This window comes from Podarcis liolepis (genome assembly GCF_965112155.1).
Source record: "Podarcis liolepis genome assembly, chromosome: 8".
Classification (NCBI taxonomy): Eukaryota; Metazoa; Chordata; class Lepidosauria; order Squamata; family Lacertidae; genus Podarcis; species Podarcis liolepis.
Genome location: NC_139560.1, coordinates 82,640,971 through 82,750,498, shown reverse-complemented (window position 1 = coordinate 82,750,498; position 109,528 = coordinate 82,640,971). Strand labels below are relative to the sequence as shown.

The following is a 109,528-nucleotide window of genomic DNA, read 5'->3' as shown; positions in this document are numbered from 1 at the left end:
TGCCCGTCTGGAACCACAGTTGGCCAAACCGACTCGACTACGCGACGCAAGCTGAACGTCACGGTGCTCATTGAAGGAGCTCCATGTGACATGGAGATCGACACCGGGTCTGCCCTGTCCATCGTGTCATGGAGCACCATCAAAAGACTGGTACCCAGAGTGTCCAAAAGGCAACTCGACTCTCACCGCGTACACCTGAGAGACTACCAGGGAAACGACATTCCCGTGGTAGGCGTTGGCCGGTTCCGGATCGCCTTCAAGGATTTTTCGGGCCTGCTCCGGTTGGTGGTGGTCGAAGGTCAGCGGCCAAGCCTCCTAGGGCTAGACTGGTTTGATGCCCTCGGCCTGGAAGTCACCGGCATCAACTGCATCTCTAACGCAGAGACTGAGGGTCTGGTCAAAGACTTTGCCGAAGTTTTTGACGGCACCTTGGGCCAATATACAGGTACGCCCATCTCCTTTAGCCTTGATCCACAAGTCGCCCCCATCAAGCTAAAGCCACGCCGGGTTCCCTTTGCTCTCAAGGCTAAGGTGGACGAACAACTGGACAAACTGATTGCCCAAGGAGTTTTGGAGCCGGTTGACCATGCAAAGTGGGAAACCCCCATCGTCACGCCTGTCAAGCCAGATGGGTCGGTGAGAATCTGCGCTGACTACAAGTGCACGATCAACAAGGCACTTCAGCAGCATGCTTATCCGGTTCCTGTTGTCCAACACCTGCTGCATTCCCTGGGTGAGGGTAAGGTCTTTGCTAAGCTGGACCTTGCCCAAGCCTATCAACAACTGCCAGTCGATGATGCCACTGCTGAAGCCCAGACGATCGTCACCCACCGGGGGGCATTCCGTTGCCGCCGGTTGCAGTTCGGGGTGAGTGTGGCTCCTGGCATCTTCCAAAGCCTTATGGAGCGTCTCCTGCAAGGGCTTCCGGGCGTGGTACCATATTTTGATGACGTCTTGGTGTCTGCAGACTCACACCAGCAGCTGTTCGAGCGCCTCTGTGCCGTGCTGACCAGGTTCCAGGAGGCCGGGCTCAAGGTAAAGAGGGAGAAGTGCCAGATCGCTGTTCCACAGGTAGAGTTCCTGGGCTATCTTATCGATGCCTCCGGTCTTCATCCAACCACATCCAAGATCCGCGCTATCCAGCAGGCCCCCACCCCAAAGAACAAAACGGAGTTGCAGGCATTCCTGGGGCTGCTGAACTTTTATAACATGTTCCTGCCCCACAAAGCCACAGTGGCTGAGCCTCTTCACCGACTCCTTAGCACTAAGACGCCTTGGGCCTGGGGTCATCGGGAGACGGCGGCCTTCAACGCGGTCAAGGCTCTCCTTTCTTCAGACAGTGTGCTGGTACAGTACAGTGAATCCAGGCCGCTGGTCCTTGCCTGCGACGCCTCACCTTTTGGCATCGGTGCTGTCCTTAGTCACCGTTTTCCAGATGGAAGAGAAGCACCGCTCGCCTACTTTTCCAGGACACTATCTCCGACGGAACGGAATTACAGCCAGCTCGACAAGGAGGCATTGGCACTTGTGGCTGGAGTGAAGAGGTTCCATGAATACCTCTATGGCAGGACTTTTGACCTCATCACTGACCACAAGCCACTCCTGGGCCTCCTCGCCGGTGATCGTCCAACTCCACCGGTCCTCTCACCACGCATGCTGCGATGGACTGTTTTCCTGGCTGCCTACCACTACCGGCTCATCCATCGCCCGGGGAAATCGATGGGCCATGCCGACGCCCTCAGCCGTTGCCCTCTTCCAGCATTTGTGGAAGACCCGGCTCCAGCTTCATCGCTCCTTCTGATTGAGGATCTTCCGGCAGCACCTGTATCGGCTGCCACTGTGGCCTCCGCATCTGCCCAGGATCGCACCATCAGCCGGGTGCTCAACTGGGTGTGGAGGGGGTGGCCACAAGGGCCTTTTGCATCGGAGTTCCAGCCCTTCGCAACCAGACAACATGAACTCTCAGCTCATCGCGGCTGCCTGCTGTGGGGAGACCGCGTCGTGATTCCCCAGGGACTCCGTCAGCCCGTCCTGGAGGCTCTGCACGTTGGCCACCCGGGAATTGTCAAAATGAAGGCGTTGGCTCGGTGTTACGTCTGGTGGCCTAATATGGACGATGCCATCACTGCCTGGGTGTCCGCCTGTCAAGCGTGCCAGGAGTCGAGGCCTGCACCACCGGCAGCTAAGGGACACACCTGGGAGACGCCAAAGACACCTTGGTCGAGGGTGCACATCGATCTGGCTGGCCCCTTTCACGGCCGGACCTTTATGGTAGTGGTGGACGCCTATTCCAAATGGCTGGAGGTCGCCCTGATGCCCTCCACCACTACCGAAGCTGTCATCCGGGTGCTGCGAGGCCTGTTTGCAACGCATGGGTGTCCTGATGTCCTTGTCTCTGACAACGGACCGCAGTTCACGTCAGGCACGTTTGAGCGGTATCTTTTGGGACTGGGCATCCGCCATGCCCTAACGGCACCCTTTCATCCATCCAGCAACGGACAAGCGGAAAGAATGGTGCGCTCGACAAAAGAGGCACTGGCGCGCCTGGACCGGGGAGACTGGCATGAGCGGGTCGCCGAATACTTGTTCGTGCAACACATCACCCCTCATGCGGCCACAGGGAGGAGTCCTGCTGAACTGCTTATGGGCCGCCGCCTCAGGTCACCGCTCGACCGGCTACACCCAGACTTTGCCGTGGCTGAACCCCCAGGCTGTGCCAACGCACCACGGTCATTTGTCCCAGGAAACCAGGTCTTTGCCCGGAACTATGTGGGGGACATCCCTTGGGTGCCAGCCACAGTAGTGGGAGTCACTGGACCTCGCTCGTACCAGGTGGCACTCGAAGACGGACGCTTGTGGCGACGGCACATAGACCAGCTTAGGCGCAGGGTTGCGGACTTGGACACTACCGAGGTGCCCCCAACTGCGCTTGCGGCTCCAGAAGAGACACGTACAGATGGCGAGGCCCCACCTACACCTCCCTCGCAAACTGCCAGCGTGGAGCCGAACCAAGCCGTTTCAGAACAGACTCAGACCACTCCACTTGCGGAGGCTCCACTCACAGCAGCGGATCCAGGGGAGTTGGTTCCAACGCCACCTAGGGTCGCACCACAGCCTCAGCGAGAACTGTGTGGCCCTCCGGACTTGGCTACCAGTCCCCGGCGGTCTGGCAGAGTTTCCAAGCGCCCAACTCATTTAAAGGACTATGTTGTTGGACAGGTATCACTGTTGGTCTAAGTATGGGAAATGTAACCGATATGCTTTTGTGCCTAATTGAACCATTACGCATAGTGCTGTATATAAGGAAACCATTACGATTGTAACTAACGCCTTATCTCGGTGGGGAGGGGTGTTATGTAGTGTAGTTTCACCCTGGGCCAACAGGGGGATACTGTATATAGTTTTCACTCAGGTCTGTAGATAGTTTTCACTCAGGTCCGCGGCAGTTATTTTAGGCGGGAACTCTGGGCTGTGGTGGTTACAATGTTGACAGCCGGCTGCCTATAAATACAGGCTGGCTGAGCTGTTCTCTGTCAGTTTTATTCCAGCTTACCACAATAAAGAGCTACTTGAAGAAATCGCTGTGCCGGCTGCTATGTCAACCCACGACTTAACAGTTACTTTTTCTCAAAAGAGAGAATAGCAGCCATGGACTTATCTGGGGAATATAAGGAATATAATCAGGAGCAAACGGCACTAGGCTAGCAGGAGAAACATGTCGTCTGTCCCTGGAGATATAAGTGGATTGTCTCCAATGTTAATCCTACTCCAAGTGGACCCATTTAAATTAATGGCCACAACTAAAAGGTCCATTACAATGAGTCAACTCTGACTAGAACTTAGTTGGCTAAAACCCAAACCCGCAGTCTTCAAGGGAGAAGGCTGTGCCACTTTTAGTTTTGATGGTTGAAATCCATTTACTTTGCGTGTGAAGACCCCCAAGACCTCCCAAAGAAAGACACAGTTGACACCAATATTAGTTTAAGGCAGGCATCCCCAAACTCGACCCTCCAGATGTTTTGGGACTACAACTTCCATCATCCCTAGCTAACAGGGCCAGTGGTCAGGGGCGATGGGAATTGAGTCTGGGGATGCCTGGTTTAAGGTTATTGGCCTAATTTAGGCCACAATTTTATTGATTACAGAATGTGAGTGGTTTGCTTAAGGCATTGGTTCGACTTGCTCCAGCAGGGCAGCACTGACAACAGCAGAAGTCAGTAAGAGTAAACATACTGGGGGCGCATTGGTCCTACCACAGACGCAGCCTCACCCCAAAATGCTCCCAGGTGCTCTGGCGTGGCCCTAACTCCTGGAAGGGGATCGGACAAAAGCATGGCAAGCACCTAGATTCCTCTAACGGAATACCCTATCGCACATTGAGAGGGGCAGGTGTGACAACCTCCCCTCCACCACACCTTGAACCAATGCCTAACCGCCAAACCTTACAAAGTTGTGACGATTTCCTACATGGCAGGCGAAAACACAAGTGGCACCAGCCAATCAGCCGAATGGGAAAATTCCTACCAGGCCCCTGCTCCAAAAGCAGACGACCCACAACGGCATAGCAAGGTCATGGCAAGACCCTACATACAGGGAGGGTGATCCGATGCATGAAGGGCTAAGAGGAAGCTCGACGCAACGTGCAGTGGTATAAATAGGTCCCCCGGCTGCAAATTCTCTCAACCCATTGGCCAGAATTACCCCAGCAACCGAGGGACCCAATCAGGTTGTTGTGGCTATCTAATCACTCCCACCCACACAAACAGTGAGGTCGGTCTTAGTGATCTCACCGCAACCTCTGTGAAGCGGACACGATTTCTCTCACAGAATTTAAGGAGACCCCTGAAAATGAAGCCCAAACCTTTCTGCATACATAGCCTAAGATTGGGTTCCATTTCTTAGTGATGCTATAATCCAGAAGTTGTTGGGGGGTTTTTCCACGTGTAATGGAACACCCACTAACTATTTATTCAGCTCTTAAAATGCTCAAGACGCAACCAAAGATAAAATGGGCTCTTTATCAAGGGTACATGTCTGTAAAAATATCATTCTTTTAGTCTTTAAAAGATCTGTAGTGGATTAAGAGAACGGAACTTTCTCGGTCTCAATGCCGTAACAAATATCTGTAGTATCAAATCTCAGTATACAAAGTGCTTATTGTACAGTGGTCCCTCGCAAGACGAAATTAATTCGTTCCGCAAGTTTTGTCGTTTAGCGAATTTTTCGTCTTGTGAAGCACGGTGTCGGAAAAGTTTTGGAAAAGCTTCAAAAATCACCAAAAACCTCAAAAAAGGCTACCACACTGCGTTCTATGAGTTGCTCCTCGAAGTCAAGTTGCAACTGTATTAACGGTGTTAAGAAAAAGGAAACAAACTTGCAAGACGTTTTCGTCTTGCGAAGCAAGCCCATAGGGAAATTCGTCTTGTGAAGCAGCTCAAAAACCGCAAAACCCTTTCGTCTAGCGAGTTTTTCATCTTGCGAGGCATTCGTCTTGCGGGGCACCACTGTACAAGTGTTAATACACAATAGACTAGTGCTGATGCATTAAAAGGTAAAGGTACCCCGACCGTTGGGTCCAGTTGCAAACGACTCTGGGGTTGCGGCGCTCATCTTGCTCTATAGGCCGAGGGAGCCGGCGTTTGTCCACAGACAGCTTCCGGGTCATGTGGTCAGCATGACTAAGCTGCTTCTGGCGAACCAGAGCAGGGAACGGAAACGCCGTTTACCTTCCCGCTGGAGCGGTACCTATTTATCTACTTGTACTTTGACGTGCTTTCGAACTGCTAAGTTGGCAGGAGCTGGGACCGAACAATGGAACTCACCCCATCGCAGGGATTTGAACCGCCGACCTTCTAATCGGCAAGCCCTAGGCTCAGTGATTTAGACCACAGCGCCACCCGCGTCCCTGCTGATGCACTACACTTATTTAATTTCAGCACATGAAATCAGTGGGATCTACAAGTGCCGCAATGGCCGGATTGCCAAACATCAACAGAACCCACCAGCAGTGAGGTGGGGCCCTGGATCTGCCGTGCCAACACTGGTGCAAGTCCTGTTTGCCTAACTGGGCAGCAGCAACATTGTGGCCTCATGGGTGCACCAGGAAAGAACCCACCTTGCCCCAACCTCACTGCTGCCCCACATCAATCCCATCCATGTAAGTAGCAGTGTCAGGAGGGCAGCTCCGACCCACTGGACACACCATGACCAGACCCTGCTCAGCATTTCTGGCAATTCATTGGTTGCAATTTTAATATATAGTTCTGTCTTAGCCATTTGCCCCAACCAAGTCTGAATGCACACCAACACACACAAGCCTTTTAACATAACTTGTTGACAGACCTGTCAGCCATCTTTTGCCTATATAAAAATGATGCATATACAGCTATAAAGAGTGATGGACCTTCATAGTGCAACTATAAATATTAACAACTGAAATCAATATTAATTCTAATTTTTTATCTCCTATGACATACAATATAAACTCTTGTTTTCAAGGTATAGTTTAAATCAAAGAATATTTCTGTATTTTATCACTCACCAATACATTAAAGGGATATGTTAAATGTTAAACTGGCCACCTGCCTCTTAGACAAAATAGAAGGCAACAGCCATACCCGAACAAATTTTTATCTAGATATCTAAGAAGAGAGAATGTACATAGGGTGAGGATTTAGTGCAGCTTTCATGAAGCGGCTTGATATTTATTTCCAGTTGAAAAGCAAAAAGTATATAAAAGATTCAGCTATCTGCTGGCAATGGTGGAATGAATCCATGGAATGAGGGGGAAACCATGCTTTGTGAGAATTTTAAAATAAAGTGTCAAACTGCAAACAATGGGGACATTCTATTTCAAATACTGTACTGAACATTCATTTTTAAAAAAAAAAATTTAAATGCCTTTCTGTATTCAATGCCCATGCATTCTTTGCTTCCCTAAAATTGTATATTGATGTTCCATCCTGAAGGCATGGGGGTTATTATAACCAAATTGTCATGACCAGATTGATCATAACTAAACCTTTCCTTTCTGTGTGGTCTTTCTATGTAACCCTTTCAGATACTGTTGAAAATTTGCGTTTCACTTTTGCTCAGAATCAAAAGAAGGCATTGTACATTTTAAAGGCAATAGATGCAACATTTTGAGCAAATAATGTTACAACAGATTAGTTCTAAATCAGAATGTCCTTATAGACAGCAATACTATCTGACAATTGGTACAGATATTGAGGAAACAATGCACATCAGTTTCTGCTTCATCAATACATCTATCCTGTCACTTTGCAAACCATCTTTCCATAACTCTCTTTTACTATGCATGTGTCTACAATGTCCTCCTAACTCTACGTCCTTAAGGGAAATATTTAGTATTGGCGATAGTCATCCTGTTCCACAAGATTTCATCTTTGGTATGTGATAGTTAGCCAAGGTTTTATACAATTTTAATCTAGGCTTTACAGACTTCCTTCCTATTCGGGTGGTAATCAATTCACTTCATTAGCAAAGATTGCTCTCCCTCTGTATCCATGACATTGACGCTACTTCCCATAGTTAAAGTGAATAAAGAAAGCTTTTCATGTGTTAGTCTGTGTGGACATCCAAGTTACCACAGAGATCTTTGGAGCAGAGCCAATATAAAAACCCTAGAAAAATTTCCCGTGTTAGAAATCTACCATTGTAATTGTAATCACCTGCTGAAAATGTTGTCGTCTTTTAAGAGTCTAAAATAAAGAAATCAGTGAAATTATAAAAAGATGTAGTAATGTCAGAGTTGTGGATCTCTGCCAAATAGGCTGGCTCTTTTCAAGGGCATCTATGCTAAGAGTTCACATTTAATCCCTTATGTGCCTTTGTGGGCAGGTAAGACAAAGTTTGAGAGAACCAGTGCTCTCATTGGAAAAGTAAACAAATTCCTGCTGTAAGTTATCGTAATTCAGTACATAACATTAACGGTGAATCTTATGTTGACCACCATAAAACTAGAAAATTGTTAGTGTCTGTACTTTTGAGCTATAAGGTTTATTTTAAAAATAGCTAAAATTTCACAACAATGAAGAAATAACAAGTTTCATCTTAATAGAAAAGGATGCTTCAAGTACTTCTCCTTTTAAAAGTATATGCAACAAAGAATTTGTCCATACACTGTTAGCACAAAAGCACAACATCATTTTGAAAACTGGATGCTGAACGCTGTTTTTGTGGAGCTCCACCTAAGCTTGGTAGAAAGTCCAACTTTACTGGAGTGATAGAATGCTATCATAATTCTGATGAACAATAGTTGATATCTGAGTTGATCAAATTTCTTTCAGAAGCTATGATGGATCACGTTCAATTCAGGATTTCCCATTGTTGCTCACTGCCACTTAAGCAGAAGGGGAAATCATGATATGTATCAGAATAGATATTTTGTCTTCTATTAGGTACTGTCTTTATGCTCTTCATTGTTGGACAATCTTTAATTATATCAGACCAGTCAGTTTAGGACCTAGTACTTGACACTGGTTATTTTTAACGTGAAAAGCTTAAGCATTCAGCTGAAAGAGCTCTGCCTCAGCTGAGAAACAAATAGGAATACATTTTATATTATTTTAATAAAGGGATTAGAATTTTTAAGACAGACAATTCTTAATCCATTCGACTAGTCCATTTTAACAAATACACCGATAAACAGGCTTCACGCATATCCCAGGAATTAAGTATTTCTAAAGAGGATAATTTTTGAACTAAAAGAAGTATTTGCTCAATATTTACAGGAAAGACATGCCTTGTGTTGGTAAACTGAATATTTGATATGCTCTGTAATTTTTACCAATTCCATTAAAAAATACATAATCAAGCCCTGATATTCAAATAATTGGTCCAAGTGTGCCTTCAATATGAAGTAATTTTAGTTCTGTGAACATAATCAGGTTGCTACCACTGAATTAGCAAACATCCACCTTGCTATGAGTCACAATACTGCCATGCTTTGAAGTTTAAATACTCAAAGTAAGCTAGCAGTTGCCTTAAGAGAGGCTGTAAGAGATAAACATTGCATATTTTATAGCCGATAAGAAAATATTCAGATAATTCTGTTTCTTGGGAGTAAACTCATAATATTGTGAGGTACCAGCCTTTTAAAAATACTATTAAGTTACTTGCAGCCAGAGGACATAAACTCTCCATTATATTTAATATACATCCCATGCTGGAGAATAGCAGAGATGTTCACAGCACGTTTAGGGTACGAACGGCGTCAGAAAAAGCCTTCAACCAACACAAGACACAGAATAGTAATAAATTAAACCTTATTCCAAACCGATATAAAAGTTGTTCAAGTCTGTAAAGTGTCAGGTGTGTCATGCAACAAAAAAAGACAGTTCAGGCAGGCAAACCAGGCATTACAGTTTGCACTCACGGTATACAGCATGATGGCTCCAGCCTGATTTCTTGGTCAGAGACAGAAGAGGAGGGAGGTTGCCGAGGTTATCAGCATTGCCTGAAAAACCCACCAGTAATCAGTCCCTCCAACACATTGGCAAGTGTTTCCAGGCCTCAGGAATTTTCCAAGCCTAATGCTCTCCCCGCATTAAGTTATTTGCTGCAGTACTGATAACGCATAAGCTACCCAGCCCAGATTTCGGTCAAAAGCGGACTTTTTAAGAGCTGCTCTTCGCAACGTACTTCACAGCAACGTTAGGCCCCACAAAACCTTCCAAGGATTCCCATTAGGCTCTTTTTTCAAGCAAAGCCCCTAACACAATCCCTCGCACGCCACACATACTGACACTCACACATCCGTGCAGAAACCTACAGAGAAGGCAATGCGCCTCCACGGCTTTGCACAAACAGCCTTTCTTCTTCAGAGGCCAGCTATAGAACTATACTTCCGTCAAAGGCAAGGTCCGGCCGAGTTCTTTAATTCCCTGAAGGATTCGCTTCATATGACCCACCTTCGTGATCCCCAGGTCCTACAAGATAAGGAGAATGGAAAGGTCAGTCACAAGAGTTCGCTCACAGGCACCCAATGATCTTTTAACCTTTAACAATGAGGACCGGTTCAGATGGCCAGCAAAGGGGGCAGGTTTCCAGGAATGATCTTACCTCTAGTCAAAAGCACGGGGAGAGAGCAAGGAACCCATAATAAAAAAATCCCCCCCCCCAACCATTGCTACTGTGCTAATCATGTAATAAGCACCAGTTCCCATGACTGATGACACATGGCAGAGTTCTTAAAAGCAATTCCTGCAGCCATGCAAATAATAGTGATAATACTAATAATACTAATACAGTGGTACCTCGGGTTACATACGCTTCAGGTTACATACGCTTCAGGTTACAGACTCTGCTAACCCAGAAATAGTGCTTCAGGTTAAGAACTTTGCTTCAGGATGAGAACAGAAATCATGCTCCAGCGGCACGGCAGCAGCAGGAGGCCCCATTAGCTAAAGTGGTCTTCAGGTTAAGAACAGTTTCAGGTTAAGTACGGACCTCCGGAACGAATAAAGTACTTAACCCGAGGTACCACTGTACAGTGGTTTAAGAACACCTTAGTTTATGAACAACTTGGATTAAGAACACTGCAAACCCAGAAGTAAGTGTTTTGGTTTGTGAACTTTGCCTTGGAAGCAGAATATGTTTCGCTTCCTGTTGAGTGTGTTCCATTTGTAAATCGAGTCCCCTGCTGCTATGGGAAAGCACACCTTGGTTTAAGAATGCTTTGGTTTAAGAACGGACTTCCGGAACGGATTAAGTTCGTAAACCAAGGTACCACTGTACTACTACTACTACTAATGTAATTTCCTAAACAAGGTGTATTTCTAAATATTAAGATGTAAAGACAATTTTTGTAATTTATTCTGAATAGATTTAGATAACGTTACTTACCTGCAACAATAATGTAAAAAAATATCTAATCAACTCATGGGACATTTAAACAGGAGGTTTCTCAATATATCCAGAAAATGTTAACCTCTGGGGGAAGGGCTGCTTCTCAGCGTTAGAGAGCATGCTTTGTACAGAGGCTCAGACCCCCCCCACACACACACCTTCAGGTGGGGCAGTCCATTTAGACAACAGTGAGCTAGATGGATGAATGGTCTGATAGTACAAGGCGGATTCCTACATTCTACCTCCACTGTATCCTAAATGTGATGACCCACAACAGATTTTTCTGCCCAAGACATCTCAGATTTGTCTTCTGTTATGTCTATGTCCCCCCCCCAAAGCCCAGTTTAGGTCCCTCTCTTTTAATATCTGGTGGAATTAATCTCTTGACTGGCAGAAATGACAAGGTCCCTTCAGAGAACAATAGGTTTTCCTCTACGTGTGGGAAAAGCACAGAGACTTTGATGTGTTTGTTGCGCTGTGAACACCCAAGTTGGAAAACCACTGCACGCCCACATTTCAGAATGATAAGTGTCAACTTTGTCATTACACGGAGATCGTCACGAAGCTGCTGGGATTAAACGAGTATCCTAACAAGGGATGCAACTGGTAAGCAGAGGATATGGAGAAAAGTTTCCTTCTGAGAAAAAATCTTGCCTGATTAACACAGAAGCTGCAATAAGATTACTCCAGAAATTAGTTCCTTCAGCTCAACTTCCAAGGCCGGTCTTTTTTAAGGAAGTGCTCCGAATAATCCCCCTAATCAAATATTTTGTAATGATCAGCAACAATGAAATTTATACAGTATGGCCACCACCTGCATGCATTTAACCCATCTGCATTCTGCTTTACACATCTTGCAATAAAATAAAATAAAATAAAATAAATAAAATAAAATAAAATAAAATAAAATAATAAAACAAAGCAAAGCAAAACAAAACAAGGGTAGGCAGGTGTCCAGGAAATTATTGTTGGCAATCCCTCCTAATTTCACCTAATGTGTTTTGACCGTACTCAATTTTGGCCTTTTCAGAAATTGCAGATGGGATCCTTTTCATAAAAATAGTGTAACAAATTGAACTAGGTTTGTGGGATAGAAAAAGGAAACAATCATATATACAGTACTTGAATGCTTCTTCTCATTAACACAGGAAAAGCGAGTCTCTCACAGAGAAGCCTTGTACAAAAACTCTCCCTTACAATTAAGGCTACTTTCCATTACTGAATTATCCTTTATGTTCACCCCGACTTGAATGGCAGTGGTATACAGTTCAGGGATGACTGTGCCATGCTATTTTCCTGAACATGTATTTTGGAACAAACAGGACCTGTAACAGCCTGAAGCATAAAGTCCTCCATGCCCTCTTCCAAGACTCAGTCCTAGTGACCCTGTTCTATGGGTCCCCTCCCCTTGGGGCCTGTTCTCAAGATTTCTTTGTGCTCCTGCCAACCCCATCTCCGGGACCCCGCACAGACACATGGCTTACCATGTCATGCAAAGCAGTCCATTAACTTTAGAAGTACGGTAACCAAAATATGGAAGCGGGTGGCGCTATGGGTTAAACCACAGAGCCTAGGACTTGCCGATCAGAAGGTCGGCGGTTCGAATCCCCGCAACGGGGTGAGCTCCCGTTGCTCGGTCCCTGCTCCTGCCAACCTAGCAGTTTGAAAGCACGTCAAAGTGCAAGTAGATAAATAGGTACTGCTCCAGCGGGAAGGTAAACGGCATTTCCGTGCACTGCTCTGGTTTGCCAGAAGCAGCTTAGCCATGCTGGCCACATGACCAGGAAGCTGTACGCTGGCTCCCTCGGCCGATAAAGTGAGATGAGCGCCGCAACCCCAGAGTCGGCCACGACTGGACCTAATGGTCAGGGGTCCCTTTAACTTTACCTTTAACCAAAATATAATGGGGGGGTACTTTTCATAACTAGATAAAAACTGGACAGCTTACTAACAGAGGGAAATGTCTCAGCTACTCTCTAATGTCAGGATTTATTATATAAAAATACACATGTAAACTACCTTTCTCGTACTTAACAAATGAGTATTAGTTTCTTAAGAGAAACTAGGCATTTCCACTAAAATATGAAATTGGAAAATGACACGATAATCAGAAGTAATTCTAGATATGTTCATAACCAATAGGAAAGAAATATGATTAAATTAACCAATTATTAGTAGTATCAAGAGTTATATCATCTTTTTCATTTCTCCCAGGCCTCTGAGGTTTGGATGGCCTCCCCTAGGAATTGAGCCTTTAGGGTGCAAGCCCTTCTCTTTCCTGTGGAACTCCCTGCCTATAGAGGTTCAACAGGAACAGTCCCTGCCTCCTTTCTGATGTCTTCTGAAAATGGCACAGTTCAGGCAGGTCTTCACAATATGTTTTTTTCTTTAAAACAACCAGTATTTACTGATATTTTACTGATGCTTTTAATTATAGATTATAGATTTTATAGCTTTATAGATATTAATAGACTGATTTTGTTGCATTTTATATGTTATAGGCTGCCTTGTCATATTTTATGAAAGAGAGGATTATAAATTTTCAAATAAGTCTGAATATTTCACTACAAATTTCAACAGAGCCCATTCATACTACATTGCGATTCCCGTGAATCACCTTCCCTGCTTGTAGAAATGTGTGTAAACTAAGGCATTGTGGGCTCATTGCAAACTTGCAAATTGCAGCTGTACAATTCTTCTGCAGAACCTGTTGCATTTAACGCTCAATCAATTAAGGCAATTGTCTATACCTTCCCTAAGACGCTATTAATTTGAGAAAGCGATACACCTCCATTCACCTTCTCCAGGAAAAAGATTGATGGAAATTTAACACCCGCAGATGCAAAATGCACAGCAGCACACTATAGGTATACCAGAGAAACACCTGGAACTAGGGATAACAGCTTCACTGATGCCCTGGAAACTGAGGTGGTGCTACAGAAACCTGCTAAAGGCCAGAAAACTGCCAGAAGGAAGCCATCTGTGTCAGGACACAAGTTTCCATAATACGGTTCCTCAGACAGCTAGTGTTAGACATTCCAGACAGGACTGGAATCTAGAACTATGAACACAATTGAGTTAACTGATAATTAAAAACAGAAACTAAACATTATGCCTAAGACAATTTTCCTCCTGTTCAGGAGATGTCAGGAATTAGCTGAATTATATCCACAGACAACTCCTGTTCACTATTAAGATTTCTTTGTTGCCCCAAGCATCAATGATGATAGCCTAAAATGAAAGACAGACCATCAGGTGTGATGGTGGTGGAGGAGTGGAGGAAAGCTCCTGGAAATGTACACACAGAAGTTGCTCGCAGGTGGGACACTGTTGCACAGAGGGAGGGACAGGGAGAAGGGGGAGACGGGGTGGGGGTGGGGAGACAGAGGTGGAGCCAATCCAGTGCTCCAGGTGGTATGCTCCCCACAGCCTTGCCCCTCTCCCTTCCAGCACGCCACAGCAACCTACCGGCCAGGAGGCTCACACAGTGTTTCGACCTCACCTGTCGAGCTGCTTCTGCGGACAATTCTGTTTGGAGCAGAAAGAACTGTCTATCTTATCCACAAAGCTGGTCTGACTAGCAGCAGTGACAGATACAAAATGCAGAACGCCTACTTAGGTTACCCCAGAATGCCTCAAATAGAAAGGGATTATGACCCAGAGTGAGGAATGGGTGTATTTAAAAATCTTGCATCACATGTATCTTGATAACGGCTAGTTGATGGATTACAAATTATCTCCAACATAAGCCCTTTTAATGTTAATGTAGTTATTTTCATATAAATCAATACAGCCAATACATTTAGCGATTTCTCAAAGCCCGGTTCCACCATTACTCTGTATAAATCATTAAAAGAAGCAAATTCCCAATATTCCTATTAATAAGAAGATGAACATCTGGCCTAACTGACAACATGTTAGTTTGGGGTTGGTTGGTTTGTTGTTTTGCAAGTTTGCACGCTAAAAGCCAAGCTACAAGCACACAGCTGGAATAGGGACAGAGGAAAGTTTTTAATTAATTTCTATCAAAGAAAAATGATCATAAGCAGAAAAGTAGCACATAGAAAATACCTTCAGATCTCGCCTTTCCAGATGTAAAAGCTCAGAGCCTCGGATGTCATGGCTGATGAAGATTTCTTTGTACTCTCCCAAACTGAGCAGATCCAGCCAAGCAGCAACTTCATCTGTGCCCCATTTTTGAACTACCAAAGTTAAGAGCAAAACCCCCTTAATTTCTACATGCTCAACTCGCATCACAAGCAAAGGTTAGGCCACAGAGGGTGGAAAACAGACTAGAACACGGCAGTGATAGCAAAAGTCAAATATAGTCTTGAAAAAATTGGCAGCTTCGTTTTTTTCCATGCAGTTAAAGAAAACCTGTGAATGTATGTTAAATTAAAAAAAAAAAAAAGACAGGGCATTCTGCATTGCAGCCATGCTTTCAGCTTCAGCATCAAAGCTACCAAGCTTCCTGAACACCAACTAATTAACTTGTAACCATATTAGAAGATGTACTACAAGGTCTGTGCATGTTGTGCTGCACACAAATGATGATTTATTGGCTTCCATGTTAGGAGGGAAAAAACCAGTACTCATTAAAACATAAACAACTACAGCCCTTAATTCAGAAAATTATCTATTAGCCATATCAGGCAAAAGAGCACATTTAAAAGTTCTGTCAACATTGTTCTCCAAGGTTAGTTGCCCACATTAAACTGAGAAAGGAATTTAATAAAGAAGAATGAGTACATAAGCCATTGTTTCAATTTTCATGTGTTTTACGCAGTGCTATTTCGTTTCAGAAGCTGGATGTGACACACGATGCCTCTGAAGTGTAAGCAACAGCCAACCAATAATTTCAATGAAGCCTCTTACATTTATTAAGAATTATGTGCTCGCTATTCTTCTTCTTCTTCTTTTTAACATTTTCAAAAATGTTCTCTGCTAAAGGACCCTACTCTGAGATCTCTAGTGAAGTGGTAACCTGTATACATTCTGTAACAATGGGAGAAGGGGGTTGAAAAGTTTGTTTAAACTCAAAAAACACACTGGGCCAGGCTTCTAAAGCACACTGCTTTCTGGCATAAACTGAGTGCGCACCCCAGAACATACCAAACACTTGCCTGCAACTGTACAGTACAGAGGAGGAACAGGACAAGAGGACAAGGGATGCTTGCTGGCCATTGCTGAAATGAGGATGAATCCCAAGGATTTCCTGGGACACTGTTTGAAAACTAATACAGTCGTACCTTGGAAGTCGAAGGGTATCCGTTTCGGAAGTCTGTTTGACTTCCAAAACATTAAAAACCAAATTGCGGCTTCTGATTGGCTGCAGGAAGCTCCTGCAACCAACCGAAAGCCGCAGAAGCCCCACTGGACATTCGGGTTCCAAAAGAACGTTCACAAACCGGAACAGTCGCTTCCGGGTTTGCGGCATTGAGGAGCCAAAATGTCCGCGTTCCAGGGCGTTTGACCACCAAGGTACGGCTATATTAGATTTTAAGGGCTAGCTAATCCCAGGACAGTCAAACCAGTGAGAGATATTTCACAGCCTCCAAAAACAGACCACAGGTCGTTTATGCAAGCACATGGGTCAAGGTTCCTTTCAGCTCAAAGCTGAGTCAGATAACGATTCATCATCTGAGCACGTAATGAAAGATCTGAACCACATCTCCCCCATAGCCACATTATTATTACAGTATTATTATTTTTATAAAGCATACCAAGCTGAGGGCTAGTCTTTTGTCTCTGAACCTTTTCCTTTTTAAACTTTGGCACTATGCGGAACACAGTGCTTCTGTTGTTTCTTTTAGCATATTCCAAAGGAGGATCCTAAAAACAAAAGAGAGGGGAAAACAATGTTGAGAAGCAAAACTTAAAAATTCGGGGGGGGGGGGGAGAGAGAATGGCAATTTCAAGGACAGAACTTGGATTTGAAAAATGGGAAGACAGAATAAAAGGGGGTGAAAGTCACAAGAACAGTTCAAAAAGCACAGTCCTTATTATAAATCAGCTTCATTTCTCCACCATGATGTCAGCACATAGGCAAATCTGACCACCCAGGCAGCAGTTTTAATGTCCAGTACATGTTATCTGTCTGGCCAAGAGAAGGGAAAAAATGCAGAAGATTCCCCTTCCTAACCTACTCCAATCCACCCCAAACAGAGGAGCTAAATTGGGCTTGAAAACATACTTAAGGTGGGATGGGGCAGGGGAGAGACAGCTGGAAGAAGGAAAAATATTTTCAAGGTTTCCCATTTGTGGCTGCTTTATTGTAGGTTTAAGCAATAACAATAATGATAAAGATTTCATTATTTGTACCCCGCCCATCTGACTGGGTTTCCCCAGCCACTCTGGGTGGCTCCCAACAAAACATTTAAAGCACAATAAAACCTCAAACATTAAAAGCATCCCTAAACAGGGCTGCCTTCAGATGTCTTCTAAAAGTTGTGCAGTTCTTTATCTCCTTGACATCTGACGGGAGGGTGTTCCACAGGGCAGGCGCCACTGCCAAGAAGGCCCTCTGCCTGGTTCCCTGTAACCTCACTTTTCGTCGGAAGGGAACCACCAGAAGACGTCTCAGTGTCCAGGCTGAACGGGCAGATATTCTGGGCTGAGGCCATTTAGGGCTTTAAAGGTCAGCACCAACACTTTAAATTGTGCTCAGAAATGCACTGGGAGCAAATGTAGATCCTTTACAGTGGTATATTTTCTGAGAATCCTCCGGAAAAATAATCTCTCAAAGTACCTGTTGATGGCATTTTACCATTCTACTGTTGAGAGTGTATTAACTTATGGTCTGTGTGTGTGGTTTGGGAGCTGCACAGTCAGGGAAAAAACAATGTCATCCAGGGTTGTGAAAACTGCGGAGAGAATAACTGGGTGCACTCTTCCCACCTTGGATCAAATCTACGCTTCCAGGTGCCATAAGAAAGCTGCAGAGATAGTGCAGGATAGTGCGCACCCTGGAAATGATCTCTTTCAGCTTCTGCCTTCTGGGAGAAGGTGCAGGGTTATAAAGACTAGGACTAGCCGCCTGAGAAAGTTTCTATTCAAATGCGATTTTGGTTTTAAATGCAGTGTAAGGTAGTCTCTATGGGAGTATATTGTATTTAATTATGGGGTATCAGAGTTTTTAGGGGGCTAACCAGGCTGGGATAGCAGACTTGTTGGTTTTCGAATGTCTGATGTAGATTTTCAATTTCGTTGTTCTGTATGGGACAATGACAATAAAGATTATCGTATCGTACCTCTAGATATGCACACCTCTGGTTGCATATCTTTCAGGATGCGAACGCGGCAAACCCGGAAGTAATTTTCCAGGTTTCGCCACGCGAGCATGCGCAGAAGCACTCTACGCACCGCAAGCATGTGCAGACGTGGCACTTCCGGTTGCAAATTCCTCTGGATGCGGCCGGAACTCCGGAACGGATCCTGTTCGCAACCGGAGGTACCACTGACAACAAAAAAACGCAATAGAAAAGATGGATATAACGCGCAAAGGAGTTTTTGGATGCCAGCATGATTCGATTTACTGATTTAATAAAAAGAATATTTAAAGAATATTTAGAAAACTATGGAATAAAAGGAAACATCTTGCCAGAATTAGACTGATCCCTGTATTGTATAAATGCAAGTTTGTAGGGAAGTAAAAAGAAATTATATAAGAAATATGTAACTGTGCGGTATAAAGTAATGGATAGACAAAGTTAAGTGAGATTAATTGGAAGTCAGTGTTAAATTTATTCTCTATAAGTTTTATAATTGTGTTCAATACCAGGAGTATATACGAAGATAATTATATTAATCTTCTTATATCTTATAGTGTGGTGGTTTGTTTGATTCTTCTGTTATTTGTTTGTTTGATTCTATGTTTGTTTACTTGTATGTAAGTGTTTTTCATAATTGTATTTATTTTAAATTAATAAAGATATATATATATATATTTTTAAATGAAATGAAATGAAAGCAGGCTTGCAAGTGTGAATTTCACCCACCTCATCGTCATTTAATTGCAGAACATACAAGAGCCAGGGAATCTCAGCCACCTTCCTTAATTCACTCTCTAAATTGTGCACAGCTGTTGAGAGCAGTTCTTCATGAGGGGATTCTAACTGCTGCAGAAACAAATCACAAAATGTTACGGGGCCTGTGTCCTTTAAAGGGGAGCATCTACCATATTTTTCGCTCTATAGGACGCACCCGACCATAGGACGTGCTTTGTTTTAGAGGGGGGGAACAAGGAAAAAAATTCTCCCCCTCTCTGCGCAGCACCCCTTCAGCGAAGCGGCAGGAGGAACGGAGCCCCTTCCATTTCTCCTCCCGCTTCGCTGAAGGGACACTGCGCAGCTCTCCCTCTCTGCTGAAGCCAGGAAAGTCTTGCTCTCTCTGGAACCTGAAACCAACCACTCTCGCTCTCCCGGCTTCCGCAAAAGGAACCTGAAGCCTTCGGAGCGCAGCGTGAGTTCCCGCTGCGCTCCAAAGGCTTCAGGCAGCTATCCCTGAAGCCTGGAGAGTGAGAGGGGTCGGTGCGCACCGCCCCCTCTCACTCTCCAGCGAAAGCAACGCGTAGCCTCTGGAGCGCGGAGGGAGCGCTCCCTCTGCGCTTCGGAGGCTTCGCGTTGCTATCGCTGACGCCAAGGAGCCTGCATTCACTCCATAGGACGCACACACATTCCCCTTCATTTTTGGAGGGGAAAAGGTGCGTCCTATAGAGCGAAAAATATGGTAATTTCCCAACTTTTACAACTAAATAGACATGCCGTATGTACTACCATTTTTATTTTTTAAATTGCAATTGGATGCCATTTTGAATAACATGGAGACTGCACCTTTCAAAATTGCACTGATTTTCCATTTCTTATTATTCCCAACCAATGCTGGGTACATGTGCTGTAAACTACTGATTACATGTGTTGTCAGGAGCAACTATAGCCACCACACAGATGAAGAAATAAGGTACTTAGATAACACAAAAAATATATATACTGAAGTTCTGCTCCAAAAGTGCCCAGTCCTCCAAGTTTATTTATGTATTTATTATCTATTTGTTTGAGTTATTAATACACCACTCAATCACAGGAATTTCTAAGCAACGTACATAAAACTTTCAAAAAGCATGCAATGGCTAAAATCAATTAGAATTAATCATACAAACCAAGAGGTTCCTTAAAAATTTAGAAAAGTCTCTGTCCAGGGCCTGAATTTGAACAGGGAGAAAAAGTTCACTTACCAAAGGAGCTCTTCCTACTAGCAAGGATTTGGTTTCATCATGCAGAGCCTTCATGTTGACAGCGACTTCCAGGGCAGTGTTTCTGGTAAGGCTCTGTGGGAAGAAAACCAAGGAGCACATTTACTCGTAAACAGTTTATAATAGTTGAAAAATCAAATAAACGCAGCTGGCTTTTCCTTTCCAAATCTTAACAGGGTCCTGAACTCTTTTGACCACGTTTGTTGAAGGGCTGGGTTGAAATACAGTGGTACCTCGGGTTAAGCACTTAATTCGTTCCGGAGGTCCATTCTTAACCAGAAACCGTTTTTAACCTGAGGTACCACTTTAGCTAAAGGGGACTCCCACTGCCACCGGGCTGCTGGCACACAATTTCTGTTCTCATCCTGAGGTAAAGTTCTTAACCCAAGGCACTACTTCCGGGTTAACGGAGTCTGTAACCCGAAGTGTTTGTAACCCGAGGTGTTTGCAACCTGAGATGTTTGTAATCCAAGGTACCACTATAATGTAAGAAGGTCGGCGGTTCGAAACCCCGCGACGGTCCCAGCTCCTGCCAACCTAGCAGTTTGAAAACACATCAAAGTGCAAGTAGATAAATAGGTACCACTCCGGCGGGAAGGTAAACGGTGTTTCCGTGCGCTGCTCTGGTTCACCAGAAGTGGCTCAGTCATGCTGGCCACATGACCTGGAAGCTGTACACCGGCTCCTTCAGCCAGTAAAGCAAGATGAGACCACAACCCCAGAGTGGTTTGTGACTGGACCTAACGGTCAGGGGTACCTTTACCTTTTTAAATACTGTATTAAGGGTCAGGAAGGAAATCTCCTCCAGGACTAGGGAGGTTCATGCAATGACTGTTTTGGGATCACCTGCTGGCGTCATATTGTGCTACTTGCTCTGCAAACGTCCTTGTTCTCTACTTGTGGCACTGAGAAAGAAAGATCGCGGGGAACCTTTTTCCCCTTGTCAGCTGCCTGACACAGTCCTAAAGTCAACGGCCTCAGTAATCCATTCTCAATACAGTGGTACCTCGGGTTAAGTACTTAATTCGTTCCGGAGGTCCGTTCTTAACCTGAAACTGTTCTTGACCTGAAGCACCACTTCAGCTAATGGGGCCTCCTGCTGCTGCCGCGCAGCCAGAGCACAATTTCTGTTCTCATCCTGAAGCAAAGTTCTTAACCTGAAGCACTATTTGTGGGTTAGCGGAGTCTGTAACATGAAGCGTATGTAACCTGAGGTACCACTGTACCCGAAAATGATAAGTGACAGGATCATTCCTCCACAGCCGGAATTCTAATCAAACTTGAGGTGCAGCGTGCAGATAGAGAGTATTTAAAACATTATACATAACAAGGCTTCATTTCAGATTGATCAGCCATCATAAAGATGCATTGGGTTTAAAACAGGCACCCCCAACCTGCAGCCCTCCAGATGTTTTGGCCTACAACTGCCATGATCCCTAGCCAACAGGTCAGGGATAATGGGAACTGTAGTCCAAAACCATCTGGAGGGCTGGAGGTTGGGGGTGCCTGGTTTAAAACATTCCCCTGTGTGGGTGTTGCTGCTTACCCCTTATTAAAAAAAACCTGAATGGCTTGCAAGGATGCAGACAACCATGTCCTTCCTTGACCGCCGGGACCACATAACACCGGTTCTGAGAGATCGGTATTGGCTCCCAGTACGTTTCCGAGCACGATTCAAAGTGTTGGTGCTGACCTTTAAAGCCCTAAATACCTGAAGGAGCGTCTCCACCCCCATCGTTCAGCCCGGACACTGAGATCCAGCGCTGAGGGCCTTCTGGCGGTTCCCTCATTGCAAGAAGTGAGGCTACAGGGAACCAGGCAGAGGGCCTTCTCGGTAGTGGCGCCCACCCTGTGGAACACCCTCCCATCAGATGTCAAAGAGATAAATAATTACCTGACATTCAGAAGACATCTTAAGGCAGCCCTGTTCAGGGAAGTTTTTAATATGTAACGCTGTACTGTTTTTAACACTGATTGGGAGCCGCCCAGAGTGGCTGGGGAAACTCAGCCAGATGGGCGGGGTATAAATAACAAATTATTATTATATTATTATTATTATTGACCATTGCCCCCTCGAGGCTTATTAAACCTTGCATGGGGAGGGAGGCAGGACCTGATATGTCTACAGTGTGATCAATACACATCAATCGGCAGGAGGGAATGGTCCAAGCTATCCTGAAAGAGGTGGTGATTCAATGATTCCAGAAAAAGCCTAAAGGAGGCCCACTAGTTCGTGACATCTCTTGCCCAGTTGCAAACACCCCCATTTTGGAGAAAGGTTGTGCGAAATTTGCAGGTATTCTTGGATGAAACAGGCAACCTTCACCCATTCCAGGCGAGGCTCAGGGCTGCTTGTGGGACTGAATCTTCCTTGGTCGCCCTGATGGATGGCCTTTATTTCAGAAGAATGGGGAAGTGTGATGCCATCAGTGCAAGAGAGGTTAAAAATAATGCGGGCGGTTTCCCTCGGCTGTGTCCAAAGCAAGTGGTTGGTCCTCTACGTGGAGAAGATGGAGAAACACTCTTGGGTGTCAGAGAGAAGGGGGAACTACTCAACCCCTACTTTGCCCCTGTCTTCGCCCAAAAGAAAAACAATGTCTAAACTGGTGATGACATAAGAGGTTGGGTGTCTATCTGTCATGGATGCTTTAACTGAGATTCCTGCACTGCCAGGGGAACTCTGCAATTCAATGACCCTGTTATTCTTACTTGACTTGTTGGTAGCTTTCAGTACCGTCAACCATAGTATCCTCCTGAACAGAGTGATGGGTATTGGGGACACGGTTTTTAATAATAATAATAATAATAATAATAATAATAATAATAATAATAATAATATATTTGTACCCCGCCCATCTGGCTGGGTTTCCCCAGCCACTCTGGGCGGCTTCCAACAAAGATTAAAAATACATTAAAATGTACCGTATTTTTCGCTCTATAAGATGCACCGGACCACAAGACGCACCTAGTTTTTGGAGGAGGAAAACAAGAAAAAAAATATTCTGAATCTCAGAAGCCAGAACAGCAAGAGGGATCGCTGCGCAGTGAAAGCAGCAATCCCTCTTGCTGTTCTGGCTTCTGGGATAGCTGCGCAGCCTGCATTCGCTCCATAAGATGCACACACATTTCCCCTTACTTTTTAGGAAGGAGTTACAGATAGGTAGCCGTGTTGGTCTGCCATAGTCAAAATAAAAAAATTCCTTCCAGTAGCACCTTAAAGACCAACTAAGTTAGTTCTTGGTATGAGCTTTCGTGTGCATGCACACTTCTTCAGATACAGAGCAGTGTATCTGAAGAAGTGTGCATGCACACGAAAGCTCATACCAAGAACTAACTTAGTTGGTCTTTAAGGTGCTACTGGAAGGAATTTTTTTTATTTTTAGGAAGGAAAAAGTGAGTCTTATAGAGCAAAAAAATTGGTATTTTCTATCCTATCTCCAGGGTTGGTTTCAGAGAATAGAATTGGGTGGTGATTTCTCAGCTCCCTTGCAGTTGTGCTGTGGAATGCCACAGGGTCCCATCCTGCCCCCATTGCCATTTAGCATGTACATGACATGGTCATGAGGAGATCTGGGACAAGTATGTTGAGGAGAGGGCAGTCTGCAGGTGCACCATGTTGTAACTGGGCCTTAGGGATGATGACACCTAACTTTTGGAATTCCCTTTTGCGATGTATCAGACAAGTGCCATCTTGTTTTGAGGCAACTGCTGAAGACTTTCCTTCACAAGCCTTCTAAGTGGAGCTGTTGCTATTCGATTTGAAATGGATTATATATATATATGTACACCTTGTTCTGTATGTAATCATTGTCTTAATTGTTTTGTTAATGGACGGTTTTTGTTTTAAAACTGTTTTTATACAGGGAAGTGTTTCATATATGTATTGACTGTGTTGTAAATACAGTGGTACCTCGGGTTAAGTACTTAATTCGTTCCGGAGGTCCGTTCTTAACCTGAAACTGTTCTTAACCTGAAGCACCACTTTAGCTAATGGGGCCTCCCGCTGCCACTGCACCGCCAGAGCACAATTTCTGTTCTCATCCTGAAGCAAATTTCTTAACCCAAGGTACTATTTCTGGGTTAGCGCAGTCTGTAACATGAAGCGTATGTAACCTGAAGCGTATATAACCTGAGGTACCACTGTAACTTCAAAATACCTCATGGGAAGCAAACGACAAATGAAATAAATAACAAAATAATCATATTCAACTAGCACCATAGATTTCCTTTACCTCCGAAAAACCTGGACTGGTTTTGTTTAACGCATGAGAGCATGCATTTACTGCGTGCGCCAGTTCTTGTTCCAACAAGCTGTGTATCTTTGCAGCTTCACAGATTCTGCAACAAATGTTGTGGGTGGAAAAAGAGAAAGGAAATGAGAAGAGCATTCTGCGTCGATAAACAGCTGCCCAAACAGGAAGAAAAGAGATACAGGTCACTCGCAACCAGGGCAGAGGTTCCGTTCCAGGGAAGCCACATAGGCACAAAAACATGACAGAGGGACAAGTTGGGTAAGCAAAATTTTCAGAATCAGTCCACTGACATGGTATTTCAGCACAATATTTGGCCTAAGTTACGGCACATTAGATGCAAAGACATTGTCAGACCTGGATCTTGTCAAGTTTAAGGCCTCGTGAAGAAAGCAAGGCGAAGGTACCTGCTAATCAGCTCCTCTGCGGCCTGAGAAGACGACTGGATCTGCAAAGTCTCCTCTTCAGTGGCCAGTTCCACAGCCTGTTGAGGGTACAAAGGGGATCTCAGGATCGGTTTGCAGGAATCACACTTCTGTTTGTCTTCCCAGGATTTCAGCGTGCTCTCAAAGGCCTGTTCAGAATCGAGGAAGTTGTTTGACATGAATACCAATACTTCCATGTAGGATCGTTATGCACAATAATTCATACCATACTTCACTATTAATTTTTGCAATGAAAACTAATACCAAAAATAAGCTTAATATTTGTGTCTGCATTTGGGGGGGGAGCATACAATTCAAGGGACGCAGGTGGCACTGTGGGTTAAACCACAGAGCCTAGGACTTGCCAATCAGAAGGTCGGCGGTTTGAATCCCCGCAATGGGGTGAGCTCCCGTTGCTTGGTCCCTGCTCCTGCCAACCTAGCAGTTCGAAAGCACGTCAAAGTGCAAGTAGATCAATAGGTACTGCTCTGGCAGGAAGGTAAACGGTGTTTCCGTGCACTGCTCTGGTTCGCCAGAAGTGGCTTAGTCATGCTGGCCACATGACCCAGAAGCTGTATGCCGGCTCCCTCGGCCAATAAAGCGAGATGAGCACCGCAACCCCAGAGTCGGTCACGACTGGACCTAATAGTCAGGGGTCCCTTTACTTTTACATAGCATACAATCCCTGGTGAAAAACTGCACGTGTGTGTGTGTGTGTGTGTGTGTGTGTGCGCGCGCGCGCTCCCCCCACACACACAGACGCGCGCGCGCACACACACACACACACGTGAATGTAGATGTGAGGCTGGCTGGATGTTTACCTTTCCCCATTAAAAAGATTAAGGTATTTGAAGCACATACTCACACTAACCTTATTATTGCATGTTACTTATGTTTCTTAATGCACAGAAAAATCAAATTCAAATCAAATTTAGACAGAAGACAGTAGGTGGTATTCAATGAGATCCCTGGGTATAGGGCGGTATATAAATTTTAATAATAATAATAATAATAATCCTCAGCATAGTCCCATTAAAGGTAATAGACATAACTAACAAGTTTATTCCTTTCAGTGAGTCTACCCTAGGTGGGACTTGAAGGCAACCCATTATATATTAGACAAAATATCCTTTCTACCACCTACCCTGTCTCGGGTTAGCATCTGTGCTCTGTTTTTATGCACAATTTTAATAATTCCTGGAGGTTGGATCCATGCCTCTCCATCCACCTGCACAGGGACTCCTTCGTCTCCAAGTATGGTGATCTTTACTGACCGGCACTGGAAGAGAGTAAATGGATTTTAATGAAAGGTGATTTCATGAAAATGTCAACCTGCAGACTCCTTCCCCCCCCCCCCCAATTTTCATATACCATAGAACTACGGGAAATGTCATTGAAGGGAGGGGAGGGGAAACTGCTAAGGCGCATGCACAATCAGCGACCAGTGCTGCTCAGAGAATGCGCTGCCTGGACAGGGAATGCAGGTGTGAGGACACCATCAGCAGTGGAGATCAAACAGTGTAAATAAACCATTTACAGTGGTGCCTCGCAAGACGAAAAGAATCCGTTCTGTGATTCTCTTCGTCTAGCGGTTTTTCCGTCTTGCGAAGCAAGCCCATTGAAGGATTAGCGGATTAGCGCTATTAGCAGCTTTTAGCGGCTTATCTGCTGATCGGATCAGCTGATAAGTGGCTTAGAAAAAGGGGGGAGGGGGAAAAACCAGCAGGAACTCGCAAGACATTGTCGTCTTGCGAAGCAGGCCCATAGGAAATTCGTTTTGCGAAGCACCTCCAAAACGGAAAACTCTTTCGTCTAGCGAGTTTTCCGTCTTGCGAGGCATTCGTCTTGCGGGGCACCACTGTATCATAAATACACCATAGTCTCCACTGTCTTTCCTTCCAAGGACACTGAACCCTGGGTAAGCTCCTGGAACCCCCTGTTATGTTGTGGGTGAACATATCAGATGACACAGCGATTCTTCAAACAGCTCTTATTTATTCACAGGCCAGAACAGAACAGAACTGAAGGGTTCAGCCAGCCTGCTTATATAGAGCTCCACTACAACGCAACTGTAACCATTTTCTGTAACTATCCAATCACTGAACGTCACTTTCGATCACTTATTTGCATATGTGGACCTGAACTATCCTACATATCCCCCTGCTGGCCCAGAGTGAGAACTTCAGTACATAACAGCCCCAGAATATCAAACCACTCTGAGATGTTCATGATGATTCCCAAAAAGAAGTGTGGTCATTAACAGCTGTGGCTGCTGTGCATCCAGGTACAACTCATGGGCAAAAAGCTACTGCATTTTGGCATTTATGGTGCTCAACACGCTTAAAATGAAAATGAAAAGTCAACGCTTGAGTCGTGTGCGCTTGAGCACATTCGCGGGCTATGTTTCTTCTCTCCCGGTTAGACACACGTACCTGGGCTATCCTGTGGTGCTGTAGCTTGATAACACGAGAAACGGCCATCTGCATGCTGCCAAATACCGCAACAACCTCCAAAATCTTATCATCAAATGATGGTGCCCCAAATATCTGGTGGACAGAAAGGAAACACAAGTCTGCGCTTACACTTTTGATGGAAGCCTACCAGCAACTTACATCTGCTCTTTTGTCTGTTATGCTCTGTAACTCATCGAGAACGGGTGCCTCAAATATCTAGTGGACAGAAAGGAAACACAAGTCTGCGCTTACACTTTTGATGGAAGCCTACCAGCAGCTTACAGCTGCTCTTTTGTCCGTTATGTAACTCATCGAGGAGGACACCAGAATGGGTGCAATTGAGAAATCACACCATGCGCTCCAGTATATAAATCAGCATCCCTCAAACTTCAATGAAGACATTAAGCATTTGGGACACAATTTAGGTGCACTCTGTTGGGGGGCAACCCCACCCCCACATTCCTTGGGGCACTTTACAGCCATTGCCCCCTGCCATTCCAGGGGGATGGACCATCATAGTCCCTTCCAACCCTACAGTTCCATGATTCCTGACCATCAACAGTTGGGGCAGCCCCTTCACCCAGTTTTCCTGTGGCTGAAAGAACCCTACTGTTATATATTTTGTAACTTTTCCAATTTTAAAACAGCAAAAGTTCTGACAGCGTTTATATTAGACGCTTAGGGACTGCCACACTCCTGTTTACCAACCCGGCCTACCCACCAACCTGGCCAAGCCCTCCTCCCTTTACACCTGACCAACCCTTCCTGCTTTCTTTACACCTCGCCTGCTCCTTTGCCTATCCCCCCACAGCTTTTCCCAAGCCATACCCTCTTTTAAACGAGGCAGGGGGCACTTCACCATCATTAAGCTGCTCACCTGGGCTGCCTGCCAGGCCCAAGCAGAGCTTCTCTGGGTTCCTAGGTGGGAGTCTTGCTCATCAGATGCACCACAATGTCAACACCTAATCTGAACTGACCCCATAGGAGCCAACTCCTGGGGGCTAAGAGGTCTTTGGTCCCCTAGTATAATATTTGAGGGGGCTGGGCCTCCCCAAAGTTGATTGTGCGTGGGCACCATGTCATATGATTGATTACACTGGGGAACATTTTTTTCTTCCTTTTCTGTTGCATGAGATTTTTCAACTGTTATGTTCTTTCAATGCTGATTTCAAATCAGAAATCGATTTTCGTGTACATGCTATAGTTATCTTTCAATTTCCGACTTTTGCCGATATGTCATATTTACACTGGGGATAAGTGGACCCTGACCCGTTGATCTACCCTAACCACATGATAATTATTGTTTTGCAAACTAAATTTTTCTTTATTTTTATAGTTTTGCAACCTAAATATTTGTATTTTTCAGATTGGACCATGGCTTCTTCAAGTAGACAAAAATGTGTCTACTTGATGTGGTTAGGGTAGATCAACGTGTCAGTGTCCACTTATCCTCAGTGTAAATATGACATATCGGCAAAAGTTGGGAATTGAAAGATAACTACAGTCATACCTCATGTTACGTCTGCTTCATGTTATGTTTTCAGGTTATGTCCCGCGGCGACCCGGAAGTACCGGAAAGGGTTAGTTCCAGGTTTTGCTGCTCACACATGCGCAGAAGCGCAAAGTGACGTCACGTGCATGCACAGACGCGCTGAATTGCAACCCGCGCGTGCGCAGACGCACCACTGCAGGTTGCACTCTTTTCATGTTGCAAACGGGCCTCCAGAACGGATCCCATTCGCAACCAGAGGTACCACTGTATAGCATGTACACAAAAATCTACTCCAGTTTTGAAATCAGCATTGAAAGAACATATAAGAACAATTGAAAAATCTCATGCAAAAGAAAATGGGGGAAAAAATGGTTCCCCAGTATACTGTGTATCCCAAGGGAATACATTTTTTTGCATGCCTCCAACTGTACATGTCATCTTCAATGCTATACATGTTATGTTCAATGCTATATACTATACTCATAGTGCTATATACACTATGAGTATAGTATATACATTTATACTCATATTGTACCACTTTGGCTATGTGTTTAATAAAATATTGAATTCTTGCATTGTGAAAAACAAAGTTTATGGTGAAAAGTGAAAAACATGAAGTGCAAAAAAAAAAAAACCTAGAGCTTACAGAACAAATCCAACTTCAGATATGAAATCAGCACATCGAAATTAGGTTAGAACAATTGTAGGTGTCAATGCAACAAAAATTTTGTTCCCCAATGTTATGTGGGTTGGGGCTTACCTGCTCCCCTCCCCCCATGTTTTATTCAAGTTGGCCCCCCGTCTGACGTTACACATTTTATTCAAGTCTGGACCAGCAACGCAAATCAAAGACTTGTGGTGCATACAAACAATCATGGGCATTTCATCCATTAAGTCCCCAAGTCGACTGGGAGACAAGGGGTGTTCTTGGCATGCCAAGTACAGCAGGCCGCTGCAGAGCCCCCCATGCCGGCTACAAGGCCCAGGGCAAGCGTACCCAGCTTCCTTCTCTCCGAACAGGTCTGCTGCCTGTCATTTTGTCATCACGCTGGGGTTGATGAACTGCAGCGTGACGAAAGCCTTACTATTTTATGCATATATGAAGAAATAACAAATATGTAGGCATTTTAAGAGTTGTTGTTGTTTAGTCGTTTAGTCGTGTCCGACTCTTTGTGACCCCATGGACCAGAGCACGCCAGGCCCTCCTGTCTTCTACTGCCTCCCGCAGTTTGGTCAAACTCATGCTGGTAGCTTTGAGAACACTATCCAACCATCTCGTCCTCTGTCGTCCCCTTCTCCTTGTGCCCTCCATCTTTCCCAACATCAGGGTCTTTCCCAGGGAGTCTTCTCTTCTCATGAGATGGCCAAAGTATTGGAGCCTCAGCTTCAGGATCTGTCCTTCCAGTGAGCACTCAGGGCTTATTTCCTTCAGAATGGAGAGGTTTGATCTTCTTGCAGTCCATGGGACTCTCAAGAGTCTCCTCCAGCACCATAATTCAAAAGCATCAATTCTTCGGCTATCAGCTTCTTTATGGTCCAGCTCTCACTTCCATACATCACTACTGGGAAAACTATAGCTTTAACTATACAGACCTTTGTTGGAAAGGTGATGTCTCTGCTTTTTAAGATGCTGTCTAGGTTTGTCATTGCTTTTCTGGAGATGTCAAACCTGAACATACTGTCAATAGAACCAGCAGAAATCCTGCTTCACAGGACATTGGCAGCAAAAACACTTTTAGAAACAACCCCCTTCACCCTGCTTACATCATCCTCCTTGGTTCCGCCCCAGAAATTAGTCCCGCCAGCGTAGCTTGGGATATTCAAAACAGCTATGCCTTGAAGACTGGGGAGGGGGATGTATTGTCCATCACACTGAAATGCATAAAAACAACAACTGTATAAATGATCACTGAAATAATTTGCTATATCCTTTAATCGCATATTGGACCTAAAGGTCATTGAGTTTACGTAGCACAGATTTTCTATACCCATTAAACCGTTTACTGTGGCAGCGGCTGCACATTGGAACTCCCTGCCTGTTGGAATCAAGTAGGCACTCTCCCTGTACTATTTTGGGTGCCTGGCTAAGCAAGGCTACCCATACACTAATAACAACAACAACAACAACAACAACAACAACAACAACAACAACAATAATAATAATTTATTATTTGTACCCCGTCCATCTGGCTGGGTTTCCCCAGCCACTCTGGGCGGCTTCCATAGAAACCAAAAAACACTAAAATATCATACATTAAAAACTTCCCTGAAACCAGTAGAAACTTAGAAACCAGTAGAACACTTCAATCTCCCAGGACATTCTATACAAGATCTCAAAGTAGCTGTCTTATTACAAAAGAATTTCAGAAATAGACTGGAAAGAGAAGTTGCTGAATTGCAACTTATTACCAAACTTAAAAAGGACACAGGTGGCCCGGTAAACGGCGTTTCCATGCACTGCTCTGGTTCGCCAGAAGCGGCTTAGTCATGCTGGCCACATGACCCGGAAGCTGAACGCCGGCTCCCTTGGCCAATAAAGTGAGATGAGCGCTGCAACCCCAGAGTTGGTCACGACTGGACCTAATGGTCAGGGGCCCTTTACCTTTTTTACCAAACTTAAAACCATGGAGAGACCTGGTCTGAATAGAGACATTGGATTCTTATCTCATTATACATGATAAAGCTATTTTTAGCCATCTCACCCCTTGCTTTTTCCTGTAAGACTAATTGCAGTCGTTAACAGTCATCAACAGGTTTACCATACCCATTAAGTCTATCACCCATTCCCACCACCCTTCTGAATAATATCCCTCCCCACCCTCTTACTATATATAAGGGTCTGGTGACTTCTGTTTCAGTGTATCTGAAGAAGTGTGCATGCACATGAAAGCTCATACCAATAACAAACTTAGTTGGTCTCTAAGGTGCTACTGGAAGGAATTTTTTTATTTTGTTTCATACACTTAGAAACGCTGGTGTGAATTTTAATCTGTTTTAGTATTTTAAATCTTGTATGTTCTGATGTATTGTGAATTTTCACTGAATGTACAATTTAATCTTTTTTAAAAATTGCTTTGAGTGCTTTTTTTCCCAATCAAGACGTGTAATTTTTTTAATGAAATGGATAAATAAATAAAACAAGTAAGTATGAAGGGACTGGCCTGTAGGGATTGGGGAAGGGGAGGGAGCCTTCTCTGACAGGGATGCAGTTAGGGATATATAAATATTACCTCAAGCTGAACTTTTTGTTCTAAGTTCTTGTAGGTCCGTTGCAGTAATTCTTTAGTACCAAGTACACCATACCACATCATGTTCTTTGTCCTGCTTCTAAAAAGAAAAGGAAAAATGATCATGCCCAGGCGTACAGTTCACACACTAACCACTGCTAAGATGCAGTTTTTAAAAAAGATATTACATACATGTTTGCAGAAAATATTTCTATTTAAAATCTTGGTTCTGACTCAATTACCTGCATTTTTCAGGGTGTTCTTCTCGTTTATTATTAAATTCTAATGAAATCTTTGCATCTAATCCAATGCCAAAATAATTGTTCATGACGCACTTCTCTGAATATCCTTCCCTGTAGACAAATGCGCAACTGCATTATAACCTTATCATAGCGAAGGTCGATTGCAAGAACTGTATGTACAAGTATACAATGACACATTTATAGTTTTTCAACTGATTCTACACTAATTCCCCACATTTCTCTCTCTCTCTCTCTCTCTCTCTCTCTCTCTCACACACACACACACACACACACACACACACACCATGAGACAGCAACAGAATTGTGTGTTACAGAAATATCTGGCCATTCCTTCTTCTTCATCTTTTGGGAAGAATACCTTGGGTTTATGCCACTGGAAAATACATCTTCTTGCATAAGGTGGGGAACCTGATTGTCACCAAGCCCCCTGCCCACTTGCAATCCCCCACGATGACAGAGGTGCTGCAGAGTTGGGGCAGTCCACCGGGAAGGTATTTTGATTTACACAACTGCTCACGGAACAGATGTGAAGATTCTCTCTTTTTTGTCCCTCCACGCCCAACCCCTTCCATTCCTTTCTTGAGAGGAGAGGAGAAAAACAGAGCGTGGATGGCTGCACAGCTTGAGGAGACCGACTGCTCTTGTTAATCCTGTCTCCCCCCTTGCTCTTAAAACTGTTTTCGGAGGAAGGTGTGTGAAGGAGGAACAAGGTAGCCGCAGCTGAAGTTCTAACTCAAGTCCAAAATTGAAGTAAAGTAGCACATCACTTATCAGGTCTTCCTAGGACAATGTGAAGATAGAATAGCTGACTACCTACTGACCTATTTGAGAACTACAATTGTGTAGGTCTGCTGTTTTTATTTTTAAGAAACAATTTTTTCACTTAAGAGTTCTGGACTTTTGAATCCATTAAAGCCACTCAAACTTTCCTTCGTTTGCGGCATGACTTTCTGGATATTAATTTGGTAGAGAAAGAGAAATAAGACTGCCAAGTAAATGTGAAACAGAAAACTATAAGGATTAAGCAAAACATATTTTCCTTCTTACAGTGATTCTGGATCAGGATCAATAAACGGCGTAGCACCAAATGGATCAATGTTGGCTAGTAACATTTTGCTGATAATAGAACTCCCTGCGATGGAAGCCGCCAGACCTGCTCTTAGACCTGATGGGAAAACAGGAAAATGCGTGTTGCAATTACTCAATACTGTAGTTTTATCTTAGCTATTAGAAATCATTTTGAGGGAGGACGAGAAGTGGGTAGCTAAAACATTACCCTGAAAAGCATTTCACTCGTTCTAAAAGTGGAAATATTTCATATGAGGTTGTTTTAGCTTTGAATGTTTTTCAGGGTGTCCATTTTTCTGCTGGAAACATTGGAAATAAAAGGACCTGGGGAGAAATGGAATCTGTGGAAGATGGGAAGCAGCAAAACTATACCAACCCCCACTATTTTTCCATCCCCAACCTCTCTGGGCCATCATTTCAGAGTTTCCTTTCTTCAGAGGGTTGGACTAGATGGCCTTTGGGTCCCTTCCAACTCTACAGTTCTTTGATTCTATTATTTTAAGACTCCAGGTGAACTCCATATCTCAAAGTCATAGCTTGAAGTCTCAGGCTTGAGCAATGTGTAAAGGTAAAGGGACCACTGACCATTAGGTCCAGTCGTGGCCGACTCTGGGGTTGCGGCGCTCATCTCGCTTTATTGGCCGAGGGAGCCGGCGTACAGCTTTTGGGTCATGTGGCCAGCATGACTAAGCCGCTTCTGGCGAACCAGAGCAGCACACGGAAACACCGTTTACCTTCCCGCTGGAGCGGTACCTATTTATCTACTTGCACTTGACGGGCTTTCAAACTGCTAGGTTGGCAGGAGCAGGGACCGAGCAATGGGAGCTCACCCCATCGCGGGGATTCGAACCGCCAACCTTCTGATCGGCAAGTCCTAGGCTCAGTGGCTTAACTCACAGTGCCACCCACATCCCTAAGCAATGTGTAGCTCTTTTAAAAATGGGAGAAAGATGTTAACAACCAAGCTTCTTTTGACAGGTCCTTAGAAAAACTGCACTAGTATATTTTTGGAAACTCGAGGCAATGGACTAGAGAATTTTAAAATCCTTATTACCTGGGCAAATTATCCTTGTGTTCAGCACTGGAAGGTTTTCTTTGCTGGCTGTGCAGGTTGTTGCTGAAAAAGAACTTGCATGTGAAGGAATGCGACTTCTGCGTCCAACTGGAGATTTGGGGGCAGTTTTAACTATTCAGAGAGACAGAAATATATATACATATCCCTAAGTAGAAATAAATCGAGTTTTTTACCTATAAAACGAATAAATAAGCCACACGTGTACGTTTTCTTTATCCGGAAAAGGCTACACCTGCGATTTATTAGTTTGCTTGTTTATTGTGGAGCAGCCGCCCTTGGTGATATATTTTTGCGTGCCTTTGCATTTGGCTTTTATATCACTGCCCTGTGCCTTGTTTGTTGAGGTTTAAATAAATGGGCAGTGGGGGAAAGGTGGGAAGGAAAGCAAAGGGGTGAATAGCAATTGGTTTATCCCACTGAAGGTTCCAGCTGATGAATGAGATGGAAAGAGCCTGAGCGAAGGACATCTTCTATACGAGGCCCTAGAGTCTTGGAGCTTCCATCAAGAATATTCATGCACATACTTGGGCTAAGATAAAAGAGGAGTGGGAACTCCACAGAGAAATAACAAACAGAGCTTGAACATAAGTATGGAAGTATGAGCTTCACTCCCTGTGTAAGCCTTACTGAAAAAGACTCATTGCAGACTTACAGTGGTGCCCCGCAAGACGAATGCCTCGCAAGACGGAAAACTCGCTAGACGAAAGAGTTTTCCGTTTTGAAGGTGCTTCGCAAAACGAATCTCCTATGGGCTTGCTTCGCAAGACGAAAATGTCTTGCGAGTTCCTGCGGGGTTCCCCCCCTTTTTTCTAAGCCGCTAAGCCGCTTATCAGCTGATCCGATAAGCCGATAAGCCGCTAAAAGCCGCTAAAAGCCGCTAATAGCGCTAATCCGTCAATGGGCTTGCTTCGCAAGACGAAAAAACCGCTAGACGAAGAGAATCACAGAACGGATTCTTTTCGTCTTACGAGGCACCACTGTATTTAGAATCCTTAAGCAATGGCTACTTTTTTGGCTACTGACCTGGGTGAGCTTCAGATTCCTTTGTATCTTCTTCTTTGGATTCATCCAATTCCTTACTATACTTCACCGACGACTGATTTATTTGCACTTCCGAATGGGCATTCTGTTCATCTACAACTACAAGAGCAGGCAAGCACGTGTCCATGTTATTATTCAAATTTCTGAAATCTATCGTGTATTACTAAATAAGAGTTAAGTATGCAAGTAAAAAAGAAAAAGAAAATGTAATGCTAGACTCCCAATAATATCTCCTGAATGTTAAGGTGGATTTACACATTTGGTTTTTACTGGAAAACACTATGGGAAATTTGTGCATTCTTTTCATGTGCATTTCCTATTAGTCATACCTCGGGTTGAATGTGCTTCAGGTTGAGCGCGTTGGGGTTGCACTCCGCGGCAACCTGGAAGTAACGGAGCGCGCTACTTCTGGGTTCCGCCACTCGCGCATGCGCAGACGCTCGAAATGACAATACGCGCATGCGCGGGAAAATGCGACCCGCACACGCGCAGTCGCATCTTATGTTCCGTTCAGGATGCGAATGGGGCTCCGGAACGGATCCCATTTGCATCCCAAGGTACCACTGTATTATTGTACTCCCTCTCAGTAAAAGAGAGATAAGCAAAGCATTATTAAATTTTCAGAAGGCATCTGCTATAGTTCCCCCCCCCCAAAGTTTCTGCATCTGGACTGACACCACCCTCTCAAACACCTTTCCCAAAGAGGCATTTGCGACTAAATAGTAGTTTGCCATCTACCTGAGACCCGAGTACTCGCTCCTCATTCTGTTTGATACTTTATTCATGTTATAAGTGCCACAACAAAAAAACAAACATACAGTGGTACCTCAGGTTAAGTACTTAATTCGTTCCGGAGGTCCGTTCTTAACCTGAAACTGCTCTTAACCTGAAGCACCACTTTAGCTAATGAGGCCTCCTGCTGCTGCCGTGCCGCCGGAGCACAATTTCTGTTCTTATCCTGAAGCAAAGTTCTTAACCTGAAGCACTATTTCTGGGTTAGCGGAGTCTGTAACCTGAAGCGTATGTAACCTGAAGCGTATGTAATCTGAGGTACCACTGTACAAGTAGTTAGTGTTGTAGTAAGTGGGATTTTTTATTTTTTTAATGAACCAGAAAGTGTCACAAGTAAAGTTAATAAGCAAGATTGTCTTCCAGAAGCACACCTTTTTCTGCTTGCTCAATAATTTGCCTGAGAGCCTTCTTCAGACTATTTGCTCTGAGCATGAGCTGTTCTCGGGGCTTGAAGATCTGGTGTGGGACAGATGTTCTGTTGCTCTCTGTCAGCGGCTCCTTGGCATCGGACAGAGACTCTTCGCTTGATGACTCTTCGGCTGCTTCCTCTGCAATGGGGGAAGTGCTTCGCGGCAACACAGGGGCAACCTGGGCTTCAGAGTGAAGGGCCTGAAGTAACAGGTTGAGCTTCTCGTTCAGCTCTGAACACTAACAACGCCACAGACAAACGGAAAGAAATATACACAAAAAGAAATGCGCATTCATACGTAAGGCTAAATAAACACTAAGCAATTGACAATAAAGCAGCCCACCAGCTCCCTGACAAATGCCAACCATTTTACGACAGTTTTCTCATTTTTAAAGCAATGTTTTTTGTTTTGTTTTAATAGTATTTTATTGATTTTCCAAAAGTAAGAAAAATAAGAAAACAACAACAATACAAAAACAAAACAAAACAAATCGACTTCCCTCTAATCCCTTCCCTGGTTCCATTATTTGTCAACATACTGCATGTCCATTGTTAAATTTATAACATATTTAAACCACCTATTAGCCATTCATTGTAAAATCACAAGTAAACTTAAAACCCTGCTAATGTATTAACCTGTGTACATTGCTTCTGTATATATGCAATAAACACCTTCCACTTTCCTTAAATTCATTGCTGTCTCTTCCTCTTAATTTTATCGTCAATTTTGCCATTTCAGCATAGTCCATTAGTTTAACTTGCCAATCTTCTTTGGATGGGACGCCTCAAAGCACTGTTTTTTGGAAGCAACGTCATTGGCTTCTGCAGCATCACTGAGCGAGCCACCACCATTTTGAATTGGTTGGAGCGTTCCAGAAAGTGGGCTCCAACTCCAAGATGCTTCCTGACCAATGGTGAAGCATCAGAGCTTCTCAGAGGACACTGACCAGCCGTCAACGGTGGCTGCAGGAGCCACTGCTGAAACCCTCCAGGAACCCAACTATCTAGTGTCGGGGGGGGGGGTGAAAATACACTTATGTGGGAGCCACTCCTAAAACCATAGTCACTCAGTGTGGGTAGGACTGGGAGGTGTGTGTGCGTGCATGTGGCACCCTGTATGTGTGGACACTGTTTATGCTGTGTGTGTGTGTTTCTGTGTGCGTCTATCTGTGTGCGTACATCTGTTGTGGTATGAGTGCTGGCGTAAGACCCTTGTAGAGCTGACCCAACGGTCAATGCATCCTTTAGGCTCGAAAAGGCCACCCCTGGTTTAAAGAAAGGTTCTCCTGTTACAAAACCTTCTCACACGAGTGAGATTTGGGTCTTCATGTTTGCAGGCCTGTAACAGTGTCCCTGCCCTGACCTACCTTGACCGCCGCACCGGTTTTATTAGAGACGAGCACTGGAAAATTGGTGTGGCACTCATTGCTTAGGTCTGAATGATTTATGGTGGCCACCTCCACTGGGAAGTGCTCTGCCTTGCTGGGCAGCAAGAAGGGCTTCTGTTAGGAGAGAAGCCTAGGTCTAGACTACACAGCCGTTTCGTCTTCAGGCTCCTCCATCCAGCAGATTAACATTTCCACTTCTCTGTCACTGCCCAAAGAGTAACCAAGTGTCCCCTTAGGTGGCATGGCTTGTCCTGCCCCACACAACTGGTCCCTCCCTATGGGGACTTTGCTAAGGCATCCAAAAGGCTGCCTACTAGGAGCTTTGATATTTCCTGCTCTCTTTCCCTTCATAAATTTTCTGTCATGAAGAATATGGATCTCAAGTCGTTGTTGTTGTTGTTGTTGTTGTTGTTGTTGTTGTTGTTGTTGTTGTTGTTGCATTCTAGGAGGCCAAAGCCAGGACACAGACATAATAAACTGTACAACATCGGTAGTCATTAAAGCTGTTTTAGAACTTGGGGTAAAAATGTTTACTCTGCCTTCTGAATGAACTTAGGAAAACCAAAAGTAAAACCAATTTAAAATACATTACAGATTTAACCAATTCTTGACTTCACTCAAGAGTTTACTAAAAGGTGTCTTACTAAAATCATTTTGAGAATTTATACAAAGAAGCAAATCTTAACACTGGGAAATTTCTAACACGGATACATTTGAAGTGAGGGTTTTTTTTAAGGAAGGAAAGCTTAATTCTTACTTTAATGGCCATAGCATCAGCTTCTGTGTTCTCCATGGGTCTGTCACAGCTCTTTCCTATTTTAGCCACAAAGCCTTTTACAGTTTCACACAATATCCTTTTATGAAAGAGACAGAAACGCCAAGGCAAAGAGAAAGGGAAGGGGTGATGTTGGAATATCAGTTCTGTTTGAGGCAGTAATATAGTTTCACTGTTCCCAATGAACATCCATTTAGAGCCTAACAGCCATGCATTTTCTATCACACAAGCAACAGCCCTGAGATTTCACAGCCCATGCACATCTGGGTTCCTGCTCCCTTATCTGCTTGCCATATTTCTTGCGGCCGGACCCCTTGTGGTGGGGAGCCAGGGAGAGGAGTGAAGGGGTTCCTTTGTCTTCACAAGGACACCACCCAAGAATGAGCAAAGGGAAGACTCCAGACCACTGCCACCTTCTCAAATGCCCCTTCTCCCTGCACAGTGGCAGCATGAGACTTAGGGGCAGAGTGTGTGTGTGTGTGTGTGTGTGTGTGTGTGTGGAAGAGAATACAGAAAAGGTGAAAGTCAAGATCGGTAGATGATGCTGGAACCACAACTGTACACAACTAAAGCCTAAGGAATCCTCTTTGGGGCATATAGGTAAAGGTAAAGGGACCCTTGATCATTAGGTCCAGTTGTGACCGACTCTGGGGTTGCGGCGCTCATCTCGCTTTATTGGCCAAGGGAGCCGGCGTACAGCTTCCGGGTCATGTGGCCAGCATGCCTAAGCCGCTTCTGGCGAACCAGAGCAGCGCACGGAAACGCTGTTTAACTTCCCGCCGGAGTGGTACCTATTTATCTACTTGCACTTTGATGTGCTTTCAAACTGCTAGGTTGGCAGGAGCAGGGACCGAGCAACGGGAGCTCACCCCGTTGCGGGGATTCGAACCGCCGACCTTCTGATCGACAAGCCCTAGGCTCTGTGGTTTAACCCACAGTTCTACTGAGCCTGGACATTCTTTTGTCAGCCAAGGTTCATCACAGCTTGTTGTGATGCACTGTTGTACAAGCACTCTGCCACAAGCAGAAATCACAATTCCACATCTACCCTGAAGCGTTGCGGAGCCCTAACTTTGCTCTTGCGCCTGCAGCACCCTTGCATGTAACATCTGAATCGGGCAAGAGTCCAAATTTGAGTGTGCAAGTAAACGTTCATGCTTGCATGCATATTAAAAAAGATGTAACACAAAACTGCTCTACACTATACTGTGACGTGCATGTTTTTTTAACTTACTTGGCCGATGATATGACAACAGAGTGCTGATCAGAATCAAGGATCTTAGCCAGATGAGCAGCAACTGAATCTTCATACATAGACATCTAAAAATTAAGAAATAATTATTCATGTTCTACCTGTGATTGTGTTGAAGTAAAAAAACAAATCTCACACAGGCAGATCCCCTTCTGCATCCACCACAGATGCCTTCTATACAGTAATGCTAGATGTATCTGCGGTTATTGATTTTCTTAGCCTAAGAACGCTCTCAGTCTTAACTCCAACATAAAATGGTGAACTAGGAAAAATTATAATAGATCGGTTTTTAAAAATATGAAAGCCACAATCTAGTGAGGCATAGGCAAAGGAGGAATTCGATGTCACACCCTCTGATGATTCTGTCACCACCAAGCGTTCCTACCTGTCTGATGAAGTTTCTACCATGCTGAGAAAAGCTAATCTCAGTTTGAGGTATTAGCACTTATTCTTTTAATACTGTTCTATTAATATACAGAACAATGTAATAGATCAATTTTATGATCCTAGTATGATCACCTAAGACTATTCCATAGATTCATAGATGAAACCCCATAGAGCCGTGTAAATAAAAAATGAAAGAGATATTCAGAGAGAGAGAGAGTTTAATTCCGAACACTTAATACCTGCCTGTATTTATGCAATTGTTTGTTTGTTTGTTTGTTTGTTTGTAATGATTTAATCAGTCAAGCTACTGAGCAATTGAGGATTATGGGAAGTCTTCAGATTACAGTCCGATTCTAATATTGTAGACTTTCTCAAAATGAAGTGACAGACACTTCAAATAAGCAGCCTTTGTTTTTGCAACAAATGTAATGCTGGCATTGTATAGGTAGTGGTTAGACCAGGGGTGGCAAGGTTTACCTCGCCTGGGCTAGTTCACTCCAGCGGAGATCCCTCCGTGGGCCAGATCACACGCACACACATGAGCACACATGGCTGTGATTTCTGGCGTCTGTGTCTGTGCAGACTCGATTTTCGATATCTGCGTCTGCACAGATACAGTTTTCGGCGTCTGAGCATGTGCAGACATGATTTCCAGCAGTGCTGAAGTGAGTCCCTGCACCGCACTGCACCGGTTTAGCACAGTGCGCGGGGACTCGCCATGTTACACCAATGTAATTTTTAAACAAAACTCTATTGAAATAAGCTGCAACATACGAGCCTCATCTCAAGCTTCAGCTGAAGGGTTTTTACCACCATCCTAGTTTTTTTATGCAATCAGACTTATCTGAAATTAAGCCCTGGTGAAAGCAATGGGATTTTACCTCTGAGTAGACATACGTAGGATAGCTTTAATTATATTTCATTTTTTCCAGCTCTACAATTTAATCACATCCCAAAACCTATATTCACCTGACATTCCTCAGACTCCTCTTCTGGCGTAACAGGAAGAATAGACTGCTTTGATGGCAGTTTCAATTCGTAAGACATTATGCTCCACCTGAAAAAAGTGCCATATATCCAGGTGATCAAAAAACATGCAACGGACCAAATTTGCATAGCAAAATCAATTCGTATTCGCATTGGAAGAAGAAGAAATAGTCACTCAAAGGTAATTCAACCCTTATGAACAGGGCCGGATTTAGGTTTGATGAGGCCCAAAGCTACTGAATGGGGCCCTTTAGATGTCCAGCTGTCCTTCATCAACAGCAAATTGTCGCTGTTTTTTGTGTTGAATATATGGTGGTATTAATATTATTATTATTATTATACAGTGGTACCTCGGGTTAAGTACTTAATTCATTCCGGAGGTCTGTTCTTAACCTGAAACTGTTCTTCACCTGAGGCACCACTTTAGCTAATGGGGCATCCTGCTGCCGCAGCGTCACCGGAGCACGATTTCTGTTCTCATCCTGAAGCAAAGTTCTTAACCTGAAGCAATATTTCTGTGTTAGCGGAGTCTGTAACCTGAAGCATATGTAACCTGAAGCGTATGTAACCCGAGGTACCACTGTATACTAATAATAATATAATAATAATTTATTATTTATACCCCGCCCATCTGGCTGGGTTTCCCCAGCCACTCTGGGCGGCTTCCAAAAGAATATTAAAATACTATGATACATCAAACATTAAAAGCTTCCCTAAACAGGGCTGCCTTCAGATGTCTTCTAAAAGTCTGGTAGTTGTTGTTCTCTCTGACATCTGGTGGGAGGGCGTTCCACAGGGAGGGCGCCACTACCGAGAAGGCCCTCTGCCTGGTTCCCTGTAACTTGGCTTCTCGTAGCGAGGGAACCGCCAGAAGGCCCTTGGCGCTGGACCTCAGTATCCGGGTAGAACGATGGAGGTGGAGACACTCCTTCAGGTATACTGGGCTGAGGCCGTTTAGGGCTTTAAAGGTCAGCACCAACACTTTGAATTGTGCTCGGAAACGTCCTGGGAGCCAATGTAGGTCTTTCAAGACCGGTGTTATATGGTCTCGGCGGCCGCCCCCAGTCACCAGTCTGGCTGCTGCATTCTGGATTAGTTGTAGTTTCCGGGTCACCTTCAAAGGTAGCCCCACGTAGAGCGCATTGCAGTAGTCCAAGCGGGAGATAACCAGAGCATGCACCACTCTGGCAAGGCAGTCCGCGGGCAGGTAGGGTCTCAGCCTAGGTACCAGATGGAGCTGGTACACAGCTGCCCTGGACACGTATGGTAATTTATGGACCTAATAGGTATCTAAAGCCATTTGCACATGCAGAATGTAGGCACTCTATATACAGAAATGAGCAAACCACTGATATTTTAGGGAGCGGGCTAGCAGGAGCCTATTACATCATAGCTATTACATCATAGGAGCCGACACAACACAAAACACTGTAGGTTTTATTTGATTTGTTTTTTCTTTTTATTTTGGAAATGTACATCCAGGTTTTTTCCCCTTTAATTTTTTTTGGGAAGAGAGTGGAGCCCTAAGCTATAGCTTCTTTAGTTTATATGTAAATCCGGCACTGCTTATGAATAACATTAATTGGGGTAGGGGAGAGGAAAGAGATGCTTACTTACCTGTCTAACATTTTGGTGCTAGCTCGTTCCAACTTCTCCAAAATTTGAGGAAGCTGTGTGTCGTCATCACAAGACCCTCCCCAGCCAAGGACACGGGCAAGGTCATTTCCTGTACCCAGGGGTAGCACTCCCAAATGACACTAAACGAAATAAGAAATATTCTGTTTAAAGTCAGCTTACAGGCCTATATTTGTGGGGTTTTGTTTTTCTTCACTTTTGTTTTATTTCCTAGTTTCTTAAAAACCCACCTCACTCTTTCTTTCCTCCTCAATAAGAAGAAACTAATACGCACCTGTTTGTGTAAGTTGAGTTTATCAATTTCAGACAATACCCAGCCAACGCTTCCATCTCCTCCACACACTAGGATTCGGAAATTGTCAAACTTCTGAAATAACCGTAGACTGAAAGAGAATGCATTGTCTGTGTTCAAATCCACAAGGAGGTACAATACAAACATTCACAACAATGACAGTGTTAGCTGTTGACAGTAAATTATGCAGATTTTCAGAAGAGGGGAACAACCAAGAGCGCCAAAGACTAAGTATTTGTTATTAGCACAAGTTTTCGTGGACTCAAGCCCACAAAAGCTGCCATTACAAATCTGTTTGTCTTCAACTGATTTTCCTGCAATCATGTCTATCCTTCTGGAAATTTTATGGGAAATAACTTGTTGCTTTAAAAAAATAATTCAGGTGACAAAACCTGATTGCTTTCCCTTTTTCAAAGTTCCGGCATTTAGCAGAAACTGCTAAATAACAGATCCAAACCAACAGTTTTTGGTCTACAAGTACTAACCAAATATGGTGGTGGCATTATTGCAATGAAAGTGAGGTCTGCTCCAAGGCCAAACCCCTCAAAATAGGATTCCTCCTGTGGCAATCCCTCTTCGTGTGAAGAAAGCATGGAATATTATTATTATTATTATTATTATTATTATTATTATTATTATTATTATTATTATTATTTATTATTATTATTTATACCCCACCCATCTGGCTGGGTTTCCTCAGCCACTCTGAGAAGCTTCCAACCAAATGTTAAAAACAATACAGCATCAAACATTAAAAACTTCCCTAAACAGGGCCTCCTTCAGTTGTCTTTTAAAAGTAAAATAGTTGCTTATTGCCTTGACATCTGCTGGGAGGGCATTCCACAGGGCAGGCGCCACTACCGAGAAGGCCCTCTGCCTGGTTCCCTGTAACTTGGCTTCTCACAGTGAGGGAACCGCCAGAAGGCCCTCAGCGCTGGACCTCAGTGTCCAGGCTGAACAATGGGCTGGAGACGCTCCTTCGGGTATACAGGACCTGAAGTGCGTCGTTGCAAACAGGGTAAACGTGCTATTCTGCTCTATTGCTGGATCATCAGTACAGGCAGCGACTGTTTTGCCCACTGACATGCCCCCTTTTATTGCCCCAGAAGGGGGCGGAGCAGAGTGGTGGCAGAACGGGTTTACGCACAACTGCTGACACGAACAATGACCCAGAATGCGACCCCCATGCAAACAAGGAGATTTTGACTGCCTTGGTTCTCTCATATTCTTAACGACCCCAAGTTAGTCATGCCCATTATCGTCATTGGGTGTATTCAGGGTAGGATTAAGGATGGGTACCATCCATAGGAAGGGACGCGGGTGGCACTGTGGGTTAAACCCCAGAGCCTAGGGCTTGCCGATCAGAACGTCGGCGGTTCGAATCCCCGTGATGGGGTGAGCTCCCTGCCAACCTAGCAGTTCGAAAGCACGTCAAAGTGCAAGTAGATCAATAGGTACCACTCTGGTGGGAAGGTAAACGCCGTTTCCGTGTGCTGCTCTGGTTTGCCAGAAGCGGCTTAGTCATGCTGGCCACATGACCTGGAAGCTGTACGCGGGTTCCCTTGGCCAATAAAGCGAGATGAGCGCCACAAGCCCAAAGTCATCCGTGACTGGACCTAATGGTCAGGGGTCCCTTTACCTTTACCACCCACAGATTTGCTGATACCAGCTATCTTCCAGAAAACAGCATCTGTTGAAGTGCTATTTAGCTGGCTAACTGGTCACATTCTGTATCCTTGGAGGGGGGCACTCTGTTCTCTGCAAAATTATCCACAAGCCAGAATAACCAGTTCCCTTCAGAGGTGATTAAACTCTAGGAAGCCCTTAAAGGCACTGGTGAATTATTGGAGGGGCCACTCCCTTCTGTGAACTGCCCTGAGACCCCCGGGTATGAAAGGTAAAGGTAAAGGGCCCCTGACCATTAGGTCCAGTCGTGACCGACTCTGGGGTTGCGGCGCTCATGTTGCTTTAGTGGCCGAGGTAGCCGGCGTGCAGCTTCTGGGTCATGTGGCCAGCATGACTAAGCCGCTTCTGGAGAACCAGAGCAATGCACGGAATTGGCATTTACCTTCCCGCCGGAGCGGTACCTATTTATCTACTTGCACTTTGAGGTGCTTTCAAACTGCTAGGTGGGCAGGAGCTGGGACCGAGCAACGGGAGCTCACCCCGTTGCGGGGATTCGAACCGCCGACCTTCTGATCGGCAAGTCCTAGGCTCTGTGGTTTAACCCACAGCACCACCCGTGTCCCTGGGTATAGGGTGGTATATAAATTCAACAAATAATAATAATAATAATTCTCTGCACAAGAACACAGAATATTAGTTTGCAGTTGAATAGCAGCTCAATAGACATTTTAGAAGAATAAAACAGGTGACCCCTAACAGGTATGGCGCACATGTGATTAGATAGCATGAGGTCATCAGCAAGAGGCAGAAGGGACTGAGGAAGCAGTGCATGGACATGGGATGGAAATACAATGAGCTGATGTGAAATATGCACAGAGCCTCTCTGTTTCTTTTCTTTGCAAGTGAAACCGGTTGTATTCCCACCCACCCCTGCTTAAAATTTGCAAGGGTCATTGGGAGCCAGTGGCTATCTACCTAAATGGCCCGGACAGCTCCCCAAAAGTAATTTAGCAAACCAAAGCCAAACTTGTAACAGGGAGCTAAAGCCTCAAACTTCAATGACAGGTGGCCATCCAAGCTCTGCTTAAAAATTTCCAAGGAAGGAGGGTCCATTCCTTGGAGAAAGTTCTTGTCTGGTAACTTCTCAGAAGAAGAGACTACTACATGCTTTGTAATTCCCCAATAATATAACCATCTGATATGGTGAGCTCTAGCAGAATAAAGTCCGATTTAAATGTACCAATTTTGCAACGACCCCGTCCAGGACTAACAATGGGTGGAAAGCAAAACTCCTTACCCTAAATGAGGCCCTCCATTCATTAGATCAAACACCTGAGCTGGATTTAGCGACTGCTTGAATCGTCGGAGAAATTTTACGCCCTGATTGTCTCCGCTCTTTGAATTGACAAAAACCAACAGAGGACTGGCACAAGATGGTGGACAGGTGGCTTTCCAGAATCCTGTAAACAGAGTAAGGGATAAAATGATGTAAATATGGTTGAAGGAACCAAGTGGCTCCTATTCTTCCAACAGGATCACCAATTACTGCTTTAGTGGACAAAACAAACAAATAAATATCCACTCTAAAAAGCCAATTCTCACTTAGCTCCGACTTTGAAAAGGTCTAATTGTCCCCATACTAATTAAAGACAATAGGAGGGTTGGGAATTAGCTGATTAAAGTGTTCAGGGTAAGTGCACAAGTGAAAGCCACAAGTGAGACAGAAGTAAATTACTCTACAGCAAAGCATCTGAGAGGCAAGAGCGGCAACCTTTTGTTCTGTTAGCTCTTGTATCGAAGAAGAGCTTGCAGATTTGCTGTGGGTTCAGACAGTGGCAGAAGCATAGAGAAATCAGGAGAGCCACTCCCTGCACTCTCACTGTGCCAGAGATGCCTCTAGACCAGTGTTTTTCAACCACTGTTCCGCGGCACACTAGTGTGCCGCGAGATATTGCCTAGCGTGCCGTGGGAAAAATTGAAAAATTCGAAAGATTTAAAAATAAAGTATTTTATAATTTTTCACATTTCTGTTTACTTACTATTTCATAATAAAGTAATTATAAAATACTTTCTTTGTGTTTATTTGATTCCTATTCAAGAGAATTACTTTATATATAGTCAATATAGGCACAGAGTTAAATTTTTTAACATTTTCTAATGGTGGTGTGCCTCGTGATTTTTTTTCATGAAACAAGTGTGCCTTTGCCCAAAAAAGGTTGAAAAACACTGCTCTAGACAACTGATATTGGACCTCTTTTGTTGAGCTGGGTGGTGGTGCACATTATTTTTTTTAAAAAAAAATATTGTTTATTTAACATAATTGTTACAAAATATAAGCAAAATATTGCAAATACATAGATACACATTTCAAATAAGCACATATACATGAAAAAGGAACAAAAGAGAAAAAAGAAAAGAAGAAAAGAAAGAAAAATAAAGAGAAAAAAAGAAGAAAAGTGGAAGAATTTCTCCCAAGTTTATTCTACAAATATCTCAATATGAAAATACTAATACAGTGGTGCCTCGCAAGACGAAAAGAATCCGTTCTGTGATTCTCTTCGTCTAGCGGTTTTTTCGTCTTGCGAAGCAAGCCCATTGACGGATTAGCGGATTAGCGCTATTAGCGCTATTAGCGGCTTTTAGCGGCTTATCTGCTGATCGGATCAGCTGATAAGCGGCTTAGCGGCTTAGAAAAGGGGGGGGGGAGGAAAAAACCCTGCAGGAACTCGCAAGACATTGTCGTCTTGCGAAGCAAGCCCATAGGAAATTCGTTTTGCGAAGCACCTCCAAAACGGAAAACTCTTTCGTCTAGCGAGTTTTCCATCTTGCGAGGCATTCGTCTTGCGGGGCACCACTGTAAAACTTCATTAATTGACTTCCATCGCTTACACTGCACTTCCTATATACATTTTAAGCAAGAATGTATCTGGTGCACATCAGATTAAGACTAGAAAGGCGTTGTTGTTGTTGTTTTAAAAGAACTCCTTTTGTTGCTTTTAAATTCAGAAGTCATCTGGGTCATGATGAAAATTCACCAATGGGGGGGGCAGAAGGAGATTTTTATTTATGGTTTCTTTCCAGTAAAAAGCAAAGGATGTTGGGAAACAAGTATAGCCATGCCAGCCTCTGGCAACTACTAAATAGCCATTTTTGGCACCCAAAAGCAGCCAGAGATGGGGAAAACAGCCTTTGTTAACCTTCATTAAAGTTCCCAAAGATTGTGATTATCTAAATAGCTCCAGCAACCTGAGCAAAAAGCTCTTGTTAAATCATGCTAATGGACATTATTGCCATGAAAATCGCATTCAGGTCCCAATGGACACACAACACACTCAGCTCTTCATGACTAAATTCCAAAATCCATTTAAAGAAAGAATGACTAAATCCAAGTGTATAATGGACCTATGAGATCCCAAGTGCTCGTGAATCCTATTATACCGCCCCCCAAATTATGACACTAAAAGGGTAAGGAATTATATATAATTCCGCTTGGTATTTGTGCATGTTCTGAAATGTGCCAATAGGCCGGCAGCCCTAACGATGGGAGTCATTTTCTTACAGTATAATAATGGCGATATTTCTGCTAATTTAGCTATCAATTCCAAATTGTCATTACAAACAGAAAGTGAACATCTGCTGGAAACATCTGCATTGTGAAGCCTTCAAAATGTAATAGGTGATGCATATATTTACAATGTACTACACAAAGTCCAGGGACGCAAGTGGCGCTGTGGGTTAAACCACAGAGCCTAGGACTTGCCGATCAAAAGGTTGGCGGTTTGAATCCCCGCGATGGGCTGAGCGCCCATTGCTTGGTCCCTGCTCCTGCCAACCAAACAGTTCAAAAGCATGTCAAAGTGCAAGTAGATAAATAGGTACTGCTCTGGCAGGAAGGTAAACGGCATTTCCGTGCGCTGCTCTGGTTCGCCAGAAGTGGCTTTGTCATGCTGGCCACATGACCCGGAAGCTGTATGCCAGCTCCCTCGGCCAATAAAGTAAGATGAGCACCGCAACCCCAGAGTCGGTCACGACTGGACCTAACGGTCAGGGGTGCCTTTACCTTTACCTTTACACAAAGTCCAATGACAGCCACCCCCCACTTATTCTTCAAGATTCAGCTAATCCACTAAAAGTACAGTCTACTCAGAATTAATCACTATTGCGTTTATTCCCAAGTAAACTTGGAGGTCGCTTAGACTACATGTCTGTGGGCAGGGTTGTGTTGCTTTTATTGTACTGTAGCGTTGAGTTTGTAAGTGGTTAAGAAAGGATGGCTTGGACCCAGAGTAGGCTCTTCCAATTGCAGAATGATGTGCCCACTAAATAGAGAGGAAGAGAAATGATTTTCACAGATTCCTCTTTCCCCCTGAAGTTTCCTGTGTCATCTTCTTATACCCTTCAACCTCCAGTCCTCCAGAACAGACTGAGGGAATGAAAATGAAGCAGGTGGACTCTGTGAAAAATCAGCTCCCCACTCTATGAATGGGAGGTTTGAAAATTTTAGCAAATATTTAGATTTGTTGCTTGACCTGAAAGCCCGCCAGTTTTTCTCAGCTTAAAACTCCTCCTAAATAAAAGAACACGAGCCATGATTACCCTTCGTGTCAATAAGTATTACAAATGCACACCTCGTGAGGCAGCCCAGGGACTGAATAAATGAATGAATTGATTTATTACGGTCACAGGGAGTAAAAAGAGGCAGCTGGCAGTGGCAGCAGTGGGCGGCTCTGTGGGCAGGTGGTGAGCAGATCTGCCACCTGAGGCAATCGCCCCACCTCATGGTCCTGGCTATATAGTCAGCATCTTAGTCTTAAGTCTGTATCTTTTGGTCTTCCCAAGCTGCTCTCTGGAGCAGAAGGGGGTGGGCAGAGGAAACCAGCAAAAATCCTCCCGCTTCCTTAGCACGGAGTGCCCTTTCTGTGAGTAGAAACATACCAGTTGAATCACTGGATCCAACTCACTGTCCTTTTTCTCTTCTTTTCCCTTTCTGCCTATGGACCAGAATGCGGCAGCTAGACTGGTGACTGGGAGCGGCTGCCGAGACCATAAACACTGGTCCTGAAAGACCTACATTGGTTCCTAGTACGTTTCCGAGCACAATTCAAGGCGTTGGTGCTGACCTTTAAAGCTCTAAACAGCCTCTGCCCAGTATACCTGAAGGAGCGTCTCCACCCCCATCATTCAGCCCGGACACTGAGATCCAGCGCCGAGGGCCTTCTGGCGGTTCCTTCACTGCAAGGTGAGGTTATAGGGAACCAGGCAGAGGGCCTTCTCGGTAGTGGCGCCCGCCCTGTGGAACATCCTCCCATCAGATGTCAAAGAAATAAACAACTACCTGACATTTAGAAGGCATCTGAAGGCAGCCGTGTTTAGGGAAGTTTTTAATGTGTGACATTTTAATGTATTTTTAAATCTTTGTTGGAAGTCTCCCAGAGTGGCTGGGGAAACCCAGCCAGATGGGCGGGGTAAGTATAGATAGATAGATAGATAGATAGATAGATAGATAGGACCTGAGCGCATAATTGGAAAGAGATCTCAAGAACTGCCCAGTTTTGCCAGGGCATTCCATGGTGGCTGGGTGAGATAGCAAAGCTGTATGCATGTCTGTTGACGGAGGACCTCAGCACCATTTTAATATTCTGTACTTGTGCTGAGCTAACACAAGGAGAAGAGTCCCTGGTCCTATTCGTAGACCTTATAAAATTGCAATAGGCAGCAGCATCCTCTCTCCAGTCCCAATCAGCACAACTGCCTTGTGCAAAGTCTTTACACTCAATCTTACAGTGGTGCCTCGCAAGACGAAAAGAATCCGTTCTGTGATTCTCTTTGTCTAGCGGTTTTTTCATCTTGCGAAGCAAGCCCATGGACGGATTAGCGGATTAGCGCTATTAGCGCTATTAGCGGCTTAGCGGATCAGCTGATAAGTGGCTTAGCAGCTTAGAAAAAGGGGGGAAGGAAAAAAAACCCGCAGGAACTCGCAAGACATTGTCGTCTTGCGAAGCAAGCCCATAGGAGATTCGTTTTGCGAAGCACCTCCAAAACAGAAAACTCTTTCGTCTATCGAGTTTTCCGTCTTGCGAGGCATTCGTCTTGCGGGGCACCACTGTATTTGCAAAGCGTGTCACGAAGAAATATATAAAGGACCTGCATACCATCAGAGTCTATGCTGTTCAGTGCTGTAGGTGGAATAATGGATACTTTGCACTGGCCAAGTGGACACTTGCGAGGAAACAAATCTCTGCATGCCGTGTGCACCTGGGGGGGAAAAATGAACAAGCAATGGTCCGTCAATATAGTACATGCAGCCTTAATGTTATGGCAGCAAGCGTACTCCTGAGTATTGTAACAGAAACACTCGTTTTTCAAGGAAAGATATAAAAATAAAGGTGTGCTCTATTCCCAAGTGACAAAGCCACACCAGGCCTGGATAATTTCTGGCCCATCAAGCCTTCCATGTATGTATAGCAGTCCAGTCGGAGCGTCATGAAAACTCAGTGCAAAAACAGATTGCTAACTAGTCACTGCTGGTCTGGAGTGGCCGTCTGAGCAGCATCACAGACGCGTTCTGCCCCTGCACAGAGGACCCTCTGGGAACATTTCAGAGGTTTAATTAGGGAGCCCTTGAGAAGAGTGCTGTCACTTACATGCCGGCCTGGAGGCGAGACCACAAATAACGCAGGCATTTTAAAAGCAAGAAATACCTGGCAGAAAAGGGCAAGTTGTAAAATATCAAATAATACAGGTGAAATGAGGAAGTTTTTAATCTTTGATGTTTTACTGGGTTTAATGTTTTGATTTGTTGGAAGCTGCCCAGAGTGGCTGGGCAGCTTACATATACCGTATTTTTTGCTCTATAAGACTCACTTTTCCCCTCCTAAAAAGTAAGGGGAAATGTGTGTGCGTCTTATGGAGCGAATGCAGGCTGTGCGGCTATCCCAGAAGCCAGAACAGCAAGAGGGATTGCTGCTTTCACTGCGCAGCGATCCCTCTTGCTGTTCTGGCTTCTGAGATTCAGAATACTTTTTTTCTTGTTTTCCTCCTCCAAAAACTAGATGCGTTTTGTGGTCTGGTGCGTCTTATAGAGCGAAAAATATTGTAAGCAGTAAATTCTTTTTCTTCTTCTTCTTCTTCTTCTTCTTCTTCTTCTTCTTCTTCTTCTTCTTCCTCCTCCTCCTCTTCTTCTTCTTCTACCTATTAAAACCATTGGGTAAATCTGGCTCAGGACTGTCTACATATAATGTAAGTGGCTTTCCAGGAGTCTTTCCCACCCTAATTGGAGATGCCAAGGAATGACCCTTTTCACTCTCCCTGCTTGGCTAATTCATAGAAAAGAGTGAAGGTTGGCATCAAAGTGAGACCTTCCATGAAAACACTTGGTGTTCTTTCCTGAGGTATGCCAAGCCATTCCTACAGTTTTTATGTTCCGGGAAGAAGGCAAGAAGTACCATAAAGACTTTCTAAAGTCAATTTTAGGAAGGAATGCAAAGCGCGAGTGTTCCACCACCTAATCCTTGTGCATACATAAAAGGAGGTGGTGTATTGGCCCAGGGGCTTCCACAGAACTCTATCCTGCGTGACATGTTTCTTAACATCTCCATGAAGCTGCTCGGATAAGTTATCTGGAGGTTTCGGCTGAAGCAGCTTGGCTACACGGATGACACTGGCTCCAACTCGCTTCCGTCAGATCCTAGGGAGAGGGTTGGGCACTGAGAAAATGGATGCAGTGGAACAAGCTAAACTTTGCAGATCTGTGGCTTCCACTGTGGTTGGTAGAGAACTGAGCCAAAAGCCGCCCCATGGCTCTACGCACATTCAGATAGTGAAGACTCTTCTGTGGAAGCGGATGGGTGAGGGCAGGACAAGTTCCTTAGTAAAACGCCTAAAGCAGTCTTTCCCAACTTGATCCCTGGAGGGCACCAAGTTGGGGAATACTGCTGTAGAGCCTTCCCAGGGAACATTTTTGGCTTTAAGGGTTTTATATGCTGTTTATATGATGACGATTTGTATTTATATCTTAACATCTTTCATTAAACATGTATACTGCTTTGTCTATCCATGGGGGCAGAAAAGTGAGGTCAAAAGAATAAATCAAAATCACAGGACTGCACAGAAGCTACAAAGAAAAAACAAATGGCAAATGGAATATGTTGACCTTTCTGTGTCACAAATTGCGCAGTCTGACGTACAGTTTCTAAATAACAGCTTATTCTGATATTTTAAAAATATTCAGGGTTTCATTTTTGCTACTAAAAATTATTTGTCAATATGAGTCAGGAGTCCCTAGGGTTGGATGGCGCCTTGTACGCCTCCTTCCAGCAGCCAAGCTGGTGTCAAACGTCTTGCTCTCGTTTCCTTTGGACCCCATCAGCAAGGCTGAAAGGGAGGGGGGGATCTTGTTGCCTGGGCAGCCCAGGGTCTCTAGACACACTGCAGAGGCTTGCGCCCAGGGGAAGCCACTTCAATACTGAGAACGTGGTGATTTGGACTTCCGGGTTAGCGCGATCGGCTAATGGCGGATTCCCTCCGAGCTCCATAGAAGATGGGTCTTGCCGCCGCGGCGACGTGGGGACCCTCAGAAACCACAGGCGCTGTAGCCTGTGGACTTGGTGACTCGGCGGGCACCATTTGCGCCCCCCGACCCGTGAAGGAGCCTTTTTAAAGGCTGCGGAGCGGGGGACGCCCAGGGGAAGCCACTTCGATACTGAGAACGCAGTGATTTGGCTTCACCCTCCGGAGGTGAACTCCATTGTCTCTCGAAACAGACAAAGGCAAACCAAAAATTATGAGAACATTCTAGGAGACTGTTTTGAGGGAAAGAGACCTGTACAATCTGAACTCACCATCGTTTTACACCAAAGGCACTTCCAATCTTGCAGTCGCAGGACGCTGCCACAGGTCTTGTCACAAACTGCACATTTGGCACTGACAGGAAGATTTCCTTCTAACCACTGGTGAGGCATAGCTACCTGCAGCGGAGTGTTTTAAAGGTCAAAATGGGGGCAACGGAGACAGGGAAATAAGCATGTCACTTTTCTTCCAAATTCACTACAGTCAAACCTTGGTTGTTGAATGTAATCCATTCCAGAAGCCCGTTTGACTTTCAAAATGTTTGACAACCAAGGCATGGCTTCTGAGTGGCTGAAACTTCCTGCACTCAGGCAGAAGCCGCGTTCAGCTTCCGAAAAATGTTTGAAAACCGGAACACTTACTTCCGGGTTTTCGGCGTTTGGGAGTCGAAACGTTCCAAAATGAAGGCTTTCAGGAGCTGAGGTTTGACTGTACCATATTTACTGCTTCCCCACCCACTCAACCCATTTTGAAAACTATTACGGTCATATCAAACTAAGTTGCACTCAAAATAGGCACAGAAATTAATGGATCTAAGTTAGCCATTATTTTCAATGGGTTTACTCTGAAGAAGACTTAGCGCTGGATACAACCCCTGAGGTTCTGAACCAAAGAGATCGGAGTACGTATATGCCATGGTGCAGAAGGTTCCCCTTCCAGTCGCCTAATGAAATCCCTGTTTCACGGGGGACACACATACACCCCGAGTTTCAGAACTGGCTTTCTAGGTTCAGGGTGCTGTTGCTGGGAGGGGAGAAGTTGGCACAGCTGCGTCAACCCTTTTGGACAACTGCCATTATCAATACCGCCCCCCCCCCAACTACACTTCGCTGCCAGTGTAGCTTAACTTGTGTCAAGCACGCCAACAGAGCAGGTCGCTGGAGGAAGCGCTGAGGTGCGGGGACCTTGGCGCAGCACCCCTTGCTTCCCCAATCCCCCTTGGCAAGCAGCCCACTGTGTTGGGAAGTGAGGAGAGCAAAGCGTGTTCTCCTTCATGGAGAGCACGTGTTGCAGTGGGGGCCGCCAGGACACTCCAAAGTTGTGGGGCGGGCTAATTGACCGGTGGCCACTGATGCGATTGGGCTTCCCTTGTCGTTGGGAAGCAGTTAATGTTGCCATTTGTTGACTGACAGCCAGAAATGCTAAAACTCCTTGCACGAGGCTAGGGCTTCCTCTTTTCGCCCGTGCATCGGATTGCCCGTCCCCCCCCCTCCCTAGAATTAGGGTTGGTCGCTTTGACCTTGCTATGCCTGTCATGGGGTCGTCTGCTTTTGGGGCAGGGGCCCGGTAGGAATTTTGTCCATCTGGCTGATTGGCTGGGGCCATTTGGTTTTTGCCTACTGCGTAGCAAATCGTCACAAGGTAAGGTTGTAAGGTTGCGGTTAGGCATTGGTTTTTGCTTTGGTTGGTTGAGGGGCATGGATTGGCTGTGCCAATAAAGGAATACAGGGGCTCACTATTGCTTTTATTTGAATCCTGTCAAGTGGCTAGGGCCACGCAAGAGCCCCTGGTTGCATTTGGGGACGGCTGAGGGCAGGTTCCCTGCTCCGTCGCTACCCCCAAGTGTATTCCCCTTTTCTGATTTTCGCAGGCGTGCGGAATGTCAGACTGTCCCCCACAGTGGGGGCAGCTAGTCACAACCAATGCCTAAGCAACCACTCATATGTTTGTATTTTAATAAAGTTGTGGCCAAAATTATGCCAAAAATCTTAAACAAAAATACTGGTGTGATGTGTGAGTTATTGGGGTGGCTCTGGGGACCTCGACACACAACAGAACCCCAGAGGCAGCAGCTATATCGCAATACCCAAAGCAAGGGGCTGGCTTTCCTCTAGTGGACCACAGGTGAGATTACTTTGGGTGTTATGAGTTTCTTTGTGTAATAAGGCTTCACTCCAGCAGGATTAAATGTGCTAAAAATATTTTTCCCTCCCTAATGTAGACAGGATCCACAATCACTTAAAATTAGCATCGTCCTACCTATTAGCAAATATTTCATTTTTCTGCATAAAACCGAAGCATGTGCAGAGTGCTGCCTGCATTTCTGAGAAATACTTACACCATCTTCATCCTCAATAATATCTTTTCCAACTGAAGTCAAAGTAGTCCATTTGCAACTGTTTATTGCTCTGACTGCGCATCTCTTATGAGCCTTAAACTTGCACACTGGATGAAAAGACACACATAATCTTTGAATGATTCACATCATCTTTCAGAAGCTTAATCAAACACACATCACTTCATTACACAAATAAGTAAAGGTAAAGGGACCCCTGACCATTAGGTCCAGTCGTGACCGACTCTGAGGTTGCGGCGCTCATCTCGCTCTATTGGTCGAAGGAGCCGGCGTACAGCTTCCGGGTCATGTGGCCAGCATGACTAAGCCACTTCTGGTGAACCAGAGCAGCGCACGGAAACGCCGTTTACCTTCCCGCCAGAGCAGTACCTATTTATCTAGTTGCACTGGTGTGCTTTCGAACTGCTAGGTTGGCAGGAGCAGGGACCGAGCAAAGGGAGCTCACCCCGTCGCAGGGATTCGAACTGCGACCTTCTGATCGGCAAGCCCTAGGCTCTGTGGCTTAACCCACAGCGCCACCCGCAATAGGTAGTGTTAAAAATGTAAATTGTTCAAAAGGTAACTGTTTAGTTCGAATCCTTCCCAGCAGTGCGCTGGAAGAGTGTTCATCTCACAATTTTTCCAACTCTACCAAACTACTGAGAGACTCACCCTGCAGGGTAATTTAGTTAGTTAGTTAGTTAGTTAGTTAGTTAGTTAGTTAGATTTATAGGCCACTTAATCAAAAGGCTCTCTAAGCAGTGTGCAAATAAAACTGTACATAAAACAGAGCTAAAATCCACAAAACAATTTAAAAACTATCAAATATAAACTGTACAGCTGGGCAGGCTTATCAAAACAAAACAAAAATGTGTTCTGCAGGTGTATAAGACGACACAGCAAAGCTGCCTGTCTCATATCAGTTTATACACATAGCAGTTAAGGCAGTCCAAGTCCACTACGAGCAGACGTCTGTGGTATCTTGGTAGATAGGTGGTTAAAGGTAAGGTAAAGGTAAAGGACCCCTGGACGGTGAAGTCCAGTCAAAGGCCACTATGGGGTTGCGGCGCTCATCTCGCTTTTCAGCCTGAGGGAGCCGGTGTTTGTCCGCAGACACCAGGTCATGTGGCCAGCATGACTAAACCGCTGCAACGGAACACCATGATGGAAGCCAGAGCGCATGGAAATGTTGTTTACCTTCCCGCCGCAGTGGTACCTATTTATCTACTTGCACTGGTATGCTTTTGAACTGCTAGGTTGGCAGGAGCTGGGACAGAGCTCACCCCATCAAGGGGATTCGAACCACCAACCTTCTGATCGGCAAGCCCAAGAGGCTCAGTGGTTTAGACCACAGCGCCACCTGCATCCCCATGGGTGGTTAGACACCACAGTAAGCATTGAAGAGAAAGTGGCGCCTTGCTTACTTGCAGGAGTCCACTGTGGGAATTACCTGCTTCACAGGACAAGGGCTAATGTGGAGGAGAAGAAGAAGAAGAAGAAGAAGAAGAAGAAGAAGAAGAAGAAGAAGAAGAAGAATAGGAGGAGGAGGAGGAGGAGGAGGAGGAGGAGGAGGAGGAGGAGGAGGAGGAATTTGGATTTTATATCCCGCTTTATCACTACCCGAAAGAGTCTCAAAGCGGCTAACAATCTCCTTTCCCTTCCTCCCCCACAACAAACACTCTGTGAGGTGAGTGGGGCTGAGAGACTTCAGAGAAGTGTAACTAGCCCAAGGTCACCCAGCAGCTGCATGTGGAAGAGCAGAGACGCGAACCCGGTTCACCAGATTACGAGTCCACCGCTCTTAACCACTACACCACACAGGCACGAGGCTGTCCATGGATCCCCCTAGGATATGGAAAAGCCTGTCTCTTCTCCTGCCGCAGTACTGCAGTGCATAAGAAGGACAGAAAGTTCCTGCTTTGCATGGGAAGAAAGGAATCTCCTGAACAGGATCAGGATCAACCTAATGTTGTCAGCACCTAAAACGTATCCCAACCTTTATTCCAGTTTGTAAGGAAGTGGTTCCCATTTCACAGATGGAAAGCTGAGGCTTATGGACCGTGGTTTGTGAAAGCCACCTAAGGAAACCCATGGCTTATGGGGTAATGGATGTAAACCCTTGCAGCAGTGTAGCTACTGTTTATTATAATTAAATAATATTGCCTGCAAGCTTCTCACTATCCCAGAAACTTTGCGTTGGTAGTTCTCCAAGAACAGCTGCTCTCTCCAAATGCCTTGGTTGATTCCAAAAAAAGCAAAAGCGCTAATCTGACAAGATCCACGTCCTGGGACTTGCAGTTTAACTTGTCAGACAGCGTATTAGCTGTCTTGTAGGATTACACAAAACCTGCTATTTTGTTTCTAAGAATACAAATATGCACAGCAGGGTTTAATCACAAACACCCCCAGAAGTAGATTAAAGATACTAGGAAATAAACTCTCATTTTGGATGGTAATGAAAATTCATACTGCAAGAGGGCCTTCTCGGTAGTGGCGCCCTCCCTGTGGAACGCCCTCCCTTCAGATGTCAAGGAAATAAACAACTATCTGACTTTTAGGAGACATCTGAAGGCAATCCTGTTTAGGGAAGGTTTTGAGGATTGATGTTTTCATTATGTTTTTAGATGTGTTGTAAGCGGCCCAGAGTGGCTGGGGAAACCAGTCAGATGGGCGGGGGTATAACTAATAAAATTATTATTAAAATATATTATTAAACAGGGACGTACAGTGTTCCACTCTTTTTTCTACCTCGAATGCAGGACCCTTGTGGCATGTAGGAGGGGGTAGGAGTCCCTTCTGGAAAATCTGGTGATTAAGGTTTGGTGAGCTCCTTTCAGTGTGATGAGTGCAGTCCAGAGACTTGCCTTCAGGGCTATGTAGGGCAATGTAGGGGGCAGCTTTGGAGCCAACCTGTTAGATCAACCAGAGTTGTGGGGCCCTGGGAGGGGGTGAAGCAGAAAGAACTCTCTACTCACCCGAAACAGGAGGGCCTGAGGAAAGGGGTATGTGGAATCGGGTGTCCACGGCTGGTTATGATCAGTTAATATCTCACACCGTGGTTCTCTAACAGTGAATCTGGTCCATTAATTTAACAAATGTGACCCAGCTTCCTCAGCTTTGTGTTTTGCATCCTTATTTCCCAGTGTGTGTTGCAAACAGCTGTTGTCAGGGCTGCCTGAGATCTCAGCTCACAAAAGATCAACGCCAGGTTCTTCTTATATACAAGGGCGTTTATTGCAGTTCTTAGTAAGTTCCACAACCGAGGCGCGCAGCCCCCACGTCTGTTAACCTTAGACGGTAGAAGTCCCCTCTGAATTGGTCCCTCCCCTACACCAGTTTAATAAGCTAACGCTGCTCCACCTTTTTCTCTCTTTCCTTTTCCGCAGGGATTCTCCTGAAGCGGAATCTCCAGACTGCTCCTCCCCCCTCCTGCGGGCTTTGGGACCTGGCTCCTCCTCCGGGCTCCCTGTTCTTCCGCGCGCCTCCTCATTTGAACTTGGCGCGCGCGCCCAACCACTGACCTTCCTTTTGACAGTTATGCTACTCCCCTCACTGCCCTCCTCCTCTTCCCGGAGAACGGCTTGCTCTGATCCCTCCTCTTTCTCTGTCGCCGGAGCTGCTCCCTCTGACACACTGGAAACTCCCCCCCCCTTCGCTGCGCTCTGGTGGGGAGGCTGGCCCTGATTCCCAGCTGGCCCCCCGCTCCTGACACTTTCCCCCTGGGGCTCCCCTGGCCCTTACCACAGGCGCCCCCTTCTGGGAATCCTCTGATTCGCTGGAGAGACTCATGGAATCCCTTGCGTCATTGCTATCCTCTTCCTCGCTGTCCTGGGATTCCTCTCCATCGCTCTCCATTTCCTGCCTTCCCTGTGCCTCTGTCCCTGTACCCCTGACAGCTGTCTTCACAGAAACCCAACTTTGCAAGCTCCTGATCGTGTGCAGAATTCCTACATGTGAGTAGCAACTCACATATTTGGGTCGATCTACAAACAACCAAATGCAACGCACTGCTGCTAAATGACAACGTGGCGTGACGGATGTGGCTAAAAGTTCAGCTCTATATAGCCAACACAAGAGTTAAACAATACAATATCTAGACATTGGGGAGGGGGGACAAAACCGCCTTGTTATTTTCTTAGGAAATGAATTTCTTAAAAGAAGGCATTTGTGGCGGGCAGGGCCAACGTGGCCAAGCTAACAATGAAGAAAACAAGGGTAACAAGAATCCTGAAAGGTTCTTTTCAGGAACACCTACATTTTGAAGGCAAAAAACACTGCAGGGGGTCGGACTAAATGATTTTACAATGTTCACTGAAGCTCAATAGTGAATTATTACTTAGCTTGATAGGGACGCGGGTGGCGCTGTGGGTTAAACCACAGAGCCTAGGACTTGCTGATCAGAAGGTCGGCAGTTCGAATCCCCGTGACGGGGTGAGCTCCCGTGGCTCAGTCCCTGTTCCTGCCAACCTAGCAATTCGAAAGCACGTCAAAGTGCATGTAGATAAATAGGTACCGCTCCGGCGGGAAGGTAAACAGCGTTTCCGTGCGCTGCTCTGGTTCGCCAGAAGCAGCTTAGTCATGCTGGCCACATGACCCGGAAGCTGTACTCCGGCTCCCTCGGCCAGTAAAGCAAGATGAGCGCCGCAACCCCAGAGTCGTCCACGACTGGACCTAATGGTCAGGGGTCCCTTTACCTTTACTTAGCTTAATATGATATACGTTCTTCTACTACGTGTCACCACTTAATTATGTGATAATACACAATGGGGGGTGGGGGCTGCCGCCGCCTTTACCTTCACAGGACAGGCCATGAGAAGTAACTCCAGAAAGGCTCTCTCTGCAGACGTTGCAGAAGGTGGGTCGAGCGTGGGAACAGGCGTACCAGTTATGCATCCCTGAGAAATGTTCCATATTAAACTGGGCAGCCTAATGAAGGAGAAGTTGAGAGAGATTTGCAGCAACAGGACATCACTACAGCAGCAGCTAAAACCACCTGACGTGTGAAAAAATCACCTTCCAAAAAGAATACTCCCCAGGCTCTTTAAACAAAAGTAACATGAACTATATGGCTATATCAGGCTTAACCAAAGCTCTATTTTAGTTTCATGGATTTTTCACACCGCATCAGGGACATACACCTCTTCTTCCCCGTTTACTGCATCTTGAAAAACCGGCAATATTTCAGTTTTTAAAAGCGCAAGACGCGCAGCATTCCTCTTACCTCATAATGTTCCCGGGACTGTACGGACTTCAGAGAGCTGATCCAATCCTCCATCTCTTTTCTGTTCTCTGCACACAATATTAATCTCCTGAATGGTGTGATTACCTGGGGGGGGGGAGTAAAGATCACTTAATATGATGACTCCGAATTGCTATAAAGAGGACAAGGTAACAAAGAACACAGAAAAAGCAAGATCTCATAATTCTTGTAAAATACTGATCACCTTAATAAATTCCAAAGACAAAAAATTTGTTATCAGTTGTAAATGTTTTCCTGTGTAATTCACAAGAGAGAGAGAGAGAGAGATTCTTGTTTATTTCTAGTAGGAAATTCAGATACTACAAATTCACCGCCCTTCTGAGAACAGCCAGCCTAGATTGTAAGGATATTTAACATATTTTGTATTCCAATGTTCGGTATGATGCTGCTTTTATATGACTTTGCAATCAAAATAAGATATGTGTGCATAAAGCGTCGGGAAAGCAGTGAGTGAAGACAATAATTGTGGTTTATATTGGTACCCTTAACTTAAAAAGCCAAACAACATAAACCTTTAAGCAGCAGGCATTCAGAAGATTTTCTTTCCTTGTCAGAGTCGTTATTATTTTCCCATTGCCGTGCTCTCTGATAGGCTATTAAGTTAGGCCACAACAAATTAATATCTACAAGTTTCAGAGTTCATATTCCACATAATGACAAAAAAAAAAAATGTCTTATAATGCCACTAATAGCAACACACAAATCCTCTGACTTCCTCCTCTCTGACTTACCCAGCAGCCTCTGCCATTTGCTTCTTCCATGCGAGATGCTCTTCGCCAAACGGCTCTTTTCGGTCTCTAACAAGCTCACTAACCACAAGCAGCACAATCCGTGAGTCACAAGGAAGAGGGAGACCCTTGCAAGCCCTTTTATATATACAAGCTGCCTCTGGAACTGAAGAACCTCTTTTCCACCTCCTGACCTTTTCAAACATATCTACCCCACAAAAATGTACAGAGAGTAGCACAGCTCACACACAGGAACCCAATTTATTGATTGATTCCCATGATCTAAATCCCGTTTTTCCAAGTTCCAAAACCTCAAGGTGGCTTAAAAATCACAGTTTTTAGCCACACAATAATTGTTAGCAACATATTAAAAAGACTTCAGAATCCTCCCCACAATGCAATACATGCTTGATGGTATCCGAAGCCGCGGAGAGGTCGAGGAAAATTAACAAGGACATGTTTCCCCTGTCTCTGTCCCGACAAAGGTTATCACAGGATGACCAAGCCTAAACCAGGCCTAAAACCTGATTGAAATGGATCTAGGAAACCAGTTTCCTCCAAAAGTGCCTGGATCTGGTCCATAACCACCTGCTCTAGAACCTTGCTCAGGAAAGGGAGATGAGCAACTGGCTGGTTCTGATCCATGTGCAACGTCCACTCTAAGAAAAATATCTACAGCTAGAGAAAGGAGTTTCTGAGCTCAGATCGGAAGACAGTGTGTTGTGTCTTGGGAGTGTATTCAGACAGGTGTTAACTGGAGGGCTGGGTTTGAGCAGAAGAAGTAGAAGCTGTGAGGAGGACTTGGGTCGTATGTCAGTCGAGAGGGGAGAGATCTTCTAGAAAGAGAAGAATCCTAAACCAGTTAGGAGGGGCGTGGTGATCCCCTGGATCTGTTGTACTATTTGGAAAAACATCAGGAGTGGGATTGTCAAAAGGCTGGAAATCTGACAGAAAGTACCACCTTGTTTAAAAACCAAAGTACCGTATTTTTCGCTCCATAAGACACACTTTTTTCTTCCTAAAAAGTAAGGGGAAATGTCTGTGCGTCTTATGGAGCAAATGTGTGGTCCCTGGAGCTGAATTGCCCAGCGGCAAAAAGCAGATCATGCTTTTTTTTGTGAAAGAGGGAAGTGGGTGTTGAAACAAAGGTGCTGATCGTTTGCCGATCGGGGAGAAAGATAAGGGACGCTAGAGATAAAGGAGGCTGCCTGGGAGGGGGGAGGTAAAGACTGCAAACTTGCAAAGGGGGGAAACAGGAAGACTAAAGCAATAAGGAAAGAAATTAGAAGAAAAGGAGGAACAAAAAACTGCTCCAGCTAAGGAAAAGTCACTAAGGCAAACAAGAGGGAAGGGAGTGTTGAAAGGAAACAGCTGATCGGTGGGATCAGAAGAGAGATAAGGGACGATAGCAGAGGCTACCTGGGAGGGGGGAGGTAAAAGCCCATGGATCCTCTGGATTTTTGCATTGGGTCACCCCAAATTCACCATCAGATCACATAGCATGTCCATGGCTACAGCCTGCACCAAAAAAATCACACATCCACTGTGTCCTGGGGCTGCAACGGTGCAAATGTGGTTACAAAGCATGGATCCACATGGATCCTCAGGATTTTTGCATTGGGTCACCCCAAATTCACCATCAGATCACATGCTGACCTTTAAAGGTGCTGACCTTTAAAGCCCTAAACGGCCTCGGCCTAGTATACCTGAAGGAGCGTCTCCACCCCCATCATTCTGCCCAGACGCTGAGGTCCAGCGCCGAGGGCCTTCTGGCGGTTCCCTCATTGCGAGAAGCAAAGCTACAGGGAACTAGGCAGAGGGCCTTCTCGGTAGTGGCGCCCGCCCTGTGGAACGCCCTTCCAGCAGATGTCAAAGCGATAAACAACTACCTGACATTCAGAATACATCTTAAGGCAGCCCTGTTCAGGGAAGTTTTTAACGTGTGATATTTTACTGTATTTCTGGTTTCTATGGAAGCCGCCCAGAGTGGCTGGGTATAAATAAATTATTATTATTATTATTATTATTATTATTATTATGTCTGTGGCCACAGCATGAACCACAAAAATCATACATCCACTGATACGTTCAAAATATTTTTTTCCCTTGTTTTCCTCCTCTAAAAACTAGGTGCATTTTATGGTCAGGTGCGTCTTATGGAGCAAAAAATACGATAATAAGCTGTAACATCTATGCAACTAAGGAACTGAAGTGAAATAACTTGAAATAAGCTAAGCATTTACCAGCTAGTCTGGAAACCTGTAACATCTAACAGGGAGTGTTTCTTGAGGAGTGGTTTTACCACTGCCTCCTTCAAGCAGGAAAGGACCACCAGCTCTCATAAAGAGGCATGAATCAGCTCCCTGGCCCAGCCAGCTGCCCCCTCTCTGGTGGTTTTTATCAGCCAAGAGGGACACATTCTCGAGTCTTAACAACTGAAACTCATCCAAAACAACGGGACTAGACTGTGCTCTAGACATCCCTTGAGATTCAGCTGCTGTAACAGCCAAGTCAAGAGCCTGGTGGATGCAAGCGATTCTGTCCTCAAAATCCTTTGCAAACAAGTCACAGTGAGCTACCGATGGTTTCCCCACCTGCTCTGGGCCAGACTGCAAAAGGCCCCGCACTACCTGGAAGAGTTCTGCCAGACGACGTACTGAGGGTGCAATGGAGGCAGCTGAGTAGGCCTTCTTTGCTGCCTTCACTGCCACAAGGTAGACTCGATGGTGAGCCCTCAATTTGCATTTTTCTCCACTTACATTTGAGCCGCCTCCCAGCTTGTTTCCCCACCTTAAGTTCTGGAGTATACCAGGGAGCCAAACAAGCTCCACAAAGAAGGAGAAGGTGCTCACAAATGATTATGCCAATGGTCCAAGCCATTCAAATGTTTCAGAAGGTCCTGAAAGACCTACATTGGCTCCCAATTCAGTGTTGGTGCTGACCCTTAAAGCCCTAAACGGCCTTGGTCTAGTATACCTGAAGGGGCGTCTCCACCCTCATCGATCTGCCCGGACGCTGAGGTCCAGTGGTAAGGGTGGTTCCCTCACTGTGAGAAGTGAGGTTACAGGGAACCAGACAGAGGGCCTTCTCAGGAGCAGCACCCGCCCTGTGGAATGCCCTCCCATGAGATGTCAAAGAAATAAACAACTACCCGACTTTTAGAAGACATCTGAAAGCAACCCTGTTTAGGGAAGCTTTTAATGTTTGAAGTTTTATTCTGTTTTTAAAGTTCTGTTGAAAGCTGGCTGAAGAAACCCAGCCAGATGGGTGGGGTATAATTATAATTATTATTATTGTTATTGTTGTTGTTGTTGTTAATATAGAAGTCGACCAGGGCTTCTACAGGGGCACCAGTCACATCAGCTAGAAAATCTCCTAAAGCCATCTGGAAACTCCACCAGCCTCCAAGGGTGGACCATCCTAACAGATCCCCATCCTCTGTAGAGGGGGAAAGGCCCTGAAAGTTTAAATCTCAACAGGAAGTCATCTGGCCACAACAAGGAACTGATGTCAATACCCCCTGCTTTCAGATCACCCTCTTTCTGCCCAGAGTGTGGCCTTGCCATGCGTTAGGCCGGTCACATGGTGGGACAGCCACAGAAACAAACAAGACCTCAAAGAGCAGGAGTCCTCTAATAGCTTGTTCCTGAACCTCTCTGCTGGAAATAAAATAACTGTTCTGATGACTTGGACATTACTTAACTAACTGTTTGTTTTGTGAGCGGCCAGGTGTCAATATGTACGTCCCTCCTGTAATATCGTCCCTCCCCTTCCTAAATCATTAAGTGTGTCTCTTTGTCCATGCTATAGAATAACTGATGGTTTATAGGTTACATGCTCTCGTCAAATGAAAGAAACGTTTCAATGAACACACTCCTCTTAAGAACACTCAGAGAAATCCCACTGTCACAAGTTTTAAAAAGGCAAAACGAAAAACTCAAAAGCATGTTATAACTTGTTAGAACATCAAGAACATTGGGAGCATACCGTAAAGCTGTTGTTGACATTTTTTGTGCTTGATTCAGCCACACTGGCATCGGACAAGTCAACTTCATCGAAGATTAAAGACTGTGAAAAGAACACAGAGGATGCGTGTCATCTTCTACATACACAGGAATGATACTTGTCCGTTATCTTTTCAGGGGGTTTTTTAAAGTAAAAGCCAGGGAATCAGTCAATGCTCGCTAGGCCTGCAAACCTGATGTTCCTGCCCTTACCTAACATTTTCATCCCAGAAAGCAGGAATCAAACCCACTACTAATTTATTTTTTAAATGTGCTAGAAAAATACAAGGAACCTTTGCAGGCAACACAACTAATTTTTACAAAAGCAGGGGGAGCTACTTTTAAAACTGTTTTCATAATGGGCAAAGAGAGAGAGAGAGAGACCCAAACGTAGTTAGTATTATAGAGACGGCATATTGATTTCTACCAGAATGAATCTTTACCTTTGAATCCTTGGCATAGTAAAGGGTACGTCCCCGAAGCTTAAAGTAACGTTTTTTCCATCGCTGAAAAGAGCTGGTTTGCTTCAGAAGTAATCCTTCCTTTATACTGGTCTTGAGGGGGGGAGAAAAAGAAATGAAAATTCAAAATTACATATGTGCCAAAATTGTAACATACATTGCAAAATAATTATATTATTTATAAAAACTGAAAACTGGGTCTAACTGTTCCGGGGTCCTTTATCTTTACCTTTTAAATTCATAAGATATTTATTAAAGTTTCAGAAATAAAAAAAGAAGTTACAATAGTAATAATAAGCACCTTTTACCAGTGCTTTTTTTCTGGGGGGGACGCAGGTGTACGCATACCCCTAAACATTTTGTGAATCTAAGTTTGGCCTCATTGAGGGGCAGTATTTCAATATGAGCAGGAAAATGAGAGTACCCCTAAACATTTTTTTAAAAAAAGCACTGCCTTTTACTCATTGATCTGAATTAAAACCCTATCAGTATGACTTAATTAGAAAGACTGAATTCTACCCAATTACCACAAGGTGGCAGTATGGTTATATTAATTAAAAGTTCTCAAGGAGATCCACTATGCTACAGTGATCACTGTAACCTAATGGCTTATTCCGAAACAGACGCTGCACACTAAAAAACAACAACAGCAGGCGTAGATTCACAAGTGGTTGCATAAGCCGCACACTTACAGATAAATAAATCCACTTCTACTCCATAGCGGATAAACTTGTGAAGCCCACATGAAATTGGGCCCAGAAGAAAAGACGAAGAAATATGACACAAAGTCTCCTCTTTCATCTTATCATGATCAAACCTAATCTTTGACCAAGGAAATGTTGGGAAACATGGTGCGATTCACTGGCTGTAATTTACACCGTTCCGTCAGAACATACTGACCATTATGCCAATCAAATATGAAATACGGCACTTTTCCGTGTATAACACCCTCCCATGTATAAGACACCTCCTATTTTGGGGGACTAAAAATTAATAAAACGGAGGGAGATTGCACAGAATTGTTGAGATTTCTTTTTGGGGGGGTTGCCCACCCAATTGCCACAGCAACATCCAATCAACACCACCCCTTGCTGCAGACACCAATAACATGCTGCGCAGCATCTCTGGCTCGCAGCACCAATCCCACGTCCCCCATTGCTCTGCCCCAGGTCCTGCCAACCTAGCAGTTCGAAAGCACACCAGCACAAGTAGATAAATAGGTACCACTGCGACAGGAAGGTAAAAGGAATTTCTGTGCAGTCTGGTTTCTGACACAGTGTCCTGTTGTGCCAGAAGTGGTTTAGTCCTGCTGGCCACATGACCCGGAAAGCTGTCTGTGGACAAACGCCGCTCCCTCAACCTGAAAGCGAGATGAGCGCCGCAACCCCATAGTCACCTTTGACTGGACTTAACTGTCCAGGGGTCCTGTACCTTTACCTTTTACTACCCATGTATAAGACAACTGCCAATTTTAAACATAATTTTTCAGTAAAAAACAACAACTAGTCTTATACATGGAAAAGTACGGTAACTCTCAAATAGTATGCGTTTCAAAACTGTGTGCAGCAGCACCCAAATTGATGCAAGATTTAACTTGCCCTTGAGTTTAGCATTACAGTCGTACCTTGGTTTTCGAACAACTTAGTCCCTGAACGTTTTGGTTCCTGAACGCCGCAAACCCAAAAATGACTGTTCTGGTTTGTGAACTAATTTTGGAAGTCGAATGTCCGAGGGGACTTCCGATTGGCTGCAGGAACTTCCTGCAGCCAATCAGAAGCCGTGCTTTGATTTTCGAACATTTTGGAAGTCGAACGGACTTCTGGAATGGATTCCGTTTGACTTCCAACGTACAACTGTATTACAAAGTCATTTCTTCGGTAGCTAAGCAAACCATTTCTTTGTTTAATTCATATAAGAAAACACAGCATAGTAACTATTTAAGGCTGAAACAAAAAAGACCACTGAGGCACCTTAGACAGTAACAAATTTGTTCTGGCCTAACCTTTCATGGACCACAATGCATCTCATCATTTACCTGGCAGGAAGCGCCATTCAGGTGGACTTACTTTCTCTGCGACCCACTGAAGCAAATGGAGCTTAACTTCCGCATTGATTTCAATGGGGCCTAAATGCAACTAGCTGGATCATGATTTTTAAGCACTAAATATTACTTCGACATATCATTAATGTATTGGAAGCGATGACAAACCTAGACAGCATCTTAAAAAGCAGAGACATCACCTTGCCGACAAAGGTCCGTATAGTTAAAGCTATGGTTTTTGCAATAGTGATGTATGGAAGTGAGAGCTGGACCATAAAGAAGCTGATAGCCAAAGAATTGATGCTTTTGAATTATGGTGCTGGAGGAGACTCTTGAGAGTCCCATGGACTGCAAGAAGATCAAACCTCTCCATTCTGAAGGAAATCAGCCCTGAGTGCTCACTGGAAGGACAGGTCGTGAAGCTGAGGCTCCAATACTTTGGCCACCTCATGAGAAGAGAAAACTCCCTGGAAAAGACCCTGGGAAAGATTGAGGGCAGAAGGAGAAGGGGACAACAGAGGACGAGAGGGTTGGACAGTGTTCTCGAAGCTACCAACATGAGTTTGATCAAACTGCGGGAGACAGTGGAAGACAGGAGTGCCTGGCATGCTCTGGTCCATGGGGTCACGAAGAGTCGGACATGACTAAACGACTAAACAACAACAATGTATTGAAATGTTTGATGTATTATAGTATTTTAATATTCTTTTGGAATCCACCCAGAGTGGCTGGGGAAGCCCAGCCAGATGGGCGGGGTATAAATAAATTATTATTATTATTATTATTATTATTATTATTATTATTATTATTATTATTATTATTAAAAGATGTACAACTGGTGGCTTTCCTAGGACACACCTAGAAAGGACTAAAACTCACATATAAAGTTGGGGAAATGTCAAAAGTATTCCGTGTCTCATGGCTGTGACACAGCACGGTTTTCTGCTTTACTCTAGAGCTTTGTGGAAGCTGCCAGGATTATTATGATTATTATTTGCGACAATGGCAGCACCACGGATGTGGCTCACCATTAGAAACATTCGTCACATCGTTCCCTTTAATCACATGACATTTTTCACATGATTCGGGAGCACAACATGAGTTGTAGCCCATCCTGGTAGACCTCTCCTCTCATTCTACCCCAACAAAAAGTTTCACAACAGCTTCCATGAGGCAGAATAAAATGCACACTGGATCCAGAACAGTTGGAAGAATGTAAGGGGGATTTCACCTGTGCCCCACCGACCTGGTGTAGCAGCGTGATCCAGACTATGAGAGCTGATTCCAGCCTTAGCAATGAGAAAAGAGTAATCTAATGTATCTCTCCAGAAGATCCCAAAGTTTCTGGGGTTCTCCATATCAGCTCCCATTCATGTTGCAACACAGAAGGCCCTTTTGAGGGGAAAAGACTCAGAGCACTCCCTAAACAAAGCACATAGAATTCCCAAGACTTCTCAATGTAGCAAATAAAGAATATTTGCTGGAAAATGCAAAAAGAAACACATGGGAAAGGATACAAGATGGTTTTTCAGAAACAGATGGTTACAGAATATCACACAGGATGGAAATCAACCTTCACCTTTTAGTTTACTATAGTTAGCACTTACGTCAAATGAAGAGTATGTCTATGACAAACTAGTTTTACTTTTTAATTTTATGCATAGTTTAATGTTTTATGTATACTGTAACATAGCAAGTTTTCCCAAAATACTCTTCAGCTTGAAATGCCAGTGAAATCCAAAGTGCCAACAGTTGCCTTTGATAATTGTTATATATTTGGGGGACCCTCCCAAAATAAGAACCTAGGAATTAATAAATTGTAGGATTTTGATTATTTGGGGTGTGAAGGCAGAAATACCAGCTGCAGAGGAATTCCTGGGCTAGCCTGTGCAAAACACCTGGCCTAGCTAGGGCCATTAAGAAACAATAGAGGGCAACTGAGGGCCATTGGCAACGCAAGAGAACTGTCCTCCCCCCCCCCTTGCCCCCAGAGAGACTGGGGGTTCGGAAGGTTGCCAGGGTGTGAGGTGACAAGAAAAGGGAGTTTTGTATCAGAGTGTTCTGGGCAGAAAGAGGAGGAAGAGAGACTGGGATCCATCTTGGGCAGGCTGGCTGAAGGCTGGCTGGAAGAGATGCCTCGGACTCTGTGGCTGCACTGCTGTGGGGGAACACATCCCTCTTGGAATGGCCACACTGTAAGATGTGGACTCTCTCCATGAAGACGGAAGGTGCAAATAGGTGAATAAACTGTATTTTTGAAAGCTACAACAGCCTCTGCCATGCCTCAGTTCTCCAAAGGAACACAGACCCAGGGAGAGTGCCAGGAATGCCTTGGGTCTTACCACCGCTCAGCAGGGAGAGGCGGTGGATCCCGAATTGGATGTTTGTTCTAGAAGAGACTGACATTTTCAAATTCACCCTATAAAGCCACACCTCATCCTTTAAACAAATTAGCGCTGACACAGAACAGCGCAGGGCTGCACCAGACAAGGAAGCCTAGTGTTGTTGATCAGCAGATTTGCCCTTGCAGGAATGCATGCATTCACATCTACTTGAGTGTTACACCTGTAGGGAAGCAAGTAGCAATACAATCCGTGGGATCTTTACTGGAGACACACAAATAGAGAGGACTGCATAGGCTCAGAGCCTTAGACACCCTTTGCTTTGCCTGGAAAAACTTAGCATGGACCAAAATTCCTGCAAATGCTCTCTATGCCTAGCAAAAACACACACTGCAACGACAATTCTAATATTTTTATTTGTAAATAAACACAGGTTTTGAAATACAGTCATACCTTGGAAGTCGAATGGAATCCATTCCAGAAGTCCGTTCAACTTCCAAAATGTTCGAAAACCAAAGCGCGGCTTCTGTTTGGCTGCAGGAAGCTCCTGCAGCCAATCAGAAGCCGTGGAAGCCCCTGTGGACGTTTGGCTTCCAAAAATAGTTCATAAACCGAAACAGTCACTTCCGAGTTTGCGGCATTTTGGAGCCAAAATATCCAGGAACTAAACTGTTCGAAATCCAAGGCATATATAAAATGAAGGCCAACATAAAATGAATTAGAAACAACAAGAGTAGCTTTAAATCTTGAAAGTTATCAGTGTTGACAAGCTTATTCATGCATGCCATCTACTTAGTTACTGGGAAAGCAGCAAAGTCGCCTAATAAGGAATTATAAGGCAGAGTTTTAAAGACCCTGCTTGCTATGGGGTTGCAAGTGAACTAGGAAGGGGGAAATATTACATGCAAAGCAGACGGATTCCCATCTCCCAAGAGCCAGCTTGGAGGAAAAATAAGCAAATGGGAATAGGGGGGAAATGGAGGTAGCGAAGCATTAATATTACCTATTATTTGGAGAGCCTGCAGCGTTCCTTCACTGTAGCTTAAAATAAGCAGATGATGCGACAGCAGCGCCTTCAAGCAGAACTAGGCATCTCCCTCTGGAATAGCAAGCAATGTTTGTGGTTTCCCCTTTCTTCTGTGACTCAAGCGATCCTCTGGGACGCTGATAGGCCAACCAGAGCACTGCTTTCCAGCAGCCTCCTTTTATATATGCCGGGTTTTCAAGAACCCTTCAGTGCAGCTGAAAAACAGAAAACCCTGCCCTCTTTTCTTAAAATCACAGTCTGGTGCCTTCCCAGCAACGTTTGGCTTACCGGCAAGGGGAAAGCGAAGGCAAAGAGGGAGTCTTACTAAAGGCTGGAAGAAAGCAAGAACCAGGCATTTGCAATGTGCAAATGGAGTGCAAATGGCCAGAAATGGAGTGGAATGGATTAGTTCTGCCCCCCAGGATTTAGCAATTTAACCTCATCCTCGGATCTATTGAGAAAGGCTCCAAGCTTGCACTCCACTCAGCTCAGCTAACGCCTGCTTGCTTTACACCAGCTTACTGTGCATAGGATGGCTCCCTTAGTGATTTGCTGTTCATAGGTCAGTCTCTTAAACACAAGAACAAGACAAGGAGCCGCCTAACACCCAATCACACCAATGGGGGGGGCCTTCTGGTGGTTCCCTCATTGCGAGAAGCAAAGCTACAGGGAACCAGGCAGAGGGCCTTCTCAGTAGTGGCACCCACCCTGTGGAACGCCCTCCCATCAGATGTCAAAACGATAAACAACTACCTGACATTCAGAAGACATCTTAAGGCAGCCCTGTTCAGGGAAGTTTTTAATGTGAGACATTTTAGTGTATTTTTGGTCTCTGTGGAAGCCGCCCAGAGTGGCTGGGGAAACCCAGCCAGATGGGCGGGGTACAAATAATAAATTATTATTATTATTATTATTATTATTATTATTATTATTATTATTATTATTCCACACAGCTCAGTATTTCCAACACGGACATCCAAGACATATTAAACCTAGGAATTGCTCCTTAATGGGTATCTTTTTCACAGCTATGCAATTAGAATGAACAGCCTAGAAATCAATGATATACATAAAAGAAAAAGAAAGAAAGAAAGAAAGAAAGAAAGAAAGAAAGAAAGAAAGCCATCAAACAAGCTAATTTACAAAACAGATCAATACTAACTATGCAGTCAAGAAAGGGGAAAAAGCTATATAAATCTGAAGTGGCTACTAGTATATGTATTCCACAGTGCAATCGGGATTATATAGGCTCCATATTCTCTGGTTTTAGATAATCCAATAGTGTGTTCAATTGTAAATCTTGCTACCTCCATCAGCAGCTTTTAAACTTCAAGATCAGATCATCAGAAGCAGATCTAGTTAATTCTACGACAGAAGATAGAATGGGTGGCATTTTCTGTATTGCAGAAAGATGAAGGCAATTATGTAAAAACTACTCAATTCGACAGATTTGAGTTTTACTATTGATATTTAAAATGGTTACAAATTACTTTCAACTTCCACTTTCTAAAATGTCTGATTATATAGAATTTTCTTTTTTTATAAAAAGAGGGGAGTGATAGCTGTGTAGAACCAAAGGTGAACTGTTCAAGAAGCACGGCTTACGCCATGATGGACGTCAAGATAACCCCAAAATTAATTGGTAGTTGCTGTAGCAATGAGCTCATATATGCTGGTATACCTGCTTGGATGTACACTAATTGATTTGCTTTGAAAGTACTGTTCACTTGTGAGTCTGGAAATTCTGGGCTGTGAGCCCAGAAAGGGGGAACCATTGGTAATGTTTTGGGGACTGGCCACCTGTGTGCACATCTCTTTGGACAATGTGACGTATACTGCTTCACTGTACACAGAATGCACACACATTGGGCTGGATGCGGACAAGACATCTCCTTGCTGAGGTCCTTACTGTTGTGTCCGTCCCTAGTTTGTCGGAGCAAGGGGAGTGGGCAGGCTGCTTCTGCTGTAAGTCTATACAGTGGTACCTCGGGTTAAGAACTTAATTCGTTCTGGAGGTCCGTTCTTAAGCTGAAACTGTTCTTAACCTAAGGTACCACTTTAGCTAATGGGGCCTCCTGCTGCCGCCGGGTGATTTCTGTTCTCACCCTGAAGCAAAGTTCTTAACCTGAGGTACTATTTCTGGGTTAGCAGAATCTGTAAGCTGAAGCATCTGTAACCTGAAGCGTCTGTAACCCGAGGTACCACTGTACTTTTCTTTAATAAAGCATGAAGCTCCTTCCCTGCCAGGATCTCGAACTCCTACAAGCTCTCCTCTAGCTTGAGGGTCTGCATGCAATTCACACACAAAAAAGCTGATTTTGAAACTCTACCGTAAAGAAGGGGAGAAAAATAGCAGATTTTTAACCTGTGATTAAGATCTTCCCCTCCAGACAAGTGCAGAATATGAATATACAATACTGAAAAGAAAATCACTTGAAGCGACACATTTTTTTTTTATTGTTAGAAAAGAGCTGCAAAGTAATTGTATCCTGTCAGCTGTAACAGTTAGTCAAACTCTCCAATGACACCCTGTTATTTTCACACTCAACTTTCTGTGCAAATGGCAATTAAGCCCTTGATTTGCAGTTTCTTCACTGATAACCTCCATGCTATACATTCATGAGCAGCTAACCTCGTTATCTTATTCTTTAAGGAAGCATTCCCATAATTTGACACGAATGGCCACTAAACTCTGTGGTTTGCACTACTGAGCTACTAGTAACAGAACTAGAGGCAGAAAAGCTGGTTGGAGTCAGTCTCACTCCAACCATCTAAGTGATAATAATGTTGGGGTCGCCAATGTGTCAACCAGTGCCTGTGTCTGATGGCATCTGCAAATAGCCTCCGTAAATATCCCATCAAAAACCTGCAATACATGAATCTGTTCCTCCTGCTCAGTTGGCACTGCCTCGCCCTCTCCTACATTAAACTCGCACCCTTAAGCTTCCCTTAAATTTTGTTAGATGCAAGAATTGGATGTCTAGTCTCCCCCGTCCATTCTATACAAAATAACACACACAGTTCTATAGAACCACAACAAAAAAAGGATTGTAACTTCACTACCTTTCCTTTTCGTAAGATAATTCAATACAAAGAACTGCTAAAGTTAGTGTTAATGCAGTTCAAAATGCTTGTTCTTCAATACAAAATGCAGCAATTTAATATATTTTGCTGGGTCAATTTCAAAGTGCACAAGAATATCATTGTGATATACAACTACATTTGTCAGGGGGAAAATCAGCCTCCGAAATTATAATATACTTACAGGTAGAGATCTGAATGCAGCTGTCTTAGTACAGACCTTTGGGATGTTAAGACACAGGTCTGCTATATTTATAGCAATGCTGCTGTGACTCTTTACTCATTTCTGGTATCAACAATTAGTTTAGTCTAATTGAAAATGGGCTGGACCATCTGGGTTGTCTGAAACACCAGAAAGTCCGTATCAATACAAGTTGTTCCATAAAGAGCACTTGGAATGTCCCAGCAATACGAAATGGCATCCAGCTAAATAAACAAGTGTTGTTTTCAACTTGTCAATAAGGAAGCACAAGTTTAAAATGCAACATTTGCTCTACTTTGCATTTTGTAAAGAGAAGTAGAAAGATGGGAATGTGCAGGGGAGAAAAGAACGAGGAAGAAATAATGTACATACACTACAAATGTATTTATATCCCTTTATACCAGCGTTGTAAGCCACCCAGAGAATTCTATGTTATGGGGAGTCTGGCAAATGCTGCAAATTATGGCACATCATTCATCTCCCAGGTAGTCCTCTGAAAATTCACAGGATCATAGAGTTGGATGGGACCCTGAGCGTCCTCTAGTCCAATACCCCACAATGAGGGGATCTCAACACGCAGTCTCCCATCCAATTTGAAACCATACCGGACCCTGCTTAGCTTTTGCCAATGTGCTAGCAGCGTTATTGCTGCATGTTCCAAGCAGAAAAGCCATTGAGGGTGGGATTCTAGGGGTATTTGGATCAGGGAATAGTAGACAGGGGGAAAGACTTAAGTTAAGGTTACCAGACGTCCCCGTTTCCCGGGGACAGTCCCCGGATTTACAAATTGTGGGAATGTTCAGGGATGCAGGAGAGGATATATTGTTTGATTCTAGCCTTTCCAACTTGTGTTAACAAGTTCACAATTTAGCAGAGTAACATTCCCCTTTTTAAACTTGCAGCAGATGCCTTTGCTCAGGCTCGCTAAAGCCTCTATAATAACTGTTCTGGTATTTCCCCCTTATTCCCTCATAAAAGATAAGACACGAAACAGTCTTCTATAAAAGTATAAAAAGTTTTACTCACACATCATTCAGTTCACAATCGGATCCCAGAAGGCAGACTTAGCTTAGAAAAGTAACATATACCTAGAAACTATCTCATAACAAGACAGTCCCTTTGTCCTCTCTTGGCTAGAAGCCAAGAGAGCATCTTTGGCTAAGCAGATGTTGCTTCTTCGATGCATGTAGTCAAAAGAGAGAGAGATGGCTGCCCTGCCCTGTGCTTTTGTCGTTACCTGCACAGGTAAGGCCATGCCCACCTCTAGTCACATGCAGAGGAAGTCTGTCCCAGCCCAGAAGGAAACAGGAAGTTTACCTGCTGGCTGAACAAACATTCCTCCCCATGTGTAAACATGTTCACTAGCAATGTTGTACTTGACTGCTCTTGTGTTTCACATCCCACACAAATCAGTCCCCATACAAAATCCATTGAAGTTGAAAAGTGTCCCCAGATTCATTGAAAAAAATCTGGTAACCTTAACTTGTGCCCATCCTCACCACACAACGTTTAAAATGAAAATGATGCTAGAAAGCACCTTTCCGCAAATAGCTGCTTGAAATAGGGCGGTAGGAAAGAGAAATTCACCTTCTGTGACTGCAGTTCAGCTTCCCCATCATCACCTTACGCAGCATGCAGGTAGGGAGCCAAACGATTGCAGCACATGGAGAAAAAACCTGAAGCGATCTCCAGAACCTCTTCCACTGTACTAACAGAAGAAGCCAGAGTTTCCTACAGACCACCAAGCAGCAGCTCTACAGAGGACAATAGATATACATTTGACAATGTACAGAGCTCTTTTCAGCAACTGTTATCAAAACAGGTTACAAATAAACTCAGGAATCAAAAGAGAAGAATAGCTTCCCAATATTATCTTCTATCTAGAACATCTCGGCAAGGCAGGAACTCATCCAACAGAGCACAGTGCACCCAAGCCTTCAGCTCTCCAGGAATTCCAGAAGAGTGCCATGGTCAATAATATCAAAGGCCACCGAAAGATCCAGGGGAATCCATAAGGGAATCAATCATCTTCCCCCTGTCCCTGTCATAGCACAGGCCAAGCACCAGAGGGACCATAACAAACTCAGGACCAGCCCCAGGATAAAGCTGGACTGATCCATATCAATAGAATGCGTTTTATCCAGACCCACAAGAAACTGTTTGGCAATCTCTGCTCAACTTCTTGAGCAAAGAATGGAAAGGTAGACTCTGGTTTCTAATACCTTGAGGATCAAGAGAGGAACATCTTTTCCAGGGGAGAACAACCACCTCCTTCAGAACAGATGAACTGTGCTGGTCCCGGGGGGAAGGTTACTGTTGGCGTAGTCAAAGTCCGGTCCTGGGTCACTAGCCTGGAAACAGTTCACAAGGAGCGGGGCGAGGTCCGAAGCAGGAAGCCGGGCGGGGACAGGAACACTGGAGGGTCAGGTCTGGGTCCGGGCAGGAACAGGTACTCAACAACGACGTTGCTCCCGCAACCTGGGACCGGGCTGACTGGCGTTTATCTTCTCTGAGGCCAGGGGCGGTCCCGGCCCCCAGGAGACCCGCCTCTCCTGGCCTTAAGGCGAGCACTCCTCCTGGGAGAAACCAGTTCCCTTCGCCTCTCTGCCCTGAGCCTCTGCAGTTCAGGAGAGGCTGAAGGGTTACTGGGCCCAGGGGGAGACTCACCTGTAGGCACTGAGTCCTCAACCACCTCTGGAGCCAGAGTGGATTCACCTGGTGCCTGCTCCTGAGGATCCGGCACAGGTGCAGGCGCCTCAGAATCAAGGCCCTGCCCCAGTTCAGCCGGCCCTGGAGGCGGGGACTCCTGTGCAGGCTGGGATTCCTCCGGTTCACCCTCTGAATCGGATTCCCAGGCCATCACATTAACTATGCTACCCATCCTTGGAGGCCTTGATTATCATAACAAGCCATGCACTCACGTTACCAGCTCACTAGAACCAACCAGGGAAAGTATGTGAAAAGTAGCAGTGGCGTAGCGTGGGGGGTGCAGGGGGGGCCGGCCGCACCGGGCGCAACATCTGGGGGTTAGGGTTAGGGGGTGCAAATCCACGGGTTAGGGGGCGCAGATCCACGGGTTAGGGGGCGCAAATTACTTGCCTTGCCCCGGGTGCTGACAACCCACGCTACGCCACTGAAAAGTAGGAAAGATGTGGCATAAAAAAGAAACAATTTGTGCAATAAAAACTGGACTCTGGACAGCTATGTTAGTAAAGTGCAGCTCAGAATGGACGCAAGTGATCTTATCCTCAAAGAATCTTGTAGAAATGCCAAAATGAGGTGCCAAATAATCTAACACTTTCGGTAAAAGGTAAAAAGGTAAAGGACCCCTGGACAGTTAAGTCCAGTCAAAGGTGACACTGGGTTTGTGGCGCTCATCTCGCTTTCAGGCTGAGGGAGCCGGCATTTGTTCACAGACAGCTTTCCGGGTCATGTGGCCAGCAGGACTAAGCCGTTTCTGCTGCAACGGGACACTGTGATGAAAACCAGAGCACATGGAAACACTGTTTACCTTCCCGCCAGAGCGGTACCTATTTATCTACTTGCACTGGTGTGCTTTTGAATTGCTAGGTTGGCAGGAGCTGGGACAGAACAATGGGAGCTCACTCCATTGCGGGGATTCGAACTGCCAACCTTCTGATCGGCAAGCGCAAGAGGCTCAGTGGTTTAGACCACAGCGCCACCCTGCTAAGCAAGCATATTGACTACTAAACCAAGTTCAGGCTAAGTAGAGTCACAGCCTGTATCCTCCCCCTTTGCACTTCAACAAGGAACAACATCAGTCTGTGATCTAAACCAAACCCACATGATTTCTCAAGCAAGCAATTACTCGAAGAAACTTACTTTGCTATAATTTTTTGGACACCGTGCCAAATTGTCTCTTAAATGAACATATAAAATTCTTAACCTAAAGTAACCCAGCTCTATAAAGTCACTTAAATTTGCTTTTCTGATTATTAAAATAGCCCTCTCTCTCCTGGTTAATCTCATCCATCACTTTAAATCATCCCACAAAACATGCGCCTATTGTATGGCACTTAGCAATGAGCTAACTGCAAACTTGCCTCTATTATGCTAATAATTCTCAGCTATTATCTAAAGCGCAGAGCTAGCTGCCTCATATTATGGCTTCTTTCTGAACTGCAAGATTCTGAGCCCCTTTAATGCAAAACATTGGCTTCTGCAGGCTCATAAAGCAAGTCTTATCTACCGTTTAGGATTGCTCTACAAATTTCCAGCAAAAGGAGCACACACAGTTTACAATTCTATCAGAAATTGTAAAAAGGCACTATCTTCTCCTTGCTACTGTGTCTCAGTAACACAGTGTAGCTGTAACACTTCCCAATCTCTTTTTAATTGATACGAACTTCGGAGTGCTCTCCCCTACGAAAATTCCTTTCTCCTTTATTTATTTACAGTGGTGCCTCGCAAGACGAAAAGAATCCGTTCTGTGATTCTCTTCGTCTAGCGGTTTTTTCGTCTTGCGAAGCAAGCCCATTGATGGATTAGCGGATTAGCGCTATTAGCTGCTTTTAGCGGCTTATCTGCTGATCGGATCAGCTGATAAGCGGCTTAGCGGCTTAGAAAAAGGGGGGGAGGGGGAAAAACCCGCAGGAACTCGCAAGACATTTTCATCTTATGAAGCAAGCCTATAGGAGATTTGTTTTGCGAAGCACCTCCAAAACGGAAAACTCTTTCGTCTAGCGAGTTTTCCGTCTTGCGAGGCATTCGTCTTGTGGGGCACCACTGTATTTTAAGCATTTTTACGCAGCTCCTCGGTCAAAAAACCTGGAGTGGCTTACAAAGATCCTGGAGTGGCTTACGAAGATCAGTAATAAAATACTCCCTGGCCTCAGGCTTGCAATCTGAAAGACAGGGCATAAAAGGAAAAGAGAGGGAGGAGGGAGGAGGACAAAAGCAAGCAGACACCAGTTCTGAGTTGCAAAGCAACACCTCCAACCCCCAGAGCAGATGGACCTTTCCTTTTTTGGTGTTAATGATTCAAATTGTAGGGTCCTAGTATTGTTTTGTGACTCCTTCGTCTCTGAGGCTACATATAAGGTAAAGGTAAAGGTAAAGGTAAAGGGACCCCTGACCATTAGGTCCAGTCGTGACCGACTCTGGGGTTGCGGCACTCATCTCGCTTTATTGGCCGAGGGAGCCGGCGTACAGCTTCCGGGTCATGTGGTCAGCATGACTAAGCCGCTTCTGGCGAACCAGAGCAGCGCACGGAAATGCCGTTTACCTTCCCGCCGGAGCGGTACCTATTTATCTACTTGCACTTTGAGCTTTCGAACTGCTAGGTTGGCAGGAGCAGGGACTGAGCAACGGGAGCTCACCCCGTCACGGGGATTCGAACTGCCAACCTTCTGATCGGCAAGCCCTAGGCTCTGTGGTTTAACCCACAGCGCCACCCGCATCCCCGAGGCTACATATACCATGCAGCTATTCCTTTTTTTGCCAGACAGGTGCACAAAAAGGCTGAGGCTCACAGAGCTTTCCTGTAAACTTGCTAGAGAGAACACTGTGAGATCACTTCCCTATCGTGTCCTGGCAGGAAAATGGCATAACTGTATATATTCCTCCCTGCCTGGGCATATCCTCTCCTTTCCATTACATCTGCAACGCTCCAGTTCAGACTCCATTTTAAAGCTAGGCTTTAGTATGTCTTAGTAACTCAATTAGCATTTTAAGCCTGCCTGCACCAAGCTGCTGTATCTGTTACCATTCAAGACGTATACCGAGTGAGTAATTGCTATTTTTACCTTTTACTAGATTGTGTGTAGTTATTGTTTTAAGGGAGAGAAATGGAGGTAATACTGGGAAAATCCTGTCTGCCTTTAAGCATCCTGGATTACTTAAGCTAAAAAGCTAAAACTAGCCTATCAAAGCTTCCCTTTTAAGCTGCAAAGGGATGGCACTCTGCTGGAGTCACAAACATGAGTAAGGAAGGATTTGTTGTTGTTTAGTCATTTAGTCGTGTCTGACTCTTCGTGACCCCATGGACCAGAGCGCGCCAGGCACTCCTGTCTTCCACTGCCTCCCGCAGTTTGGTCAAACTCATGCTGGTAGCTTCGAGAACACTGTCCAACCATCTCATCCTCTGTCGTCCCCTTCTCCTTGTGTCCTCAATCTTTCCCAACATCACGGTCTTTTCCAGGGAGTCTTCTCTTCTCATGAGGTGGCCAAAGTATTGGAGCCTCAGCTTCAGGATCTGTCCTTCCCGTGAGCACTCAGGGCTGATTTCCTTCAGAATGGAGAGGTTTGATCTTCTTGCAGTCCATGGGACTCTCAAGAGTCTCCTCCAGCACCATAATTCAAAAGCATCAATTCTTTGGTGATCAGCCTTCTTTATGGTCCAGCTCTCACTTCCATATATCACTACTGGGAAAACCATAGCTTAGTACCCACTAAATATAGCATCTAATCAAATCTCAACCCCAAGTTGACCCACAAGGCCATTTTTGCCAAACCATGCCCACCAGCATATCACCTCATGTCACTCATGTCATCTGATGGGCCGGCCGGCCCATGTGGAGCTTGTGTGATGCCTTAGGCATGGCAGCGAGAGTCTGGCAGGCCCCTGGCAGGGGGCCCTGACAGACTTAGCCCTCCAAAGCCCAGGGCAAGTGTACCTGGCTCCCCCCACAGGTCTGAGGCCAGGGACAGGAGGGTAGAGTTAAATCCAGTGCTGGCTGAGTATGCCTGCTCCCAGCAGGCAACAGAGGCACACAGCCAAAGCAGCAGAATTCAACCTCCTGCTCCTCAGCTGACAAGAAAGCAAGTTAAATCTTGCTCCGTTTGGCTGCATGCACCACTTGGCAAAGCTGGTTCTCCTTCATGGAGAGAATGTGTTGCGGTGGGGGCAACCATGACATCCCCCGTTGCTGGGCGGGTTAGTTTGGATGGCCACAAAGTTGATCGGGCACCTCCAATTGTTGCTGGGGAGAAGTGATTGTTGCAATTTTACAGTGGTGCCCCGCAAGACGAATGCCTCGCAAGACGGAAAACTCGCTAGACGAAAGGGTTTTCCGTTTTTGAGCTGCTTCGCAAGACAAAAACGTCTTGCAAGTTTGTTTCCTTTTTCTTAACACCGTTAATACAATTGCGACTTGACTTCGAGGAGCAACTCATAGAACGCAGTGTACATAGTAGCCTTTTTGAGGTTTTTAAAGACTTTGGTGATTTTTGAAGCTTTTCCAAAACTTCTTTTGCAGCCATTTGGTAAGTTAAGCTTTTAAAACTTTTTTTGGGGGGGTTGGATTTTGGGTTGGGGTGTTTGGAATTCAAGGGCTTGGTGTTGGGAAGGGGTTTGCAAGAATCTGGAAGCTTGTTTTTTTCTGCATTTTTATGATTTTCTGTGACCATTGGGCCACTCTGCTGTTGTTTTTTTTAAAAAAAAAACTGGATTTGAATTTCTGTGTGCTGGGTGGCTGGGGGAACAGTTGGGGAGGGGTTTGCAAGAATCTGGAAGCTTGTGGTTTTTTTCTGCATTTTTATGATTTTCTGTGACCATTGGGCCACTCTGCTGTTTTTTTAAAAAAAAATCTGGGTTTGAATTTTGAAATGCTCTTTACAGTATGTGTGACTTTAAAGAGCACTTAATAAACTCTTGTTGTACCAAATCTGGCTTTGTTTGGACTTTTTTTGACCATAGGAATGCATTAATTGATTTTCAATGCATTCCTATGGGAAACCGTGCTTCACAAGACGAAAAATTCGCTAGACGAAAAAATTCGCGGAACGAATTAATTTCATCTTGCGAGGCACCACTGTATTTGATTGATGGGGTGTTATATATATTCCCTGTGCGCAGCATTGAGCTTCCTATTTTCGCTGCGTACATCGGATTACCTGCCCACCCGCCCTTTATTTAGGGTTTGTTCGAGCTGACCTTGCTATGCCAGTCATGGGGTCGTCTGCTTTGGTGCCGGGGCCTAGTAGGCATTTTGTCCATTTGGCTGATTGGCTGGTGCCGTTTGGATTTTGCCTACTGCGTAGCAAATCATCACAACCTGTAAGGTTGCTGTTAGGCATTGGTTAATTTTGGTTGGTGGAGGGGATGAGGCTGGCTGTGCCTGCCCCTCCAATGCTGCTGCTGCAAGGGAATTCCGTTAAAGGAATCCAGGGGCTCGCCATGCTTTTGTCCGAATCCCTGGCAAGGGGCTAGGGCCACGCAAGAGCCCCTGGGAGCATTTGGGGAGAGGTGAGATCCTGGCGCCCAGCTTTATTCTCTCCCCAAAACTGTTTACCCTTGCTGACTTCCGCAGGCTTGCGGTTGTCAGTTCTGTTCCTACCTCTGTGTGGGAACAGATAGTCGCTAACCAATGCCTAAGCAACCACTCACACACTGTAATTCAATAAAGTTGTGGCCAAAATTATGCCAAAAACCAAAACAAAAATGATGTGTGAACCGTGTCTTTATTTGGGGGTGTCCTCGACATGCAACAGGGGTGCACAGCCAACCTGGGTAGGATTTGAACCCACTCCTCAACTGATGAGCAGGGAGGTGGTTAAATCATTGTTCAGTTCAGCAGGATGCCATAGAAACCCCTGCTGAAACTGAGGTGGCGGGGGGGGGGACGACTCAGCTTTAGCAACACCTTGCAAGGTACTATGAACGCCTGACTTCAAACCACCTTGGACATCAGGTGATTGACAAGTGGGCTGAATCCACCTGTCAAATTTGGCCCAGAAAGCCAACCCTGATGAGGATCTGGCCCATGGAGCCAAAAAGGTTCCACACCCCTGGTTCACATAACCAAGAAGTTATGTTTGTTAGCACTCAACGGGGGGGAACTGGCTAAGTATTTGAGCTCCGTATACGTACCCTCGCTAATTAAGTAAGGAGGTACCGTATTTTTTGCTCTATAAGACTCACTTTTTCCCTCCTAAAAAGTAAGGGGAAATGTGTGTGCATCTTATGGAGCGAATGCAGGCTGCACAGCTATCCCAGAAGCCAGAACAGCAAGATGGATTGCTGCTTTCACTGTGCAGCGATCCCTCTTGCTGTTCTGGCTTCTGAGATTCAGAATATTTTTTTTCTTGTTTTCCTCCTCCAAAAACTAGGTGCGTCTTGTGGTCTGGTGCGTCTTATAGAGCGAAAAATACAGTATATTTTCTTTCATTGGCTACAAACGACCCATTCATACTGTTGCAGAACCCCCCCCCAAAAAAAAAATCATTCAGTTTGTACAAACATGACACACACACTCACACACGACATACGTGACGTTTCTGTTATAAATTCATAGAAAATCAACCATACATCGGATCTGCACCGTTCCACTTTTATTTTACACCATGAAGGAAGGACTATCAAAGGAGGGAGGTTTGATACAGGGCAGCCATAGAGCGTACCAACACGTCCGCAGGAACCCTACCCAGTTGGCATGCCAACCTTGATGGCCCTAGACAGAAGATCATCACACTCCCAAAGACCAGCATATGGGAATGGATTCATCACTGACTGGAACAAAGGACAGTGATCAACTCTTCCCTCTGGGGACAGGAAACTGCAAACTCCCCTTTGCCCTTTGGAAAGCACTCATGGGGAGGGGAAAAGGAGGAACTGGCCAGGTGACAAGACACTCAGGTTACCACCACAACTCCTCCCTCAACCCCTCCTTTTTGTGATGTGTCAATGATGTAGTCATGATGTAGTTGTGATGTAGTTTTGGGGGTGTAGCTTGGGGGATTAGTAGCTAATAAAAGTTGGGGTCTTTTTTTGTTCAGGACTTCCATCTTGTTCCACCTGGTGACAGGTGGGAGTCCTGTTGCGACAGTCTTCAATAAAGACCAATCCTACTGGCTGCTGTTTTGCTCTGGTATTCCTGGCTGGTGTCCTTGTTTTTCGTCCAAGGGAGCCCTCAGGTTTCTCCGTTAACAATACACACAAAAGTCAGGAGGCGAAAGTCCCATTTTACCCTCCTGGCAGAAGTTGCTGTATAAAATCCAGGGCATGCAGCTTCTGCTGGCTGAAGACCCCTAACGAAAAGACCTGGCCGTAAAGTTGTAAAAGAAAGTTCTAATTCTAAGAAACTTGGCTGTGAAATTGGCACAAGGACTAATCTAACTCAGGCCTGGTTCCCTTGCATCAGGCAGAGCACAGGGCAAGTCTCTGCTTGTTCTGATACACACAGAGTCGGTGTCTGTGATGGAACAAAGGTCAGCGAGCAGAAACTGCATGCAAGTTTATGGGCCAGCAGCTTCAGAGGAAGACTTGGGAGGATTCCTGTATATGCAATTTCCTTAACCCACTATATTCCTAACTCAATGTGCCCAAGAATATAAGAGCCCTGATGGTATTTAATACCAGTGAAGTTAACAAAAATGTATCATACTCATGATAATAAATGCTGGAAATGTAAAGAAAAAGAAGGAACCTTTTACCACATGTGGTGGACGTGCCCCAAGGTAAAAGACTTCTGGGAAAGGATTTATAATGAACTGAAAAAAGTGTTGAAAAACACATTTATTAAGAAACCAGAAGCCTTTTTACTTGGTATAGTGGGGGGTGAAATCCCAAAAAGGATGCTACTTTTTTTCTGTATGCCACAACAGCTGCGAGAATATTGCTAGTGAAGAATTGGAAGAAACAAGATCTACCAACTATTGAAGAATGGCAGATGAAGATAATGGTCTATATAGAATTTGCCAAACTGACTGGGAGACTCCGAGACCAGAGTGAAGAGATGGTGCATCTATCTGCAACATTGTTACCAATGATCACAATCAATTAAAAATGAATCAATTAAGAATTAGGATGGGCCAGTGATTCTTTTAATTCTGAGCAAAATCTAGACACCATATAAAATCACTATTGGAATACCTTCCTACTTCTACTGAATAGAAATATAATAGCTATTTTTATTTAATCAGCTTATTTTTTTGCAGGTCTTACAGTATTGCAAGAAGGCATTAGCATCTAGACTGTGATACAAAAATCACCAGCTGCTTTCTGATCTTATTTTGGCTGAAAAGGAGAGTAAACCTATAAACAACCCTACTTCCATTAAGATCCTATATCACGCTGAAGTTAAGCTGAGATATTAACATGACATAGTGTACAGCACTTATAAACCGCTGCTTCCAATATTCATTTAAGCTGAGAAAGGTCCCTATATTACTGACAAAACATTTGTTAAAAAGACACATGTCATATATACTAATTGGGGTTTTTTTAAAGGTAAGTTTGAGAAGCATATAATTTTATTTTCATAAACTATTAGGTTACCCGGGACCAACATGTGCTCAGTTTTGAACTTCTTTGCCTTGGGAAATTAAAATTGTTCTTAAAGGTAAAGGTACCCCTGCCCGTACGGGCCAGTCTTGACAGACTCTAGGGTTGTGCGCTCATCTCACTCTAGAGGCCAGGAGCCAGCGCTGTCCGGAGACACTTCCGGGTCATGTGGCCAGCATGACGACGCTGCATCTGGCGAGCCAGCGCAGCACACGGAATGCCGTTTACCTTCCCGCTATAAAGCGGTCCCTATTTATCTACTTGCACCCGGGGGTGCTTTCGAACTGCTAGGTTGGCAGGCGCTGGGACCGAGCGACGGGAGCGCACCCCGCCGCGGGGATTCGAACCGCTGACCTTTCGATCGGCAAGTCCTAGGCACTGAGGCTTTTACCCACAGCGCCACCCTTGAAATTGTTCTTAACCTATGTCTTAATTATGCTTTTTGTGGAACTCATAAGAGTTTTTCAGCATTTTCACTAGAGCCTTCTGGCTACAGAGCAATGCACGAGACCAGGGTTTCAGATATGCTCTCCATGGTTAGATGTAACATATACACCAAATAAGCTATAAATTAAAGACAGGTTGCTCCCTACCCCACTCCAGGATTATTAGCCTGGCAAGCCAAAGCATAGCTTCAGTGTACATTTGGGATCTGAAAGTAGAGTTAAGGCCACAAATCCTGGTGAAACATTACAATCGTAAAGCACATTGTGTAAGACGTTTAGTGAACTTCTGTGTTGAAAAGCTCTACAGACAGACAGCTACATTATTTAAAAGCAGTGTTTCCAAAAACAAGGGAAAGCTGTACAGAGGAAAGGAAATACAGCACAAAAATTAAGCTTTCAAATTCATGAACAATTGCACAGAACACAGTTCCATTTTCTGGTAGGGATATCTCTGGCGAAAATCAGCAGATTGCCACCAGACGCTGGGCCCAGTCAAATCTGCTCTTGAACACTTTGACATTAATTCGCTTGGGTGTTTTCGTCACAGAGATGCAGGACAGGTTAAATGGTACATGCGACCAATTAAATAAGAACAAAGTATCATCTAATTCGGTACTTCAGCACAAAGAGCAAAAAAAACTTAATAAAACCTTTAAACTTCATTATCTTTTAATTTGATTTTATATTCTGATAATGGAGAATCTGGCCATGAGTTAATTATTCCTCTTTCAAGTAGATAATATGTTCTTCTCAAGTGGCTAATTCTGAGTTCTAAAGCAACAGCATTCGTTTGACCGCTGAACAATATATATATATTTAGAGAGAGAGCGCTTCTATGAGTTGTCACCGGAGGGTCAAGTGTCTTCAGTGGCCAGGGGTCAGCAACATTTTCCATCCGTGAGCCGGTCCACCGTCCCTCAGACCATGTGGGGGGCCGGACTATTTTTTTTTTGGAGGGGGGGATGAACGAATTCCTATGCCCCACAAATAACCCAGAGATGCATTTTAAATAAAAGGACACATTCTACTCATGTAAAAACACGCTGATTCCTGGACCGTCCGCGGGCCAGATTGAGAAGGCGATTGAGCCGGATCTGGCCCCCGTGCCTTAGTTTGCCTAGGAGGACCTTTTGCCAACTTCACTCCATAAGACAGCTGCACCCGTTTCTGGGTCAGGAGAGCTGGACTGCAGTGGTCCATACACTGGTAACCTCAAGCTTGCATTGCTGCAGTGCTCTCTACATGGGGTTACTCTTGAGGTTGGTGCAGAGGCTGAAACCAGTGAGGAACGTGGGCACTGGGCTGTTGGGGGGGGGGGAGACCACGGCCAGCAGATAATATTTTTTAAAGACAATAACTGGGTTCCTCTGGAAGATCTACTATATTTCAGACCGTAAGCAGCTGGGTCTAATTACTAGGATGAGACAGAAATTTCACCTCTGCTCTCCTCACAACATGCCAGTGTTACTACCAGTAGGCACTTTTTTTGGTTATCCTTCTTTCTGATTTTGTCTAGCCCACCTCGATCTTTGACTGCATACTCCAACTAAATACCGTATTTTTTGCACCATAACACTCACTTTTTTCCTCCTAAAAAGTAAGGGGAAATGTCTGTGCGTGTTATGGAGGGAATGCCTACGGGTGGCATGCCTACGGATTTTCCTCCTCTAAAAACTATGTGCGTGTTATGGTTGGGTGCGTGTTATAGAGCGAAAAATACGGTAGGTATGTAGAAGAAGAGGAGGAGGAGGAGGAGGAGGAGGAGGAGTTTGGATTTGATATCCCGCTGTATCACTACCCAAAGGGACACGGGTGGTGCTGTGGGTTAAACCACAGAGCCTAGGACTTGCTGATCAGAAGGTCGGCAGTTTGAATCCCCGTGATGGGGTGAGTTCCCGTTGCTCGGTCCCAGCTCCTGCCAACCTAGCAGTTCGAAGGCACGTCAAGGTGCAAGTAGATAAATAGGTACCGCTCCGGTGGGAAGGTAAACAGTGTTTCTGTGCGCTGCTCTGGTTCACCGGAAAGCGGCTTAGTCATGCTGGCCACATGATCCGGAAGCTGTACGCCGGCTCCCTCGGCCAATAAAGCGAGTGGGGCGCTGCAACCCCAGAGTCGTGTGCGACTGGACCTAACATTCAGGGGTCCCTTTAGCTTTATCTTTAAGGAGTCTCAAAGCGGCTAACAATCTCCTTTCCCTTTCCCCCCTGCCCACAACAAACACTCTGTGAGGTGAGTGAGGCTGATAGACTTCAGAGAAGTGTGACTAGCCCAAGGTCACCCAGCAGCTGCATGTGGAGGAGCGGGGACGCGAACCTGGTTCACCAGATCACGAGTCCACTGCTCTTAACCACTACACCACATTGGCTCTCAGTATGTACGTATGCATACATTCAGTGCACAGCGCTTCAGACAAAGGATTGTTTTGAGTTGGCTATTCCAGATGGTTATCCTAAGATACCTTAAAAAAAAAAAGACTAATCACTTGGTCTTTACAGAGTCACAGAATTGCTTAGTTGGATGGTAATGTCAAGGGTCATCTAGTCCAACCCCCTGCTATGCAGGAATCTCAACTAAAGCATCCATGGCAGATGGCCATCCAACCTCTGCTTAGAAACCTCCAAGGAATCATAGAATCATAGAGTTGGAATAGACCACAAGGGTCATCGAGTCCAACCCCCTGCCAAGTAGGAAACACCACCAGAGCACTCCTGACATATGGTTGTCAAGCCTCTGCTTAAAGACCTCCAAAGAAGGAGACTCCACCACACTCCTTGGCAGCAAATTCCACTGTCGAACAGCTCTTACTGTCAGGAAGTTCTTCCTAATGTTTAGGTGGAATCTTCTTTCTTGTAGTTTGGATCCATTGCTCCGTGTCCGCTTCTCCGGAGCAGCAGAATACAACTGCTGGAAGGAGAAGGAGAGTTGACAGCAACCTTCCCAGGGAGTCCGCTCCACTGTCAAACAGGTCCTACCCTCAGAAAGTTCTTCCTGATGGGAAGTTGGAATCTCCTTTCTTGCAACTTGAATCCATTGGTTGAAGTCCTACCCTTCACAAGATCAGATACTAAAAAGACCACCTGGCCAAATTAAGACTTGTGTTTCCCTTCCATTCCATCTCAGGGTAAATGGATCTTAAAGAGTATTATCATCTTCTTGGGTTTACAGAAGCAGTTTGTTTTCACAATCCATTAAGGAAAGGGGGGGGGGGAATAAAGAAGACACTTTAAACTCCCACCACTGGAACTGCCTCCCTAAAACAAACAAGGTTATCAGCTCAGGTATCTCAGAACATGGAAGGAAACCTTTTGTGTTGTAGTTTAAATAGACACAATTCACGGCTTAGTAGAACCACAAAACCTGTCTTCCATGAACACGGTTTTAACAATGAGTCCGTAAGTGACAGTGGAGGTTTGCAATGGCTTTCCTCTTCCTTGCTTATCTTCACTGGTGAGCCACACTGAGCTGTCAAGATTTGGCTTTGAGTGCTGGCTGGACTGGGATTTGTGGTCGAACCCTCTCCTCACTAACCACGAGCTGCAACCAAGAGCAAATGGAGGCCACAGCTCTATTCTGAACTTAAAAATGGACAGCGTAATGCTGGTGGTCAACAAAAGAGGTTTAAAGACTGTCTCGAGGCAAAAAAAAAATGTAGTATAAACACCGACAACTGGGAACCACTGGCCTGCGAGTGCTCCAGTTGGAGAACAGCCTTTACCAAAGGTGTCATGGGCTTTGAAGACACTCAGGACGCAAGAGTGAAATATGCTAAGAGGAAGGCACGCTTGGCAAATCCACACCATGATCAACTCCCACCTGGAAACCAATGTCCCCACTGTGGAAGGACGTGTGGTTCCAGAATTGGCCTCCACAGTCACTTACGGACTCATTGTTAAAACCATGTTCATGGAAGACAATCTTACTCAGCTACGAGGGATCACCAAAGAAGAAGACAACTCATGGCTAATGAAATGAGAGCTTAACCAGGAGTCCCGTTTAGAAAGCCCAGCCTTGGCTTAGCTCAGCATGGTGTGGCAAGCTGCTCTCCTGGAGCCTACACATTTGCAGAGTCTCACTAAGCCACGGTTTGTAGGAAGATCAATGTGTTCTGGGGCTTAATTTATGAGGAGTTGAAAAAAATGTTTGGAATAACTTTTTTTTAAAGACCAGAGGCATTTCTGTTAAACATTGTTGGCAGGGACATCCCGAAGGCCTTTAGGGAGGTATTCTTATATGCAACAGCCGCAGCTCGGACTTTGGTGGCAAAAGGGTGGAAGGAACAAGAAGCCCCGACAATAATGAACTGGCATTACAAGCTACAAGAATTTGCTGAAATGGCGCAGTTAACAAATACCCTAAGAGGCAATTCAAAACAAAAATTTATGGGAAAGTGGGATAGATATAAAACATATCTTCAAAAATACAGTAAAGGTTTGCTATCTATGTTAGCATTTGATTGACGTTGGAGTGAGACTGAGTTGAGAAATAAGACTAAGAGCACATGATGATATAGGAATGTATTAGAGAATATGTAAAGAAATATACAGTAATAAGAGTACAACCATTTGTAAAAAAGGAAAGTACAACAGGAAAGACAGGAAGTCTAGTGTGTTGGTATGTATATGATTGGGGGGGAATTGTTTTTGTTTTTTTCTCTTTGTTCTTTCTTTTTTTGTTTTATTTTCTTTCTAGGTATATAAAATTTGTATATAATTTTTGTATACATGTTGGAAATTATATTATAGTAAGTCCTGTAATGTAATATGACAACGTTTACCGATGTAATATAAGAATTTTAACAAATAAATAAAATGCAAATTCCAAAAAAAAAGCAAGAAAGCCACAGTTTGACTTAATGCGCTGTCCAAACCAGCTGGCCACATTGGAAACTGAGATGTAGTGTCAATCTACAAATGCAACAATGGGCTGTTTTTCCTGTATTATACCATACCAGACTACAGGTGAGGAAACTGCATGACTGAACGATTCCCATGGGAAAAAACCTCCCATTATTAAAAGCAACTCCCTCCTCCCTGGCGTATCAGTTTTCTGCCATGCGGTGAGGTAGTGTGGTTATTTAAATGGAGGAGAATTCAGACATGCAGTTTCTTCAGCGACAGTTGATGTGACACAGTCCAAGAGGAAACCCATGTGGTGCCATAGATAAAGTGCTGGACTTGGAGTCATGGCTCCCACAAGACGACCTCAGAGAGCAGTTCAGTGCTGTGAGGATAAAGAAAAAAGGAGGCTCCTTTGTGAAAGGGTGGGATAAAAACTGAACAAATAATATAACCCTAGGAAACTTGCGACCCACGGTTCTGATGCTTGTGAACGCTGGCAGTCAGTCGTCTCTCTCGGGCTCACGGCCCTTTCTGTTCTTCCCTCAATGAATGGGGATATCATTTCTAACCACCACTTTCCCACAACTTTTCTTTTATTTGAAAAATATATATATCATTTGGATACTTTTAAATCTTGATTCTGCCAACAACAAAATCAAGATTGCATGCTAAAAACAATCCAATGTACCTTGTGAACTTTAGAAAGCTTTTCTTCCAGGAGGAAGATTTCAGTTCGTATTCTTCTAAGGGGTCAACAAGAACTGTGGGTGTTACTAGTAACCGCAAACACCCTGCCAAGAAAATGTCACTGCACCGCTTGACATAAACGCACATGATCCCTCTGTTGAATAGGCTGCAAGCAAGATCACAAAATGTTCAAAATTCTCACTTCAGTGCACATTTAACATGGGGAATTGTTTTAAGCCCATGACTTTCTGTAATGCAAAAGTCACGGCATCAATAGGAGAAAGCAACACACACACACACACACACACACATCACTGAGCTCACTGAAGACAAAGACTTGGTTTGGACTTAGTGCCCAATCATGGCTTGGCTTTATACGAATGACTTGTGCCCGCTTTTTACCCTCTCTCCCCTTCGCTCAACTCCCTCATGGCTTCCCACACCTTCCCTTTCATAACAAAAGATCTTTTCCACTGTGAGAAACCACAGTTTGGTCTTGCCCCTTCAACAAGAATTACACACCATGATCAATCAGTGCTTTGCCATTCTGCTTTGGAGGGCATAACCAAACTATGGTTTGCTGTGAAAGAAAGGTTGCTGGGAGAGGGACCAAGCCAGCCCAACGATCACTTACGTAACACCAAACCATGCTGTGAACCAGGCCAGTTTCCTAAAAACTGTTCCTCTAGGAAGTACTGTATTTTCGCTCTATAAGACGCACCAGACCACAAGACGCACCTAGTTTTTGGAGGAGGAAAACAAGAAAAAAAATATTCTGAATCTCAGAAGCCAGAACAGCAAGAGGGATCACTGCGTAGTGAAAGCAGCAATCCCTCTTGCTGTTCTGGCTTCTGGGATAGCTGCGCAGCCTGCATTCGCTCCATAAGACGCACACACATTTCCCCTTACTTTTTAGGAGGGGAAAAGTGATTCTTATAGAGCAAAAAATACGGTATTAAGAAACAGAAATCTACATGCTCTGGGTAAAACATAGCGACCGCCTTGAAACTCTTTCCCCGTATTTCTGTTTTATTTTGCTTTCGAAAATGTTTTTTGTGGGTCTTTGGACTGAAATAAAGAATGGTGTGAATAAACCAGGCCAGTTTCTTAAAAAACAGGATGACGTGTGTGTTTGTATATGCTGCACCAAACTGTAATGATCGGTACTTTCCCTTCTGAGAGTTCACCAGATAGACCCCAAATATCTTTTAGTATAGATTTACACGCAAAAAGACAGGATATTTCCCCCTTTTAAAGAATGTAGTATTACAAGTCACCAAATTACGCACAGGACCAAATTCAGCAGTTATTTAATGTGCTTACATAGAATTGTGACATACATGCCTAAGATACACGCTGTACTCAATTCTCTGCAGTTAAGCTGCTTTGCTTCTGCTTATAATAAAGTAATGCTCTGCACAGTACCAATATACTAGGCAGTTCTAAAAATCACACATTGCCACTGCGGGGGCACACCACCAAACCCAATTCTTGGACACTGAAAAATAGGACCAGATTCAGATATGGCTTCACCAACTCCCCACTTTCCCCAGCGATAGCACTTTGTGTCTTGTCCTCAGCCTCAGGATCGCACGAAATAGAAAGAAAGAGCGAAGGAAGTGTTTTGCTCCTGCAGCAGCTCTGAAACCAAATAAATCCCTCTAGGCAGGGAATGGATGGGGTGGGACAAGGTTTTGGGAAGAGAAGCACAGGCAGAGCGTTCAGCGCCAATGCTCAGCCATGCCATGCTACAAGCTTCATCCTACTCCTCACTCCATAAAACACGGGCAAGACTCACATTCTGTCACATGTTGTTGTTGTTGTTTAGTCATTTAGTCGCGTCCGACTCTTCATGACCCCATGGACCAGAGCACGCCAGGCACTCCTGTCTTCCACTGCCTCCCGCAGTTGGGTCAAACTAATGCTGGTAGCTTCGAGAATACTGTCCAACCATCTCGTCCTCTGTCGTCCCCTTCTCCTTGTGCCCTCCATCTTTCCCAACATCAGGGTCTTTTCCAGGGAGTATTCTCTACTCATGTGGTGGCCAAAGTATTGGAGTCTCAGCTTCACGATCTGTCCTTCCAGTGAGCACTCAGGTCTGATTTCCTTCAGAATGGAGAGGTTTGATCTTCTTGCAGTCCATGGGACTCTCAAGAGTCTCCTCCAGCACCATAATTCAAAAGCATCAATTCTTTGGCGATCAGCCTTCTTTATGGTCCAGCTCTCACTTCCATACATCACTACTGGGAAAACCATAGCTTTAACTATACGAACCTTTCTTGGCAAGGTGATGTCTCTGCGCAATAAACATTGGAATTGCATTTTCTGCATTACTGTTATCAAGGAAGAGAGGCCAAATGTCTCCGATTTTGGATGGGGTTACTCTTCCCCTAAAGAATCAGGTTTGCAGCTTGGATGCTATGACGCCTTCTTTTTGGAACAGCTTCACAAGAAAGGCCCACTTGGTGCCTTTCTGAGCTATTCCTTTCGGTTCAAGCAAAGCCATTCTTATTCCACAAGGCCTTCTTATTTATTTTAATGCATAGCTTAAATCATGGATATGCAAACTAAGGCCCAGGGGCCGGATGCGGTCCAATCACCTTCTCAATCCGGCCCGCGGGTGGTCCGGAAATCAGTTTTTTTTTTACATGAGTAGAATGCATCTCTGGCTTATTTGTGGGGCATAGGAATTCGTTCATATATCCCCCCCCCCAAATATAGTCTCCCCCCCCCCCAAGGTCTGAGGGACAGTGGACCGGCCCCCTGCTGAAAAAGTTTGCTGGTCCCCGGCTTAAATCATTTTAATACTGCATTGGGATCTTAGGTGGTTGTTACAGGCGGGTTGTATACTGAAAAGAAAATAATTAAATGCAGTGGGTCAAATCCAACGAAATCAGTGATAGCCAACGTGGTGCCCTTCCAGATGGTGTGGGACTGCAACACCAATTAGCCCAAACCAGCAATAGACAACAGTCAGGGATAATGGTAATTGTAACCCAACAACATCCTTAAAATTGCCTCTTTTTATATATATATAAAGACTTCAATGTACATGTTCAGAAGATAGACGGTGCTCAGAATTTAATTCTCGCTGACAGTGATTTTAGAACTGATAAATGTTTTTCTTTTAAAAAGGAACACAACAAATGTTCACACATTTGTCAAATAATGTGATATTAAGATCTCTTCTACTGGACAATGCCATCTGCAAAGGCACCACCATATGGCATTTTTCAGCTATGATTAACTGTATCAAAGCAGCTAAAAATAATATCTTCCGACAGTGAACCTGCAAAACACACACACACACACACACACACACACACACACACACACACACACATATATCCCCAATTGCAAGCTAAGGAATATATTCTAATATGCAGAAGTGCTTCAACTAACAATATAAACAACCACAGCCAAGAAAAACAGTGAGTGCATGTTTTGGTCACTATTTTTAGCTGCAAGACTAGTCCAATCCATTTAATTAAATTCTAAATCAAGAAATGGGTTTACTTTCTAGATTGTGAAAGTGAGTCTTAATGTTTTTAATTCAAACATAGGACGCTATCTTGGGTGAAAGAGCTCTTCTCCGGTGATCCTTCTCTCCAGTGGTTTCTTGTAACTGCAGGCCACCCGCCAGTGAAAAAGTAAACTCACAACAGTCCAATGCTGTGGGATGCTCTCCCCAGGGAGATCTGCCTGGCACCTTCATTGTACACCTTTGGGTCCCCAGGCAAAAACGTCCCTCTTTAACCAGGCCTTTGGCCGATTCACATCCAATGCCCTTTTAAAATGCGTTGGGGAGGGGGGATTATTGGGTGGCCCTTCTTTTTGTTTTTATTATATATTTTGTGTTTTTAATATTGTGATTATGTTGTCGGCTGCCCTGAGACCTGCAGGTATAGGACGGGATACAAATTTAATAAATGATGATAATAAACTAAATGAGTGCTTTCTAACCAGATATAAGTACTTTTGAATTATGTACCACGAGTAAATAAAGTATTCGCGAGTAACTCATTCCAGCTTTGCTCTTTGATAAAGTTATATCGATGAAATGAAGTGTTGGTACTATTCTGGTTTCATCCTCATCAGGTAAAGGATGTAATATGGACTTCACACAGAGCCACTGTTATCAAGAATCTTGTTGCACCTCCAGAATGCAAACCTTCACAGATGTACAAAATTCTACACTCATTTCCAGCACATTTTGAACTGTCAGAACAAAATATTTGTATATCCTGTTTTCCCCCATCTTTTCTGCTTCTTCTACCTACGTCATGACCCCTGAGTCCAGCACTGAGTTGGAATCTGACTCTGCAGAAGTACCAGATGAGGAGGTGGTCCAGATTCAGGGCTGTGAGGCTGCTGATGCAGATTGAGAAACCGGTGGGCTTCAAGCGGACAGCAAACCCAAAGAAGAACCTCACGTAGAACCAGGGCCTTCAGCGCTGAACTCTCACAGATGTCTTGCCTAAGCTGAAGGAACCCAATGCCTCCCACAGCACCATACCAGTGCATCTGGAGGACATGAACCAAAGGATGAGCGCCTGCCTTCAGTGGAAGAAGGCTTCACAAGGCTCAATTTGCTTCTGACCTCTGTCGGAGGAAATTGCTCACTTCCAGCTATCTGTGGTTCTGTAACTCCTGGTTGGCCTTGCCCTGTGGGACTCAGGACATCTTGCTCTGATCCGCCGAGTCCAATGCACAGGAAATGTTTTTGCCACATTTCCTGTAGTAGCTTGCCCTCATGAAAAGCATAATTAGACAAAAGTTGAGAAGGGAAAGGAGAGAAGAAGGGAGGCAGCCTGGCTGGCTGGCAGGCTTTCAGAGACATGTGTTTCTTTTGGCCAGCAATGGATGCTGTAGGCCTTGCAACTGTTTCGTAAAACCTTGACTGGAACTGCTCTAGCGAAGTGGCACATCTGAAACACTGACTGCAGTCCCTTAGCATCACAGCGTCACTCTCTGTTGGCAAGAGAGTCGCTTGCTTCTATTTTATTGCATCATGCGGTTGACTGGCAATGAAGGGTTGGAACCAATGCTAGCCCTACTCAGGGCAGACACTCTCAAAATTAATAGGCCCAAGTTACTCATGCTTAATTTCAATAGGACTGCCACAGCCCAAGACATTTCTGTTTCAGACTGACTGAATGGAGTCATCTTATCAAGTACAAACAAGATTCCTCACTAGAGAAGCAGATGCACTTTGAAGAAGAGGAGTTTAGATTTTATATCCCGCTTTATCACTACTCAAAGGAGTCTCAAAGCAGTTAACATTCTCCTTTCCCTTCCTCCCCCACAACAAACACTCTGTGAGGTGAGTGGGGCTGAGAGACTTCAGAGAAGTATGACCAGCCCAAGGTCACCCAGCAGCTGCATGTGGAGGAGCTGGGAAGCGAACTTGGTTCACCAGATTACGAGTCCACTGCTCTTAACCACTACACCACACTGGCTCTCTTTGTGCGCGCTCGTGCCATTTACTTCTGAGACTCATAATTCTGAACCATATCTGGGGAACCATTGGCTTCACTGGCTGGAACTGATGGAATCTGGAGTCTGACCACCTGTGGAGCTTCTGGATGGCCACTGTATAAGATGGGCCTTTGGCCTGATGCAAGAGGCCTCTTCTGATGGTCTCCATCCCTGATGTACTCCAACCTGTCCCTTTCTCAGCTTTCCTCTCTTTGAGCCTTCTCCTCCCACATCCCCTTTCTGTTGGCCCACCTTGGTCTGCCTCTCCCCTTGCCTTTGCCCACCCAGCTCTCCCCATCTCTATTCCTCCCTAGCCACATTCTCTTGCTTCCTGGCCAGTGCTGAACTGTGTGACCAGCTCAGAAGCCCTCTGGCAGGAGGCTGGCAACATCCAGGAGAAAGAGCTGAAGCACACCTGTGCCAGCAGTGCCTCAATGGGCAGAGGGGTAATGTTGGGTGAGGTGGGGTTAGAGAGAGACAAGGTCTCAGGCCTTGGGAAGGGTATGAAGGGGGCTTGGGAGGAAATATGTGTAGGTCATACTTGGGACATATTTATTTTGGGCCAACCATTAAGGATCCAAGCAAAATAAGAATCAAGCTGTTGAATACAGTACAGCGGTACCTCAGGTTAAGTACTTAATTCGTTCCGGAGGTCCGTTCTTAACCTGAAACTGTTCTTAACCTGAAGCACCACTTTAGCTAATGGGGCCTCCTGCTGCCGGAGCCTGATTTCTGTTCTTATCCTGAAGCAAAGTTCTTAACCTGAAGCACTGTTTCTGGGTTAGCGGAGTCTGTAAGCTGAAGCATAAGTAACCTGAAGCATATGTAACCTGAAGCGTATGTAACCCGAGGTACCACTGTATGTGGAATGTACAGAGGTAGAGCTGGGTTATCATCAGTGTACAGGTGGAAAACCATGTGATTTGATGAGGTTGAGAGAGAAGTTTCCTCCTATGGAAAAACTAGACAAATGTATTTAGTTCAGAAGACTGTGAACAGCAGAGACTTAGTGTGCCATGAAGGGATGTTAGTGTGATCATGTGCATCAAAGGCAGCAGAGAGGTCAAGGAGGGTGAGGACCGCATGGTCCCCTTTGGATTTTGCTTTCAAGTCACATATTTTTTACTCCTTGCTCATCCTTTTGCAGTGCAAAAACAGGCTCAATGAGTTTGAAGGACACTCTTGGATTTGACCATAAAAAAATACAAGTGGAGACTTTAATGCATATGCTTGTATTGCACAGAGATATTTTAAACCAGGTTATTTTTACAGAGCTCTTAATAGAACACGAATGTTAAAAATAGAAATAAAAATCCTGTTTAAATCAAGTACATTGATAGGAGCATTTTGATATGGATATGATTTCTATACAATCCAATTATTTTATTTTTAATAGAACACTGATTCCTGTGCACCTTGCTTCTACTGTTAATTTGAAATTGCGAGGTCCAGGATCTGTAAAGATGAATTCTGTGTGTGGACAGAAGTAGGTGTGTCACAAAGCCATTAGTGTCAAAAGAAATAGTACCGTTTCTACCAAGGTATCCCTGTTGCCATACGTCAACAAAAGTTTCAGAAATCTCTCTTCTGTATCACTATAGAAAGGACAGATTAACAGAAAATGAATATCGCAATCCAGCTGATATTGGCCGTGTTAAGTTGTGGGTGAACATATCAGACGACACAACGATTCTTCAAACAGCTCTTGTTTATTCCAAGGCCAGAACAGAACTGAACTGAAGGGTTCAGTCAGCCTGCTTATATAGAGCTCCAGTACAACGTTACTGTAGCAACTTTCTAAAACTATCCAATCACTGAACATCACTTTCGATCCTTCGTTTGCATAACTATCTACAGTATCCCCCTGCTGGCCCAGGGTGAGAACTTCAGTACATAACAGGCCACAAACACAGAATCTGCCTTTATGAGTAACCTTGTTATAAGCGACCACCAGGGACTTCAGCTGGCATCACTTGAAATCACAGCTCACTAAAAGCATTTTTTCAGGGGAAGAGGCACAGGTTTCATTAAATAACTGGCCCTAAAATGTTTTGTTTGCAAAAGAGAATACCCCATGGGAAATCTGGAGTTCCTAATTAGTTGCAAGTCCCTTCTGGAACCTACCCAGAAAACCTACCCTACTCTTGCCCATGCCCAATACGACATTCAGCTCTGGAAAATAATAATTGTCTAAAATATCCTGAAGAGCTGTTTCCCAAAATTGATTCTTAACCAGTTCCCATATAGCACAACACAGGAAAATGGTCAGTTAATAAAATGGTCAGTTGCACTTCGTTAACTTAACTGTGCACATTCTACCGCTGTCTTAATTGATAGCCATATACCGTATTTTTCGCCCTATAGGACGCACCGTCCCATAAGGCGCACCTAGTTTTGGGGGGGGAAATAAAGTGGGGGATTATTTTTTTTCCCCAGGTGCGGGGCTGGGGCGGGGGAAGCCTGAGCTTCCCCCGACCCCTGACCCCAGCCCCAAGAACAGGCAACTCTCCGCAAGCCGGGCTCCCGCGCCTTGCGGAGAGCTGCGCAAAGTCTGGGCGCGCTGAACTCAGTACGCCCAGCCTTCGGCATGCACGCAACTCTCCGCAAGCCGTGGGAGGCCGGCATGGGCTCCCACGGCTTGCGCAGAGCTTCCTGAAGCCTGGAGAGCAAGAGGGGTCGGTGCGCACCGACGCCTCTCGCTCTCCAGGCTTCAGCAAAAGCCTGCATTCGCCCCATAGGACGCACCCAGATTTCCCCTTCATTTTTGGATGTGAAAAAGTGCGTTCTATGGGGCGAAAAATACGGTGGATGCTGTGTGTATCAGGTTTGCTGAAACTCCCAATGAAAGAGAATAACATTTTGGCGGGGGGGGGGGAGATATTCTGCATAGTTTGGACAAATTCAATGGAATAGAAGTCAGGTTCCCAAATTTCAACACCACAGAGCATTCCAGGGATCACTTTGCTACTGAAAATCTTTAGGACAGGTTCAATCAGCTGTCCTCCCTTATTATAAGCAAACTTCGTCAATAGCCCTACAGCAATGACTTTACGATCTCAAAATAGAGATGCGTGTATTTTTGTAACCCCAGAAAATCTTTAATAACAGTAACAATTTTAAATAGCCACGTTAGAAACTCATATATATATATATCCAGTGGTACCTCGGGTTAAGTACTTAATTCATTCCGGAGGTCCGTTCTTAACCTGAAACTGTACTTAACCTGAAGCACCACCTTAGCTAATGGGGCCTCCCACTGCCACTGCGCCACCAGAGCACGAATTCTGTTCTCATCCTGAAGCAAAGTTCTTAACCTGAAGCACTATTTCTGGGTTAGCGGAGTCTGTAACCTGAAGCATATGTAACCTGAAGCGTATGTAACCCGAGGTACCACTGTATATATAATCTAATCACCAAATGGCACCTTAAACCTAGGTGACAGTTGCCACAGTGGACAGGAGCGCCATTTGTGTGGAGCCAACCCCACCCCCCATTTTCAGTAAGGGGGCCAGGCCCCATCAATATTCCACAGCCCATGTGGCAGGAGGGGGATGGACGGGCTTGCCACAACTGCAACGGGCTCCATTGGACAGCAGTGGGAAGACCCAATGGAACCCGTCGCTGCAGCAAGAGCCAGTCACAGCCTCGGCAGGCCTCCTCCCACCTTGTGACATCACACGTTCTGGGCACCAACAATGCTGGGTGTAACCCGTCATGCCTGACAGTGGAATATCTAGACACCATTTTCCCCGATATTGTTTATTATCGTTATCATCATCATCATCATGACTACAATCATACCTCGAGTTGCATTTGCTTTCCGTTGCGTTTTTTTCTGGTTATGAACCCGGCAAACCCAGAAGTGTTTACTTCCGGGTTCTCTGCATCGCGAATGTGCAGGAGCAATCTGTGCACATCGCGCATGAGCACTCTATCTATGGACTTTTCGGGGTGCAAATGGCACCCCGGAATGAATCATATCCATAAGTAGAGGTACCACTGTACAGTATAGCACTTTATATTTTAAAGAAAAAAATCTCAAAACAGTTTACAACACATTAAAATATCAAATAAAGCAATCCAGAATAAAACAAATTCAAGCTTCAATAAAAGTGTTCTCTAAGTGACATTTTGCTTAATAATAATAATAATAAATATAATAATAATAAATATAATAATAATAAATAAAATAATATAATAATTATATTATTATTACCCCAGTTGCCAACCTGGCATCCAGAGAACTCAACATGGTCACAATTGGACCTGTGCCAGTTGCAAAACACTCCTGGCTAATTTCTAACACTGCCATAGGTTTCTGTGCTTTCGATTTCACAGCCACACTAAACCATTTCCATGAAAGGGATTCACTGAAAAGAACACCCAAATATCTAAATGATATATAACTTGCTGATCTAAACTCCATTTATGCTCAAGAGAGAGAGTGTGTGCATTTTAGGAAGGTTTCTCTGGCTGGTTGTCCAAAGGCACTTTTCACCATGGGCGACCAAAACAGAAAGTATGGCAATACATTGCAGGCTAACATTATGTCCACCTAAACCTCCATGGGCTACAGTCTACTTCATCAGATGCACAAAGTGTAATTGCATCTATGCACAGGATTGGGGGTGGGGGTGCAACTGTAAAAAGTGAGGTAAGAATGAAATTAAATGCAGAAAAGTAGAAATGGTGAAAATTACGTTACTAACAATGGCCATTCACAGGAGAACAAATCACAGTTGCTCTTTTATCACACAGACATCCTAGCCTTGGTGAGCCACTTAGCAGATGCACTATGATATTTGTCTCTATTAAGCTTAGAAGTGATGAATTCATAGTTCTCCCTTTAAAGTTCCTCTGTTCTAGGAAGTTCAGCCACAGAATGTCCTGGAAGGTTGAAATGCTTGTCCACCGGTTTTGAAATGGTCATATCTGGTGTCAGATTTATGTCCATTGATATTTGCATACAGACTGGTCTATCTGTACAATTTTTATTGATTGATTGATTGATTGATTGAATTTATATACCGCCCTATACCCAGCGGTGTTGGGGAGGTTCAATGTAAAACACAAAACGACATTACTAGCTCATGTTACGGCTAAGCACTCTTCATGCATTTTCACTTGTGATGCATAAAAAGGTTTCTGAATTTGCCACGCCTATCATTTAAATGTAACGCTATCACACACAATGCTGGTTCTCCGTATTGCAGCAACATTCATAGATGGCAGTTACAGGTGGGTAGCCGTGTTGATCTGACATAGTCGAAACAAAATAAAAAAAATCCTTCCAGCAGCACCTTAGAGACCAACTAAGTTTGTTATTGGTATGAGCTCTCGCGTGAAGGTATCTGAAGAAGTGTGCATGCACACGAAAGCTCATACCAATAACAAACTTAGTTGGTCTCTAAGGTGCTACTGGAAGGATTTTTTTTTATTCATAGATGCGTACAGCTAAGCATAGGCACCAGGTCCCGGGGTCCGTGGCTCCCCAACATTTTGAATAAGGGGGGCAGGGCACCCACAAAGTGCATCACTGCATCATCACACATAAACACCAGCGTGTGTGTGCTACGTCACCATGCCCCGCCATGTGCGCGAGTGACGTCAGGGACATGATGATGTAGTGCGTGCACATGCGGAGGGGGGGCGTAATTGCTTGTCCCAACCAACCTTCAGTATATTGACGAATACAGTGCACTGCCCAAACACCTCATGATGTGCAGGCTGCATATCAAGGGAATAACTGGGACCCCTGGCAACTTTTTTTGGGGGGGGGGTTAATGCATCTCTGTGTGCATTAATATTCCACACTGGACTCCCCATCGGTGAGCAATGTCACTGTGAACGTTGCTCAGTGACAAGGACTCGGTGGCAGAGGGCAGGACGTCACGCGGGATGTGGAAGCAACATCAAGCGATGTCTCCGCAAGAAAGCTGAGCGAGGTCTTAAGAGTTCACATTGGGCAAGGTCTCAGACGACCATGTCACAATTTGACCTGCTACTAGAAGTAAGGTAAGGTAAAAGTAAAGGTAAAGGGACCCCTGACCATTAGGTCCAGTCGTGACCGACTCTGGGGTTGCGGCGCTCACCTCGCTTTATTGGCCAGGGGCGCCGGCGTACAGCTTCCAGGTCATGTGGCCAGCATGACTAAGCCGCTTCTGACAAACCAGAGCAGCGCACGGAAACGCCGTTTACCTTCCTGCCGGAGCGATACCTATTTATCTACTTGCACTTTGACGCAATTGGCAGAACTCATATTGTCCCACATGGTTAAAGATATCTGTTTGACCGGAGAAAAAGTAAGTGCCATAATGTAATGGTAAAGGTAAAGGGACCCCTGACCGTTATGTCCAGTCATGACCGACTCTGGGGTTGCGGCGCTCATCTCGCTTTCCTGGCCAAGGGAGCTGGCGTACAGCTTCTGGATCATGTGGCCAGCATGACTAAGCTGCTTCTGGCAGACCAGAGCAGCGCACGGAAATGCCGTTTACCTTCCTGCCGGAGTGGTACCTATTTATCTACTTGCACTTTGACGTGCTTTTGAACTGCTAGGTTGGCAGGAACAGGGACCAAGCAACGGGAGCTCACTCCGTCATGGGGATTCGAACCACCGACCTTCTGATCGGCAATCCTAGGCTCTGTAGTTTAACCCACAGCACCACCCGCTAAATGCCCCCCACCTTAAAGTTGAATTCACACACCACAAGTTCTGCACTAGCCTGAAATGAGCCACCCCCATGTCTGGCCACTTGCAAAGGAACATTTGTGTGTGTGCCCCCCCCCCCTTATAGCAAGCTAATTCATTCTCCAGAGTTTTAATGTGCTTTAAGAGATGCTTTGACCTGGGTAGAAAGCAAACTCCTGTCCCTGAACTTCGAGGGCTGGTTATACAAAACAAGATAGGTGCTAAGTGTTCCTGGAGGGATTTTTTAATCTGAATTATCTTATTCCTGTAGTTCAGGCATGTCCAACAGGTAGATCGTGATCTACCGGTAGATCACTGGTAGATCATTGGCTCCCCCCAAAGAAGCTGAACAACTGTGGCTCCCCTAAAAAAAGCCTCAACATTTTACTCCCTCCCTGAAAAAACTCAACAACTTTCACCCGAACCCCCCAAAAAGCGGGTAGATCACTGCCAGTTTTTAACTCTATGCCATCCAGGCGCCTAGGAGACGCGGGCTGGGGGCGCGGGGTTCCCCGGGCGACTCTTGCCAGGTTCTCCGCTCTTTTCCGGCTCCGCAGGGGAGAGGAGGCGGCGGGCGGGGATGGCGGAGGCTCCGGCGGAGCGCAGGGCTCCTCCGAGCAGCGCCCCGCGAGGAGGGAGCCCGTTCCTGGGCAGCTCGCCCTGTCCAAGGCCGGCGGGGCAGCGCAACCAGGAAACCGAAGCCGGGAGCGGCTCCTTGCGCGCGGCGATGCCGCTTCTCCTCCGGAGCAGCAGCAGCGGCCAAGATCGTCGCTCCGCCACGGCGGGGGGAGAGACAGATGTGGCCGCAGCTGGAAGGAGGGGGAAGGGATGCGATGGTCCAAGCCCCACCCCCACCCCGGCCAGGAAGGAAGGCAGGCAGGCTGGGGGGGGGGGGAGAAGGGCTGATCTGAATGGAGACGCCGAAGGGGGACCCCCGATGGCAGCAGCAGCGCTTCCTTTCCCGGCCTCGTCCGGACTCCGGACCCCCGGGCGGATCTGGCCCCCGACGCCCACCCCACTTTCCTTCCCCCCCCCCCTCCGCGCGGCCGCCCACCTTGCTCCGGATCTGGCCCGACGTGGAGACCTTTCGGATGAGCTTCTGGGGCGCCTCGTGCTCGCCTTCGCTGTCCGACGACTCGTCGGCCGGCCCCGACGCCGCCTCCGCCTCGCCACCTCCGGGGTCCCCCGGCGGCGGCGGCGGCGCCTCCACCCCGGCCATGTTCCCCGCGGGCGAGCGAGCAGCGAGCGAGGAGCGCACGGAAGGCAGGCAGGCAAGACAGGCGCGCCAGCCCGGCTCAGCCCCGGAGAGGAGCCGCTGCCGCCGCCTCCGCCTCCGCCTCCCGCCCGCCGCTCGCTCTTCCCGGGGCGGAGATAGGGGAGGTGGCGGCGATCAAAGCCAGCAGGCTCCGCCGCCGCCCCAGTCCCGCCCCGCCCGCCGCCATCTTCCGAGGCCGCCGCCGCCGCGCACGCTCCGCGGCTCCCACCGCCCGGCTCCTCGGAGGGGCGGACGCGCCGGGCCGGAGCCCACGAGGCCGGGATGGGGGGTGGCGGGTGGGCGCAGCCTGAGCTGCTCTCTCTCCGCCTCGACGGGGCGGGGAGCACGGAGGGGGGAGACTCGGAGTGGGGAAAGGCTCTTGCGCTCCGGGGAGGCGGAAGTTGCCGGGAAGAGGGAATCCCGAGGGAATCCCCCTCCGAGCGCGCGGGGCTGAAGTCGTCTCAGGTCCGCGGGGGGGGGGCATTGACAACTGGGCGCCCTTTGGCCCTTCGACGAGCACCGGCGGGCGGGGTGGGCCAGCCCAAAGTGCCGCCGGCCCCGCGGCGGCTGCCTCGGGACGCCCCAAGCGCCGGGGGTGCCGGGCGGGCGTCCGGGTTGGCAGGCAGCGCGGGGCCGTCGGTGGCCCTCGAGAGGCTCGGCCCTTTCGCGACGGCCCTCGTGGGAGGATCTCCCGCGCTTGGAGCCACGTTCTCAGGGGAGTAGAAGCCCCAACGGGTTCCATCCCGATGTGCCGGGTGACCCCCCGCCGTCCGGTATTCACGAGGGACGGAGCGGGGACGGCGTTCTCACGTGACGCGCGTCCCCAGAGCGGAGCCTCGCTGCTGCTCTGAGCCGAAGCGCAGCGCGCGGTCCGCGGATCCTGAGCTGCGCGTTGCCTCTCTCGGAAGGCAAAAAAGAGGAGCTGCAACTTCGGGGCACTTTAGATGGGATGGGAAATCGGTCGCTAACTGCTTTAACATTATTATAATTATAATTAATTTATCAATGATCTGAAATCTGATGAAAGTTAAAAGGGCTGAATTAGGTAGCATAAGTGCTGCAATTCTCACTATCATTATTACCATTTATAATATATAATGGACTATGATCTATCAGGAGTACATTTGTAGAAACAGCTAAGGTGCCTGTGCTACACAACTAGCTTTTAGCAGAACTTCCAACACTTTCCTGATTTGCTTTTGACCTGCAGATAATTATGCCACATTTGAGCAGGAGCAATCCATGCAACATCTGTGCTGGTTATTCAGGAGGACATGCCTTTGCAGCTTTAGTATTAGCAACAATTTTAAAAGGTGTTCAAAGCACAGTTTTTCTTGCTGGGCAGACAAGAAGACCTGTGACCCTCTGTTGATTGACATCATTTCCCACCACCCCATACCATAGATGATGGGAATTGGAGTTTAAAAACCCAAAAAGTACTCATTACAAAATAAAAAAGTTCCTTCCAGTAGCAGGAAAAGAGAAGCTGCTGGAAAGAGAAGCTGCTGAATTGCAAGTCATTACCAAACTTAAAACCATGGAGAGACCTGGTCTGAACAAAGACATTGGATTCTTATCTCATTATACATGACTAAGCCATTTTTCTCACCCCTTGCCTTTTCCTGCAAGACCTATTGCAGTCGTTAAGAGTCGTCAACAGGCTCATCTCAGCTAACTGCCAATCACCCATTCCCACCACCCTTCTGAGTAATACCCCTCCCCACCTTCTCACTATATAGAAGGATCTGGCAACTTCTGTTTCAGTGTATCTGAAGAAGTGTGCATGCACACGAAAGCTCATACCAAGAACTAACTTAGTTGGTCTTTAAGGTGCTACTGGAAGGAACTTTTTTATTTTGACTATGGCAGACCAACACGGCTACCTATCTGTAACTGGAACTATGGAAGGCTACTCATTACAGTAATTCTTCCTCGTCATCCTGGAGAAAAGTGACAATTGGGGTGCCGCAGGGTTCTGTACTGGGCCTGTTGTTCAACGTCTTTATAAAGGATTTGGATGAAGGAATTGAGGGGCTGCTCAACCAATTAGCAGATGACACCAAACTCGGAGGGGCAGCTAATGCCGCTGAAGACAGAATCAGGATTCAAGAAGACCTTAACAGTTTGGAGAACTGGGCGCAAGCTGACAAAATGAATTTCAATAAGGGCAAATGTAAGGTTCTGCACTAAGGCAAGAAGAACCAGATTCACAAATATAGGATGGGGGACACCTGCCTTACTAGCAGTACATGTGAAAAGGATCTTGGGGTCTTGGTGGACCACAAGCTTAAAATGGGTCTACAGTGTGATGCGGCAGCAAAAAAAAAAAAGGCTGGTGTTCTAGGCTGCATCAACAGAAGTATAGTGTCCAGGTCAAATGAAGTAATAAAAGGTAAAGGGACCCCTGACCATTAGGTCCAGTAGTGGTCAACTCTGGGGTTGCGGCACTCCTCTTGCTTTACTGGCCGAGGGAGCCAGCGTACAGCTTCCAGGTCATGTGGCCAGCATGACTAAGCCGCTTCTGGCGAACCAGAGCAGCGCACAGAAACACTGTTTACCTTCCCGCCGGAGCGGTACCTATTTATCTACTTGCACTTTGACATGCTTTCAAACTGCTAGGTGGGCAGGAGCAGGGACCGAGCAACGGGAGCTCACCCTGTCGTGGGGATTTGAACCGCCGACCTTCTGGTCAAATGAACTAATAGCCCCACTTTATTTTGCCTTGATCAAACCCCACCCGGAGTCCTGTGTCCAGTTCTGGGCACCACAATTTAAGAAGAATGTTGACCAGAAGGAAAGTGTGCAAAGGAGGGCAGCTAAGGTGATCATAGAAGCCAAGCCTTATGAGGAACCGTTGAAGAAGCTGGGTATGTTTAGCCAGGAAAAGAGAGTGAGATATGATAGCCATCTTCAAATATCTCAAAGGCTGTCACATGGAAGAGGGAACAAGCTTGTTCTCTCCTGTTCCAGAGGGTAGGACTTGAGCCAGTGGATTCAAGTTACAAGAAAGGAGATTCCAACTAAATATCAGGAAGAACTTTCTGACAGTAAGAGCTGTTCAACAGTGGAATGGTCTCCCTCTGTAGGTGGTGAACTCTCCTTCCTTGGAGAGCAAAGGTTGGATGGCCATCTGTCAGGGGTGCTTTAGCTGCGATTCCTGCATTGCAGGAGGTACAGTAGGACATTTTTGTATCATCAGATTTTTGTATCAGGTGATGCAAATATCTATTATGTTAGTATATGGATGCAGTACATGTTGCTACTAACAACACAGGGAGATGTGGCCAAGAAGTCTAAGATGCTCTTCAGCTTGGGTCCCCTGGATGTTGCTAGCCTACAACTCCTGTCATTTCAGACCATTGGCTAAACTGGCTGGGGATGATGTAGTCCAACAATATCTGGGGACCCAATACAGAAGAAAACTGATCTCAAGCCAAGTTCATATGTATGGATGAGTGTGTTCCTGTTTGGTACTCCAGTGTCCCGGAAAGCTGTCTGTGGACAAACGCCGACCTGAAAAGCAGGATGAGCGCTGCACCCTATAGTTGCCTTTGACTGGACGTAACCGCCCAGGGGTCCTTTACCTTTTACTTTTCTGCTCCAATGTCACACTTACAGTAGGGAAATGTCCATTGTGAAAGGAAGTATGATCTGACAAACCCACAGGAACGCCACACCCTGGGTTGTGCATGCATGCATTACACAAGTAATGGTAGCAAATTAACAATGCCTTTCCATGTTATGTCTGAAACAGACATCGCATATTAGGCAGAAGTTTGGCTATCGTTACCCACTTTCAAGACAGGTCTAGTCAGTCCCTGGATGGATGAAAATCCACCCCAAAGCCCCATGCCTGTATCCCTGAGCTCCCTAGAGGAAAAGGGGGGCT

At 45.2% G+C, this 109,528-nt stretch overlaps 1 protein-coding gene across 2 annotated transcripts; it reads right to left on the bottom strand.

Annotated features, from left to right (window-relative positions):
- Positions 1-9,596: 9,596 nt before the first annotated feature.
- DGKH (diacylglycerol kinase eta) lies at positions 9,597-105,618 on the bottom strand. 2 transcript variants are annotated; one of them, XM_083519062.1, is made up of 30 exons: positions 105,439-105,618; positions 66,295-66,405; positions 65,835-65,915; positions 61,081-61,185; positions 60,653-60,785; positions 55,863-55,969; positions 53,797-53,922; positions 51,109-51,211; positions 46,254-46,416; positions 43,313-43,421; positions 43,021-43,160; positions 41,386-41,473; positions 40,012-40,097; positions 38,760-38,856; positions 36,577-36,853; positions 35,396-35,512; positions 34,352-34,414; positions 33,277-33,394; positions 32,209-32,319; positions 31,970-32,066; positions 30,504-30,611; positions 27,227-27,340; positions 25,939-26,073; positions 24,777-24,943; positions 24,352-24,457; positions 20,102-20,194; positions 18,867-18,986; positions 16,593-16,701; positions 14,941-15,071; positions 9,597-9,950 (listed from the first exon to the last, which is right to left on the bottom strand). In XM_083519062.1, exons 1-30 carry the CDS (start codon positions 105,601-105,603, stop codon positions 9,861-9,863), a joined length of 3,570 nt encoding a protein of 1,189 aa, XP_083375188.1. In that variant the 5' UTR covers positions 105,604-105,618; the 3' UTR covers positions 9,597-9,860. The 2 variants fall into 2 exon arrangements, 1 of the variants encoding a protein (XP_083375188.1); XR_014529596.1 differs by lacking the exons at positions 9,597-9,950; positions 14,941-15,071; positions 16,593-16,701; positions 24,352-24,457 and having other exon boundaries at positions 34,352-34,483.
- Between the last annotated feature and the right edge of the window lie 3,910 nt (positions 105,619-109,528).

What these genes read in the sequence shown, in the direction of transcription:
- DGKH (XM_083519062.1), bottom strand. Translation starts at nt 105,603, where the DNA reads ATGGCCGGGGTGGAGGCGCCGCCGCCGCCGCCGGGGGACCCCGGAGGT. An exon ending in CGGGCCAGATCCGGAGCAAG is followed by an intron (nt 66,406 to 105,438) that starts GTGGGCGGCCGC and finishes CCCCCCCTCAAG; the next exon opens with ACCAGTATAAAGGAAGGATT. An exon ending in TATTGAGCAAGCAGAAAAAG is followed by an intron (nt 35,513 to 36,576) that starts GTGTGCTTCTGG and finishes CTGCTCTTGTAG; the next exon opens with TTGTAGATGAACAGAATGCC.